At 38.4% G+C, this 131,282-nt stretch overlaps 2 protein-coding genes across 2 annotated transcripts; one reads left to right on the top strand and one right to left on the bottom strand.

Annotated features, from left to right (window-relative positions):
* Window positions 1-6,668: 6,668 nt before the first annotated feature.
* LOC125799454 (uncharacterized) lies at window positions 6,669-10,550 on the top strand. The gene is made up of 3 exons (XM_049476194.1): window positions 6,669-7,992; window positions 8,683-8,880; window positions 10,378-10,550. The coding sequence occupies exons 1-3, from the start codon at window positions 6,669-6,671 to the stop codon at window positions 10,548-10,550; spliced, it is 1,695 nt and encodes a 564-aa protein (XP_049332151.1).
* Window positions 10,551-66,716: 56,166 nt separating this feature from the next.
* tmtopsb (teleost multiple tissue opsin b) lies at window positions 66,717-129,740 on the bottom strand. The gene is made up of 4 exons (XM_007252338.4): window positions 128,895-129,740; window positions 122,163-122,491; window positions 82,105-82,338; window positions 66,717-67,669 (listed from the first exon to the last, which is right to left on the bottom strand). The coding sequence occupies exons 1-4, from the start codon at window positions 129,268-129,270 to the stop codon at window positions 67,388-67,390; spliced, it is 1,221 nt and encodes a 406-aa protein (XP_007252400.3). The 5' UTR covers window positions 129,271-129,740; the 3' UTR covers window positions 66,717-67,387.
* Window positions 129,741-131,282: the final 1,542 nt, after the last annotated feature.

The raw sequence follows: 131,282 nt of genomic DNA, 5'->3' as shown, positions 1-131,282 counted from the left end.
AGTTGATGTACTATGTTCCATATTTCAATGTTTCATGTGAAATCAGAGATTTGGAGTGATATGACTTTACACTCAACTTGTCAAAATTAAAATCAGACACCACTGGCTTGCATGCATTGATCTAAAAATGACCTTTTCAGACTTAGGACATGACCTGAGACCTGTCTTTATTTATTTGAGACTGACCTAAGACTTGAATTCAGACTATTTTGTACTGTCTTGTGACCTGACTTAAGACCTGCTTATACTGACTCATACTTGATCTGGGAGTCAGTTACACTGACTTGACTTGGTACTGACTTATAACATGACTTAAGATTTTCCTGCACTGCCTCCGTTGGCCTTGTTGTAGTGCAGGTGAGTGTTAGGTAGTGGAAAGCAGGATTTGCCACAGTAAAAATAGTAGTGATGTCAAATTCGAAACGCGTTTTGAATCACAGTGTTCTGAAGCACTGTTTCGATGTCCGTATCAAAAGGGGAAAGCCACGTGACTGTTCCAAAAACAGGTTTCGTTACGTCACGCAGTTTCAATATGTTTCAAATCTTTTTCCGCGTTGTAGTCCACACTTAAGTTCAAGCAGCTGGTCTGAGATCAGAATGTTTGGTCTCCCAAATGCTTCTAAATTAATCTGCTCTCTGATCTCAGAACTGTGCTGGCTTACACATGACAACATTGCCACACCCTCATACACTTTAAAAGAGATAAAGAAGTAAAGAAGAAAAGAACACGTTGAATTGCCTTATTTAAACAACATACTTTGTACATTTGTGAAATGGAAGGATCTCGAAAAAGAACAAGGTCTGCTGTTTGGGATCATTATGTACTTGAAGGCAAACAATAATAAAGGATTCACTACCCTTTTCTGTTGTGGAAGGTGAGGGTTTCAGAGATCTTGTTCAAAAACTTGATCCTAACTATGTACTGCCATCTAGAAATTCCCTGAAGACAATGGTGAGATCCAGATATGAGCAAGAGAAGAAAACTGCAATGACAGAAGTGATGAAAGCAACATCTGTGAGCCTAAAATTGGATATGTGGACCTCAATAAACATGGATGTCTACCTGGCAGTAGAATGCAATTACATCAATGATGAAAGCAAGCTTTGCACCACTCTATTGGGGGTGTCCAAATTTCCTAAAACACACACAGCGGAGCACACAAGAGAGGTCAAGACTGCACTACTGGATTAATGGGGGTTAAAGGACAATATCACATGTCTTGTTACAGATAATGCTGCTAATATGATTGCCTGTGCACATCTTTTACATGTACGCCATGTCCCTTGTTTTGCCCACACACTAAATCTGGTGGTGAAAAAGGCAATACAACAAACTCCTGGTCTGCATGAATTAAGGCTTCAATCTCGGAACATTGTATACTATTTCAAATCTAGCACCAAACAAAAGAGAAGCTCTCTAACATCCAGGAACAGATGGGAAAACCTCAAATGAAATTTATCCAAGAGGTGGAGACAAGATGGAATAGCACCTTTTCAATGTTTCAGCGTTTATTTGAGCAACGTGAAGCAGTGGCAGCTGCCTTGGTCTCTCTCAACACCAGTGTGACTCCTTTCAATAGTGGACATCATGAAGAAGTCAGCCAATGTCTTCAAGTTCTTCTTCCTTTCAATCGAGCCACTGTTGAATCATCAGCAGAAAAGAGAATTTCTGCATCTAAAATAATCCCAATTGTTTGCATGCTTCATCACAAAATCCAGGAGAAAAGCAAAAAACTGACAAATCCAACAGTTCTACAGCTATGCCATAACCTTCAGAATCATTTGAGTGTATGCTGTGGAGTGGAATCTGTGAGGGTCCTTGCAATGGCAACTTTACTGGATCCAAGATGCCGTCTGGCCTACTGCTCCTGAGAGACACATTTGGCTCAAACTCACAGCACTATTGTGTGTAAAAGTGTGTATATGTGTGTCAAAAAAAGTTCCCAATATCCAGAGTTTACACAAGTTCTACTATTTCAGAAAGCTTCCAACTGTCAAAACTCCCAGGCCATTTGATTGGCAACTGTGAATCAGGTTCTGATGGACCTGTCTGTCAGGAAGCATTCTTTAACTTCAGCTCAGATTGCATGTAACAGTGCAAGAAATTGTATATATGTAGCTCAGGGGAAGAGCGGCTATCTGCTCTGTAAGTGAGCAGCAGCAGTTTGGAACATATAGAGCAAGAATACAGCGTCAGGGACACAAATGTCACAGCAGTACTGGAGTTAGAATGATTTCTATTGAGTCGGTGAACACAGTCAATTTTGAATAGAAGATAAAACATGAATTTAGTGTCAAAGCATTCATTTTGAGGGTTTTCTTAAATCAACATAGGGTTAGGTATACATAGGTATACACTTAAAAAATATATATAAATAAAATTGGACAATTAATGCAGTCGTGCTTGTAATGTCTGGTCATGATTGGTCCGTTTTTTGAGATGTGTTTCATGAAATGATACAATGCTACTGCTGTATGTACTGTATTTGATTATGTGCTATATGTATGTACAGTCTTTGAAATCAGTGCATGCTTTTTTTATTAAAATTTTATTTCATTTTACATAGTGTCCCAACAATTTTGGAATTGGATACTGTAGTAAATACAGCTCTGAAAGAAAATAAGAGACCACTTCAGTTTCTCAATCAGTTTCTCTGATTTTGCTATTTATAGGTATATATTTGAGTAAAATTATATTTATTGTTTTACTTTATAAACTACAGACAACATTTCTCCCAATTCTGAATAAAAAAATTGTAATTTAGAGCATTTATTTGCAGAAAATGAGAAATGGCTGAAATTATAAAAAAAGATGCAGAGCTTTCAGACCTCTAACAATGAAAAGAAAACAAGTTCATATTCATAAAGTTTTTTAGAGAGTTCAGAAATCAATATTTGGTGGAATAACCCTGGATTTTAATCACAGTTTTCATGGATCTTGGCATGTTCTCCTCCACCAGTCTTACACACTGCTTTTTAATAACTTATATGTCACTCCTGGTGCAAAATTGAAGCAGTTCAGCTTGGTTTGATGGCTTGTGATCATCCGTCTTTCTCTTGATTATATCCCAGAGGTTTTCAATTTGGTAAAATCAAAGAAACTCATAATTTTAAGTGGTCTCTTTTTTTTGCAGAGCTCTATATACACACTCACTTATCACTCACATGAGAACACATGTAAAAACTGTACATCTATTAATTCGTTGCAAAACAAACAATCTACACTATGCATTCCCTTGAACATTTGATGGCAACAGCACTTAAATGTAATTGCATACATTTGTCTTCAGTCCTGCAAAGAGAACAACAAGAAAGCTGCCGCTGTGACTGAAGCTTCATAACGTACTGATTAGTACCCAGGCAGCTCTGGAGTGATGAATGGAGTCAATGATGACAAAGGGACTCTATAGTAGGGCATGCAGGGTGGGATGGGAAGAGATACCTTTCCTCTTTTCAGTTGTTACAAAACACAGACTGACTTTTCAACCTTCTTAAATCAGAGTATACACACAACCACCATTACCCAGGAACACAGTGTTTAAATAAATAAACACAATGTTTAAAATTCTGAAAAAGAGCATCGTCTAACTTGTGTGTGAACAGGAAGGAAACCTGCCGACCCCAGTCATCCCAGACAAGTATGACAGCTGAAATAATGAGGCATCAGACCTGACCCCTCCCGCACGCTCCATCTCATTTCTCCTCTCCCTGTCTCGGGGCTATTTGAGTCAGCAGGCAGCATCTCGCCAGCCCTGGAGGCCTCGTCCCCAGAGGATCCAGCGTATGGAAGAGGGACATGGCAGAAATGGTGAGTTTGGATTGGAGAGAAATTGTCTGGGGAAGTTTTTTTGTGCAGAGTGCAGAACCTTGTGCGTATGATCATGCCTGCGACTGTTTCACTCCTGCTTGTGAAAGGCTTTCGCACATCAGAGGCCGACCGCCAAGCCCCCCGGCCTTCACTGCGACCTATCAGAGCTCCATAACAGAACCTCCAACACCAGCCAAAACACTTCATAGCTGGTGTCTTACCGCACCTGCATGAATATTTAGAAAAGGTGCAGATTTGTCAACATTCGCTCTATTATAACTGCACTGCTTCCTTTGTTTGCTTGCTTATTTATTTATTTCCAGGCCAAAATAATGTGAATCAGAGATAAGTTAGAGACCTCCAGGCTCTGTTGCATCTTAATGCAAATTGCCAACAGATGTCCTGAATTATGGATGTAAAATGCAAATAAGCAAAGGCCGGATTCTGCCCCAACATGAAAATCTTACCAACAAGAATACATTTATATAAAGAACGAAGCCAGCAAGCCTAACAATGCAAACAAGATGTGACCGGCGTTTACAATCACAGGTCACACTTTGTCATGAGTTTTGTTTGTCTTTTTTTACGTGTTTTAAGAAGATCAAAACTAAAATAAGAATTTAAACAATTGTAGCCAGGTGGTGAATTGAGAATACACCTTTAAAATGTGTGTCTGTAACTTTAAGAAACACAATCAGAAGTGTTGTCACCCTGAGAGAGGAAAGGGAGGAGCTAAGAGCATGGTAGAGAAGGAGGCTCAAGCTGCAGTGAATGGTGGTGCTCCATTTTAGGATCCATCCAGAGCCATCCTAATGAAATAAGAGGTAAAAATCAGGAAATACTGAACAATATAAGGTTTAGTTGGCCTATAACAGTAGTAGATGCCTATTTTGCCTTTCTAAACATGTATTTTGAATGAATCACAACCAGATGCGGGCAGATGGCATTGTTTCTGTGGGGTAGTGTGCTCCTCGTGGTCAAGCCTTGTATTTTTCTGGGTTACAGAAGCTGTTTATCCAAGTTCTCTTATAGAAATGCTCAAATCTTGTTGAGTAAAGCTGAGTAAATCGAGGTGAGCTTAAAAACAAATATAAAAAGAGCTTTGTTAATGGTATTAATGTGGTATTAATGTTATTTATCTATTGTCTGTAATTAGTGCCACTACCAAATACTGTACTGTGTTCTAAGTTGGGGTTTTACAGTGTATTACTTTTATTGTTTTATATTTCAACAAAATCAGAATAAAATACCCGGAAAAAAGTTTCTTTTGTCATTTGGTGTGCGTCCTTTCCCCGGTGACAAAAATTGGTACCAGGAGTGGGGTTTCTGATAGTTTGGTTAGGTTCTTTGAGTGATACACATTAGAACACAGTACAATTGTTTGCTAGTGGTGAAGTGTCGCAGGTTCGAGAGGGAGAGAGTGGAACCAGGACCTGGTGGTGGTGATAGAGGACCTAGAGACCAGACGTCGGACTGCAGACGGAGTTGCAGAGACGGTGGAGTGGAGGACTCATCGCTGCTGGCTGCTGCTGTTCATCTTCCTGGACTGATCCAGAAACCTTATCCTTTATCTGGCAAAGACTATTTTTCCTAAAATGTCTGACCATTCAGAGCAGGAGAGGGACTCTGATGATGGGGTTGAGCCAGAAGAATCGGACATTCAGAAACAAATTGGTGAACTGAACAGAAAACATGCTGTAGCAATGGCAACCATTGATTCCTTGAATAGGATGCCTGATAGAACATATGTCTATGTGCCACGAGAGCGTCACATTGCTCCGTTTACTGGTGATTTTGAAAAAGATGGAAGACTAGTAGATGATTTCATTGAGGAAACTGAACACGTCTTACGTGCACGCAGTCAGTCTCCTCCTGAGCAGTATGACTTTGTTCTCTCTTTGTTGCGAGGGGCTGCATTAGAAGAGGTACGTTTACGTACCTCTTCTAGTGATAGTGAAGTAGATCAGGTTAGTGACCTGTTCACCTACCTTCGGGAAGCTTTTAGTGATAGGCGTAGTGGGGCTCAGCTATTGCATGACTTTTACAGCCGCAAACAGAGAGAGAGTGAAGGCTTACTGGAATTTTCACATGCCTTATCACAAGCACTTAACAATGTATTGAGACAAACACCTGATGCAGTACCAAATATGAAGGTAGTATTGAGAGATCAGTTTGTCGAGGGAGTTTGGGACCCTGCACTTAAGAGAGAGCTTAGGAGGTGGGTTAGAAACAAACCTGATTCCTCGATGGTAGAAGTACGTGAGGAAGCTTACCTATGGAATATGGAAGAGCCTACTCTTAATTCCAAACCATCTAGAACTAGAAGCAAGGTGTCTGATTCTGAGAGGGGTGCATACTGTGCTGTAGTAAGTGTTGGTGAACACAAACCATTGACTTTGGATGACGTCATGCAGGTTGTTACTGAGCAGGGAAAGCAGCTTAGTGAGCTAACGCAGGCAGTAATGGAGTTGACCACTCAGAAAACTCACACTTTCAAACCCGTCTCTAAGGCAAGGGCTCCACTCAGATTTACAGATGATGGCAAACCTATCTGTCTGAAGTGTCAGAAGGAGGGACACATTGCCGGAAATTGTCCACAAAAACGGCATACTAAAAATCCGGCATTTACTGATGCACAGGGAAACGAAAGGCCCCGATTGCTGTGAGTCGGGCAATTCAGGGGCAAACTACAGACTCACCTAAAGCCAAGTTTAGCCGAGGTCAGGTGTTGGAGCGTGCGGTACAATAGATGTTAACATTGGGAATGTTCCTGTTTCATGTTTGCTGGATACAGGCAGCCAAGTAAACACTATTACAGAAGAGTACTTCCGCCAGCAGTTAGGGGGGAGAAGAGGGGGATATGCTTTCAACCTCTGGCTGGCTTAAATTAACCGCCGCCAATGGATTAGATATTCCTTACCTGGGCTATTTGGAGTTAGAGATGGATACTATGGGTATTAAAATCCCTGATTGTGGATTTTTAGTCGTGGAAAACCCTGAGAGTTCTCAGTCATCCCTACCTGCTATCATAGGCATGAATATCATCAGTCGTTGTCGTCAGTTAGTTCAGGCTGAATTTGTTACAACTTTGGATGCAAAGCTAGACTCAGATTGGAGGACTGTTTTCCAACAGATGCATACATGTGATGTTGACAAGACAAAGATGGCTCGAATAGCAGGGAAAGATTTTGTACATGTCCCAGCTGAATCAGTAGTCACTGTCATGGTCAGAGGTTTCTCAGACAAGTCACCAAACCAAGGTTCATGGTTGTTGGAGCCTGGTAAACTACCATTACCAGGAGGTATTGTAGTCATGCCTTCTTTGGTTAAGGAACACAGGCATCAGGTTCCAGTGCAAGTAGTTAATCTCTCTAGAGAGGATGTGTGGCTCAATCCACGAACTCGCATAGGTGTCTTATCACCTGTACAGTGCATTACCAATAATCAGCACTGTGAAGTAACGTTTCAGTGCATTTCAGCCAATACAGAGCAGGTGTCAGTGGATTTAAAAGAGTCTCAAGATCATCAAAAGGTGTCTGATATACTGAGTAAGCTGGATATAGGTGGCACTGAAAAAGAACAAGCAGAGTTAAGGGCCTTACTTGGTAAATATTCAGATGTGTTCGCTGTTGGAGATGATGAGCTAGGCTACACAGAAAAGGTGAAACATGAGATTGTGTTAGTTGATGACACTCCAGTGAACCTTCCATACCGTCGTATCCCACCGACCCAGTACAAGGAGGTCAAAGATCACATTTCTCAGCTTCTAAGGAAAGGAGTGATTCAGGAGAGTACCAGCTCCTATGCTTCACCTGTGGTAGTAGTGAGGAAGTCTGATGGTAGTATACGACTCTGCGTCGACTATCGTAAGCTAAACTTAAAAACTAAGCGAGACGCATTTCCTTTACCTCGTATAGACGAAAGTTTTGATGCTCTGAGAGGTGCAAAGTTCTTCTCATCCATAGACCTGGCTAGTGGATACCACCAGGTGGCAGTACATGAACGTGACCGGCACAAGACTGCATTCACAACCCCATATGGGTTATATGAACATTTACGCATGCCGATGGGGGTTGTAAATGGACCAGCTACATTTCAAAGGTTGATGCAGGCAACTATGACTGACCTAATTTTTCAAATAATTTTAGTATACTTGGATGACATTTTAGTCTTCTCTAGGACATTTTCAGAGCACGTTGAGAGATTAGAGACAGTACTGAGACGACTCCAGGAGACAGGTCTCAAAATCAAAATAGAGAAATGTCATTTCCTTCAGGAAAAGGTAAAATTCCTAGGACATCAGGTCTCCACAGAAGGTATAGCGACCGACCCTGATAAGGTAGAAGCTGTGAAGCAGTGGCCAGTACCTACCACTCTGAAAGCTTTACGCTCATTCTTAGGGTTCTGTAGCTATTACCGAAGATTCGTGCAGGGGTTTTCAAAGATAGCTGGTCCACTGCATGATCTGGTAAATAACTGTCTAATGGTTGGACCTCCCTCTAGGGTAAATGAGCGGTTGTTGAGCTTATGGAGTACTGAGTGTCAAACCTCTTTTGATGTTTTAAAGGAGAAGCTGGTTAGTGCTCCGCTGCTTGGGTTTGCAGACTTCACTTGCCCTTTCACTGTAGAGACAGATGCGAGTAGCCACGGTTTAGGAGCTGTCTTATGTCAGCAACAGGATGGTAAAAGGCGGGTAATAGCATACGCTAGCCGTAGGCTTAGAAAGGCTGAACAAAATGACAAGAACTACAGCAGTATGAAGTTGGAGCTTCTCTCCCTAAAATGGGCCATAACTGAGAAGTTTAGGGGACATCTGCTGGGTGCAAAATTTACCGTAATCACCGACAACAACCCATTATGCCATCCTAACACAGCCAGGCTGGGACGGAGTAATAAGGCTGCGGATGCCCTCTCTAGGCACCCTTTAGCAGGGGAGCCGAATGTTGCCTCTGAAGATCTGGAGTATGATGGTTGTGTGGCTATTTGTAATTTGATCAACAAAGGAACCACACTAGGGCAGGAACTAGTAGATGTTGGGCTGGAGAGGTGCGATGTTCGACAAATTCGAGCAAGTGAGGCAGGTCACCCTTTGGCTGGGTTAGATCAGGAAAATACACCTACTTTACCAGGCTATTCTAAAGATGAGTTGCGTTCTTTTCAGGAGCAAGATCCTGTCCTCAGTATCTTTAGGTCCTTTTGGGTCAGAGGGAAAAAGCCAAACAATAAGGAGAGGAGAGACTTGTCTAAATCTGTACTGTCACTTCTGAAGCACTGGGGTAGAATTAGAGAGCAGGATGGTCTACTGTACCGAGTGGTGGAAGATCTGAGACAAGGTGAATGCAATCAGTTGCTGTTGCCAGCTTGTTTAAAAGTACAAGTTCTTGAGAGTGTACATAACTCTATGGGTCACCAGGGCATAGAGAGGACAATGCAACTGTTAAAGCCAAGATGTTTTTGGGTTGGGATGTATGAGGATGTTGAGCAGTGGGTAAAGAAATGCCAAAGTTGTGTACTTACCAAAATGCCTCAGCCAAAGATACGTCCACCTATGCAGTCATTTTTGGCTACCAGACCATTAGAGGTAATTGCTGTAGATTTTACTCTGTTGGAACCAGCTACAGATGGTAGAGAAAATGTTCTGGTTATCACAGATGTGTTCACGAAATTTACACAGGCTTTTGCGACTCGAGACCAAAAAGCAGACACAACAGCAAAAATGCTTTTAAAGGAATGGTTTATGAAGTACGGTGTGCCCGAGCGTCTGCATTCAGACCAAGGCCGTAATTTTGAAAGTGAATTGATTGCTGAACTTTGTAAACTGTATGGTGTAAAGAAAAGCCGTACCACTCCTCATCACCCTATCGGAAACGCTCAGTGTGAGCGCTTTAATAGGACGCTACACGATCTTTTGCGCAGTCTCCCTTCAGAAAAAAAGCGTTGTTGGCCTGAGCATTTATCTGAAGTTGTGTACGCATACAATGTGACCCCTCATGCCACAACAGGGTATTCCCTTATTTACTGCTTTTTGGAATCGACCCGCATCTGCCAATTGATGCTTTGTTAGGACAGACTGCAGAGGTATCAGCAAAAGCTGACTGGTTAGCTGCTCACCAAAGGCGACTGAAAGAGGCACATGCTCGAGCTAAAGAATATTCTGAACAAAAAGCTGCCGAACGCATAGCTTTCCAGAATGACAAAACCTATTGTCCACCAGTTGGTGTTGGTCAAACTTTGTATCTCAGGAACAGACCACAGGGACGAAATAAAATACAGGATGCCTGGCAATCTATTCCTTACAGGGTAGTGGATATTCAAGGGACGACTTACTCTGTTGAGCCAGTAGAGGGAGGCCCATTGAAAAGGGTTAACAGGGTTGACAATAGGCCCTTTGTATTTACTCCCATTCCTACTCCTAGAAAGAAAAGCAATCTTCCTAGATCTGAGACGACTACTGTTAATGACACTGAGTTAGATCCAGAATGTACTGAGGAGGGTGTGGTTTTGGAAGAGATGTGTGTTCCAAGGTTGCAGATAGAAATGGACCGTCATGCTGTTCCCTCTTATGACAGGACAGAGTCAAATCCGACCAGTGTTGAGGTTGGTCCTGAAGCAGAGACAGTGGAATCGGATACTGGGTCCAATCTTGAGGTTCACTCATTACCTGTGCCTACTCCTCGTAGGAGCAAAAGAACTAATGCAGGACATCATTCTAACCTGCATCATGAACCCAGATCCATATTAGAGTCTGTCCCACTTGATTCAGTGACAGTTTCACAAATTTTATCCAGCTTGGGTACAGCATTTTTCAGAGAAGCTGTGAAAGAGGTAAAGAAATCTTATGAGGTCACCGAGGACGTTGACTCCTGAGCAGGGGAGAATGTAGCCAGGTGGTGAATTGAGAATACACCTTTAAAATGTGTGTCTGTAACTTTAAGAAACACAATCAGAAGTGTTGTCACCCTGAGAGAGGAAAGGGAGGAGCTAAGAGCATGGTAGAGAAGGAGGCTCAAGCTGCAGTGAATGGTGGTGCTCCATTTTAGGATCCATCCAGAGCCATCCTAATGAAATAAGAGGTAAAAATCAGGAAATACTGAACAATATAAGGTTTAGTTGGCCTATAACAGTAGTAGATGCCTATATTGCCTTTCTAAACATGTATTTTGAATGAATCACAACCAGATGCGGGCAGATGGCATTGTTTCTGTGGGGTAGTGTGCTCCTCGTGGTCAAGCCTTGTATTTTTCTGGGTTACAGAAGCTGTTTATCCAAGTTCTCTTAAAGAAATGCTCAAATCTTGTTGAGTAAAGCTGAGTAAATTGAGGTGAGCTTAAAAACAAATATAAAAAGAGCTCTGTTAATGGTATTAATGTGGTATTAATGTTATTTATCTATTTTCTGTAATTAGTGCCACTACCAAATACTGTACTGTGTTCTAAGTTGGGGTTTTACAGTGTATTACTTTTATTTTTATTGTTTTATATTTCAACGAAATCAGAATAAAATACCCGGAAAAAAGTTTCTTTTGTCATTTGGTGTGCGTCCTTTTCCCCGGTGACACAATTTAAAGTGCTTCAGAGTTTTTGAGTGTTAAATGCGGGTGCCTGAAGCAGTAGAAAATAAAAAGCACTTTAAGTTGGTAATCCGTCTCCATCCTGCTTTCTTTTTGATAGAAGAGTGATCCAACCACCTTACATCCAACCCAAGACTTACAATTGCATGGATTCAGAAAGGGGGCAGGTGGTGCACCAATTCATTATTATTCTCCATTCCTTAAGTACTCTTTGATGGAGAGCTGAGATTAGCTTTTATCAGCTTTTATTTTATTTTTTAATTCCATCTTAAATGCAGCAGGCTCTGCTGCCTGTTGCACCATTTAAGATGGTACAGGAAAGTTAGCGTGCTAGTTACTGACAAAAACTACAAGCGATTTTTTAATTCTTATGTAGAAAATGGTCATTGAAACTATGGTAATTTAGTGGATATTGTAATTTTTATCAAGGAAATTCTCGAAGTGTTTTTTTTTTGGCTGCTTGTGCTGCCATCTTGCTAGAGATTTCTCAGAGTCCTTTGGTTTGAGTGTGCCTCTGAAAAAGTATCGGGTTGAAGAACCACACACCCTTTACACTTCACTCTACCCCTAAAGCCTAACAAGAATCGGGACATGCAACCCCTAGACGTGCACATGCAAAACAGAGGAGTAGGGCCAAGGGGTAAAATGGGATTGGGCCCAAGTTTGTAGTTTAGGCTGAGATACAAGAGTTTTTTTCACTGGCTGCACCTTGAAGCCAGCCCATTCAGCATTCCCTATCCATCTCCATGATGTGGCAAGAATCAATCATGGTATTTTCACCAGATGGTGTTTTTGGCTGAATTTACAGGGTGAAGCTTTCACATAACTACTTACAGATTGCAGGTGAAACATTTTCCACAACAGTTGAGAGAGAGAGAGAGGTACACAAAACAGATCCGAAATAAAGTCAAATGCAAAACATATTCCTGCAACAGCTTGAGTCTGGACCTGAGTCAACATGGATTCTCATCTCAAGTACTGATTCAAGGAATCACTGTGGGTTGTAAACGTTGATTGCAACTATGAGTCATTTTCTGGACAGGGATTAAACCTAGTCTTACACTATATATATATATATATATATATATATATATATATATATATATATATATATTGCTTTCAGTGAAAAATCCTCATTTAAAATGCCATTTAGTCCAAGAATAGGCTTAAAATCCTATCCTATCTAGTAAACGGTCCCAATACTGGATATTTAAACTTTTTGTGGAAAACCTTCAACTACTTTCTAAGTTCCACCCATTGCTGATGATACAGATTTGCAAATGCACACAAATAAAGCCTTTTATAGATCCTGTAGAGAAACATCACCAAAAGAATTAGAATTAGAAGAGAAAGAGAAACATGAACCTATTGAGACCATGTATTTTGCTGTGCCATAGAACTCCCTGTACTGATCTGTAGCAGTGGAATTGTTCTCTGAAATGATGGTGCTCCATCCAATACTTTTCTGAGTTGGGGTCAGATGGGGTGGTGCTCATCCGCAAACATTTCTGACCTAATAATGTTGCTGAATGCAAACTGATCCTCACAGCAATGCTCCAAAATGGACAGTAGAGACAAACAACTCCAACTCCAAAAAAAAAAAAAAAAAACAGCATAAACCATTTTTAGATCAATTGATTCTGGAAGAAACAGTGAATGAGCAGGTGATACAACTGTTAGGACCACACTTTATATCTAGGGGTTGTGGGATTAATAACGTGGCCTTTGCTTAAAAAGTAAAATCAAGCAGAAGGCATAAGAGGAAAACATAACAGAGCTTTATATACAACATTAAAAAAAATCAAGTACAACACTAGGAGGATCAAACCAGACAACTATTAAACTTCCCGGCCAATAACCACAATGCATTGATTGGTGCTCCTGCCCTCTAGCTGAGGGAGACTAAACAGAGAATAAACCTACATAGTGTAAAACCTATAGGTGCACCTTTCTTACCTGCCTGAAACAACAGGTGGGACAAACAACGTTCTTTATAAAACTGCAGGTAAAATACCTTAAAACAAACCACTAGTGATGACAAACTCGACACTCAGACTCAAACTGAATTGATTTATTTAAATCACAGTGTTTTGATACACTGATTTGAAGTCCATATCAAAAAGGAAAAGGCTATGTGACTGTCCCAAGACATGTTTCGTTACATCACACATTTTCAAAAAGTTTAAAACCTTTTTGCGCATTTTGGTCCTAAGAAACTGCAAGAAGTTGATCTGATTTTTACATTTTTGAATGAGATCATTTAAGCTTAAAGAAAAACAGGTAAAGTATCTGATTATCCAGTAGATGTCACTGTGGTGGGTGTCGATTTGGATCTCACAAGATCAAATTTATTTCTAAATCATTTGGTCCATTTGATTTGACTTTTGCCTTTACTACAAAGCATCCCTAAAGCAAAGCTACAAACTCATTAAAACAAACTAAGGGAACATGCTGGTAAAACACCCAAACTGAGCAGCTCTTATATAAGATATTAAATATATTAAAACCAAACTAAAAACAGCACAGAGTGACAACAGTCCTCTCTCTCCAGCAGCCATCTTGGACTCCCCTGATATTCTATCCAGGTCTTGAATTGGTCAGCAGAGGGAAAAAAAAATACAACACAACATAGTGTAACACACGTAATACAACACTTTTAATGAATGATATGCTTTATAAACCTAAAGAGTCATGTGTAGTACTGTATTGAGATTATTTTTTTTATATTTTGATATTATACAGAACAAACTAAGCTAGACAATGTTTTTCTCAGTCATAAAGTACTATTTGAGCAGATAAAAAAACAGGCAAAGTCTGCTGAGATGGTTCTATATAGCACCATTGCCTTGTCTAAAGAACCACTGGAATTATATTTTTAAGGATGTACTACACAGTTTACCCTTAATATGAAGTTAAATGATTTTAAAATTATTTATCATATACTATAATATGTACAAGATAATATATTAAATATTAACCCTCCTAAAAAGGGACAGAGTCCCAAACCAAACACTTCTATACTTTGGTAAAACATGAATAATTTAAGTTAGTTTAAGTCAGTTGGCGTCTAAATGAACTAGAAATAAAACGAGCAGGTGTTAAACTGTAGTAGACTCTTTACTGCCTGGGTGGGCATTCCTGGTGCCAGATTCTGTCCTTTTCAGGCTCAGCACACCTGATTCAGCTCACCCTTTAATTACCAGCTTTAGTTGGTCTGTTAGAGCAGGGAAATCAGCAAGTGCAGGAATCCGGCACTCCAGGACCAGACTTTCCATCCCCTGCTCTACTTTCAGCTTCTGAGTAGGTGTTTCTGCACTCACACTGCTCTTTGATAAGACACTTTTTTATAACTTTAATTGTTTTCTACTACATCTGTCTATTAATGTGTAACCAGTCTAGCAATGTGTTTGTGCAGCTTTCAAAAAGGTTGTCCAAACAAGCCCACATAATACATTGCTGTCCCCTAAAAATTCAATGAAATAATCCTTCAAGCCTCAAGCAAAAGAAACAACTGTTTACACTCAACATGGTCTATACTGCAGCTCAACATTTTTATCCAGATGTACTGCACCCTACCTATTTAATCTTAGCATGTAGCATATATAGAATTATCAAATACCTGTGTATTACACACATATACTGCCAAAATAATGTCTAGATAACGTTTTATTGAAAGCATGGTTCTTTGGTAGTTAAGGCCAAGCAAACTACTTTGCAGATGCTAACTTAGAACAGGGTCTACTGAGCAATTCGGCAGGGGCTTTTACCTGATGATGGTCATGTTATTTGCATATTGGGTGTGTCCTCGCATCTCTCACTCACCATCATGGTGTAATCATTCTCCACAGGCTGCTTCCTTCTCTAGGGATTTATATTTCTAGTTTCTAGGCCTCAAAACTCCAAAATCTAATCTCAGCTTTTTAATTTTTACAGTGTGGGTTCACTACACAGACTGGTTTGAAGGCCTTGGCATAATTCCTTTGGAGGAGATGTTGCCTTTGGTTCTGCAAACAATGTGACATACAGCTGTGGAAAAAATAAGAGACCATTTAAAAATTATGATTTTCTTTGATTTTACAAAACTGAAAACCTAGAATGTAATCAAGAGGAAGATGGATGATTACACGCCATCAAACCAAGATGAACTGGAGTGGCATAAATTTATCCAAAAGCAGTGTGTAAGACTGGTGGAGGAGAACATGCCAAGATGCATGAAAACTGTGATTAAAAACCAAAGTTATTCCACCAAATATTGATTTCTGAGCTCTTAAAACTTTATAAATATAAATGTGTTTTCTTTGCATTATTTTAGGTCTAAAGGCTCTGATTTCTTTTGTTATTTAAGCCATTTCTCATTTTCTGCAAATAAATGCTCTAATTGACAATATTTGTATTTGGAATTTTTGGAGAAATGTTGTCTGTAGTTTGTCTGTGGTGTTGGACATTATTGTTGTCTTTTTACTTCATAGTATTCATAGTAGAATCTTTAGATTAATAACATAATAAGCCTTTACTTAATTGAAAAGTTTAATTGAATGTGTTGGGAAAGCAGCAAACGGAACGGTCTGCAGGAACAGCACTAGAAACTACAGGACAGAACCCTGCTCAGTGCCAGTTAGCTTTTAATATTCACACAAACAGGGAAATGATCGTGACTTCCAACACGATCTAGTAACTTCACGGCACAAGGCTGATGTGCCTCGCATGTGCCGAGTTCCTCTCGCGGCCTCATTTGCAGCCTAATCTCACTGTACACTGACAGCCTAATTACTCGTTTTCACCCTCCCTCCTTGTCTCTCGCCTTTCTCCCCCTACCTTCTGGCCTTTTGGCGGACCCCAGATGTAAGAACACGAGGACACAGCTGTCGTTTTTCCACAGGCACCACTTTTTTTTCTCTCTGTTCTGGATCCACCCGAAGGGGCGGTTCTTGAATTCTGCTAATTTCTTTTTCATATTTTCCTCCTGCAGAAGGTCATCGGATTGAGAGGGTCACACAGACAGGAAGCGTGGGAGAAAGTAATGTAATTATGGAAGTAGTTGTATGCCCTGCCTCCCTGCGACTAACCATTCAAACACTGCATTTCTCTCTCTTTACTTTTCTTTTGAGTTCAACCTTTCAATTCGTTCAAACTGTGTCTCTGTCACCCCAGATGACAATGCAAAGACCTTGTGTGAACCGAGGTGGGCAAAATTTGTCAGCCTCTACATTATGAAAGGCTGTTCCAAAGTGGACCTAAAGGACCCTTTCTATACAGCTGGAATTTAGAGCAATTTGGAAGACACAACTGATGTATCCTTCCTGGCCCTCAGTTACTCCCAATTCTCTGCTCCTCAGGTGAAAATTAAAGGATCTCTGAAATGCAATAAATGCTGCCTACTTAGACAGGAGTCTGAGGCAGGAAGTCACCCAGTCACGTCTTAATCAAAGCTTAATTATCTACCATAAAGTGTTATTGGGCTAAAATGCTAACAGTTAATGACAAAACAGCTAAACACTGATATTTATCAGTGAGCTGTCATTTTCCTTTCAATATGATAATCGACAGACACCTTTATCACAACACAGTATTTTAAGTTACTTTTGTCTCTTCACCACAAAACCTCATTCCATATGTGTGCTATCATGCTGTTATCAATGCCAATCTAAGAATGGCCTATGGTGGTTCTTTCCCAAAAATGGATTGGGGGATCAGTAGATAAATTATGCAGGTAAATGTATCCCATATGGATATCTGATACATAAAGACTACATACACATATATCAAAGAATTGGCCAAATACAACATTTAAACATGTACACATGTTTTTATTTAAACATGTACACCTATGTGACCCACCCAAGATGGCGGCGCGTTAACACGCAGAGGCCGCTCCGGGTCCGTTAAATGGTGCTTTTGTGTTACTATTTGTCGTTTTTTCCGTTTATTTCCTGCAAATATGTGCATCGGAACACCCGTGCACATGTTTTACCACCGCCAGACCCTGCTACAGTGGAGAAACCAGCCAGAAAACACGCTACCGGACGAGGTTCTGCAGACGCTACTTGAGCTTAGCCTGCTAAGAGACCCAGGCTGCCTGACGCCGGAGCCCAGCGGAAGTGCCATCGCAAGCGGTGCGAGCGTAAGCGGAAGCGCGGAAAGAGCGAGGCTAAAGGCTAGTCCTAGCCGGCTGGCTATACCATCGCTCTTTCTTGCAAACGTCTGTTCCCTTGACAATAAACTGGACTACATCAGACTCCAGCGAACTACCCAGCGTGAGTTCAGAGACTGCTGTGTTTTGGTTTTTGTGGAATCGTGGCTTAACGACAACATTCCGGATAGCGCCATTCAGCTAGCCGGGCTAACCGCATTCAGAGCCGATAGAAGCGCGGCTCTATCCGGGAAGACCCGCGGTGGAGGCGTGTGTGTTTACATCAACACGGAATGGTGTAACAACGCTGTGACTGTCGCCAAACACTGCTCTCCGCTGGTGGAGTTCCTGATAGTCAAGTGCAGACCTTTTTATTTAGTACGGGAGTTCTCCGCCGTGCTAATAGCTGCTGTCTACATTCCACCCAGCGCTAGCATTGGTGCTAATGCTAAAGAGGCTCTGTGTGAACTCTATCGGACTATCAGCGATCTGCAAAACAAACACCCAGACGGACTGTTTATTATCGCCGGAGATTTCAACCACGCAAATCTCAAGTCAGTGCTCCCTAAATTCCACCAACATGTGAACTTTGCAACGAGAGGAGCGAGCGCGTTGGACCTTGTTTACACAAACATCCCCAGCGCGTACCGGGCGGAGCCCCACCCCCACCTCGCTTTCTCGGATCACATGTGTGTGTGGCTGACTCCAACATACACACCACTCATCAGACGCTCCAGACCAGTTCAGAAGCAGGTGAAAACCTGGCCGGCAGGCTCCATCTCTGCCCTTCAGGACTGTTTTGAGTGCACTGCATGGGACATGTTTAGGGAGGCTGCTACTGAAGGCGATTCTGTTGATTTGGAGGAATATGCAGCATCAGTCACTGGCTACATCAGCAAGTGTATTGATGATGTCACTGTCTCCAAGACCATCACCACACGCCCAAACCAGAAGCCTTGGATGACTGCTGAGGTACGTGCGCTGCTGAGGACCCGCGACTCCGCCTTCAGAGTGGGTGACAAGGTGGCCCTGAGGAAAGCGAGAGCCGACCTGTCAAGAGCTATCAGAGTGGCAAAGCGCGCACACGCCCAGAGAATCCACAGCCACTTCAAGGACACGGGTGACGCGCGGCGCATGTGGCAGGGCATCCAGGCAATCACCAACTACAGGACAATGCCACCATCCTGTGAACGTGATGCCTCCCTCCCTGATGCCCTAAACAACTTTTATGCACGGTTTGAGGCACAAAACAACACGATGGCGAGAAAGACCATGCCCAAGCCGGACGAGCAGGTGTTGTGCCTAACTGCAGTGGATGTGAGGAACACTCTGCGCAGAGTCAACCCACGAAAAGCTACAGGACCAGACAACATCCCCGGCAGAGTGCTCAGGGAGTGCGCAGACCAGCTGACAGATGTTCTCACGGACATCTTCAACATCTCCCTGTGCAGCGCCACTGTCCCAACGTGCCTCAAGTCCACCACCATCGTCCCCGTGCCGAAGAAGTCCACAGTGTCCTGCCTCAATGACTACCGTCCCGTTGCACTTACACCCATCATCATGAAGCGCTTCGAGAGGCTAGTCATGAGGAACATCAAGACACAACTGCCCTCTTCACTGGACCCCCTGCAGTTTGCGTATCGTCCCAATCGCTCCACGGACGATGCCATCACCACCACCCTTCATCTCTCCCTCACCCACCTGGAGAAGAAGGACACTTACGTCAGAATGCTGTTTATAGACTTCAGTTCAGCATTCAACACCATCATCCCACAGAACCTCACCAGGAAGCTAAGCTCGCTCGGCCTCAACACCCCCCTCTGCAACTGGATCCTGGACTTTCTGACGGGGAGACCCCAGTCAGTCCGGTTCGGGGGCAGCACCATCACACTGAACACGGGGGCCCCCCAGGGCAGTGTCCTGAGTCCTCTGCTGTTCACCCTGCTGACTCATGACTGTGCTGCAAAACACAGTTCTAACAGCTTTATCAAGTTCGCCGATGATACAACCGTGCTGGGTCTCATCACCAAAGGCGACGAGTCAGCATACAGAGAGGAGGTGCAGCGGCTGACAGACTGGTGTACAGTCAACAACCTTCACCTGAATGTGGACAAGACAAAGGAAATGGTTGTTGACTTCAGGAGAGCACAACACACCCACTCTCCACTCAACATCGATGGGTCCTCTGTGGAGATTGTTAAGAGCACCAAGTTCCTTGGTGTCCACTTAGCAGATAACCTCACCTGGACCCTGAACACCAGCTCTACAGCCAAGAAAGCCCAGCAGCGTCTCTACTTCCTCCGGAAGCTGAGAAAGGCCCGTCTCCCTCCACCCATCCTCACACTCTTCTATAGAGGGACCATTGAGAGCATCCTGAGCAGCTGCATCACTGCCTGGTTTGGGACCTGCACCGTCTCTGACCGCAAGACCCTCCAGCGTATTGTGAGGACAGCTGAGAGGATCATCGGCGTCTCTCTCCCCTCCATCACGGACATTTACACCACCCGCAGCATCCGCAAAGCAACCAGCATTGTGAATGACCCCACTCATCCCTCACACGAACTATTCTCCCTCCTGCCTTCGGGAAGAAGGTACCGCAGCATCCGGTCCAGCACGACCAGTTTCTGCAACAGCTTCTACCCCCAAGCCATCAGACTCCTTAACTGCAGAGACTGAACTGATGGTTTTTCTGTACATGCACACACACTCTTACCCCACTTACCCCAGAAAATGGAAAGCACTAAAAACCCTACTACCTCACTGGACTCTATTGCACACTGTGTAATAGAGTAATTACTACCTCACCTGGTCTTTTTTGCACACTGCAAAATTTGCACACTGTCTTGTTATTTATTATTCTTTGTCTGTATTGTGTTGTATTGTCTGTCTGCACTTTTGTACTGTTGCACTATTGTTCTGTCTACACTGTGTTTATGTGCACCATGGTCCTTGGAGGAACGTTGTTTCGTTTCACTGTGTACTCTGTATATAGCTGAAATGACAATAAAAACCACTTTGACTTTGACTTTGACTATGTATTTATTATAAACTGAACATTTTGCTGTTTGGTAAATACAGATATGCAATGTTCAATTGGCTAATTATAATACATATTACATATAATACTACTTGTGTATGAAACAAATCATATATAGTTAAATACAGTATAAATGCAACACACAGACATATGTTTGAAAAATATTGATATAAGGCACAAATATGTTGATGCTTTACAAATTCTCACCACAGAACACATGAGCTGTCACAATTTTTCATAGTATGTTTCTCAAACCCAATGATGCTTTTTAACTACAGTAAAATAGTAAAAAAAAATTATATATATGATCAAACAACCCACTGAATTCCCAAACTCATCCATCGCAGTGCACATTCTGCTGGTTTGAAGGCCATTCAAGCTGTTCCACCTTGGTGCAAAGCCCCCCCAGCTGGCCTAGACAAACTCCAGACTCAGCCTGTTCTCAGTAAGTGAAAAAAAATCCATGGCTGAAGAAAGAATTCAATAATTCCACCATATCTGTGTAAGAGTCTCAAAATGAGAAATATTAAATGTTTAATTCGATTTACAATCACTTTATACGGCAAGCTAAAATTTAATTTCTTATCATTTAATTTATCTTTTTTTCCCATTTTTTCCCCAATTTGCAAGGTCAAACCCAACCCACTCATTAGGACTAGTGATGCCCCAACACACCAAAAGGGTGAAGACTTGCACATGCCTTCTCTGATACATGTCAGCCACCGGTTCTTTTCGAGCTGCTGCTGATGCAGCATTGCTGAGTAGCATCACAGCGCACTCGGAGGAAAGCGCAGCAACTCGGTTCTGATACATCAGCTCACAGATGCCTAGTGCTAATCAACACCACCCATTAGAGTGATAAGAGGGAAGAGCGCCATCTACCCACCCAGAGAGAGCAAGGCCAATTGTGCTCTTTCAGGGCTCCAGTAGCCGATGGCAAGCTACATGAACAGGATTCGAACTGGCGAGCTCCTGATCATAGTGGGAGCGCTTAGGCCGCTGGACCACTCGGAGCCCACCGCTAAAATTTTATTTAATCTTTGCAGTGGATTGTGTTTTACATCAGTTAATGACTGCTGGCCAGTAATAGCGCAGACAGTGAGAATGTTGTGGTGGCAGTACATAGTGAAAGTAGACTTGTATAACCATTATCCTGTAAAATAACCCAAACCATCAGGGAAAAAGATCACTGCATCAGATACGGGTTAGTCCAGCCTCAGCGCAGGAGCATGTTAAAGGTGCTGCCTAAACAACGCTGTTAATACCTCAATCTCCAGCAGATAATCAGCTGAGGAGCAAGAGGACATGCAGTAGGCGTGAGACAGGTATAGCTATTTTAACAGAGACTCTGCAGTAATCAATCAACTTACACAACCACATATGGATTTTCTCATTATCATATGGTGGGTTTCAGAATAAAGCCAGATTCACACCTCCAGATCACATGACCCGCATCAAGTCAGTCAGAGAGATGGAGACTTACCTCCAATTATAAACCTTCTCAGCTTCTAGTCTCTCTCTCTCTCTCTCTTTCTCTCTAACACTCTTTCACACTGATGCAGTTAAGCTGTGGTATAAACAGAAAGTAATTATAGTGCACACAGTGCTGAGGATTGGCAGCTCCCATAAGTGCAACTACTACAGATGGGGGCAAATGGGAAATTAACTTCAGTGTTGAGATTGACAGTTTTCATCCTCAGACGCACAACTAACTACAGTTTAAGTCGAGCGGACGTAAATAAATACTCGTAGAAAGCTGAACTGGGAGTTCCACGTTTATAATGAATCACTCAGAGCTTTGAAAGCCTAAACCTAAAGATAAGTTTTCTAAATTCTACACAGCGCTGGCTGAACTGCCAGAACGCACTTGATGGTTCTAGCCTGAATTATCTGCCTGTCACAGAGTTTAACCTTTAAATGAACCTCAGAAATGCTGAGTTCCAGAAAATGGATTCAAAAATAAAACTTGAATGAAGGCTGGAGCAATACAGAGACACTGTCAAACTAAAAAAAATAGACCCACACTTTCTCCTTATTCATGAGAGGAGCTTCTACAAACCTTTGTGACATTTTGCAGTCAGCATCATTCCACCATGAGACATTTATACTCCAACCCAAAACAGGAATCAGTTCTCGTGACATTTTCATGGCAACATGTCAACAAGTGCATCATAAGCCCTATCACGACAGGAGTAGTTTCTCAGGGGGTCCTGGGGTAATTTTCTCGTTAAGGGGTGGTCTTTTGTGATTTTATTCCTGTCGGGAATGACCATGTACGTGTTTTTCTCAGACGTCCTCTGAGAAAATTACAGGCTGAATTATCTACTGTTTTTCACTGAACTCTGTGGTCCTCGGGTAATTTTAGTTCCATCCGGGCCCACATCTCTTAGTTTCATCACCTCGTGTTTAATTGATTAGCTATCTGTCCACTGCCACGCATCGTAATTACACTTTGAGTGCACGTTTCCACGGAGATCCATGTAAACACAACAACGAGTTGTGATGAACGTGATGTCGTGGCCGAGAAAGCCAAAAAACTCACTGGTCCTCCTGATTTTTCAGATGCAGTCCGGATGCAAGAGTTTTATCACTGAGTAGAAGTGTGAAACATTTTTCACAGACGTCCCTCTGAGAAACTGATCTCATCCGGACAGGGCTATAGTGGCATGTCTAGCAGCCAACAGTCTGTCATCAGGAGGTGCACTACCCAAAACTACTGTGTAAGAGCTTTTTTATTATTGGTCAGAAAGGGATTTACTTTTAGACTCAGCATCTAATCAGACAACACTGGGAAACATTGAGAAAAAAAAAAAAACTCCCGGAGTGCTATCTGAACTTTGCTACTTTTTGTGTATATTCATTATATTATTAATATAACTAAATTTTGTTAGGCAAACAAATGCTGCTATTTTTATTTAATATGAACAGGAGCTCTTTCCAGTGATGTGTGGCTTTAAGCTTTTAGTAATCTGGGGGATCTGCTTACAGTGTCCAGACTCACTCTTATGTTTATTTCTGGAGGTTATTTCTGAGTTTTTGTGTTGCTATTGTAATCAGAGTGCATTTTAACCAGATGTAGCTTGGCTAGCTTCAATGCCTCATTTACTAGAACCTTGAAAAAGATTTTTTTTTAAATTGTGAAACTCCTGGCTATATGTCAGAACTTCTGAGGGTCATTTAGTTTGTTGATTAGTAAGAAAACTGGTATGAGGGAATGATGAGTATGAGAACAAATTACTACTTATAAAACTTAAATGTCCTTTTCACAGGTTCATTAACAAAAACAAAGTTGCCAATTCACGCAAACATTCTGGTTTTCTTACAAATTACAGTAATGACAAGAATTTGTACTGGTATAAATAATTGTAATGGTTTTTAAAACAAAGTCTACTTTTTTTAAATGGCAGTTAAAATCCTCCTTGTTACCTTTATTGTTTCTCATTTCTTGGCTTTTCTTTCTTTCTGCTCCTCCTTAGCCTCTCTCCATCATCTCTCCCCACTTTCTGTTGCCTCTGTCATTTTTTGTCTCTACTTCAGGTTTCTCACCAGCTGCCAAATTTCTCCACCTCTGTTCTGCTATTCTTAACACAGGAATCCTCATTTTTTATCTGATGTGAGAGCGCTGTAGACTCAACGAGAACATTCAGCGTACCATTTCCAGGAATGTTAAAGCTGCCACATATGCTGCTGTAGCTTTATCCCATTGGAAGACATTTGAAGTCCTACAAAATTGACAGAACACAATACAAGAGAAATTATTTATGTGACAGAAATGGCATTTTCACTGACATTTTAATGCCATCACAACAAATGCTCCTCCATGCATTGTATATTTGTCTGTTGTCCCACTTTAAACCTGGAAAAGCCTTTCCCTCCAACTTATTCTCAACCAGAAATGCTTAACAACAAAATGCACATACAAAAACATGTTTCATAGTATAAATTAAGCTCTGATAAAACAAAAATATCAATTAAATACAGGGGTGGAGAAAAGTCTCCTCTCTCGAGAATGATAGCTAATGCTGCAAAAGCTTTTGTTAAAAAATCAGGCCTACTCAGATTACAGCTAGTATATTGATTTATATGCAGACAGGTAGATGATATAAACTGCACAGTGGTTACCACTTTATATACTGTAACTAAAATAACCATTGATAAATCTGATAGGCTTGAAGGACCATTAAGGATAATATTTCTGACGTAACTCATAACACGATCAGTATGTATTATCAAATATTAAGGAAACTGATGCTGAGTTTAAGCACTGACAGCTCTTGTCAGCAGAGCTTCAGCCAGTATTTTATGTATGAACTGTGCAGTACGTTACAGTAGTCTGTGTGAGATTTAGCCTCAGAATCTACCCATCGCCTTTTCCACACTCAGGATTGCCAGGTATATAACACAACATGCAAACAGTGTGCTGCAACCATGGAAACGGGCAAGCTGGCTAATTTTCTGCTGAAGAGGTCATCACTGAGCTTCAGTAAGGTTGCTAACCATAGCTGGGTTATTTACCACCACTATTAGCATAATAGAAATAGGCAGTTTGGACACTAAAACGTATATTTATTTTGCTGGCCAGCTACAGAGTAAGACTTGTTGTCACTAACCACTTAGTTTCAATATGGCAACCTGCATGAGCTTTGCTTCTGAGCAAGCTAACACTCTCCTTTATTAACAATTATTTTGTTCCTTTAAACACAATTGTGTGTGTATGTATATATATATTAACTAAAACAAAACAGTTAATATGTTGTGGATAATGCATATGTGACAATTGTGTAATTCAGAACAAGTGGGAAACACAATTTTGGATTCAGCTTCATTTTAATTACAGTTTTTTTTTCTGATAAGCTCTGGGATTACACCAAACCTTCTTTAGGTCTAGGAGACTGAGCAACCCAATGCACCCATGTAGCGGCCATATTTGGATATTAGTATCCTGTCAGTGTCAATGTCAATGAGTAGATCTGAGCTAAACTAAGCATCAGCAAAACATGTGTTGGATCCATAATGTCATGTTTTATGCACTGCTGATTATGATAAGACTCAATAGCTGTGCAATAATAATGTACGTTCATTTCCTGTCTGCTGGAGGTGTCTTATCTGTTAAGCTTCTGTAGATAATTTATTGTTAACAGCGCCACATTGCTGACATGCTGTAACTTACAGCACCTGAATTCAAATGGAGGCTTCATCATTTGCCCAGTCAAAGACTACAATGGCTTTAAAAGAAAAAAAAAAAAAAGTTCTGGAAAGCACTAGATCTTTCTTTGCATCTGAATCTGTGCCCCGGCTTAAGCATGCAATCGAAACTTGCTGTAACACCTACTTTTTTTGTGTTTGAGTGTTTGTTTATGTGCCCTGCGAACTGTTTTAGCTAAAAGTCATGCTACAGTTGGTGAACTCGACCTTTAACAATGGCTCATCAGTGCTCTGGAGCTGGCTGACCTTGCTGTTCTCACCATGCTGCTTGTTTCCCTCTGATCTCCAGATTGTGTTATTGATCCCATCCTCCTGGGCTCATTACATGTGTGTGCAGTGCTGAATGCTTTGGAACTCCAATCTCCATTAAGCAGGCCTGAAATAAACAGAGAATAAGGCAAGTGGAAAGGCTACAGTAGTGCACACGTGCTGCACAAGCAGAAAGTGTGGACGGAATTACAATTAGATACATTTTTTTTTGCCATTACACAGCAATACATTTGAATTGCATTATTTGCATTAAATCACTGACTCACACTAGTGAATAGTGCAGTGAGAACACACACCTGTAGTGGACCTCACATTTTACTGCACTATTGTCTCCTGCTGATCTAGGGGATTAAACTGGTGACAGTCAAGTTGCAAACTCACTTATCTGATATATTTAGGGCACAACAATTTACGAATCAATTTTGTCTTAAGAAGAAAAACGCAAAAAAAACCCTGTAAATGAATAAGTCATTATTATAAGGGAAAATTTGCATGCATGTTCATGATTTGTTTTCTGTTCAGCTATGTTCAGGTAAATATGTATATACATACAGTTCTGGAAAAAAAAATATTTTTTTATTATTTTACCAAATTAAAAACCTCTGAAATGTAATTAAGAGGAATATGGATGATCAAAAGCCATCAAACCAAGCTGAACTGCTTGAATTTTTGCATCAGGAGTGGCATAAAGTTATCCAAAAGCAGTGTGTAAGACTGGTGGAGGAGAACATGCCAAGATGCATGATAAAAGATGCTCTGATTAAAAACCAGGATTATTCCGCCAAATATTGATTTCTGAACTCTTAAAACTTTATGAATATGAACTTGTTTTCTTTGCATTATTTGAGGTCTGAAACATAATCTTTTTTGTTATTTCAGTCATTTCCCATTTTCTGCAAATAAATGCTCTAAATGACAATATTTTTATTTGGAATTTGGGAGAAATGTTGTCTGTAGTTTATAGAATAAAACAAGTTTCAGTTTACTCAAACATATACCTATAAATAGAAATATCTAAGGAACTGATTTAGAATCTGAAGTGGTTCCATATTTTTTCCCCAGAGCTGTATGTATGTTTGAATGTGTGTGTTCCAATACACACAAAGATAATAAACATGTGTATAATAATTTGAGATATTTTTATAAAAAAATGTAGGTGTGCCAACACTTTTGGCCATGAATGTAAAAGATCATACCATTAGTACAGATCAGATGTTGCCTTGTCTTGCGTTTACAAGGAAGCTGAACCAATCCATCCATTTGTCCCAATGAAAGCAGAGCTAACAGCAGATTTTAGATCTGAAGTTGGAATGACTTAATTTCTAACAGTCCTTAACCAACTTTGTGCTTGAACAGCTTTTTATGTCATTATGTGTTTTAAACATGTTCAATAGCTTTTCTGCTGTTGCTGGGTGGAAGTTATGGGCAGAGTGTGCAAGTAAACTTAAAACTTAAAATAGATTTTTTTTGGGCACAGCTTATCAGAAACACAGCTAACTCACACACATTACTCACACTGTTTGACCTTAGTAGCTCCCAGCTGGATGTGACTTTTTACAGCATCTAAAATCTTGCACATATTTAAATTCTGACCTCTGACAGAAAAAAAATAATGATAAATAATGGAAAAGGCCTTCTGCTCATGGTTTGTTTATACTGCTGTGGCTAAATCACTGTCAATCACTGCGCATTTTGAAACATCCACACAGTCCTGATCAGGCAGAAGAGAGGAGTTTTTTTAGCTTCACATTTTTGGATAATTTTTAAAACATTTTTTAAGATTGATGTTTTTTTTTTTTAAACATTTGCATTTTTGTAGGCCCCTTTAATGTTGCATGAAACGTGTTCAAGGCAAAGAGAGGTACTACACCTACCACACCACATGGGACCTGTTTATTCTAGAGAGGGTGTGGCTGAAACTGAAAACAGAAGTGGATGGTGTATGTGCACGTTTACAGTATAAATTAGTTTATTAACCTTTACTTTGTTTTGCACATGCAGGTTATCCCATTATGAGGGCACCTACATGGCACTATATTACATTTAATTTACTGGAGGGCTAATTCTTCATTAGAGGGGCAATTAACCGGGCACCTCACCATGTTTTTTCACCTGTAAGAGAACCCCATAGTGCACTGCATCCTATTTACTCTACTGGAAAGAGAACCTTTCGGGATACTTTATATTAGGGGTGATATAGAAGGCACAAAAGGGCTGCAGGGCACTCAAGCTGACACTCAATAGGGCACTTTGTTTCTTTTTTTGTCCCTCTAGTGAGCACTTTAGCTTTAACTTAACTTTTCAACTATGGGGGCACCAGGGAGGGCAGTTGCCCCCTCTGCCCAGTCCTTGAGTCATACAGTTGGTCAATTGCTTGTGATGTAAACAAAACTTTTAAAAGATTTTAGATTTAAAAGAAGTTTACCATGCTTTTAAAAACTTTCTGCTGCCTTATAGCATAGCGTTTAATTCCTGTCAGCCTCTAAACTCCTTTGTTACTAACCTGAGCTTCATGTTGTCCTTGGTTTAGGCTTGTGTGTATTTATTGTTTCCCCGATTGCATCATTTTACCATTCTAATGTGTAGTTTTCTTGTGAAGAAATGGAAGGATGACTGTGCTTTTCCTCTGAATCTCAATGCTAGCCAGCTGCTGTTACTGCTAAATCATATCTAAACTGTGCTCTGTGGAGAAATACCAGTCGTTTTTAAAGGATATTTGTGTTGTGTTGTAATTTTACAACGTGCCGAGCCCCGTGTGAGGCTGGTAGCGCTAAAGGGGGTGTGCTATGAGGCCCAGATGAAAGGTAAATCTGTCATGCTAGCCGCTTTTAAAGATGCTGACCCATAGCGGACCCATCAGTCTCTCTGCCTTGTGTTGACTGTCCTAAAGCATGTCTACCCACAAATACGCCTTTTATCAAGCCTTCCTCAGACTAATAATCTGAGGCAGCGAGTCAGTGTGAATCACTTTATTCCTCTGCTCACTGATCTGCCCGCCTTCTCGCTTTACCCTGGACAAAATGTTCCAGCCAATATCTCTCTGTTTTTCTGGGGGTGAAAAATACAGGGTAAAAATCTAAAATAACTAGAGCCCCCACAATGATATAACACTGCTTGTGTTGAAACTTACTAAATGATAATCTTTAGCCTGTACAGATGCCTCAAATTAGGACACATCCTTTCTACTAGATTTTGGAGCACTGCTTTAAAGATTTGATTGCATTCAGTGACTAAAGTGGTACAGATATTAGGATATTTGTCCAGGTATCAGGCATTGTACCAATGGGTTCCAATGGGTATTTTTTTTTATCCAGAAAGTCCTATTCTATTGGCAGTATGTGGGGAGTGTAAGAACTCTACAAAGGGTTTTATTAATGGGTTTATGATGTTTGTGGGTGGCAATGTGTGTATGTGTGTCTGTGTTATACTTGTTTGTTCAGTGTGAATAAGGATGAATAAGGTTCTTCAACCTACATATTTATGGGAGAACCATATCTGCTTATTTGGCAGGGACTAGGCAAGCAGAGTGTGTTTATTTGCACATCTGTGTCAGCAATTGGGTACAGGTCTCAACTGCCCCTATAAACACTTTAAGTGCAAAAAAATCCATTTGTTTTTGGCATTTTCTGAGTCAGTTCAAATATATATAATAAGGTAGCTATCTAACATACATAGAACCACCCAGTGACCAACTCTCACCCTTCAAGCCCCCCACCTACTAGATGAAACACTTTTTCAATTATTTTGGTTGAGAACCTCAGAGAGAACACAGCAGGATTAGCAAGCAGACTTCATATAAATAAAGAATGTTGTGTTTTTATTGCAGTTACGCATGAACAAGCTTGTTTTTTTTTTTTTTTTTTGCCCTTTAGCAGAAGCTAACACTAATGCGCATAGTAAACGCTCAGTGTAAACATGGTGTAGCCAGGCATAGACCTTAAATGACTCTAAAATGAACTGAAACTGGCAAGAATATAGATGGTGATGTGAGAGATCTCTTTATGTGAGAGTGATTTTGTGCAAAACACTTCATAATGTGTGTTTTGTATAGCCTATAGACCTATTCTTACTTACAGAAAAAGAGATATAATGTCAGGGTGCAGCAAGGAGAGGACGCGGACATAAACAAAGAAAACAAATAATAAACCAAAAAAGTAAACTTATGGGAACACATAGAAAACCATGCAACCTGAACTAACAAAGATGTACAAGATGTACAAGATGTACAAAGGAAAACAAAAATATAACATGGGGTTTAAATTTACTTGAGAGAACAGGAAACGGGAAACACCTGGGGGCAGGTAACAAGGGGGCAGAGCTACAAATGAACCACGTGAGGAACACAGGACTGGGGTGGAGACACAGAAGTACACACAGGACCAACTGGGGAAATGTAAACATACGCAGATAGAAACACACGGGCAAGGAAGGGAAACAACAGAGAACAGGGCAAGAATATGACATATAATATAATATATAACAATCTGTTTGCTCTTATGAGATCACCTATTAATTAATACTATGCAGTGTGTGTTACAATCTTATAAGGAATCCAAAGTAGGGACCCATTAACCTTCTGATAAAGTTATAGGGACTGAGACTTTATGGTTTTCTCACCAACAGTGTTAGAGAGGCATTGTTACATGGTTTTAATACAGCTGGTTCAAGCTCTGAACATATTTTTGCTAGTAATTTGAGTTTGTTCTCATAATATGAACAGGCTTATCACACAATCAGTCACTGCTAACAGACTTAAGTTTAAATTAGAGAAAGTCTATTAAAAGTGCATCACTCCTCCCAGGTAGTAGTGCTGAGTAGCAGAACATTGTTTAGACCAGAACAATGATAAGGGAATGTCTGGAAGATAAGGAAATGAATCTTTATACACAGGGGAGATTGAAGGTGTTTTATCTTAGTAAACAATTCACTGCTCTGTTTCTGGACTTGTAGTCAGTCAGCTCCTCTATCCAGCAAAACACACACACACAAAACTGCGTGAACACACACACAGAGGAAAGTTCTGTTCTTTTACTAAATATGAGGGGAAATGATTGACAATGAGGATGCAGCGTCTGTAACTAATGTGAAAGATAGACACCAGGTTGATGAAGTAATTGTTCACATGAAGATTCACTGATAGTACATATTATCAAAATATTTGTATGATTAAAAGTTTGGTGCATAAAACATCATTCAAAACGGTATAATGTGAGTCAGAATTGCTTATAACAATGATGATAGGATGTCCAAAGTAATGTGTCTAAAAACTATATCACATAAAGGTTTAATAAATGTTAAGTCAGTGTCTGTTTCTTAGATCTATATTATTGTGATATTGTTTTACAAAAATATATATATTTGTTAAGTATATTCATGGAAGAGGGATAAAGGGTGATTTTGAGACAACATGTATGGCAACATTTAAAATAACAGTACTTGCAGCAGAAATTAATATTGTTAAGTTTAGTAAAATGTTTAGTAAAGTCTTCACAATGTATTAAGACATTTTTTTTAAGTCCTGTTAATTACTGTACCCTTATTGTAAAGTGTTACCATATATATCACAGTACAGTGGTTACAGTGTAACAAATGTATGTCATTTAACAGGGAAAATCTATGAGTAAAGCACTGTTTCTATTCAATACAGAACACTGCTGTAAACACAGTGCTTCCATGTGAGTGTTTCACTCAATTCTACTCCATGACAAATAAGGAGGAATGAAATCTGTGGAAGGGGAGGGGCTTCAGATTTAAGAAGCTGCAGAGAATAAATCCTCCCCCTAGCTTTCACTAGCTGCTACCATTTTGTACTTTTTTTTCCAATATAGTCTGCTGTATCTCTTTTGTTCGTAAATAAGATACTGTGGAAATCGAGTTTGTATCTTTAAAATCGAGGGAAATCTTTCTCCACAGTGTAAGTGCCCCTGCTTATGAACTCTGCAATCAACCCTTTCACATCAAACCCATGTGGAAAGATTTAGTTAAAATCTTCATTACCGTGGAGTACCGTGGAGACACAGAGTATGGAGGGTGTTTAAAGGCAAACTATGCAACCCTTGCACAGTTTCTTACAAGGTTTCTTATACAGCAGGGGTTTGGCAATAGGCAAGCATGAAACATCTGGCCTGTGAGGTTGTTTGGTAACACTTTACTTGGATGGTCCATTTGATGGCCTCTTTGATGCTCAAATGACATTTAACTCACATTCAACTACATGTCTATTAAATGCAAATGAACTAAAAGGTGAGAATAAATGATTCTCTATTGAATATAACCCTACATTCAACTCTAATCCAAACGCTTATCTTAATATTTTAGGATTGGGTTTAGGGTTAGATTTTAAGCTTAGGTTAAGGTTAGGGTTAAGGTTAGGTGTAGGGTTCAACTTTAGGGTTGATTAAGGGTTAAGGTTAGGGTTAGGTGTATGGTTAGGTTCTATTTTGAATCATTTACATTCAACATAGGGTTAAGTTAAATTTAATGAACATTCAATTCAGTGTTAGTTGAATGTTATTTGAGCATCAGCAAGGTCATAAAATGGACCATCCAAGTAAAGTGTTACCGGTTGTTTAAACAATAATGGAAAAAAAATTAATAAAATGCTTCTTTGGCAAGCTTTTGTTTACATTCCTTCCTTGTGTCTCTGTTGCGCTCGGCGTAACTTTTGTTTCCGCCCGTTCTTGGGCTCCCTATCTCCTTATAAGGGCATTTTTTTTTACAAACTGTATCCCAATTCACTAGCCGGGGCAGCGGTAGTGTATTGGACCGTGACCCTGATGACACGGGTTCGATCCCACATGAGGTGCGGTGTGTTTTAACTGCTTTGAGATGAACTGCTCTGCAATTGGGTTCAACAAATCTCTGGGCTGGAGAGCTACTAGTCTGTAACACTCCATCCCATTACACTTCATTTTCCACAAAATGGCTTGGAAAATATCTGGCCCGCAGTCAAACCTTTTTGCCGACCCCTGCTCTACAGGCTGGGAGAAAATGTACACTGTCGTAAAGATGCACTGGTGTTCCATTAAAACAAACAAACAAACAAAAAAAAGGAAAAAGGGGTTTTGCAGTGCATGGATCAAAGTAAAATTCAATTCAGTAAAAATGGTTTACTAACCATCCAGGATCATAGTGTGCCTTTAAGAGCTTAAAAGGGGTTTGGTAAGGGGTTATGCTGGTTGTGAGGGGCAGTGCATGTGTGTGTGGTTATGTGTTATCTTGTTTGTTTAGTTTAGTTGTGGTGGTTTCACTGGTGGATCATCATTCACCCTCCTGGTGTTGGGTGCGATGTTAAATTAGGGTCTCCAACCTCCAATTTTATCAGAGAATTACTGCACATTTGATAGTAGTGATGGGAATTTCGGCTCTATTTTGAGATGCGGCTCTAATGGCTTTTCTTACTGTGGAGAGTCGGCTCTTTCGGCTCCCAAACGGCTCCCCATACATATTTTTTACATTAATTCATTAATAGCTTAAACCTAATTTTATAACATTTTGTTTCATTATTGACATTTTTAAGCACTGGTGATGAGTAAAAACGCTGCTTAACAAAGGGGACAAACTTTTTTTTCAGTGTTTCTCCGTCACGTAATTGAAAGCTGCATCAGATGTGTGGAGCACACTCTTGACATGCGGACAATGGAGACATTAAGGCACCGACTGAGAGAGGGTGGGCAAAAAAAACGACGTTGGAAAAAAACTGTTGGCTCTTGCAGAGCACATGGCAACGACAGCGAGGCGGAGAGACAGTGAGATACTGAAGGAAAAAAATGGCTCCCAAATAGGATCCTAAAACGGCTCCCATTCTTTCTCAAAGAGCCGGATTGTTTGCGAACGACACATCACTATTTGATAGTATGTTATACTCTTTCCTGTTGTAAATACAGTTTCCTCAATGGGAGTATGTCTTTACCCCATTACTCCACCCCTGGTAATGCTACAATACAATACAAAAGTTCACACACTAATATTTAGCACCTGTGTCAGATTGTGTTTAAATGAATGTACCTCTTCTTATTTGTTGGAGAACCAAAGCAAAAAATTATTTGATCTGCTAACAAGACAAGGCTAGTTGCCACACTGCTGAAGTAATGAAGAGGGTTGACAAGTGAGGAAGTTCCGGTGAGTCATGGGAACATAATAACTACATTTATACCCCACTGTTATCTTGTGAAACAGTTTTTTTAGAAACATGTGGATGAGAATAATCAGCGGCCGGTGGACGTCATTGAAGGATGTGTGGGAAGCAGTTCATTAACAATATTTTATGAAAATCTGACAAAGCAGTGTGAGGCAGTCACCAAGGCCAGAGGAAGAGCTACACAACACTGGAACATATTTTCAGCTGTCTGTTTTTAGGTGCGTGTATCTGTGATCATCATTACAAAACACTAGGCTTTTTTCAACATGTGGAAACAATTCTCATCCCAATCAATACAGTGAAATTCATCTTCTACTATTCAGAGCAATCAAATTTCAATGCACATCCCAAAGCACTTCATGCGTCTGCATTACAAATGACAGGACAGAAGGTAATGAACCTTCTGGGATGTGAGATGTGCATGCAGGGCATCCAGAGTAGAAGAAAAAAAAGTCGTATAGATCAGCTGCTCTCGATCACAACACCTCTACGCTTCAGTGGCTCTGAAATTTCAGGCAATGAGGTTACACAGCAGCCAGCCTGAACTCTTTACCTGACCTCACCCTGACTCACATACACCCCACATGAGGGTACAATCTCTGTCTCATCACATTATGTGCATGAAAACTGGCATAAACTACAGGGACGGAAACGTGGTGAATCTCTATTAAACAGGCGTATAACAATAATACATCAAAACAGAAAATAATAATGCACTAAATGCATTTTGTGGTGTTACCCCCGGACACATACAGTTGTGGTCAAAAGTTTACATACACTTGTAAAAAAACATAATGTTATGGCTGTCTTGAGTTTTCAATAAGTTCTACAACTCTTATTTTTCTGTGATAGAGTGATCGGAACACATACATGTTTGTCACAAAAAACAGTCATAAAATTTGGTTCTTTCATAAATTTATTATGGGTCTGCTGAAAATGTCACCAAATCTGCTGGGTCAAAAATATACATACAGCAACATTAGTATTTGGTTACATGTCCCTTGGCCATTTTCACGGCAACTAGGCGCTTTTGGTAGCCATCCACAAGCTCCTGGCAAGCTTCAGGTCGAATGTTTGACCACTCTTCTTGACAGAATTGGTGCAGTTCAGCTAAATGTGATGGTTTTCTTGCATGAACCCGTTTCTTTAGCACTGTCCACATGTTCTCAATGGGGTTTAAGTCAGGACTTTGGGAAGGCCATTCTAAAACCTTAATTCTAGCCTGGTTTAGCCATTCCTTTACCACTTTTGATGTGTGTTTTGGGTCATTGTCTTGTTGGAACACCCAACTGCGCCCAAGACCCAACCTTCGGGCTGATGGTTTTAAGTTTTCCTGCAGAATTTGGAGGTAATCCTCCTTCTTCATTATCCCATTTACTTTCTGCAAAGAACCAGTTCCACTGGCAGCAAAACATCCCCAGAGCATAATACTACCACCACCATGCTTGACAGTAGGCATTGTGTTCCTGGGATTAAAGGCCTCACCTTTTCTCCTCCAAACATATTGCTGGGTGTTGTGGCCAAACAGCTCAATTTTTGTTTCGTCTGACCAGAGAACTTTCCTCCAGAAGGTTTTATCTTTGTCCATGTGATCAGCAGCAAACTTCAGCCGAGTCTTAAGGTGCCTTTTCTGGAGCAAGGGCTTCTTTCTTGCACGGCAGCCTCTCAGTCCATGGCGATGTAAAACACGCTTGACTGTGGAGACTGACACCTGTGTTCCATCAGCTTCCAAATCCTTGCAGACCTGCTTCTTGGTGATTCTTGGTTGACTCTTGACCATCCTGACCAATCTCCTCTCGGCAGCATGTGATAGCTTGCGTTTTCTTCCTGATCGTGGCAGTGACACAACTGTTCCATGCACTTTATACTTGCGTATAATTGTCTGCACAGTTGCTCTTGGGACCTGTAGCTGCTTTGAAATGGCTCCAAGTGACTTCCCTGACTTGTTCAAGTCAATAATTCGCTTTTTCAGATCCACACTGAGTTCCTTTGACTTTCCCATTGTAGCTTTTGTAGCTGAGTCTAATCACTGGGTCAAATGAGCCCTATTTAAATGGGCTCATGAGAAGTCAACAGCTGTAGTCAATCAGAATCACTTACAAGAAGTGAAGAGGCCATGACATGAAGCTAATTTGATTGACACAACTCGCTACATCACCAAAATTGACAAATTTTGTTGCTGTATGTATATTTTTGACCCAGCAGATTTGGTGACATTTTCAGCAGACCCATAATAAATTTATGAAAGAACCAAATTTTATGACTGTTTTTTGTGACAAACATGTATGTGTTCCGATCACTCTATCACAGAAAAATAAGAGTTGTAGAACTTATTGAAAACTCAAGACAGCCATAACATTATGTTTTTTTACAAGTGTATGTAAACTTTTGACCACAACTGTATATACAGCGGTTGGACAATGAAACTAAAACACCTGTCATTTTAGTGTGGGAGGTTTCATGGCTAAGTTGGAGCAGCCTGTTGGTCAATCTTCATTAATTGCACATTGCACCAGTAAGTTTTACTACACCAAAAGTCCATTTTACATTGCAGTTCTCCTTTAATGTCTGTCCAGGAAACAAGAATTCAAAAGTTCTTAATTTTCACACAAATTTCCAGAATGAATTATGGTAGAACCAAAGGCAATGCACACAACATTATGGGTGACATACCAGAGTTCAAAAGTGGACATATTGTTGGTGCACGTCTCGCTGCGCATCTGTGACCAAGACAGCAAGTCTTTGTAATGTTTCAAGAGCCACGATATCCAGGGTAATGTCAGCATACCATCAAGAAAGACGAACCACATTCAACAGGATTAACTGTGGATGCAAGCTGTCTGAAAGTAAGTTTTTAAATTGTACATTTTATGGATTAAAACATTACTTGAACAGAGAAGAAAGAGGGCAGGAAATTCAGCTAAAAGACATTCCAGGTGACTCTACCTCATAAAACTGACTGAGAAAATGCCAAGATGTACTTTAATTTAAACAAGAGGCACCTAATTTGAATAATCTTAAATACAGCTCTGGAAAAAAAGAGACCACTTCGGTTTCTAAATCAGTTTCTCTGATTTTGCTGTTTACAGGTATATGTTTAAGTAAAATAAACATTGTTGTTTTATTCTATGAACCACATAAAACTTTTCTCCCAATTTTCACATGTCATTTAGAGCATTTAATTGCAGAAAATGAGAAATGGCTGAAATAACAAAAAAGATGCAGAGCTTTCAGACCTCAAATACTACAAAGAAAACAAGTTCATATTCATAAAGTTCAGAAATCAATAATTATCAGAATAACCCTCGTTTATAATCACAGTTTTCATGCATCTTGGCATGTTCTTCTCCACCAGTCTTACACACTGATTTTGGATAATTTTATGCCACTTCTGGTGCAAATTTTCCAGCAGTTCAGCTTGGTTTGATGGCTTGTGATCTATCCATCTTCCTCCTGATTATATTCCAGAGCTTTTTTAATTTGGTAAAATCAAAGAAGAACAGGTGGTCTGTTATTTTTTCCATAGCTGTATAAAACACATTCTTGTATGTTTAACACTTTTTTGTTTGCAAAATAATTACATATGCTCCTTTTCATAGTTTTCATTACTTTAGTATTAATCTACTATGCAGAGATTGTAACATCTAAAGGTACACGGCTAGACAAAAGTTTTTTTTTTGCATTTGTTTGAGAGTTCTTAAGGCTCCAGAGGCCATTGGCAGTGCTTGTGCAGCCCTGTTGAAGGTGTGCTGGTGGGGATTAATGAGGGGGAACAAGACTGTGCATACAGAGACAGAGAGAGAGAGACAGAGAGGAAGGGAGAGAGAAAGAGAGCAGCAAGAGTCGTAGCCCTGTAAGCACACAGCTCGCCTCTTCGCCTGCATGCAGAAAAATGGGTGTCCTTGAGATGCGTCCGTCAGTCAGCAGAGCTCTGTGACGCTTCCTCCTGCCTGCTTCCATCGCACATGAATAAATCATCACCCCGGGCCAGGGTGCGCATCCACTGACTTTAAATGACTGGACTAGGAGTGCTGGTTGACGGGTCCCATCGCTTTTGCCACAGTTCCCCACCCCCTCACTACCAAGACACACAAAAAGCACCACCTTCCACATGGAGGTTGGTTTCACTCTTTTTTTTTTATCGACCCACAGATCATTTCTGGTCAAAGCAAAGCATCATGGCTGACTGAGCAGCTCAGGAACTGCCCTGGCTTTCCTTCAAGTTCCTCGCTGTAACCAGTAATAGAAAAGAGCAAATCCTGGACGCCAGTAAGGCCTTAAACACTCTTAAATATAAAAGGTTCTAAATGATTTCTGGCTGCAGCTGGGTACCATGTAAAACACTTAAAAAAAACTGTTCTGTCTCCTGGTTACCAAAAAAAAAAAAAAACTATTGATCTTCTGTCAAATTCTCCATCCAGAAGTCTATGTAGACCAGGTCTTAAAGGAGAACTCCAGTGTAAAATGGACTTTTGCTGTAGTAAAACATGATAAAAAGTACTTACCTTTCATAAATAGCACACCTCCGTTCTCCCGCGGTGCTCCAAGGTCCAGAAATGTTAACAGTTTGTCCAAACACGGGACATAGTTTGCACCGATAAATCGCTTTTTCCACCGTTATCCAGGCTCAAAGTAGCTCAACACCTCTTGCTAGAATACAGAGAGCCCTGACATTTAAAACGAGGCATTAATAACTTGCCCAAGAATTGTGTTAAAAACCTCTGTTTACATCCTATAGCGATAGCTTTCAGCTCCGAGTGCCACCATCACTGTGCTGAAATATATATATATATATATATATATATATATATATATATATATATATATATATGCTCCGCATAGCATAGCATCCGGTGCCAGGAGGCAGGCTATACGGAGTCCATGTATATATATATGTCTGTTATTTTCAGTACTGTAGTTTTTTAATATTTTACTATTACTACTAGTGGAGTTCTCCTTTAATGTCTGCCCAGGAAACCAACATTCAAAAGTTCTTCATTTTCACACAAATATCCATAATGAATTATGATATAACCAAAGGCATTTAGAGTCGTTTGGTGTTAAAAATTCCATCCTACACATATTGGATGTCTGACACAGTGTTTTACTGCAGCTTCAACATAAAACATATTTTTAGCGTTTGAAAAATTGCAATTGCAGCGATTTTATCTGTTTTAATGGTTCAACATACAGTACCAGTTAAAGTTTGGACACACCTCTTCCCCTTCAATGTGTTTTTTTTTTCTTTTCATGATTTTTCTTTTGTGAATTTAATATAAAAGACATTAAAGCAATGCTAAGAACACATGCTGAATTATTTTGCAAATAAAACGTGTTGAACAAAACAATATATTTTATACTAATGTCATGCCTGGCACTGAAACCGTGCCCGTCTTGCCCACACTGCGACCATTCAGTAACTCTCACGATCATGTGACTTATCCAGGAAGCACCTGGACACCTGGGCCCGTATTTATCAAACTTCTTAGCGTGGAATTTTGGACTTAAGTGATGAAAAATTCTTAGATTTGCTCCTAATCACAGAGTTAAGTGTAAGTGCCAGTTATCAAAACTCTGAAGTCTAAGAATCACTCTTACTCTCCCGAAAAGTTAAGACTGCTCCAGAGGTCTCTTAAGTTGTTGAGAGTCGCCACCGAGGGGCAGAGATGGCACTGAGAAGACAGAGAAGCGTGCGAACCTTCTAAGAGCGGAAAAATGTCTTTGAAATGTTTGATGACTTTCAGTTAATTAAACGATATAGACTGGACAGAGCAGGAATTATATTTGTCACTGACTTAGTGAGAGATGTCATCTCACCATCAACTACATGCAGCAACGCCATCCCAGCTGAATTAAAAGTAGTGCTGATGCTTCGTTTTCTTGCTACAGGAAAAATGCAGCAGTGTAGTGCTGATGATTTGGGACCATCCCAACCAACAATTAGTCGAGTTGTCATGCAAACAATTATGGCACTTACAGCGCGACACATTGTCATGCGTTTTATTGACTTTCCAACAACACCCCGTGTCATCCAACAGAAGCAAACCCAGTTTATGCAGATAGCTGGATTCCCAAGAGTTGTAGGTGCAATTGATGGCACTCACATAAAGATCATTGCTCCCAGCATTAATGAGGATGTTTATGTGAACAGAAAGAGGTACCACAGCATCAACACTCAAGTTGTGTTTGATGCAGAATACAACATTTTAGATGTTGTACCCAAATGGCCTGGGTCAACCCATGACGCTCGGATTTTCACTGAAAGCGGCCTGAACAAACTCTTTGAAACAGGACTTGTGCCACCCGGATGTCATCTTTTAGGTGATAAAGGATATCCCTTACGCAGGTGGCTGCTCACACCGTTTTCCAGAACAGTGACGGAAGCCCAAATCAACTACAATAGGTATGTGTACAATGTTATCCATATGTATTTTGTTTTTGCATAATCCAAATTTAGGCTATAGCTAATTAATTTTCGTGAAAACATCTCACAGGGCACACCGTTCTACACGAAGTGTGGTAGAAAGAGGGATTGGCCAGTGGAAGCGCAGATTCCACATTTTATATTCTGAAATTCGGTACAGTCCGGAAAAAGTGTGCCGAATCATAATGGCATGTGCAATTCTGCATAATATTTGTAAGAAGAGCAACATCCCTCCCCCCCCAACACTGGAGAACCGTGATGACGGTGATGAAGATGGAGATGAGAGCACCCCTGCCAGCACACGTGACGCGACAGGCCACAGACAACACTTTGCAATCCTTCATTTTAGGTACAGATGTCAATTTTATGTATAAATGTGCACAATAATTAGGCATCAAGATAAGCATGGCTTTACATGTTTATTGTTGTTCCTTTAGTTTTTTTAGCGCTAGACTATAATATTCAGACTGCAATTTCAATACTTTAATTTGTAGCTTTAACTTTTGCCTTTTCAGTTCCTGTACGTCATTCGGGAGTGAGTCCTCTACCAGACCTCCTTCAGACGCCCACTCTTCCTCCGGCCAGTCATGACTTGAGGTGTTGCAGATGGAGAATCAGTGCTCAAGCCAGCAGGGTCCATAGCACGATCAGCTTCTTCATTACTGACGATGCAATACATTTGAATTGATAATTAACATCACAGTGTTTGTGTGAAAATGTAAATAAATGATTTAAAAAAAAACTTGCCTTTGAGAAAGGTTTTTAAATTTCAATAATGCTGGATCCTGACCCCCGTCCACACCACAAATCACTGCATTGTCTTCCCCAAGGATACGCTGTACCACTTCACAAACTGCGCTAAGAGGCTTTCCCGGCCCACCGCTTGAATGTGATTCAGTTAGAATGTATACAGTCTCCAAAATAAATCAGAGAAAATATATGAATAACAAAAGAAAGAATGGAAATTTATACATACCAGTGCGTGTCATATATGACTTATAGGCGGATATTTCTGTGCGGCTTTTTGACAGAATATTATACCATTTCTTTTCACAGTCAGATGGTGAGCGAATGCAGGCAACATGAGATGCAGTCATAAGTCGTGAGATGTCCTCCGAAGCATTTTTTTTGTCCGCACTAGTTAGTGTGGGACTGAACTTCCCTTTTATAATATTTTTCTTCTCTTTATAATAAAATTCTTCTATTAACTCTACAAGTGTTTCCTCCACTCTCCAGTTCGGTTTCCTTTTAGAATCCATGGCTTTAGTGATCACAGCATCAATGAAAGCTTTTAATTGATGAAAAGCACGTGACAAATTGTTTAATCAGCCTAGCACCTGTTTAAATTTGTCAGCAACAAATAAATGATTGCAACATTTATGATTGCAACATGGAGACTTGTTTTTATTCAGATTATTTTTTAACAACATGAATACAGTGTTTTATTTAAGACATTCTTCACAAAAATAAAAATTGCACCATTCTTAATTAAAATGTGAAAGTATTTCAACTTTTTTAAAACTTTGATCTTCACATTTCTCAGGAAATAATCTTAAACTTGAAATCCGATGCAGTGATTGGTTCTTGCCGGGGGTTTGGAAATGACGTCATCCCAGAATTAGCTTTGCGGCACTGACAGGTGTCGTAAATTAGCTCTTAGACTGACACTTGAGAATTATTCCAACACTTCGCTTAAAGTGAGTCTGAGAGGCTTAATAAATCATTTTTAGTCTCAGCTTTTAACTAAGAATAATTTTCGACTTAAGTCCATTCTTAGCAGCATTCTTAGGAGCAAATGTAAGAAGTTTGATAAATACGGGCCCAGAAGTATAACAGACTGCCCTGAACTCAGCTTCAGTGCTGAGTATTGTTTCAGTTTGTCCAGCATTACAACGTGTTTCTTATTGCCTTTGTTGGATCCTCGTGTATTTTTTTTTGTGTACCCTGACTCTGATTTTTGACTGCCCTTTTTGCCTCTATGCCTGTGTACCGAACTCTGGACTATTTATATTGACCCTGGTAAGTTTTTTCTCCTGTTGGCTCCTGTTCTCTGGTATTGACCCTGCTTGTTCTGACTACTCTCTGTATTACTCCTTTTGTTAAAGCTTTGATTTTACATCTGCGCTTGTCTGACTGTGGTAGTTGTCATAGTGCCCCACTATGTCAACTACCACATTTATTTTTGAGGACAGATCTGGACACTCTTGCTATTTTAATCTCAGTGTCTTCATGAGGTAGACTCACCTGGAATAGTTTTCTCAGTATCTTGAAGGAGTTCCTGGAGGTGCTGAACAATAGTTACTGCTTTTCCTTTACTGTGAAGCTTCAGCTGATCCTAAATTACCTCAAATCACCATCTCGGTTGTGTTTAGGTCAGGGGATTTTTTTGGTTTATTACGTAATTCCATATGTGTCCCTTAATTGTTTTCAAGTATTTAATATTAATCTACATGTAAGAAATGCATTCAATAAAGAAAAAAATTAAATGAGAAGGTTTGTCCAAGCTTTTGATTGCTACTGTAAATATACTGCATCAACCTTTTTTGAATGTACACCTCACTTCTAACTATACAGGCCCACAAAAATGAACTATATTTGGTGCATAGAACTGACATACTGTGAAGCTCAAACATTGCTGTCTCTTCAGTTAAATACAACACATAATATGTAAAAAAAAAAAAAAAAAGAACTGTATAAAAAGTAAATAAAAAAAATCTAGCCTTTTATAGTCTTAACTCTGAAAGTGTAGAACATTCCAGGACAATGGTCATGTGGCAAAATGAATGTGCATTAATGTGGGTTTAAGTGCGTAAAGCAGACTCTGAGTACACTGTGAATCTTTACTCTCTGTACCAATTAGCAGAGAATAAAGTAGTACTAGTTCATTGTAGAGATTCAGCCTTTGTTTCCTGAACCAAAACCTCATTTAAAATAAATCATTGCTATCCTGAAGCTTTGATAAAATGGTGGTGGTGTTTCTATTGAATTTCAAATCAGATGGTAAGACTCTCCTCTGCCGCTGACTTTACAGCAACCTTGGCTACATAAACAAGGCCCTTTCTCAGTGATTGAATAATCTTTTTAAATCTTCCTAATATTTCACAGTTGAGTCAGTGGAGAGAATGGCAGCCCGTTCCCTCAGAGGAACACATTAGCACCACAGTACATTTCTAATCACTTTCTGTTTAAACCCGCTGCTCTGCTGTAATCTGCGATTGCCTAATTAAACTCTTTATGACTTTTTTTATTAGAGAAATTATAGAAAAAAAAATGTTCACCTTTATACTGGATCAGATCAAGTCCCTGAAAATGAATGTATAAAAAAAACTTCAATAGTTAAAATGAAATTTGCTTTTTTATTAATAAGCAACTTATAATGGTGATGGGAATTAAGAGTTATCTGGTCCACGATGCACATTTAAACATTTTAATATTCAACTAAAAAACACCACTGAACCTACCAATGTCTTTCACACTTTGATATATACTGATGATGATTGTGAACATTTTCTATAGGTAATATATACCGCACATTTACTATGCACAAAACAAGATCTAAACAATCATGCCAAAATCTTATCTTGAAACTACAATAAATTATATATTTTGCATAAAGCAGTGTATTTCTTATTTTTATGCTATTAAAACATATTAGATCTCAAAGTAACAAGAAAGCATCTTTAAACAATTAGAATGAAAGTATCTCAAAATCAAGAAATATATTTTTTATAATTTTGAGAAAACTTAATGACTTGTTACTTATGAGTATCTCAAAAACATTAGAGATTTACTTAAAGTGATTATTTAAGAGTCTGAAAATAATGACAGCATAATGAGACAGTGCTCCACATTCAGCATCTGTCAATCACGCACCATGCAGCTTGATTTAGGGTGTGTCAGTATATGTTTGCTATCATAACGGCAGGAAAAGTATGCGCTGTATGGTTCAGGAAAACACCCAAAAGGCATGTAGTAATTTTCTAGATGCGCTTAGACTTTGGGGTATTGCTATTTTAATGATGCAGGGCTTCTGTGCTTCTCAGCAGAAAAAAAAAACATACCTGCTTGTTCATGCTATTGAAGGTTGTTGATGAAAAATTAAGTTTGTGCACTGCTGCATGTCCTTGTTTGTGTTTGTTTGTAATTAATGGGGTGTATGCATGTCTGCATTGCCAAGATAGCAATACACCAGAAACGTACCTCAACACACCCATCAGCGTAGATTTATTTGTAAGCTCTTTGCTACTTAGACGATGCAGGCACAAGGCGTGGAAACAGACTGATCATGAGGTTTAAGATAATAATGAGCGTCGCAAAAAATTACTCTTCTAAAGTTTTACTATATCACAATAATGAGACAGTATAACAAAGTGATGACCATGTTTAATGACTCAGTAACTTACAATAATGAGTATTTTAAATACTGTATTGCAAAATACTTAACTTATAATTAAACTTAAACATAAAAATGACAAAAAAACACCGGTATTTTAATTTTATGTGGTGGGAATGGGCATACTTGTTCGGTAAGAGTAAAAAGTTTTAAAACATTCTCTAAAACAATCCATTCAGCCTTAAACTAATGGCTGTGTTTGCATTTTAAGTGCATTTTGTGTTTATATTTACACAAAATATATGTCAGTAGAATTTCCTGTTATATATTAAGTTGAGTACATATGAATCTTGTGTGTAAAACTATATACATCACATTTTAAGGAAACACATTATTATGCTATGGACCACACAAACATATACACATGTACAATGACAATTGCAGCAATAAAGCCCCCAGTATGATCAGCATGTCTGCACTGTGCATGAAAATGTCATTTAAAAGAAAGACAGCAATCCATGTTTAGTGAGAGCAACAAACACTTTTAGCCTTTATTTGGGTGAATCTGAAGCTTTGTGACAATTGGCCAACAATGGTCCTCTCTGACGTTCTATTGGAATCCTTTAAAAGGTAATGGGTTGGTGCTGAAGATGACAAAAAACACATGAACTTGACACGACAACTATAGCATGTTAGCATTTCAGGCTACAAATTGTCACAGTAATGAACACAATAGCAGTAGCACAGGCTACTATTGCCTCCAGCTGAAAAACTGTGTAATTTTCATAACTGCAGACACATGATTGATTATATGTCCAGTTTAATGTGTTTCTCAGGGTGAATTGTAGCACGGACATCCCATAATTACATGACAGCGGCTGAGTGTGATCAATAGCGTGTAGAGTATGGGCTTACATGGTTTTGTCATGTAACCCATCAAACAGTAGGTGTCTGTAATGGGCTCGTTCCTGCACTCATGTGTTTTTCTATGAGAGCTTTTTACTTGATTGGCTTATTTGGTGCCATTATGTTCTGTCTAAAGACAACTAGCTTTTAGTGCATGTAGACTATTGGAAATGACCTCATTCAAAAAGCTGTCTGGAATGAAACGTATGACTTGTTACTCCTGAGCTGCTGTCATCAGCTGCTGTCTAGTCGTCTTTCTCCCACATCCAGGTGTGGACTGGCCGTTGGGAAGTTTGGGAATGTTCCTTCAATTTTCCAAGCTTTGACATCATGTAGCCTACAGTTATTCTCATACATATTGGTAAAAGGTTTAATTCAAAGGGCTGAATAAAAATATACTATTAATCGAAGGGTTTGTATCTGATCAGAAAATAAATCCATGTACACTTAAGAATTCATCCATCATCAATAAATCACTAGTGACCCAGTGCCATTGGAAGCCATGCATGTCCATACCACCACCATGTTTTACAGAGGATGTGGTGAACTCTGTGTTGAGCTTTTCCAAGCCTTCTCCATACTTTCTTCTACAACCTGGACCTTCGTTTCACATGTCCAAAAGACTGGGCTGGGTTTTTTAGATGTTTTGTTTTTTTTGGCAAAGTCTAATCTGGCCTTTCTATTAATGATTTGAACTTTCTGTATTTGCTCTCATTAAGCCTTTAGTTTATGGTAGACTGAGATACTGATACACTCACTTCCTACAGAGTGTTCTTTACTTGGCTGGATGTTGTGAAGAGATTTTTTTCACCATGGAAAGGATTCTGTAATCATCCCCCACTGTTTTCTTCTGTGGACATCCAGGGCTTTTTGCGCTCTTTTTCCCCCAGAATGTATCGAACTGTTGATTTGACCACTCCTAACCTTTCTGCTATCTCTCTCTGATGATGGTCTGTTTCACTTGGTTGAGAACTGCTTTGACAGCATGCTGTTGCTGTGAAAGAACTTCCAAATGCAAATGCCACGCCTGGAATCAGGTCCAGACCTTTTTCCTGCTTAACTGATGATGGATTAATGAGGGAAAAGCTCATGGAGCCCATAAAATGAGGAGGTTTAGTACAAAAATGGTCGTAATCCCTAAACGCTTCATATGATATTTTTGTAATAATATCTGATCGAAAATTTGTAGTAATTTTTAAATTTTTTTGAAGTTTTTAGTTAAATGAAAACATTACTTGAAGCAGTTAATCAGTCTTAGGAGTGAGAGAGCAGCTCAGCACTGCACACAAACAGCTTCACGCAAACGGCCTCATGCAGTGAGAAACGTCCAAAACGGCCTTTACTACTTTCAACTCAACGTAATGTTAGAAATGTTCAAGAAATGTTAAAAACAACATATTAGTGTATTGAGTGTAAAATATGTCTTAGATGTTCAGAAGTTATTTCTAAACGAAAGAGATGTTTCCAGTTCAGAACACTACTTGAAGCTGTTTATCAGTCTTAAAAGTGAGACAGCAGCTCAGCGCTGCACGAAAATAACTTCTCTCAGTGAGAAACGTCCAAAACCAGCCTTAATTACATTCAACACACAAATTAACCCAAACATTTAGGAAACGTTGAAAGTCTACACCTTAATTATATTTTAGTTGCTTCATTTGACAGTGTGGTGGCATGCAGACCCCAAATTATGAAGATATTTATAGGCCTAAAATATTACATTTGAATAGTTTAACAAAACTAAAATCACTACATTTTGATTTATATGGATTAATTTTATAATTAATATGGTTGTGTATGACATAATTCCATGATAAACATAGATTAAATTTGGGCTTAATATTAGTCATATTATTCTATTAATATTATATTTTAAAGAGTGTTGTCCCTGATAAAAAAAATCAATCAACCAATATTAAAATGACGGTACTGTGTGTGCCATCATAAAAAAATTGCTATCAGTGTTCACAGTCTTAATGGTTCCAGCTCGTTTCCTCAGCCCCTCCTCCTCTGGTGTGTGGGCAGTGTGTTGCAGTATGTGTAAGCTGCAGGGCAGATCTGTGGCAGAGCCTCTCAGCAGATCCTGCTCTACTCACTCCCATATGCCAGCCTGGCAGCAGTGCGTCCACTGCGGGTCACTCCCTCCATCACTCCTTCACTGAGGGCAGCTGCCTTCTGCCTGCGGAGAGACTTACTGCAGATGCACCTCATTCACAGCAGATCATGAGGGGATGTAGAGACCATGAGGGGATATAGAGACTCAGAGATGTTTCAGAGAAAAAAAGAGAGTTTTACTAAATTTTCGCTGAGGATGTGAACTTTGCGTTTATCGATTACACAAGCAGTCAAACAGAACCATGTTCACAAGTCAAACACTGCTGTTTAGCAGCTGGTTATGATGTTTGATGGAGTGGGTTGAGGGTTGAGAAAGTTTAAGTTGTGTGAGGGTCACGCCATCGTCAAAGTTAAACAGCAATTAGAACTAGAGCTTTAAGACATTCTATTTTATTATTATCACAATATTCATTTTAGTGTTAAACACATAGGGCCCTATCTTATACCTTGCAGAAAAAGTACGTCACGCTGCTCTTTGCTATCTTACACCAGCGAATATTGCACCCAGTCTATTTTCATGCCTTGCACCTGCATCTTCTAAGTAGAAACAGAGCTTGTGAATATATCTACACCAAAGGGCGTGTTGGTCTGGAAGTGAGTTCTGTTCAGGAAAATTTCTGCCGTATTGCTATCCTGACAGCGGAAAAACTGACTGATTAGAACCCTGGCAACAGTTAACTGTCAGATATTCACTGCTATCTTGGCAACACATGTGCACGGCAGGCTTAACACACAAGAGCACACAGAAGAGCACAGACACAACTGAATACACAATAAAATAACATTGCTATTGCCGTAAATAACCTGCTCAAATAATTTTACAGCGTGAACACACAGTTTTCTCTGCTGAGAAGTGCAGAAGCACTATTGCGCCATTAAGATAGCAATGCGCAAGTCAGAGTGACAAAACCAAGCTGGAGGCAAAGCGAGGCAGAGCGAAGTAAAACAAAGTGTTTTGATGAAGAGGTTCACAAAGAAATTTACTCAACAGGCTATTTTTACTCTGTATAAAGCAAGTGCAGCCAAGCCCAGTGCCAAAAAACCTTTGTGGAGCTTACATTAATTTAGCTTTTTTTAATCATGTTTTTTTTAATCAAAATATTACCACTATAGAAGATATGTGGACAGCAGTGAGAAATTGAGCAGTTGAGACAGTCATCAGTGCACATACACACCTTCAGCTGCTTGTTTGATTGTTGTTTTGCCAGCGTACAACAGTTATTTCTTAATGCTATTTGAAAGAACACTCCAGTGCTTTTCACCGTCTATCTGCTGCAGCTGGATCATACTGATTTCCACAGACAAGCACTTCAATGTGAACAGAAAACTCACTGGGGCAGAGTCTTAAAGTGCAATGCTCAATGATTTACCATGACGTTAAGAGGAAATAATGTCTCAGTAACTTATTATTCAGAAAGAGGCGCTATTGTGCTTTTCTTTTATTTTTTAGCACTTGAATGGTTGGGTTGGGAAATTTTCTGTGAAAGAAACTGACTGGGATTTAGTTATCTTGTTTTGGTCGCTTTTTTTCCAGCAGCTGGAAAAATGTATTTCTATGTGATATGTACTAAATACTGTCTTTTTCCTTTCTGGTAAAAATTAGGAACAACTTAGTGTCAGTTTGTACTGCTTTGCATGTAATCACTGAATAGTAATTCAGTTGATTAAGGATTGCTAATAAAGATCTTGAAGCCTTTGATGGTATTATGTACACAATTGGCCTGTTCAGTACAGTGTAATATTATTAAACACCATTACTAGTATTAATACTATGGAAATCTATACTTTTACTGATTTCTCAATCACCATCAATTCTGTTACATTAACTAATGCATGTGCACATGATATGACTTTCAGAGTCGTCAGAACCTTATATATTTCCACACTATAAGACTAATCACATGAAGCCACAAATTACAAGATCTTACTAAGATCTGCTTCCTAAAATCACTTTTTATTATAAAAACACATAAGAACTTGTATGATGTTCTTGTATCACATTGCTCTTTACTTCATGTCTTGCTCTCTTATTGGCTGTTCCAGTCACATCACTTTTAACACTACTGGATTTAGAGCTTGTAATTTAGACAACTGGTCCAGATATTAAACCTGCTAGATACTTGTTGTTAGCTAGGAAGTCATCAGTAATCACTCGTCAATAGTCAAGCTCTCATGTGACGTATTTAAGCCTTCAACTGAGACTTTGGTTAACAATTACCAAAAAACTGTAACAAATACAACTTGAAAATCAGGTCTAGAATCATGTAGTTCAACTCTGGCACACGTAGCTTTTAATGAGGCCTTTTTTGTCCCACCTCTCCTCTTTGGAGGACTATTTAAGGCATTATTTTTTATTAGTTATTCAGCTTTTTTTGTGTGTGTGTGTGTGTGTGTGTGTGTGCGCGCAAATAGAGGGAGATATTTTATTACAGCTTTAAACAAGATGTGATGACATTTGATCAAAACCATCTAATGTTTAATCTGAGATTAGATTATGGAGATGCATTCTCCAAACCGGAAGCCCCTTAAATATATAAAAAAGTCTCATTAGGCTAATTCACACTAACAAAATGAATACTGATGCTATTAATACTGACTACTTGTGGGTTTAACATTTTGTATTGAATGAATTCTGTCCCACTTACAGTCTCACACTAACCACTTTAATATGAAGCAGCCTCTAATTCTGCTCTGTCGATATGTTCCATTCAAGGACTATTAAATTATTATGTGTATTGATTGTGTTGCAGTCGGTGGATCACTGCACAGTTTTGTGTTAATGTAGTTTGTCCTTCTGGCTTATTGCACTGCATGGCCCTGTGGAACTCTGGCCTTGTGTGTGTGTGTGTGTGTGTGTGTGTGTGTGTGTGTGTGTGTGTGTGTGTGTGTGTGATGTACTGAGGACCTGGAGGAATGTTATTTTATTCTGATGTGTTTTGCACTTATCAAGGTTTAAGATGACAGTAAGGATCATCTTGATGTTGTCTGATTAATTAGTTTTAAGGTAATTAATAAAGATGTAGCAATTGATACAAAGTGCAGCATTTAATATGTATTATTTTTTTGTTATTTAAAACACAGATAAAACATCATAAATACTTTTTTTGTGTAGTTTTAAGTTTTAAATCCACACTAAACAGCACTCAATATGTTACTATTAGCCCCCTGTGGCATAATGTTGCCCCCACCATACCATACCGTACCTTATTTTTTATGTATTTATTAGTTTTTTATTTTTAACATAATGGTACAAGGCATATCTGCGTCCAATACAATTAGACGTACAAGTGGCTCATAAATAAAAAAATAGGTTTATGTGCAATAACATGTAAATAATTATATTTGGCTGTTTATATTTTTACTATATTTTTTATGGAAACTTAATGAAACTAATTTTTTTTTTCCATTCGTAGACCTCTCCTGCCTCCCTGCATGTTTTGGGCCTCCTTGTTCTAAAACATCTCATTCAACTGATCAATTTATCAAAAGTCAAAATAGAAATTCCTATTTGATATATCCACAGGGACTCCCAATCATTCTTTCCCCCAAAAAATATCATTAATTCTATACAGGGTTAATAGAAGAGGGAAAGTATGCATGTTTTGTTTGCACTCTGCAGTGACAGGAGCAGGTAACAGCATATTTTAGCATATTTCTCTATGTAATCTGTTCTCTGACTGCTTCACAGTGACAGTAAATGACCTACATGATCTATGATCCACCCCCAGAACAATCAATAATTCCCCCTGTGTTTCAGCATTTCTGTTAAATGATTACAATAGCGCATGACTCCTGCATCAATTGCAGCCATGGGCAATTTTATAGCCGTGATAGATCTGAAATAGAGAATAAATGTGTACTGATGACCATCCGTCCCTCCTTTATAGAGATTTGTTATGACTTTGTGAAAGTGAAAAGGGCTCATCTGTAGTGGAGATGTATCATATTCTCAACATATCTAACAACATCTGCCCCTCCGCTTCAGGCTATTTATAAAACACCCACACCCACATACACACACACACACACACACATACACACACAGACACAAACCCAAACACATATTATACACTGTCAGGACTTGGGGTCATGCACACAGCTCATAAGTACACTCCCATGTATTAAAGTTTGTAACCAAAATGTTTTAACAGCATTTGATTCCTAAAACAGTATAGAGATTTAAATACAAATAAATAAATATATTAGAGGCATCCATAATGGTGAATTCAGCAACACCTGTTTGTAATATAACAAACAGAAAATATATTTTATTATAAATAATATGCACAACTGACAAATCAGATCTAACCGAAAGTAGATCACTTTAGAATAATAATAAGTAAGCAATTACAGTATAGTGTATAATTTATCATTTAATTCATTTGTACTTGGTGCACTTTTGTTTATTATTTTAAAATAAAATTAGTAAGTAATAATCTTTATTTATATAGCACTTTTCCAGAACAACTCACAAAGTGCTTTACAGACAAAAAAAAAAAAAAAAAAAAAAAAATATATATATATATATATATATATATATATATATATATATATATATATATATATATATATATATATATATATAAATAGATAAAATGATTAAAACACTGACAAATCAATGTGACAAACTGTCAACTATATTATAATGTTCATACATTACAAAAAAGTAAAATAACTATATATCCTTAAATGTATTTAAAGACATGAGCCAATGTTGAGAGTAAAATAGCAACAAATATTAAAACATGCAAAAACAAAAATGTATATTGCGATAAAAAGTGATTTTAAATATTGGCTATAACACAATAGCTTTGTTTCTTCTTAATAATACAAGGAAATAATTAATTGATGCAGTAATGAAAAATTATAGAACAGAATAGTATAATAGAAATAAATTTTAGGAAAAAAAAACAGAAGTGAGTCTATTGCTTTAAAGAAATGCTCAGATTTTATTACTTACTACCTATATCTATAAAAGAGGTCTTATCCGCGTATTAATGTCTTTACAACTAAACTGACTTACACCTACATAATACCTTTGTTGAATAAGTTAACTCAAATAAACCTTTGCAACTTCAACTGAGCACAATGAAAAGTTATTGCGTAAATTATGTAAATGAATAATCATAATTACACATAGAGTATAGGGTCAGAAAAGCACCACAAAAGAAGAATCGGTGGCTCACTGGGTGAATGCAGTTAGCGCAAGCAAAGGATTTGCAAATAAATATTGAATTTTGTTCAATTTAATCTATTTTAAGTTTATCTGTTCCAGTATTGTTGCTCACAAAAAAATGTGTTTAGACAGGACTTCTTCTGAACTGTGTGTTAAATTCAGCTGTAAATATAAATGTATAAATGGAAGCTGAAATTTTTATCTTTTGTTTTATATTCATTTTTTAATGTCAAACGCACAGATTTTCAGGGTACAGCAGAAATAAAGGAATCAGCCTCACTGTTCCAGTACTTTTGGATGGGGACTCCATTTCTTGCCACCTAATACACTTCATACACAGGCTCAAAGTGACCATGGGGTGGAGTTATACAGAACACGGTTTTAGAGAATTCTCTGTTTTTTGGTTGTTCGCATTTTTTTTTCCTGTCACTTGATTTTTTCAGTGATGTGTTCCAGATTTGTGCTGCTCTTTTGTATCATTTTTCTCAGGCTGTGGACGTTTTGTCAGCTGCTGTCAGTGTGGAATCTTGTTGTGTTTGCTGTCTTGGCCCAGGTTGTGTGTTTCAACAGTTTGCTGGTTAAATCGGTTACTCGTCTTTTTCCAAGTCACGTACGCTTCCGGTGTCTCTGATGTGTCACATACATACTACAACATCAGTGTATGCAAACACCCCCTTCTTCCTGACACACACACACACACACACACACAGCCTGGGAACATTAATTGAGCTCTTACAGTGTGTGAGCATGGCTAAAAATACAGGTGGGCTGTCAACAGCTCCATCCCCCAGTGTGATGAGCACAGTGCCCCGTCCTGACTGCACTCCCCCCTGCGGCCCTGTGAGCCCCCCTGCCTCTGACAGGCTCTGACTGCTGCGGGGGAACCTGACATATCCTCAACACACACACACACATACACTGACTGACTCTACATATCCACTCGTTTCCATATCCCCAGCTTCAGTGGAAGGTCACGCATTTTACCTCCTGAGTCAAAACTACTGGAGAGAACTGGAATGACTGATGTTCAACCACCATTCAAAACGGGACACTGATGAACAGCAACAAAAAAGTTAAACACAGTAAAACAACAACTAAGATCCCATTTACACCTGCTCTCTTTATGTGACTAGAATCTGGATTATACTCTGATAGGATTTTATCCACTAGCATTTACACCAATAGTTAAATGTGTCCCTGTTGGTCAGAAATGAGTGAAATCTGATTGCTGTGCGGGACAGAATATGCAAATTCGCTTGGTATTACAAGGGCTTTTGTTTTACCACCAGTACAACAGTTTTGCTTGTTGAATATAGGCAGATATAACTCTGACACTCAATACACATGAAGTGACCAGGTGCCCCCCCAACACATATTTATGTCGTACAGTATTTAGTTACAAAAAAAAAGATGTGGCTGTAAGTTATTGGGCCCTATTTTAGCGATCTGTAAGTGAGCCATCAACCATGCACCATGCAGCTTGATTTAGGGCGTCAGTTTGTCTTTGCTATCATAATCACAGGAAAAGTATGCCTTAGCTACTAATTCTCTTATTTAGTGTGTTTTGGGCGTAACATGAAATAAACAAATAAACGATTCACTTGCGATTTCCATTAAAAACCAGGTGTGCACTGATTTTGGCCAATTGCTATTTTAACAGCGCAGCTTCCTGAACGTGTCCAGCGCTTCTCAGCAGAGGAAACTGACCTGCTTGTTCACGCTCATTCATTATGTTTATTGTTAATGTAAAAGTGTCTTTAGCTGCCAACAGGCACATGCTATGGGTTTGCGTGTCTGATGCGTGTCTGATGCGTGTCCATGTGTGCGTGTCCATGTATGCATAACAGGCAGGGGTTTTATGATGTTCAACGTCTCTCTAGGTTGTTTTCAGTCAGTGGTGCACTTGTGTTTTCCATTGCCAAATTAGCAATACACCAGAAATGTACCTGAACACACCTCACTTTAAGACCACCACACCCAACAGCATAGATATGTTCACAAGTTCTTTAGCCATTTTAACAATACAGGCTAAATACTTGAAAACAGACTATTAGCGGGGTGTAAGATAGCAATTGTAGCTCAGATTGTAACTTTAAATAAAATAAAATTAATAAAAGAATACAATCAGCCAATCATGTGGAAACAAAGCAATTAATTAAATCATATAGATAAAAAAACTAATTATGATCTTATTTAATCTTGTAAGAAACCTATCCTGAATCAACACACACTCACTTGTGAGCCAGCAGTGTGTTTCCTCCTGCTGATGAGTAAGTGAGTAGTTTGAGTAGTTTGGGGATAAAAACACTTCAGACAAGTGTTGTTTTCAATTGATCAGACTGGAATTTGTGTGTCCAGACATTACAAACCTACCTGCTTGAGTTGCTGTAGTAAAAGCTGTCCAAACACAGCCTTAGTTGCACACATAGACTGTGTATAGCTGGACAGAGCATCGTCTCTCAAAAGTGAAGCCACCACAGGTCGGGCGCCCCCTGCTGTTCGGCTGCAGAAAGCTGTGTAACCCCACCCATCCCCATAGGTTTCAATGGCAAAACAGACAACTCTCAATCACGTTTTTTTCTAATATACTGTAATTCTACCTCCTTTATTTAAATGCAACAGCTAGTGTAACCTCTGCTTATATTGTCAAATTTTTATATCCCCACAGAATTCGTTTTTTAAAGCGTTATTCAGCTCTATTAAAAAGGTGTGGTTATTGTAAAAAGGGCTGGGTTACACCTAACAGGGGCGGGACCAATAACAGACCGTCAGCAGAACCTGCATCATGTTCTTTTTTCCCCTTACGTCAAGCAGTAGACTAGTACTAGTAGTTAGTCAAACGTTTAGCTAGCTAACTGTACTACCGTTATTATTTTTTATTAGCTAAACTGAATTTAGATTGTTGTATTAATAATGTCGGTTGGATTATGTAGCTAGCTTAATTTGTTAGCTAACATTAGTGTAGTTATCTTACTAACTATATTCGCTAGACTCTGTAGAATTAATATTTTTACTTGGTCAGTGGCTTCGCCCGTCACCGGTGCGTGCGGCAGGCTGACCCAGATAGCATGAAGGCTCTGCCCGAGATCCGCTGATGTACGGCAGCAATGGTTTAGACTCTGCATAATCCGTGCAGAATTTAGCCAAATGTGCTCAGTTCGTCTCAGCGGCAAAATTAACTGAGCTTCAGTACTGGATTCGTCTCGTTGTTTAAAGCAATAGCTAGTCCTGGCATTCACTGCCGTTTGATGATGTTTTTTTTCGCTGTATTTTATTCACTTCCACTTGCTACATACAGAACTATCATGTGGTTGGGTACACGGTTAATATCCATAACGTGCACAAACTGCACTGTTACTATGAAAATATTAATCTTATCGTGATAGTTCTCCGCTCGGCTCGACTGGACTCCGCTCCGCTCGGCTCGGCAGACTGTGTGAGCTCTGTGGAGGCAGCCCTCAGGGGCGGGTTTATTTAAGTGAGTAGGCTGTCTCTCTACAGTCTTTCTCCCTCCTCAGGTCTCTACTGCGCAGACTCTGGTTTCTGAATCGCCAAAATGGCGGAAGATTTTGGCTTCATTTTCATTGAATGAATGGGAACGGCGACACGGCGTCCATCTTTATATACAGTCTATGGTTGAACATCTTAAATAAACATATATTTTTAAACTTCTATTTCAATTGGTTTGGATTGAAGTGAAAAGTGAAAATAGCACCATGACTTCTTCTAGTCCAAACCTTACTCATCCACTTTGATATAATTAATACATGTGTTTCATATCATAAGAGACATCTGGTTCTGACATGTGCATTCCCTTTGGCAGGGCACAGTTTGTATTCACACCTAAGCAGATCCTTTAAAACTCCCAAAATGTGGCATTAAGAATAGAACCAGTCAATCACCTGCCACACATGTGTTTACCACGTAACCAGCCTGATCTCTCTTTAGTTTAAATCTGTGGTTACCATATTGACATATTGTGTTACTAGAGAGTAAACAGTGTTGTGTGGGAAGAAAAGACATTACGGCAGATATATAAAAAACTCTGCTGATGTCTTTCCTGATGTCTCGCCTCTGTTCTACAAAACACAAGATGGATTCGCAGCGGATGTTCTGCTTGGCTAAAACACAAAGGATAGAATCTCCTCCATCATTCGTCTGATGACTGATGTGCTCCCTCTCTTTTTCTGTCGCGTCATTTTGATGTGCTGGGATGTGATTTGGGGAAACGGGACGTCTCAGTGTGGGCTGATAAATTCTCCCAGAAGCACAAATGAATCAATATTTGGGGCAGTGGAGACTGAGAGTGGTCACACCTGGTCTAAAGAAGTGGAGTCTGAGTAAATGCAGGTGCAGCACGAGGGGAGAGAGATGCAGAAGATGTGCACAGAGAAATAAATTACAACCACATTTAGGGTGAATCAGTAACTTCACCAACTTTACCAGCCATTGGCTTTGTGTGAAGAAGCCTCTTCTATACTTTTAAACGTTTTTGGAAATTGCACACACACCAAATGATAACGAAACTTTACTTTTGTATTAATTAATTTAACTTTTTATTAAATTAAATACAGAGTATTCCGAGGTGAAATGAGTTTGATCTTTTTTCTTTTTGGAAGGCCCTGCCTCTGCTTTCCTTTTTTTCTTTTTTCTTTTTTTAAAAAGCCATTATTTGACAAAAATTGCCAGTTACAATATCACAAAAAATTGTACAACATCAAAAACATTTCATATCATATTACAATAATTATTAATATTGCCTCCGCCACGATCTGCTTTCTCTCACTAACTGAACAAATCCCGTCCGGGAGGGGGGAAAAACACTGCCCGCCCACACTAAAAACTGATTGGCTGTCTCACAGACTCTTTGCAGAGAACAGGCCAATCAGAACCCTCTCTGTTTTCTCTCTCTCCTTCCCACACGCGATTAGAGAAAAAAAGTCTGTGGCCTGTGTGCACGTTTGGGGCGCTCGTTCTGAATTCCGGGAGATTATATGTGACTCGCGGGCATCAGGGAGCCACTACCGAAATGCGGGAGACTCCCGCAGCTTCAGGGAGACTTGGTTTGTCTGCAATAATGGTACATTAATTAAAACTAACTACGGTTAAGTGTCTCAACAAATTATTATTTGACACTAGTTAAGACATTACACAACATTTCAAAATAACGTGCCTTATAGTGAGCCCCTTTAGTGAGCTTCAGGCAAGCCACCAAACGCACACTTGTAGGTTGTGTCAGTGTGTCTTTGCTATCGTAACAGCGGGAAAAGTATGGCTTGCGTGGCTTGAAACATGCAAAATGCATGTACTAATTCTCTAAATTATTCATGGGTGTGTTTTGGGTGTAAAAATGAAATGCATCAAGTGCGCTTAAAGAGTAGTTCAATTATTACTCATATTAAGTGTCTTCTAGGTATTCTAAACAGAAAAGCACTTTTGTATGTTTTATTGCAAATAAGACTAATTAAAGCCTATGGTACATCCAAATAGAACATTAAACATGCCAATGAAAAATTCACAGTAGTTTAGCCCCGCCACTTCTTTAGAAAAAAAAATAGCAACTCAGGCATTAGGGCATGGCAGCACTAAGGCCAACAAAGCAAAGTAAGATCTAATTTTTACTAATTTTATGTGATTTGGAACACTTTTATCATGTTAATGTTACTGTTTATGGATGATTTGTGAAGTAAAATATTATATAATAGTGTGAATTAAAATATTAAGTCTAAAATAAAAATGTTAAACACAGGCACCCAATTGAATTAACATAACAGCTATTGACATTTCAGCTATTGATAATCCAAGTTCTACTGACATCATTTCCCAGTAAAACACTGGGATTCCGCACTGAGGCCAGACATGATACCATAACCCAAATATCTACTTTCTTGTTTTCTTATTGTTTCAAGCAAAACGTACCAGAGAAAAAATAAATCCAACACTTGCATCAGATAAATACCAGATCACCTAGAAGACCCAGAGGGTTCCCTACTGGAGTGTTAGAATGGGATCAAGGTCCAAGCACTACAGATCATTATAGTCCACTACAGGGGTTTTTGCTGCTACTCTTATTTACTGGTCATTTTTCATGTCTGTGTTCAGAATAGGTGACATCAAATTGTATTTTTGCTCTGTTGTTAACTGTGCTGGCATTGATACGCTCTTACCCCAAGGGGGGTAAACTTCTGTAGTAAGACCCTACCAGCAGTGGCTGATGATGTGTGTGTAACACTGCATAATACTATATAATAAACCATATTTTAAAAATTCCCTCATTGTCTTCCATCCTGCTGCAACCCTTTGTTCTCAACTTCTGTTCTTATCCTCCCTCTCAATTTATTCATGGTCGTTTTCTCATCTGTTGGACTTTTCAATTCTCTCCACCCTTGTTTTGACGGTCGCTTTGTTTGAAGTTTAAAGTTATTGATGACAAAAGAATTGTAAAAAGTAAAGTGAATCCAATGATGAGTTCAAGTGCTCTGTTTTTCTTTCCCTTTCTTTAGCTCTTTATTTGTTTTTGGTCATGATTGTGGCCCCCCTTCAAGAGTGCCCCCCTGCTGGCTCTGTTTCTGCAAAACTGAAGACAAGCAAGTTTAGTGTTGGTCTGTAATATACAAAAAATATTTAGGGATTTTTTTTCATGAATCACGATTAAACTGACACTTAACACTTTTGCAATAAATGTTTAGGTTGGTTTTGCTATTGTTTAGCTTATCACCTTAAATTTAGGATCTCTTTCACACCAGGTGTTTTTTATATTGTATACACATGGTCCAGTTAGTTTTACTTTTAGGGTGCTTTCACACCTGAAAGTCCGGACCGTGGTCCGAACCAAGGTTCATGTGTTTTCTACATTGTATATATTTGATCCGCTTATTTTTGTTTTCACACTGCAGTTTAGGGAGCGAACCAAAGACCTTTGTGTGATACTCCAAAATCTGTTCATCATCACTTACGTATCGATGCGTTTTCCTTAACTGGACGCTGATTGGTTTTGGAAGGACATGCGTCTGTGTTGACAGTTCCGCGGGTGGTTCATTCGGTGGGAAGCCTTTACAGGATAAGGACAAAATGAATGAACAGATTCATTTCGTCTCCATAGTAGTGCTGCTATAGTGTTTTTATACCAGCAGCAGCAGCAGCAACTTCAGGCACAGTACTCTAGGTTAGTTCAAATTCGTCAAATTTCCTGCTCCTCCGGTTATTTTGAGAGGGTACTGACTGCAGCCTGCAGGAAGGCGGAGTTAGACGTCCAGTGCATTCAGCTCCGCCCACTTTGTTAGCGTCATGCCGTCCAGTCCCGCCCACTTTGTCAGCATCATGTCTTAGCTACGCCTCTGAAGGGAAGTAAACAATGTACAGGGCAGTTAGCGGACTTTAAATGTAATGTGCCGCGTCGTCCGGCTTAAATATCGTGTATAACGTTACACCACAAACTTGCGAGACTGACAAGGTGGTGCGTGGACAAAGTGGGTGGGACTGGACGCACTGGACGTCCAACTCCGCCTTCCCGCAGGCTGCAGTCAGTAGTAGATGGTTATTTTTCTTCTTCTGCTGCCGTTGTTGAGGAACGCCTGCTCAGCTTCCTGTAGTTGGTCCGAAAGTTTGAACCATCCAGAAAAGCGCTTTCACACTGCAGGCGAACCGGACCAGGGTTCAGAAGATCCGGACTGAGACCACCTCTATTGGGTCGCGGCCCCTTTCACACCTGCTACTTTGGTTCAGACCAAACTGAAAAGTCCGAAAGTCCGGACCAAACGAGGCAGGTGTGAAAGCACCCTAAGGCTTAATTAGCGCAAGAACTATACTCCATCTTGTCTGCATCATTTGTCTGTGTCTCTGTGAGGGCATCAGTTAGCTGAATAAATTAATGATCCAACTATTCCCTTTTGTTTCTGTTATAAATAAAACTTAATTTACAGTTATAGTAGATATATATAGGAGTACCAATCTTATGTGTCCATACTGCTGCATGGAATTGGTTTTCTGCAAGATAACAGTTCTTTTTTCTTTCTCTATAGTTTAATGGTGATGGTAGTCTGCTTCAACTTTCTGTAATTGCTCTGAAAGTCTGAACCATCTAGAAAATTGCTTTCATTTCGCAGAAGATTTTTTTCAGAAAGCTCTGTGCGCATAAGATACTAATGAGTGTAACAGGACAACATAAAATTCAAATATGACTGTAAAAGTATAACAGTATAAAAAGTACAGAATACTTCACTATTGTAGACCATTCACATTTTCTTGTCAATTCTTTACTGCTATAAGATGTCATTTGGAAAGTGGGTAATGAGCAGATGTAGAAAGCAATTTACAGATGACCCTAGAACAATTTCACTTGTAACAAGAAACTGAAAATGAAAGAAGCAAATGATGCACATTTATAATCAACAGACATCTTCTATATCATTGTTTCTTTATTTGATTGGGCAACATTATAAAGAACAAATCCATATATTTCAATACAATTCAAGTACTAAACTTTAGCCATACAAAAGCATTTTAGAACAAATATACATCTATTATTCCAAATATAGAAGCCATAGACACAATAATAACCACATTTCTTTGAATGTTTCGGAGCCAAACTGAACATACATAGATATCGAGTAACACAAAAGATCGACCATTAGAAAACTGATGACCTTGACAAAAATGAACACTGGTTTATTTAGCTTTATTGCCCTGGTCTGGATTTAACAGTTACAGCAATCTACACAACGAACTTAACCTCCACAAACAAGGTCACTGAATCATCATATGAACAAAGACATTTTACAACTGAGGTGAGATTTCTGTGTGGTTATAATGTCATAAAAGCTTTTTTGCTTAGTGAACTCATAGAGATCTACACATTCTTCTGCTGTGATGATACATATTTAGGCATTTATCTTTCTCTTTCTCTCTCTCTCTCTTTCACACACACACACACACACACACACACACACACACACACACACACACACACACACACACACACACACACACACACACACACAAAAACTCAAATGAGACAGAGATTCATCCTATCAAATGGCCAGACCTTGCTTAATGCATTCATTGAGGGACACTGATAAAAACATACACACAAATAAAACATCAAGAACATCACTGCAATATGCAGATGTGATTTAAAATAAATATACTGAAACAGAAAGATTTAAAGAGTAAACAGACTTAATCCAACATGTCCTGTTATATATTTCACGTTCCAAGAAGAGGCGAGAAGACAAACAAACTTAAAAGCATTTGCGATGGCATGAAAATTAGGGGTGTAAAAGACGAAAGATTGTGCAAACAAAAACACATTTCTACACCTACTGTGAAATAATGTGCCTTATGTCCGTCCTGTCTGACTATACTTCATTTTACCAAAATCAAATTTACGTTTTTCCCTATTTACCCCAAGACCAGCGATCACAAGAGGCCAGCTGATTAAACACACACTGAGAATACACTATATAAAAACAAATGTTTTGGGACACAAACACTCATTATATTCATATCTTCTGAAGTAAAGGGTATTAGAAATTAGAAATCGAAGGCTCTACTGTCTTCACTGCCCACTAAATTACACACTGTATAGTATAGTGCAGGGGTGTTTAAACTACGGCCCGCGGGCCATTTGCGGCCCGTTTGTTTTTTTTGGAGCGGCCCGCAAGGTATTTTAGAAATAGAATGAAAGTTGGCCCGCTGTTATGCAGGTTTTTATAATGTGAGATTCAAAGTTTGAAAGCTAGGTGTCAAAAACGGGCCAAAGTGTCTAAACACAGAGAGAGTGCACAGTTGTAGCTCAGAAAAACGGGCCAAAAAGTCTAAAAGCGTAGAGAGTGCGCAGTTGTAGTGCAGGAAAACGGGACAAAGAGTCTAAAAGCGGAGAGGGTGCGCAGTTGTAGCGCAGAAAAACGGGCCAAAGAGTCTAAAAGCGGAGAGGGTGCGCAGTTGTAGCGCAGGTAAACGGGCCAAAGAGTCTAAAAGCAGAGAGAGTGCGCAGTTGTAGCGCAGAAAAACGGGCCAAAGAGTCTAAAAGCGGAGAGGGTGTGCAGTTGTAGAGCAGAAAAACGGTCAAAAGAGTCTAAAAGTTGCCGTAATTAAGGAGTTTTATATTAAGAGACATCATGAAATGAAACATCAATTTGAAAAATCTTAGTTTACACAACACTGTCAAAGATAAAGATAGTAAGTCAAGTAAAATGGTGTGTAAATGAAAGTAATCAGGAAAATGTATTATTTAAAGTGGTATATTTCATTATTTGTTTTATTACAGAGTCTGTGGCCCGTGACTTCAAATATATTTCTCCTTCCGGCCCCCAACAAAAAAGGTTTGGACACCCCTTTTATAGTGTATCTTGTGAACTTCACGCTATATTTTAATGTTAGATCTACTTTGGCCGTTACACTTTCTCTTGAAGAATTAGGAGGTGTTAGTGCCCCTGCTGGGCTGTTGGTATAACTAAAAGATGCACTAAAAGTACATCAGCAAAAAGCCCCTTCTTACTGATATATTCGTAAAGTTCTTAGATGTTCTTAAGTTCAGAGGGATAGTAAAACATACAGTTTTTATCTTTCTAGAACTGATTCAGAGTTGTCGTCAACTGGCGTCTGATGGCGTAGCCAAAAATACGCACTGCACTTATTAAAATGAGTCACGTAAGATCACCAAGCTTAGTCACAAACATAGAATAATACAATATTCACCAACATAATTCAACATACACAAACACTGTTAGATCAAAATGGCATCATAATTGCATATTCATATTCTGAAGCAATTTCCAAGTTATTTTCATACATAACATAATTAACATGAATAATCAATCAAAAAGAAAGAGACTCTGCTTGGATCCACATTTGCATCATTTTGTGTGTCACTGTGTGATAGAAACAGTTTTTTCCTGACATACTTCCTTCCTATTTTAAGATAGAAAATGTTAGTGTGCTAATTTTCAAACCAATGTCCTTCATTCTTAGATAATGAAATATGTAACCCCACGTTCAGTGCTGCAGTCTGCAGTTAATCTTCTTTAACAACCATGACTTTAGTCTTTCTAATGTGGATGTAAAACACTGAATAAAAATTATAATATAATACTGTCTTGACATAACATGAGACTTTTATTACAAAAACGTTTAAAGAAAAAAAAAAAAACAGTCCGGAGTCAAGAACCGGCATCGTTATCCAAGTAGTTCAGTTTGTGATACAGAACTAAACTGGGCTGATCATAATGCAACTGTTTAAAATGCAAATCCAACAATTCTCTCACTCAGCGTAATAAAGGCATTACGCTAAACCATGAAAATATTTATTTCCTACCAGGATTTCTAGTTCTAAATCTCAAATGCTCCTATATAAGGTTTTAGCTATGGCTGTTTAATCCCCTAAAGCATGCCAGTCATCGTTCCTGTGTTTGTTTCCAGGCTCTGCAGAATTACAGTAGCTAGAATGGGATCTGAACACATCAGCCCACTCTTACAGGCCGGCAGGTCCAGCCCAGGTCCACTAGATCTGGACCCTTGTGCTTAAGCAAGGCTTGATACAACAACAGTCGACTAGGTGGAACAGATCTGTGCACTTCATTGTCACAATAAAAAGAAAAACAAAGAAAACCCTTACAATTACATAGACTATACATAGAGTAAAGTGTAGGGTAAAAGTATGGTTTTATGGCACTAGCAGCTTAACTGGTGATTGGACAGCTGCAAATCCTCTGCTTTACTGTCACTGTTAAGTTCATATTTGTAATTCTTTTACTGCTTTGCTTGAAAAGTTCAGAATAGCTCTTTTTTACAAAGAGATTTGCTTAAAGTTATTTTAGTTTCCTGACTCTCAAAAAGGACCCTACACAAAAGCTATGAAATCACGTACATACAAAATATAATGCATTTTTCTATATGTAAAACTGTTGAGTAATAACTTTAGGCCAAAGTGCATTTACTGTCTAAAGGGAATGCAACAAGCACTATTTTAATAGAATAATTAATTGCAAGGCTGTTTTCTGTTACTGTCTTTCCTCACATTCTTAACTTTATCATGGCTTTTCCCACAGTGAGGTGGTGGACAAAGACCTGACTATCAGCAAATGTAATTTAATGCAGTGGAAATCTTCAAATGGTTTAGTGTACACTGGTAAATGAACTGTGTATATATGCAAAGCAATGTAAACTGTTATACCAGTGGAGAACCAACAAGGGACTGCCAATGGTTCGTAATGGGTTCACATAATCAGACTGGGTGATATAACACAAATATGATTGTCACCTCCTAACTCTGAGATTCAAAGCAGTTTTTGCTCATTTGGTGTTCATACACTGCCTGGCCAAAAAAATTGCAACCTGGGTTTAACTAGGTAAGTGAGGTGGGGTTGATGCTGCAGTTGGTCTGGTCTAGTTTCAGCAACAGTATGTGCTGAAAGAATGAGGTCAGCTGACTACCTGAATATACTGAATATAGAGCAGATTATTCAATCTTATTTTCTTCCCAGATGGTACGCGCATATTCCAACATGATAATGTCAGGATTCATGGGGCTGGAATTGTGAAAGAGTGATTCAGGGAGCATGAGATCATCATTTACACACATGGATTGTTCACCACAGAGTCCAGACCTTAACCTCATTGAGAATCTTTGGGATGTGCTGGATGGAGAAGATTTTGAGCAGTGGTCAGACTCTACCATCATCAATGCTGATGCAAGATCTTGGTGAAAAATTGGACACTGGACACTGGACTGAAATAAATCTTGTTAAATTGCAGAAGCTTATCGAAATAAGGTCACAGTGAATGTGTGCTGCAATCAAAGCTAATTGCGGTCCAACCAAATATTAGTGTGTGAGCATGTTTTTTTTTTTGTGGCGACTTTTTTTTTTTTTTTGGCCAGGCAGTGTAGTTACACAGTGTTTAGAAAATCTCCTTTATTTAACCCACATAACATATACAGTAATGTTCAAACTGTTTGGTAAATGTCTGGTAAGGGCTAGGACTTGTACAGTTATATTTTGGGTTGGGTTTAGGATATGTTTGCGACAATCCAGGTAAAATGAATTAGTTACTTGATAGATTAGAGGAAAGTAAGCTGAATGCAAGGTAAACAGCTAATAAGAAACTACAGTGGCTATCCAAATAAGTACTCCTAGTAACTACAGTCATATGAAAAATGTTGGCACCCCTATTAATCTTAATCATTTTCAGTTCTAAATATGTGGGTGTTTGCAACAGCCATTTCAGTCTGATATATCTAATAACTGATGGACACAGTAATATTTCAGGATTGAAATGAGGTTTATTGTACTGTGCAATATGCATTAAACCAAAATTTGACCGGTGCAAAAGTATGGGCACCCTTATCATTTTATTGATTTGAATACTCCTAACTACTTTTTACTGACTTACTGAAGCATAAAATTGGTTAGGTAACCTCATTGAGCTTTGAACTTCATAGCCAGGTGTATCTATTCATGAGAAAAGGTATTTAAGGTGGCCAATTGCAAGTTGTTCTCCTAATTTAATGCATATTGCACATTTTCTGTTAGTACAATAAACCTCATTTCAATCCTGAAATATTACTGTGTCCATCAGTTATTAGATATATCAAACTGAAATGGCTGTTGCAAACACCCAAATATTTAGAACTAAAAATGATTAAGATTAATAGGGGTGCCCAAACTTTTTCATATGACTGTATAGTTTGGGAGCTAAGGAGTCTTGAGGATTAAAATTTTCAACTTTGAAAATATAGTGGTGTTTCCTTACACCCTTACATTTTATAATTATTCAGATTTTAGGCATATTTATAACTGATTTATCATGAGCATATACTGGAGAGTGTGTGAATCAGCTGTGAACTATATGATGCAAACAGTCATTAATATAAATCAGCTCAAAAAAAAAAACAAGCCATGTAATATGTATTGTGTGTATTATTGCAATGGAGTTTTGCTGGAATTTTTAGTAAATATAAACTGACATCAATCATTATAACAGCCAGCCAGGCCCTGAAATACACTATACATGTATAACATGTATCCAACAGAAGGCATGATGTCAAAAGGGACAGTTTCCTCTTGATTTCAACACCCCACGTCTACAGCACAGGCTGATTTGTCGTCTCTCAGTCTTTACACTTCCTTTCGCTCATCCTGAAGGCTCTTCTTGGCTCTCTGAGATCTGCAGCTCCACTGGATCACTGCTCACAGCAACCACGGTCTGATTACTGACCTCTTCTTCATCTCCACTAATGCAGCTCTACGAGGTTGGCTAGCTTTGCTTGATCTTCGTGCTCAGCCGTTGTAATAGGCCACGAGTGAAACGGTTGGCTTGACTGTTCCAGGAACAGGGCCTGCTGTGGGTGACTGACCCTCACCTTCTGAACCGTCCTTTGGCTTAACGCTGTCGAGAGCGAGGCCGGTGGGGTGGCCGGCTGTGGCTACCACGAAGGTGGCGTTGTGTCCATTGGCACGTCGCATGTTCCTGAGGATCTTGGTGCCCTTGGATGAGTTTTTGTAACTGGAACCTCGTTCTGGAGTAGAACACATCAGCAGGGCTCGGAAACATCTGTAGAACTGACATATACACACACACAAACACACAGGGAGAAACGCCGTGATGGAGAGATTTCTGCTCTTAGACATTAGAAGTAGAGTTCAGCTGTCAATTAAATAAAATAATTGCACAAAATATCAGTTCTCTGTACAAGCATTTAAAAAATAACGTTTTATATTTATAGCTAAGTTAATGCATTATTAATTAATATGAATAATAATGAATAATTAATGCTAATACAAGTATTAGCTGCTTACAAATTGGCATGAATTATAGTAGTAAGCTCATGTTTAATTTGTAAATTTGTTATACAGATATTTTAAGTATTTTTACACATTACTTACACACTAAATGACCAGAAGTATTGGAATACCTGTCCGTTACTGTTCCTGTTACAAAAAGTGTTTATTCAGCTTTTGTTGGGAGTATTGTGAACCATAGCAGTGAGAATATGATTGTAATGAGCAAGAAGCGTCTAAACTCTTTGTATATAGAGTATTGAATTCATATATTTAATATATGTTAAGTAAGTTTATATATAAATAAGTTTAAAAATATAATTTTAACACCAATATTGAAAAACAAATACATACAAATATTATGAATACAGATACTAATCATATTCTTAAGGGATGTATGATGATATTAGGAACATATACACTGCAGCTACTAGACACTTACACTACATTTTACAATGGGTAGGATCTCAGCCACTATTAATCAGTGAAAAAAAACAAGCATGAGATAAAACTTGTAACCCATAATTCTCTGGCTTACACTGCAATGATATTAATAGCAACAGAAATAAGACTTGAATAATGAATACAATCTAGACAGAAGCATTCAGATTAACCAATGAAAAACAAAAAAGCTTAATTAAAGCAACATGTGTTGCAAACCCATTCCTCAGAATTTTGTTTATTGATAATTATATACAATAAAACCCCAATTTCATGTTCTTTATACTGTTGAATGATTAATCATATAGGAAAAAATGGAATAAGTATGTTAAGTCACCGTAACACTAAAATTTTAGTACACAAAACTATACATTTAATCACAAGACATCAAATAACATCATGCTTGTAATATGTGATAAAGCCTGAGCCTGTGAGATGCATGACACAGATTCAGCCCTGTCCAAACAACCTTTTTGCAGTAATAGTCTGCCTGTCTGCCTGCTGAAGTCAGTAATCATCCTTATTAGCTGAAATGGGGAGATTGGAAAGTCTCTCTTTTGTTTTGTGTTCATTTGCCTGCGCTATTGTTACGGATTTGGATTCTCACAGAGTGCTAAACAATAAATTGGAAGCCAAATAGAGGATGAGAAAATAATTAAAGCACTCAAAGCCCAGACGATGCTTCTGGGTCCTCTAATGCGGGCCGGCTCGTTTGAAAAATGAAAGGCTTTCCGTGCTGGAAATTCATGAACTTGTGCAGGACCTCTCGGCGAGGGTGGAGGCAGTGATTGTCTGTGATAGCGGCACCCATTTGAAGGTGTTAGCTCTGCAGCGGGTGTGTGTGCGTGTCTTGCTGCAAGGCCTGTGCTGCTATGCTAGGTGCATGCAGATCGGATGTGTATATGTGTGTGCTAATGATTCATTAGGCCATTTGAAATGAAACCATGATGGACCCCCTCCTGTGATTCCCTATGAAAATGGATGACAAATTGCAGTTGTGCTTTAGCAGGGGTTCGGATCCATACAAATGCAATCGAGGGTCTCCATTGTTGTCCAGCCAAGGCATTGTTTTCCAGTTCAATTTGTTTCATTATAGATAAAGGCTTTCCTAATTAAATGGTGTGCGGATGCACCAGGAGTGGAATACATTTTCCAGGGAAGCTTTTCATCTAATATGGAACCGATAGTCGCCACATCCTTACAAAACTACCCAGACAGGCTTTGAAGGCAGAGATTTGACCGACTTCGCTGTGGAGAGTTTATGAATACTAATCTTTACTCAGAGAAGAATGTATGCAGCTCAGCTTTCAAAAGCTTCATTACTTATGTGGCTAATATGCATGACCTTATAACCTATTTAAATATTGCAGAAACAATTCACAAACCTCTACGATCATATATGTTTAAAAAGGGATCTTCAGACATTTTTCAGTAAAATTGTTCTATATACAGCTCTGGAAACAGTTAAGAGACCACTTCAGTTTCTGAATCAGATTCTCTGATTTTGCTATTTATAGGTTTATTTTTAAGTAATATGAACATTGTTGTTTTATTCTATAAACTACGGACAATAAAATTATTGTAATTTATTTGCAGAAAATGAGAAATGGCTGAAATAATAAAAAGATGCAGAGCTTTCAGACCTCAAACAATGTAAAGAAAACAAATTCATATTCATAAAGTTTTAAGAGTTCAGAAATCAATATTTGGTGGAATTACCCTGTTTTTTAATCAGAATTTTCATGCATCGTGGCATGTTCTCCTCCACCAGTCTTACATACTGCTTTTGGATAACTTTATGCCACTCCTGGTGCAAAAAAATCAAGCAGTTCAGTTTGGTTTGATGGCTTGTGATCATCCACCTTCCTCTTGATTATATTCTAGAGGTTTTTAATTTGGTAAAATCAAAGAAACTGAACTGTTCAAATCTCTGTATTTTGAACTTTTGTCTATACAAACACTTTACAAATTCCAAACAACTGGGCTATTGATTCATTAAACTGTGACTGAATGTCCTACACTCACATTTGTAAAAATGCGATTTTTACTTTTCCAATTTTTAGTTTGATTAGTAGTGTGTGGGCAAGACTTTGGTGTCACAATGGCAACATTTAAAAAATACATATATTTTTGGAAGTACAAGTAGATTTGGATGGAGTTATGGAGATCTGCTTTTTGATGACATACACTGAGGAAACCTGTATTGGTGCTTCAGGTTCTCGCTGTATTTAGGTCTGTTTTGAGTGTGTTACACTTTTTCCCCAGGATTATGACATCAAACTTTGTGAAGTGTTAGTAACCACTGCTAGACTGAATGCTCACACAAGCATGTGTGAATTGAGAAATTTTGAGAAACAATCCCAGAAATAGAGTAACCCAAATAAAATGCAATATTTATGTAAATTATGTGATTGAATTAGTTGAATTTAAATTTTGTTGCATAATGTAAAGCCTTACTTAAATGTTTATAGGTTTTAGTGTCAGAGATGGGAGTTGCAACAACCAGCATAGTGGAAAAGAGCTTTACATAACAGCCAATCAAAGTACTGATAATTGATAACATTTATACAGTTATCTATCTAAAACAGAATATAAAGTAACAGCTCTTGGTATTCTGGAACTAGTGTATTTTTATTATTCTGCATGAATAGCTGTATTACTTTGATTAGCCTGCTGTATTGTGATCTATGCTGTAAGATTATACATTTACTATCTAAAGCTAGAAAAGCAAAATACAGGGCACTAAAACACTTGTACATAGTGATACACCTCTTTTTCTTTATCAAAAAATGAACAGATCAAACAAATAAATACAACAAAAAACAAACCCAGACATTACATCCCATGTGAAAACGTAGTGAACTTAGTATACTCCCAAGTCCAACGTATACTTATAGTCAACTACATTTTCTCAGTGGATGTCTCAAACATTCCATCCTAAAACATTCCTGTCAAGGTAAGTGCCTAATTTTTGTATTAAACCAATATACCAATAAACATTGAGCTCCTATGATATCCCAGAAGTCTGTGTGTGTGAGAGAGAGAGAGAGAAAGCTGTGAAGTTTGGTGTTTGGTTCAGAGGGTCAGGGGTATCGTCAGCTGCAGTGTTGCACTGACACTCGCGTCTCCGGACACAGAGCTTCAGTAATGGTGTAAATGGCCGTTCAGTGTTCAGTTAGCGGGACTGAGATGCGACCAAGCGTGACTGCAATGCCCTCGTGCATTCCTCCACAAAGCCTTCTCAATCACTCAACTATAAACTCATCTCACCCACAACACACCAGCAAACATTCACTTTTACTTTAATATGTTACTATTTAGTTAACATTTTGTAAACAGTTCACAACAAATATAAAGCAAGAACATTATAAACTCTACAAACTCAAATTACATATTTTTCTGTATAACAATACCACTGAAGGACATCAATTTGTGGGTCTGATATCCACTAGTTTAATTCTGTACTGTGTATGAGTTCATTAATACCAATTACACATGAACTAAGATATTGTGCTTCATACAGCACAGCATACTATTCAGTTAAATGATCTAACTATCAAATGAACAGCAAATAAAATGACTTAATTAAAATGGTTTAATTAATTCTGCTTGGGTATGTTTAGCTGATTGTGAGGCTTACCACAGAAAATAAACATCTTAAGATCTAATTTTAGCCATTGTAACAAGAAATACTACTATTTAGATGTGTTTTCCAACCTTCAAATGTACAAATTTAATCCTACATGATTAAAAGCCCTGCATTCCTTAGGCTTCATTATTTTCTGGCTCAAACTAAAGTCCTGGCTTGATTAGTCATGGTCCGCTACTGCTGAAATCAGATGTCTGTTCATGCTCTCCTGGCTTTGCTGCATGCTCCCAGAAACCTGACAGATAATCTCTCTACAACAGAAGTAATCAATAGGTTACAAATCGATGAGAATAGATCAGAAGCATACTGAGAATGAAGCAGAGGTTTTGCTGCTGCAGCTTTGAGTCATCATTCAAAACAAATAGGCCAAGAAACAGAGAAAGTATGAAAATGACTTTTCTGCATTGTGAGTGACAAGAAGTAGCTGTTAATAAATTGAATATAATTTTTTCAATTACAAAACATAACCTACTACTACTCTGTATGCAGTAATATCTCCGATAGGCAGATAGGTAAATGATTACAGGTGTGGTCTGATTAGACACTGGGTCTTGTCATTTGGATGGCATAAAAGTTCTTTGCCTGTTGCATAATAAAAAAGGCTCTCAAAGGCTACTTTTGGGTAGAGTACCTTTTGGTGAGAGATCGTTAATTTCCAGACCTGCCTCTACAATGAACTCAAAGACATTTTGTCCAGTTGATTAACTTTAAAAGGAAGCATATCATTGGTCTGAGAGAAGCAGTTCAATGGTCTCTTTGATGAATGGTGTTGTAACAGGAAACCTGAATGGCTGTGGAATGAAACCAAACATTAATCTAGGTTCTGTTTGGGATCTGCAACAGCTGCCGGTGTGATGATCTGGTGCACTATATAATTAATATATTTTTGTGTAGAAGATAAGCTATGTTCTTGCTGGAGTGTGACGTGATGTGCAAGAGTGACTGATTGTGTATAAAGCAATAGGATGTGGGAATAATATATATTCATACTTCTCATCCAATCACAATCAAATTCACCCTATCTGGATGGAGCGATTTATCTGGATAGGTTTTCTTTAACGATGAGGGTTTGGAATGAAACAAGCTGAAATAAAATAGGAATAACGAGGCTACTTTTAAAAGATACATTGCAAAAAATCAATTGGCAAAAACTAGACAAAATATACATAAATATGGACAAATATATGTATATAAATAAATAACTAAATATATGTAAGCAAAAAAATCTGCCAATGGGGTAAGCAAAATTTTCTTAGTAAGATTTCTTACAAAAAGCAATGGCAAAGTCTCAAAATGAGTGAAGAAACACCTAAATCAAGCAAAAAAAGTCACTGTTTTGGACACAAGAATCAGAATAACTTGATGGCTGCTTGATTGTGCTTATTTTGGGTTCAAATTACTTAAAATAAGGTACAAATTCTAAATAAGAATGATTAAGATAATTATCCCTAAAATAAGCAAGATAATCTAACACTTGATGCTTAGTAAGACAAAAAGTCTTATCAGAGAAGAAAATAAGATTTATTGCCTTAAATTTACAAAATTTCACTTGCTAAGATTTAGTTTTTTGTAGTAATGAGTAGAAAGTACAGATAATTGAGTAAAAATGTAAGCAATAGAAGTAAAAAATCGTCTCAAAAATAATTAATCTAGTAAAGGATTGATAACAAAAAATCTAATTAAGTAAGATAACAAAGTGTTGTACTTCTTTTCTTGTCACCTGTGCTATAGGTTGTTTAAAGACACCAATAAGAAGAGTGAGTCTCAATATGCTGTGGCAAAGAGATTACCCAAAATACTTGTACTGACAAAATACATTCAAATTCTGATCAATCTAAGATTTTTTTTTTCATATCCAGTTAATATGTACAAGCACTGGATCAAACACAGTTAGAGCAGGAGGCAAAGCGAGCAGGAGCAGGACCCCTCGCTGTGTCCTGCAGCGGTGTATGCAGTTTTTATAGGGTCTGCAGGTGAGTGGTGCGTGGGGTTGTGAGCAGAGTGTAAAGGGTTGAGAAATGGGTTCTGACTCACAGGCTCATTACAGCACACACAGAGGTGCCCAACGTTCCCACTGAGAAGGTAAAGGTGCTAAGGGAACACTCATCAACAGGACACCTGGACCCTCCTTCAACTAGTTAACACTACGGTTTCAAGCCAATTAATCAGTTTACTAGAACATGCCTTAAAATAGCTATTACTGAATAGTGACTTATTATAGAACATGGAACAATGAAAATGTAGGTCTATACATGATGGTCTTACAGCACAGTAGATATGCATTATGTCAGTACGAGTGCCTGACTAATGAATAATGTACACTATACATACAAAAGTATTGGATACAGTAACATTCATTGTTACAGTATTTTTCACACTATAAGGGGCATTTAAAATACTCTAATTTTCTATATTAAAAATCTTCAGTGTGCCTTATAATCCAGTGCATCTTATGTATGAATTTTACCAGTCAGGTTGAAAGGAGCAGTAACGCCACTCTGAGTTTAGTTCTTTAGCAGTATAAGCATTACCCACTAAACACTACTCATTCGGCCGTTCAGAGGTGTGCATTATCAGCCTGTAGTCTGCTGCTATCCCCGGCTAGCACTGCTGGAGCAATATCTGCTAACTGTGCGAGCCATTTGGCCTGCTAACCTCGGCTAGTACTGCTTGAGCAGTATTAGCATTACCCGCTAAGCACTAGCCATTCGGCCATTCAGAGGTGAGTAATATCGTCCTGTAGCCTGCGCGTCTATCATGTTAAAACAAGCTACGTTGGATGAACCGCTAGCTAATATCACCCTGGCTAACTGAAACACTCAGGGTTCCTCAATATAGCTCTGTCTGCCAGCAGTTAGGAGGCATTAGCGGTTAGCTGCTAATGCTCCAGCCTCAGTGAAAATCAACTTTCCTCACCCAAATAAACAGTTTTCAGGAGAGAAATCTGTGTAGATAAATATCCAGCGCTTTATTTTTTAAATTGCATTTTTGATTACTTTACTTGGCTTAGATTTACAGGTCACGCCAGTAGCAGTAATCTGGTGTGGCTTATGTATGAAAACAGACCACAAAATAAACGTTTATCGATAAAGCGCCTTATAGTATGGTGCGCATTATAGTGTGAAAAATATGGTACTTTGAAAACAGTTTATCCTGCTTTTGGTAGATTTCTACCAGATTATGCAGCATTGTTGTGAGGCTTTAATTGCACTCAGTAACAAGAGCATTAGTGAGGTCATCCCTGACAGGGGGCAGAGATACCTTAAATACTAATAAGAATTAACTACTTATGTATTAGTAATAAAGATTTTCCTACATTAAAGTTTTGTTGTTGAAAAGTGGTTGCAAAGATACAATTTAAAAACAATCACATACCATCCTTCAGTGTATGCACTATGAATCCATATGTGTGATGACAGAATCATATGTTTGTGCATTTTTAATGATTCTATTTGCATGGTATAATGACAAGCAAGGGAAAACACAGGATACACCAATCTGCATGAGGTCAGATTGAACAAAAGAACATAAGGCACCTGAGATTACAGAGCGTGGGTATGGAAACTCAATATTTATGACAGCTAGTCTGCCAATGATTACAGATTGATGAGTATGGTAGGGATGGTATGATGGAAACAATACACAACATACCTACAGGGTGATTTGGTCAGAGGCATACTCCTGGGAACGCATAACGTGAATATAAATGAAAATAAGCACAAGAAAATCTTAACAACCTCCCATGGTGTTGTACTTGACCTTACTGCAGGATGCTCGGGGAATAGTTTTTTCGCTCATTAAGGAACAGCAGAAATGACAACTGATGTTGACATTAACGCTGCGTGATTTAGAATTCAACTGAGAGTGTCTGGTGTGTAAGTGTCTTGTTTCTTACCAGTGTGAGGCAATGTTACCTACTGAGTGCAGGGTCCCAGGAGACTCTAATGCCTGCCTTTAAAAGAATGTGACTTACTCTCTCCCTCTTTCTCTCCTGCTTTCATTTGCAATTCTTAATTTTCCTCTTAACCTTCTAGCTCACTACCTCCATGTTGCTCCCATCAGTTGCCCAGAGGGTATGGCAGGATCTGTGTGGGTCTGGACACAACAAGACCTGGGTTTATGAAGGGGACTGCGCCAAAGACTTAAATTTAGGAGTATTTTAACATCTAATTGTTAAATTATGTGACCCCTATTTTAAAAAATGGTGGAACAGAATGGAAAATCCAAACTAAATAAAAATGCAATGTTTCTAATATTTATTTTGACTTTGATCTTATTGCAGGCATTTTGAACCAGAGATATTTCTTGTTGTGTCTGGTCAACTTAATTTCATTTATTAATAAACATCCATTCCTGCAATGCAGGTCTGCAACACATAAAAAAAAAGTTAGGGGATGAGGCAGCAAAAGGCTTGAAAAGTAAGCAATACTAATAAAAATAGCTGCAAAAGGAGCAATTTGCAATTTCCTCACATGACTGGGCATAAAAAGTTTCTCAGAGGCTAAGATGGTAAGAGGTTCACAAATCTGTGTGTCTAACTGCGTCTAAGAATTATGGAACAATTTAACAAAACGTTCCTCAGCACAAAACCTGAGATATCCCACAATCGACAGTACATAATATCATCAAAAGATTAAGAGAAGTTGAAGAAATTCCTGTGTGTAAAGGACAATGCTGATGGTCAATATTATATGCTGATGATCTTTGGGCCCTCCGGTGGCGCAGTACCAGAAATCACTGCATGGGCTCAGGAACACTTCCAGAAAACATTATCTGTGAAAACAGCTCCTTATGCAATCCACAAATGCGTCATTATTTTCATTTTTCATACTGTCCCAGCATTTTCTGATTTATATATTTTTTCTAATATGTTTTTGTCTCTGGATTCATTCTGGTAAAACTGCTTTCCCACACCAATTACACTGGTTTACAGGTAGCCCAGAAAAAAACAGTGCAGGCCCAGGGAGGCATAAGGGCACTGTGCTACATGCTAATGTGTTTATGTGACTGCTGTGTCTCTTAGGAGAGCCCTGCACGTCTCAGCGTGAGCGTTATTTTGCAATCTGCTGTCACTATGAATTATTTCACCATGTGTCAATCTACATCGCTTTTCAGTTTTTTTTAACACACAGGTGCCACTTTTAAAAGCTCCTGGAGAATAAAAAAGTTATTCTGCCCCAGGGTTTGACTCACAAGCACATAATGTGCACTTAATAAATGAGAGAATGCTAACTGAGGGAGCCTCGCCGCTCGGCAGCGCTCGTCAGCTCTCAGGGGCATGAAGGGAGAATCAGCAAACGTAATTACCACTCGGCATGACAGCTCCCCGACGCAAGCAATACGAGACCTTCTCCTGTTTACTCACCAGCTCAGGAGCTTCCCTGCTCATTCCTAAAGCAGAAAGTAGCACTCAATCACTTTTTCTGCCTCTCTCTCTCTCTCTCTTTCACTCGCTCCTTCTTCATTCCTCATCTCCTCTCCTGCTGTCACTCCATCTCGGGCAGGCTTGGAGACACAGACCAGGTGGATACTTGAATCTGTACAGCACTTTAAGTCTTCAACTCGCCTCAACTCACAGTTTCCATGGTTACGGGCTGGGAGGAATTGAAGACTGAAAATGACATACAGGGGAACCAGTGTCTTCTTCGATGAGTTCAGCTGAAGGTCTTCATTATCACTTTTTTCACATGCAGGATGAAAACAAACATTCCACAGAGTTTAAAAGCAAAAATGAAAAAAAAAAAAAAAGTTTTTGCCATAAATTATTACATGGCTTTAATGCCAAGTGCTTTACAGTATATTAACATAAGTATTAATAAAAAAATCAAAAACATAATCTGTCAAATAAATCATCTATATATTGTCCATTTCCACTTTTTAGCAGAAATCAGTTATTTTCTGTAGTATTGTACTTCTATTTTATTCTCTTATTAAAAGTCTGGATAAAGTACATGTTAGTCTTTTAATGAAAAAAAAAGACTGTCCAATTAAAAGAAAATGGCAGAAATGGACTATATGGTTATTTGTTGGAATTGCACAATTTAAACATTTCAGAGAAAATGTTAAGTATACTTATAGCTCTGTAAACCCACACACCAATTTTACAATTTTATTTTGCGGGATGAGGAAATATTAATATATAAAGGCTACTGCACACATTGTGTAATGTTTAATGTTGTTAGCAGTGTTTTTCTTCTTGTCTTGTATTGCAGAGGATTTTAGTAAGGCAAGTAAGATAGCTTTATTTGAAATGTTTATATTGAGTGAAGTGTTTCAGAGCTTAAGTGTGTTTCAGAGTTTAAGAGCTTATTTTAAAACTTCATTGTTTTTAAAGTTTGAAAAAAGATGATACAGTTTTCGATTTGGGCTGATACTGATAGATTTAAATATTAATTTAGGAAAAAATGGTAAGGTCACTTTTTTTAAATGCTGCTAACACAATATCACTGCATCAAGATACTTCAAGATAGGTCAACATGCTTGAAGGAGAAAAATATTCTGTATATTCTATTTTACCAGCAAACAGATACTCACATTGTCTAGAATTGTGTTAAGTAATGGGGAAGCAAAAGGGACATCCAGAAAGAGTGAGGTCCATTTTTTCTCTAGTGGACTTTTGGAGGGAATAAAATGTAACATTTTACAGACAGTAGAGCCAATGCTAAAACTGTGTCTGATTATCTAACAAATAGCCAATATTGTGACGTAAAAGATAAAGTCAACCTTTTTTTGCAATCAGAACAGTGGGACCTGAAGACAACACCAAATATAAACCACGGTCTAACACCAATATTTACCTTAAAAAATGAATTAAAAAACTGGTATCACATTTTTGAAAACTGATATAGTACTGCAAAACATGATAACAGGATACTTAGACTACATTCACATTACAAGCCTCATTGCTTAAATTCGATTTTTTACTCAGATCGGATTTGGCTCTCTTGACGGTTCACATTCACAAACGTATGTGATCTGTTTCTGTGTGTAATGTGAACGAATCCCTCCCTAAAACGCCTCACATGTACACACTGATGCATGTTTAAAAAAATCATATTTGGCATGTTCACACAGCCATAAAAAAAAAAACAGATCTGAGCCACATTGAGCAAAAAAATTACGGATTTAAATCACTTCAGCCTGGTAATGTGAACGTAGCCTAAGATTTTTTTTACACTCTATTATTTTTTTTGTGGTCTGGTTCTGGGTTAATCTGATTTGATTTACATTTTCTGAGGAGTGCTCAGTGATGGTGAGAAGTGCTGAAAGTAAGACAGTGGTGAAGTGCATCAACAGTATCCAAATGGCAGTAACAGTGGATGAAATTTCAGATTTGGTGTAGTCAATATGGAGTGCAGTAGCCATATGAGAATAAAATAAAAGGAAAAGAAGGGAGAGAGAGAGAGAGAGAGACAGAGAGAGAGAGAGAGAGGGTCCATAAACTGATACAGATAATTACGGCAGTAAACAGAACAGACTACACACACTAATTCATTAAATTGTATAGAAAATATGTAGTTATAAATGTCAATAAGTTATTTAGTTTAGTACTACAGATTATTGGTATTTACTAAAACACTAACATGCAGAATTACAATACAGAACTATACAGAAATAACATTGAGTTGACATTTTTGAGGGGGTTCAATATTTGAGCAGAGGTTTCTAAAACTTTTCTTTTCAAGTTGATTTAGGTCCTACCAATATGCAGAACATATAGGCGCACAATCTGGTACACAATATATCGTACATAATCCACATTTACAGATACATGGACTGAAACTGTGATTAGAATATAACAATCCACTTCAGCCCACAGGGTGCAATACAATAGTTCTATTTGAGGAGCCGGGCTTTTAAAAGGTGCAATTTATAAGAAACAATTGGAATACACAGAGAGACAGCAGGCAGTGTATGGACCTGCTACTAATTAGATGTCAGGCTCGCTTTTGTTGTTAGTTTTATATACATTTTAGAGGGAGATTTCACAAGTCTTCAAACAGACTCACAGCAGGAGCAGGTAGTGTGAGTACACTTGGGACTAAATAAGAATCCATCCTGATTAGCAAAAACAAACAAACAGAAAAGGAATAAAACAGAACCCCCTGACCGTACTTCTCCAATGTTTAGCTCTGGGCTAATAAACCAAATTTACTCTTTGTTTTTGTTTTATTTGTATGTCTAAAACTGATCTTCCAGCAGAAATTGGTTACACAACTTTAAATTGATTATAAGCTGGCATATTCCCTTTAAAACAAAAACAGCATTAAGATTACCATTAGAAACATGTTAATTGATTTTCACTCATAAACCGGCCACAGGTTCTATTATTTGTGTACTCCATGTACACTCATTGTCGAAGCAATTGTTGCACCCAGAAAGAAGTGTCGCATTGAAGTGCTATTTATTCTAAAAGAAAATAATTATTAGCAGGAAAGAAAAATGATTTTAAAAAATTGACTTATATGAGAAACTCTTTCGTTATATATATTGAGCTACACACACAGAAGCAGTGTGTATTGCATGTGTAACACAACCAGACAGATGCAGAGGCTTTTAATGGTCTCCTGTGGAAATCCATCCCATCAACTTGAATATGTTTGAATATTCTCACACAGTTCCTGCAGATTGTGAGGTAGGGGATGGAGTCAGAATCAGAGACTGTAAAAAAGATGGAGGCATTGTCGCTTTTCCCATTCATTTAATGAAAATGAAGCCAAAACTTTCGCCATGTTAGCGATTCTTATACCTGAGTCTGCGCAGTAGAGACCAGAGGAGGGAGAAAGACTGTGGAGAGACAGCCTACTCATTTAAATAACCCCGCCCCTGAGGGCTGCCTCCACAGAGCTCACACAGTCATTGGTCCCACCACGGCTAGGTGTAACCCAGCCCTTTTACAACAACCACACCTTTTTGAATAGAGCTGAATAACGTTTTAATAAAACAAATTCTGTGGGGATATAAAGATTTGACAATATAAGCAGAGGTTACTCTAGTTGTTGCATTTAAATAGTGGAGGTAGAATTACAGTATATTGGAAAAAAACGTGATTGAAAGTTGTCTGTTTTGCCATTGAAACCTATGGGGATGGGTGGGGTTATACAGCTTTCTGAAACCGAACAGCAGGGGGCGCTCAACCTGTGGTGGCTTCACTTTTGAGAGACGATGCTCTGTCCAGCTATACACAGTCTATGGCCTCAACAGAGTGTCCAATAGCATTCCACATGTTTTTAAGCAGCATGGTGGCTCATTAGTTAGCACGTTCACCTCCCAGCACTGGGCGACTTGAGTTCAAGTCTTTATCTGGGAGGAGTTTCCATGTTCTTCCATGTTCTTCCCATGTTTGCCTGGGTTTCCTCTAGGGACACTTTTTTCCCACGTTTCAAAAACAGACAGATCAGGTAAATTGGATAATATCTAAATTGTCTTGGTGTGTATGTGTGTGGGTGTAACTATTCATGTGTGTATGTGAATGTGTGTATGAATGTGTACACACATATGGATCGGCACTCAGCTGTTGAGGGTCAAATCCTTGATGCCCGATGTAGTCCTCCATTTGGACGGTTGTTTCTGGTTGAGAGTACGCTGTTTGTGATTGGCTGCCTCCTGTCTGTGTGTGTTGGTTAGTGCTGAGTGTACATGGTTGTGTGAAAAATGTGATTGTAAAGTGTCCTTGGGTTTCTAGAAAGGCTCCCTATAATAAAACTTAATTCCATTACTCTTTAATTAGTATGAGTTTAGAAAAGGTAGGGCCACTGGTTGCAGAACCTCATTAACATAAATTAATGTTGGACTGTTGTTGAAAGTGCTTGTTGAAAGTGCATGTAATGATTACGCTTTACATGTAATTGCTCCTGATAGCATGACAACAGGTCTCCACCATGCTATTTTTAAATTACACCAAAACAGTTGAGCATGACTACCAACCAAGTTTCATTCCTGTTGGTTGATTCCTTCTCGGTGCAACAATTTTTGACAATGAGTATATATTAATTTTATAGACTTTAAAAAAAATGTCTTTGGAAGTCTTTTTGCTTGTTTTTCACAAACACATACAGTACAAACCATGCAAAATACTTCAATAAACAGATTATTTAACATAGTTATGTCTTACGACTGCACTCACCTGTTTGTTCAGGAAGATGTAGATGACTGGGTTGATGACTGTGCTGGATTTGGCGAGTAATGAGGGAACAATGCTGGCTTCTGGAGTGACCAGGCCAGGATGCCCGAAGGTGGCCACCAAGGCCATGATGCCGTAGGGCAGCCAGCACAACAGGTAACACACCACCATGGTGATCACCAATAAGAGCACACGCTGCTCCCGCTTACGACTCACCACAGTGTTGATCCTGCTCACCTTTATTAGGGAGAATAGAAGAAAGAAACACAATCAAGAAAAAAAAGCATAGGCAGCTTTATAGTTGAAAAAAGTGTAAAGTGTTTTAATTTCCAGGTATAAAACTCTAAAACATCTATCTGCTACATCTATCTGCTTTTTGCAGTTCAAAGATATCTCACCAAATAAGAAAGGCTAAAGCATCCAATTGATTTATGTCTCCTATTCTGTCTCCAGTCTGTGCATAATGACAACATCCTCAATTATTTTCAACCAGACAATGTTCCAAAAAAAAAAAAATTAATAAGAAAGCTTTTGGATGGAGTGCAAATAAAAAAAACAATAGTCTGTGAGAAGAAAGAAATGAGTTTAAAAGCTAGACTCTTTGGAACACTTATTTATTGATCTACAGGCAGCATCGAACTGAAATGATGACCAAACAGCCCTGTATATGAGTTGGCTTCAGTAAGCTTTAGGGGGCGAGTTTTTTCTCAGCGTGGGATTGTTGATTTTAACTCTGCTCATCTCTGGCTCGAAGAGGTCAGTGGTTTATAATTGTCGGTGTGTCAAAAAGTATGATTTGCACGGTTCGAAACAAAAAGTGCGTTGAGTGCAAGGCACACCTGCACTGCCAGAACAGAAGTAGAATTGATGACAGATGACTTTTGGCTAGGGTGTTTTCAGTCAGTAGCACAACTGTATTTTCTGTTGCAAAGATAGCAATACACCAGAAATGTACCTGAACACACCTTACTTTCACACCATCACACTCATCAGCGTAGATATATCGGTAGTTAAACAGAACAGGCGGACGGCATGAAAATACAACCCCACCCTCGCCCAACCGCTGTTTTTCCTCTCTAAGAAAATAAAAAGTTTGAGTTTGTCCAGCTGTCTCTGGCTGGTTCTGGTCCTTATCTGTCTCGCTGGTGATAAAACTTTAATGTTTTATTTGTGGTTATTGATTGGACACTGTATTCTGTGTATTGGGTGATAATCAGGACTGCTTAGGACCCGGGGGAGACTTTTTTATTATATACTTCTCTCGGCGTGTCTCTCCCACAACCATGCAACAACCAATCAGAATTTTTTCTGAATTTCCCAGGAGCAAATCAGCTCTGAAGGCAGACGCTGAAGATTTGAGGGCTAATTAAACAAAACTTTCTCAGCTGCGTGATCATGAGAGTGAACGTGAAGCGCACTATTTGGAAGTATTTTAGATTCAGCGTTGAGTTTGATAAACAAGGTAAAAGACAGTCAGCAGATAAAGCACAGTGTGCAAGCATTTCTTTGCATATTACTGCAATTTATTTAATTTGGCGTGTTTTTGACTAATGGTAGGATTAAGTGTTCCTTTTTTATAATAAATTTTGTGATTTTAATTAATCTGAGCCTTTTTTCTATTTAATATTGGCTCTGTAATTGTGAGTAGGAGCACCTTGTTGATTTGAAATAGAAAGGGCTAAAAACGTTCTGCATGTTGGAGCTACATAATATTAATATATCGGAATGGAACCGAAACCGTGGCCCAAGAACCGCGATACAAAACGAACCGTGTCCCCACTGTACCGTTGCATCCCTAGCATCTCAACACAGGGCACTAAGAGTCTGATTCTAAACCCTGCTTCCAGCTCACATACGATCAATATCCCAAAACCCCATTTGTTACATAATATTCTGTATTTTTTGTATTTGTTATTCTGGTCCCAAAATCATGCCGATGCACTCTTCAGTACTAATTAATAGCAATGGGACAGAAAGTCTAGAGGGCAGCAGCTTTTTTTAATTCCCAGGTCTCTTCTGAAGTGTTAAGGAATCTGCAGCTTGTATATTCTTACTCTGGACCCAAAGCTGTTACTTGACATTTTGGGACTCATCACTTTGTTGATTGATGGACGTGGCATTAATTGGCACCCTGTTGATTTGAACCACGCTGTGTATTTCCCCTTACACTTATTGGACTGAGGCGCAGGAGGACAGGAAGTGTGGCTGCAGACGGGGAATCATGCAGCCGGAGAGACACGGAACAGCCCTGGGATGTGCAGTCCATACAGTCCAGATGCTGCTGCCAGTGGCACAGCTGTGGCTGTACTTCTAATCAGGAGTGAGGGTTTGTGTAGAGGTTAGAATGTATGTTGAATGTCTGAGCCGGGCAAAGAACACAGACGCTTCACAGACTGGCTGCTCTGGAGCTGTTCACTTTTGAGTGGCAGGAGGAATCTTTATGGTGACATATAGAAAAGTTTGAGATGTGTGGAACAGGAGAGGAGGGGAGTCTGGCAACTCGCTATACGAAATGTTACACTAGCTCAACTCTAAGAACTCAAAAACTAAAAAAAATTCATTCTTTCATTTTAGAATAGAAAATATCATCCCTAACACACTGCAGCACATGCCACTTACATACCAACCAGTCATTAAGTTTAACCCTTTAATATCCTTACCTAAAGATAAAGCAACAAATTTTATTATTATTTTATTTAAAATATCCACCTCTACTTAATGTTTGAGATCACAAAAAAACAATAGCATGCTAACTTTGTTCATTTTTTAGTTTGTCCCCTCATTATAATTCACACATTATACAGCTACATGCAATTCAACCAGGTACAAATTGATCTGTAGTGACTATATATTGCACTATTGACTTAAAAAAAAACTTTCCTACACTATGTCCCAATCAGATACTTTGGAGATGCAGTAAATAAAAAAGAAAGAACACATCCAATTTTTTTTTTATAATTTAAAAGTTCTAAATAGACATATAAATTACTTCTATTTAAATATGCACATTTTCTTAAATAAAACAATAAAATGTCAGAAAATAACAACTCTTTGGTAAGTTTCCAGTATTGTTTTTTTACTGTATTATTATTTTGATGCTTTTTTAATTAAAAACACTTTAACAAATTACTTGTTGAGTTACTGAGTTTAAATAAGAGCATTAATGCAGGACATAAACAGCTACATGAATACAGGACATAAATAGCTGCATTTTTTTAGAAGAAGGAAACGTGTGTGCGTGTGTGACTGAGTATATGACATTTTTGATAAATCGGTGATTCTGATCTGAGTTTCAATCACATGATCCGATCGGTGACATCCCTAGTTATTACGTAAGTATGTACATTTGCTGTTAACAAAGTTCAGTGTTTGTCATTGATTTTTTGGCTAATTAGCAATGAAAATGAAAATACCTTCAATAAAAATGTACTTTTTACTTACTTTTTAATAATTCAATAAAGCATGTGTGAGAATCTAAAAATCAACTTTTTTAATTTTTTTACATTATCAACCATCACATTTTCTAGTTGTCAGTTTAGTGCACAGTCAATTATGTAATTATACAATATTAAAATATTAAAATAGAACATTAAACAATTACAATCCATGGGTTAACCCTTCAGGGTCATATTCGGAATAGGTATTAAACGATCTAAAGCAAAAAGTAGCTTCAGTTCTTTCTGTAATCATCAGCAAACACCAACTGACTAATCTTCCAGTCTGCTGCATCATCAGAGGAGCGGTGTATAAACCTGAGAGAATACAGATGCCTCCGAGGTGTTGTGAGTGCATATCTGGCAGGCAAGATGGAGACTTCAGGAGGGTGAATGGAGATGATAATGGACGTGGCGGCTCCAGAGGCTGTCAGAAGTGTTTAGGGCAGAGCAGCCACCAGGAGCACAGCTGCAGCTGCTGTGCTGAAGGTCATAGTGCAGGATAACTGGACAACCAGGCAGGTATGACATCTCCAGATAGATTTAATCTGAAGCAAAATCAGACACTTGACCAAGTTTATAGTAGAGGAGGGATATATATTATATGATTACATGATTTCCCATGATACTTGAGACACAACACATTGCTGGTGTACTTTTCCAAACTAGTTAATAATCTAATAAGCCTTCAACATTGTTATTAACGTCATTATTTTAGTCTGTCACTGTGGCTGCCAGGTTTAATCAGTGTGCATTTCTTGCTCCTGGCCTCTCCCTTAGTTAATAAGTGGAATTTGTGCTTTAAAACACACTTTAAACATACATTTCTGGACAAGTAAAGTTGACAATTACCTTTAAATAAGGTAAAAGAAGGATGTGGGTCAACATCAGAGCTTAATCTTACATATAAATTGGTTATGCAATGCTAAAAATACATACTTTTAACAATACTTATTCTGTCTACTTCACCAGAGATACACAGTGTAGTTAGCATTGTGCCAAATCATGAGCACCAAAGAACAGATGCTATTCTCAATTTATCACAGGTCAGTGCAGTATCAACATCCTTTTGAAGATTTATTTTGATGTAAAATGCTAAAATGCTTGACATAACAAATATGTATTTACTAGATTTACTCTAAACTCTTTTTGGACTTGGGAAATGTTTTTCAAAGTATATATTGTATGTTCATATTTTACGATCTTAAATTAGTAAAACTAATGAAGAGACTAAATCTACTTATACTTGTTTAAATCAAGCACAAACCCAAAGTACTGAGAAACTATCCTGTATCATATTTTCCCTCCCATCTCTAAAGTTTGTGGCTTCTGAAAATGACCTCACTTTCTCATCCTACTGGGATCTGGACAGTCTCTGTTCATCTGACATCTGCTCTGTAGTCTAGGTTGCACGCATGAATTTCCTAATTTATATCAAATTGATTGAGGAGGTGCTGCAGTAAACACACACACACACACACACACACACACACACACACACACACACACACACACACACACACACACACACACACACAAACACACACACACACACACACACACACATACACACACACACTCTCTTACTTTCCCAAGGGGAGAGTTGAAGCTGACACACAAGTCCATTAGAATGAAGACATCATTACACAGCAGAGCCATCTGCAGAATACCCACACTTGCACACACACACACACACACACAGGACTACAAAGGCCTGTAATCACTTTAATCAGTACTGACAATCACACCACTGGACATTGCATGATTAAATCTAACAGCAGCTTTCTGCAAGACATGACTTCTCATAATTGCTTAATTACGAGTCATGTTATTGAACAAACAGTAATTATCAAAAAGGTATAAGAAGGAACTGTTTTCAAATTTTGGGTTAAGGCTAATGGATGCATTTTTCATAAACATATTTTTTCTTGCTGATTGAAATAGTCATCAATGGTATAACTTGGAACAACCCAAAGTAGCAATTATTTTAACAGCAAAATTAATAAAATGCAAATATCCTATCCCTGCACTGCCCCAACAAATATGTTAAAGCCAAAGACTGCAGAAAACATGTGTGACAAGGTTCAAGTTTTATTATCTAAATTTCTATTTTCTGTATTTGTGAGGAAAGTATCTGAGGGTGATTTCATACCTGTAGTTCTTTTCTCTGGTCTGAATCAGTTAGCAGGTTTGTTAACTTGGAGATTTGGCCCCTTTGGTTTGTTTTGGTTTCACACAATAAACACACAGTAAATACAGTATTACACAAAGAATATAGTAAGAATGTAAAGAAGCTGAAAACAGCTTAGCTTTGAGCTGCAGCAGGTATGGCATTAGTTACTAGCTGTAGTGATCATCTAGATAATACATCTGGTTAAACTGCACTTGAACAGCCGTTTAGCTCAAACATAAGGAGTTTATTTAATAGTTGAGTCGGATTGAGGTCAGATCACATTCTTACAGCAAATTAACTGCTCTGGAGTTTGTTTTCTCTGGAGAGTTGTTTGGGACTATACCTAGACTACCTCAACTCACATTTCTCTGTATGTTTTTTTTTTTTTTTGTTTCATACCTGCTGAAACGAACTGAACCAGAATCTGTTTTATTCAGATTAAATATTGTTGTTGTGATCCTTAAAAAAAATCCTACTTAAACACTTGGTTCTTTGGTTCTGTAAGTGTCCTAAGGGCACAATGACAACTTCTTTAAATGATTTAAATATCAGGTTAAATGGCTCTCTACAATGGAGAACCTCTGACTGGTTCTTATTTTTTAATATACATTTTACTTTTTCCTACTATTGAAAAGGTCATGAATATTTGTTAGTACTAATTAGAACCTGTTTTATTTAGGGTGATAGCAACAAAAGACTTCAGGCAGTTTGCTTTAAGCTGCATTATTACTGGCTAAAAATTAGAAACCTAATGTAAACAACGTAAATATGGTTTCTAAAAGGTTCTATGGATAGAAACCATATAAATAAAATTCCCTATTTGGTGCTATGTAGACTTAAGGTCTGAAGGATATTTAGAACCTTTTAAGCAGCCCAAGAGCCATATAAACCTCCCAGCGATCACGGTGGAATGTAGATACAAAGTGCCTTAAAAAAATCCCAGTTAAATGGCAGAATGCATGCTTTATATTATGCTATTTGTTCACTTTATTTTTTTACATACTAAAAATTACCATCTAGAATTTTAGTTTGAATTGTTCTAGCAGATGGGTGAGCAAAGCACAGGGAGAATACATAACACAGCAGAGCAGCATCTTTTATTAGAATGGATTTTTGCCATTCTGCAACAAACTGTGCACAACTATGAGAATGCAGAGTCAAACAATGAAGAACAAGAACAAAATCACAACAAATCACCATAAAAAATATTGAGCTGTAATAGTGCATGATCAGCTCCTTGTAAAATAGCTGCATATCTAAGATTTCAGCAACAAAAAGTACAGTATATTGGCTGCAATACTGTAATCAATGGTCATTTGTTTGACAGTAGCAAGAGGACAGTTAGTTTAGATGATTAAGCTCTAGCAAACAGACTACACATGCTGAGCCACAAGGACTAAACCTTGAATTATTTGTCTTGTTTGAACCCAAAGGGATCTCACTGTCCAGATAATGCCTGGGATCAAATTTTACAGCTGGGGTTGTTAAAGTCCATTGTACACCTAATGTAATTCAGACAACATCTGACCTGGTTTAGTTTTTTTCACCCTACTTTTCTCTCTCTCTCTCTCTCTCTCTCTGCTGTTGTACTATAAACAACCTGAAGACCAGCAAGAGAATAACAAGCTGATGATTTTAGGTTGCTGTTTGAAGGTATTGTTTAATGAAATTAATGTAAACCTGTAAACTAAGCATTAACATTTAGGATTAATGTTGGGCAGTTTATAATGAGGTTATTTTTTTGTCAGTGATCAGATCAAAGCCAGAGTCAGACTGATTATTTCTGTTGTTTAATAGAAATTTGACAGATTTTTTTTAGGCACAGTCACGCTCAGACAGATTTTTCTGGGTAACAGTAAAAACTTAACAGCCAGTCCTGTGTCAAAATCAGATTTAGACAGATATCCTTGGGGATAGAGAGGTTTAAAAAGAACTTAGACTAGAGCTGGATTCAGACAAACCTTTGGGCTACAGTAGAAATTGGACAGATCTTTCTGGGCAACATTACCAATTTTACGGACCAATTTTGCTAAGTTACAGTCATAATCAGTCACATTTTGCTAGACAACAGTAGGTTTCAGACAGAACTTTATTGGACTATAGTTGGACAGATTTTCTTCGGCTATAGTGGAAATCAGGCAGCTTTTGCTGGGCTACAGTCGGCTTTAAGAAAGAACTTTAATGGACTTTAATTGAGTTCAGACAGATTTTGTTCAGCTAGAGAGGAAATCAGACTTTTTTTGCTGGACTACAGTCGGTTTCAGACAGAACTTTGTTGGACTACAGTTGGGTTCAGACAGATTTTGTTGGGCTAGAGAGGAAATCAGATGGTTTTTGCTGGGCTATCGGTTTCAGACAGAACTTTGTTGGACTACAGTTGAGTTCAGACAGAATTTGTTCAGCTAGAGAGGAAATCAGATGTTTTTTGCTGGACTACAGTCGGTTTCAGACAAAACTTTGTTGGACTATAGTTGGGTTCAGACAGATTTTGTTCGGCTAGAGAGGAAATCAGGCAGCTTTTGCTGGCTACAGTCGGCTTTAAGAAATAACTTTGTTGGACTACAGTTGGGTTCAGACAGATTTTGTTCAGCTAGAGAGGAAATCAGGCAGCTTTTGCTGGGCTATCGGTTTCAGACAGAACTTTGTTGGACTACAGTTGGGTTCAGACAGATTTTGTTCAGCTAGAGAGGAAATCAGACAGCTTTTGCTGGGCTACAGTCGGTGTTAAGACAGAATTTTATTGGACTACAGTTGGGTTCAGACAGATTTAGTTCGGCTAGAGAGGAAATTAGGCAGCTTCTACAGGGTTACACCCAGTTTTAGGCAGAACTTTATTGAACTACAGTTGGGTTCAGACAGATTTTGTTCAGCTAGAGAGGAAATCAGGCAGCTTTTGCAGGACTACAGTCAGTATCAGACAACTTTGTTGGACTACAGTTGAGTTCAGACAGATTTTGTTAGAGAGGAAATCAGGCAGCTTTTGCAGGACTAGAGCTTGGTTTAGATATATTTCGCTAGACTAGGATCATGTTCAGACATATTTTGCTGGGCTACAGTCAGTTTTAGACAGAACTTTGTTGGACTACAGTTGGGATCAAACAGATTATGTTTGGCTAGAGTGGAGTTTGGGCATATTTTGCTAATATGCAGTCAGATTTAGACCTTAGACAAACCTACATTTAAGAATTGAGATTTTGTTTCGCAACTACTGAACTGAGACAGAACATGGTGTGGCTTCTTTTGGGTTAAGGTATGTTCAGACAGAATTGGGATCTGGTATATTGTTTTAGTATATAACTTTAGAATTGCAGAGAAAAGGGAGAAATTAAGTAACTGAAATGAAAAGGCAGTAAAAAAAAATAAAAATTCAGAAACCATGAGTTAGAAGAGCTTTGTTTATGTCAGATACAATGAGTGCAAGAAACTAGGTCCAACCCACTCAATCAAAAATATACTGATGATGTTATGTGAATTGATTTGGGACAGGACCAGATGTATCTAAACATATTCTCAGCAGTGGGTCATTAAAGCTCCTCTCTGTGACATGGGGGCAGACCGGTTTCAATTGCAGCTGTTTAGATAGCTCCCAGGAGCTGTTTGTTCTCCATATATCTCAGCATTTACCTCCGCCTTCCTTCCTCTATAAGCAGGTTCAGTTGCCTCCACCATCCACAGCAGACATTAATCAAGCTCAGAGAGCAAACATTACAGCAGAATAAGTTAATCACGGCTCCGGCTGCAAGTGCCTCAGGATCCTTACACAGGCGAGGGGACGCTACCGAGGCCAATGAAAAAAGCCCTCTGGCTCTCATGTCTCATTTACGACAAATAATTAAACTGCTGGCCCCACTGATACACTTTAATGCTGTAATTATTGATCATTATTGGGCACTTTGACATGCTGTTAATCACACCAGTAAAAATGTCAAGCTGCAGATTTATGACGCAGCTAAATATTTGAGTAAAGTCACATAAAAAGGAGTAGGAAATGATTACATGTACAGCTAGTGATTTCCAAACTGTTTGTAACATTTAACCCTTTAAAGCTAATACAAAACCTTTTAAAATATATTTTTTTATATTATTTTCAGAAAAATAGATTAACCCTTAATTTTTAGGGTCTCTTTTTTTATGAGTGCATTACATTTACTCAGTGTTCCCACTATATCTAATTCTAGATTAGATTAGAAATGTGATGTTTGCTTATAAATTTTCTGCCTTAAAGCTATACTTTTAATACAAAAAACAAAACTGTTCTGGACTTTTCTGCACTGTATAAAAACACAGAAAGCTGAATACTTTCTTAATCGGAATACTCTGGTCTTTCTCTTAAAGCTCTCATTTCATTCATTTTAGGGTGTTCTTTAGCATGAATGATTAACTTGAGAGTGTTTGTGCTCCTGTTTTCACACCACCAAATTCCTGTTTTGGTTTAGTGGAGGGGTGGGCGAACGAAAAGGAAGAACGAAAGGATTTTGACTCGTACTCATGAATATTCATGACATGCAAACATATCACCAGGACAGACAGACAGACAGACAGACAGACAGTATATAGTGTTATAGGCATCAGCATTTGGATTCAGGATTTGGACAGGTACTGTGTTGGATTAAAGCCATATAGAGATCATAGAAAGCCACAAAAGGCCACAATTGATCAATTCACACAGAAAAAAGGCAACCTAGCCCCTATAAAGCTCATATCTTTCAGCTGAAAAACAGCCAGTTTGTGAAGTAGAAGTAAACTGAGTAAACTGATGCCAAGTGTGATGATTGAAGCTAAACCCTTTTTTTCCATTTAATATATGAGAGTAGGGTGCAAAAATTATATAAGAATGATAAATAGCGCAAGGATGAAACACTGATTAAAACCATTTTATTTATTATTTTCTATCCAGTCCTGATTAGGTTATTGTTCTACATACTCTGGTGGTCCACAACACTAGACACAGACACAGACTCTTCTATATGCTCAGGGAACTTCTGATATCCCTGAATTTCAGTCATGTGTTGTGTGCTTCATGCTTGCCACCACAGCTGCTTGTAATCGGTCACAATTTGCCAGTAAGTGGTGTGTGCCCACTTTTTTTGAGAATGAACCACTTACACAAGCGTGCCATAAATTATTGGGCGTCTTGCCCAAGTTGTGCACAATATGCTTGTTCTAACAAAAAAACCATCATGTGAGTAAGAAGAATAGTGCACATCTACCAGGGTTATCATTCAGACAGGGCTTGTGCATTAACCTGGACAGGCCAGTTTTCCCAAGAAGGTGTGGGTTGGCCTTTTTGTAGCAACACCTGCTGCTGTAGAGCTTGGCGGTGTTTCTTAACAACTCTTAGGCCAATGGGACTCATTTGCATTAATGGTCGTGATTAGATAGCGGCCCTAGCAAATAGAACTGATGAGATGAAGATGGGACAAAACAGAGCCCAGAAATCAGCCTGATGACTCTCTAAAGAACAGATGGAAACTAACTTAATGTCCAAGAAAGACCCACTTAATATCCAAGAGTCTTCAGAGCATTTAAGACTTTAAAATGAGGGGAAATAAAAGATGGGAAATCAAACATGGACCGTATCAAAGGCAGCGCATGTTCGATTGAGAGGAGATTTCCAAAGGACTGCAGACTCGCCTGCAGGGCATGGTGGGTGTATCGCAATAACTGCAATCCTGGTGCAACTGAGTCTGACCTGTTTTTCTTTGTTGCTTTAATGAGTGCCTACTTTTATACATGAACATCACATGGATTCAGGTTTTACCTGAGGATCTGCATTCCTCTAATAACCCTCAAACAAATCCTAGGTTTCAGATGATCGCAGAGAACAACAGGAACAGCCCTTGTAATCAATCTGAATTACTACTGCTGTACACTGTGGGCAGGGAAGGCCTCACTGATAAAAATCACTGCTGAAGGAAATCTTACACCCCCAAGAAACATAACACCTTTTCCCTGCAAAGAGGTGAACTAACCCCGTATGACGTATGGCGTAATCGCCTCTCACACCTCTGTAACCAGGCCGCTGTGCTGTTTTTCATGGCCTTGTGAAACACTAGGAGATGGCTCTGGGTCTCTCTGAGTTCATGCTATTCTTCAGCTTAGAATGTTCTTGTGATTCAAAATGTGATGTTTTCTTTTATATTCTCTGTATGTGCATTTAATATACTATACTCTTGACAAAAAAAATAAAGCTCACAAATTGTTTTTGGCTTTGATGCACTGTACTTAAACCTTAATCGGCACAGAAAGCAAAACAATGTGTTCAATACCTAATGCAAAGACACATACACACTACTGAAAACTAAATATAAACCATTATTTTACATCAATAGTCAACAAACAACAACAGCTTTCAAGTCCAGAGTGGACAATCAGACTAAATTGCAAAATATTAAACACACTATAAAATATTATAGTAATTAAAAATGTCACTTCTAAGTTGGGATACAATGCTACAGTGTGCCCACGGTTTGATTTGTAGCACTGTTTTTGGGCCACATGCAAAAAACTATAGATAAATAAAAAATACTACTACTACTACTACTACTACTACTACTACTACTAATAATAATAATAATAATAATAATAATAATAATAATAATAAAATATCATGATATATCATGAAACCAACAGAAGACATCAATCAATTAGTCAAGTCAAGTAGTTTTATTGTCAATACTGCATATGTACACTACATACAGAGAATTGAAATTACAGATAAGTACAGATAATAGATATAATAAAAGAGAATGGGAGACACTATGGGTACAATACAGCAGGGACACAATAGACATACATGAGACAAAAACAAGGTGCAGTAGTGTGGGGGAGAAATAGCTATATAAATATAAGTAAAAAAAAAAAAGAAATGATTTGGGATGAGCTGGAGCTTCACAGCGCGAAGAAAAAGCATTAACTATTGTTCAGCACCTCCAGGAACTCCTTCAAGAAGCTGAGAAAACTATTACTGGTGACTCTCCCTCATGAAGACACTGAGATTAAAATACCAAGAGGGTGCAGGTCTGTCCTCAAGGATAAATGTAGTGTGGTAGGCCCTGGGGTTAGGGGCGTGACCACTGTGACCCGGAAGGAGGAAGCTCACAGATAACACAGACACGGGGAGTAAATGAACTCAAAACGTACCTTTTATTTGGCTTTTAAACGCCCTCCACCACACCCAAAACAACTCAAATAAACATACTCAGCCCTAATGGGGCTCTAGAGTCTGTAGAACTACTTTAGTTTAAGTTAAAGGTCCGTGCAGCTTCAGCCCTCAGCTCCCCAGTCAAGAGTCCTCCCTTCAGTGAGCTGAGGCTGAGTTTTATACCTGTCCCAGCCGGCTGCTTAATCAGTCCTGAATGCACACCGGCTGGGACAGACATGGCTGTGAGTTCCGGCGTGGGGCGGACCCACGGTTCCCCCGCCTCCTCACGCCACAGTAGCTACTTCATTATAATCTAAAGTATATAAGTTTTTGTTTTCTACATAATTCCACATGTGTACAGCTTTAATGTCTCAAATATTAAATTTGAATTATTTTCGACTGTTATCCATTAAGATTCACTGCTTTTGGAAAATGCACCTCCGGACATTTCTAGTTAAAATGTTAGCGATTTTTTACTTGCACAATTGTATTGGGTGCCTTTTGGTAGAACTTTACAGAAATGTTCACTAAAAAGTTGTTGATGTAACAACATAAGCTCCACTATGCCACTGCTCCAAAGAACCCTTTTTTGAATCCTTTTAAGAGTGTTCACAGTCTGAACTGTAGTTGGCCTCATCAGCAAGAACGACGAGTCAGCATACAGAGAGGAGGTGCAGTGGCTGACGGACTGGTGCAGAACCAACAACCTATCTCTTAACGTGGATAAAACCAAGGAGATGGTTGTTGACTTCAGGAGAGCTCCAGGTGTCCACCACCCGCTGAACATCAACGGCTCTGCTGTGGAAATTGTGGATAACACCAAGTTCCTCGGTGTTCACATTGCAGAGAACCTCACCTGGTCCCTCAACACCAGCTCCATAACCAAGAAAGCCCAGCAGCGCCTCTACTTCCTGCAGAGACTGAGGAAAGCACATCTCCCACCCCCCATCCTCACCATGTTCTACAGAGGCACTGTAGAAAGCATCCTGAGCACCTGCATTACCGTCTGGTTTGGGAATTGCAACACCTCAGACCGCAAGACCCTACAGCAGATAGTGCGGACAGCTGAGAAAATCATCGGAGTCTCTCTTCCCTCCATCACCGAGATCTACACCACACGCTGCATCCGCAAAGCCACCAGCATTGTGGACGACCCCACCCATCCCTCACACGGACTCTTCGCTCTGATGCCGTCCGGCAGAAGATACAGGAGCATCCGAGCCTCCACTACTAGACTCTGCAACAGCTTCATCCACCAGGCAGTCAGACTTCTCAACGCACAGAGACAGAACTGAACCCCCACCCCACCCACCACTCACCCAACACACTCGCACAAAACTAAACTGTACACCCCCCCCCCTTTACACAAAACTAAACTGTACACCCCCCCCCCTTTACACTCACAAAGAACTGAACTTCACCCACACACACACCCAGTCAGCACACAGAGGCTGACATGACTTTATTTGCTGCACTCTTAAAAACTATAAACTCTACCTCAGTAACTGCTGTGATTATATATGTTACAGTATATCACACATCTCTGCACCTTATCCCCACTATACACTTTATTATACCGTATCGGTACTGCACTGTCCTGTCTTTAAATTGTCTCGTCTTTTGTATTTATTGTATTTATTGTTATTTAGTGTTATAATTTTATATTTTATGTTGCACTGTCGTCACTCCTGCACTTTATGTTGTCTATTGCTTGTTGTTCTATGTTGCACCATGGTTCCGGAGGAACGTAATTTCATCACACTGTGTACCTGTACTCAGATGTAATGACAATAAAAGCCTCTTGACTTGACTTGAATGGCATGAGGGTGGCATCTGGTTGCGTTGTCATGAAGCAGATGGTTGATTCTGCTTGAACTGTCAACACACAGCACAATGTGAGCTCTGAACTCTACTGCTGATCTGGATTTATGAAGTTTATCATTATAGCTCTTTTGCGTCCAATCACTGAACCATTAGGGATGATTCATGGTAAGACCTCCTAGCAAGTGCTGCCAATGCCAGAACAATGCAACACAGGCAGAAACTGTATAATGAGCTATAAAGCCTATTCACACCGGACACAGACGATGGGAAGATACATTTTTATTTTTATCAATGTTTCGATCCATAACACCTCTGCTGTGTCCTTCAAAACGTTCGCCTTTCTCTACTGACACGTTTTCATGAGTCTTGCCTGTTTTATTATTTATGTGTGTGAGAGAAGCATACGTTCTTTAAAGACCCCATCAAATAACAATCCTCAGCTTTCTATAGCATTGTAAACAACTGAATAAATAATGTATTAAATTTATGATCTTAATGGTACAGTATTAATGTATTTCTGCTTTGTGACCATAAGCGGTAGAAACTATGTTTAGTTTTGGTGCAAGAAAACGTTTTTTTTATTACAGTATGCGTTTTTACTATATGGTTATGCAATATATTATATTGTTTTTTCTGCACTCTCTGTAGATATACTGTGGTGACCGTTGCTGTGAACGTCCAGGAACTTAATTAAAGTTAATGCAGTGTGTCAGCGTGGAGGGCGCAGGTAGGAGGGGCAGCAGACCACGGTGCTTCCTATCCCATGGTGCACCACTTGCCCATGTTTCGAGTTTGAAGTGTTATATAACTGTAAATGCTATTCAGAGCTAAATAAGGAGGTTGACATGTATTCCCTAATGTTGGTTGTTGTGTGAATTGTTCAGTTAAGCTTCTGTGAAGCTACGTAAGCAAGCAGTAAGCCGTTAATTAAAAGCTTACTTTTAATGCTGTCTGAACCATGGATCCTCCCTCTTGTATGCAACAATACAGTTCTGAATCCAGATTGTTTGGTCTGATTGTGTGATTTAGGTTTGTATACAATTTTTGATTAGATGTACAGTTTCTGTGTAGCAACAGATGTTTGCTTTTTTTTGCTATAGAAATGAAAAAAGTGCAAACATTTGTCACATTTCAAATAACACAATGATACAAACACACCCAATTACATTACATTACATTTGGCAGACGCTTTTGTCTAAAGTCTAAAGCAATAGTCAAGTACAAAAATAATAGAAGTTTAAAGGTAAAAACTTAATTAAATAGGGCTTAAAGGAGGTCGAAGGGAAATAATAGGATAGAGGAGTGAAGGAGGGGAAGAAGGAAATGAGGTTAGAAGTAGTTAGTGTGTTAGAGGTGTTAGAAGAGTAGGTGCTCTTTGAAGAGCTCTGTCTTCAGGAGTTTCTTAAAGATAGCGAGAGATTCTCCTGATCTGGTAGTGGAAGGTAGTTTGTTCCACCATTGGGAAACTCTGTATGAGAACAGTCTGGATTGCTTTGTGTGAATGTTTGTTTGGTAAAGTGAGGCGACGTTCACTGGAGGAGCGCAGCGGCCGGGAGGTAGCGTAATGTGCCCGTTTTGGCGGGTTGAAGACCAGGCGTGCTGCTGCATTCTGCTGCATTCAACTAACAACATAACAACTCTAAACCCAAAGGAAAACAGCAAAACAATAATAAACAAGAATTTAAATGGCCTTTTAAAAGGTAATATAAGCGTTTTTTTGGAATTAAAAGCGTGATTCCGGCGGTAACTAGAAATATCTGTGTAAACCTTTGCGGAACTGAGGTGTTCAGCTTTGGACAGGCTGTTTGTGGCAATTTGGTTACCTCTTGTTTACGCCAGCAACCACCTAGATTACCACAGCAACCACACAGTAACAGTCTAGTAAGAACCTAGAGGTTTAATCCACTTCCACTAGCTGTGCAACTATTCTGCATTTCCTTCAACTGCTTTTCTAGTTTGTTCTTCAGGTTTATTCCAGTTTAAAGCAGTAATTTAACAGAGCTTAGTCTGAAGCAGTGTGACCATGAAATACAGGTGTGCACATCACTTACACTACATTTAATCGACACAGGGGTCTAGTTCTGTGTTTATTTGGGAAACAACAATGAAGCTAAACAGCTTTGCAAAGTTCATTTTATGAGTTTAACTGAATCTCATGGGAACGAAAGATAAAAAAAGTTACATTTTGCAGCCAAACAGAAGAAATAATGAGAGAGAAAAACATACTGAATGTGAAGAAATGGCGAACACTGAAGCGGAAAATCCTGCCCTATTGTTTTAATAGTGGTATCTGTGCTATACTGTGAGATGGCAAAGTGGTGTGCTATTAAAATGAATACACTTTAATCCTTTAGTCATTAAGCGAGGTCACAGCTCCCAATTAAGGGCCATCGTAAAATTAAGAGCAAACTAATAAATTGTGCACAGTCAATGCAATTTGCAACCTATTCAGATTGTAAAACAACTCGTAAAAATAAGTGACTCATTACAACTAACATTCAGGAGATTCAGTATGAGCACCATTAGGAGCTCAGAAACACGAGGGGAAGCAGTTTTATATACCTTCAAGGTAAATCTGCCACAGCTGATTAAACATATTTCATGCCGCCGCAAGCTACAGAGAAATTAATCACCTAGAAATGTGCATCTGGCCAAACACAGACGTTCTGGATGTGAAATATGTTTCTCGGTCCGTCTAGCTATCTTTCAGTTTCCCCAACTGTCATTTCACTCTTGAGAAAGCTGCCTGCTCTCCAAGGTTGGCAGAAACAAACTCTGCAAATCCACTGTCATCCCCACATCCCCTCTGATTTGTTTCACTGTTATGTCTCGCTCCATTTCCACAATATACCGGCATGACTTCACACAAGACAGGTCGCGTCCAGGAGAATAAGGATGTGTCCTTTACATGAGCAGTCAGGCTCCAGCCGAGTGACACTCTGGATGGAGGAGGACACAGGGGATTCTCCTTACTGTACCAACTGCCCTCTGAGAACATCACACTGCTTTGACTTGGTGCTCCTAAAGAGAACATCCCTCTAGATTCATCCAGAAAACTTTGTTTGCTAAATCAAAAAACAAGAAAACTGTATATAAGGAGGAGTAATGCAAGCAGGGCTGTATTGTATTTTATTGATCAACATGTTTGTGTGGAGATGGTTTGGTTTCCAAAGGCATGAGGATGATACTCAACACAGTAAAATCTCTTGGATATTACATTTGATTTAACATCGCCAACATCCCAGTCCAGTGCAGTTTGCAGTGTCAGTAAAATAGCACAAAAAGTGCATTTGGCTTACTTTAATCTGTAATATCAACCATTTTTCCCTTTCTTTCTTTCTTTCTGTCTTTCTTTCTGTCTTTCTTTCTTTCTTTCAAAAGAGGTGTTCTCGGTCCGGATCTACTGAAACATGGTCCGGTTCATTTGCAGTGTAACGATACTTTTTTATATGGTTTAGATTTCTGGATCAAAAAAAAAAAAAACTGTGGTGTGCCGAAACTCAACTCCCATTTGTGCACAAACACAAAACACAGAATTATGGAAGTATGGGTACTGTATCTGCTGTTACTGTAGATTATCACTAATTTATGAGCAGAAATGAAAAGAATCTGGAAGTAAAGCTCATTCTGCTGCATTATGATTGTGCATGCGAAGGGTAATCAGATTCCAAAAGATTGCCAACATCATAGTCCATAGTGCAGTTCGTGGTGTCAGTAAAGTAAGCATTTGGCTTACTTTAATCTGTAACATCAACTATTTTCCCTTCCGTGATAATTTATTTTCTTTCTGTTATTTTTAATTTCGACAACTTTTCTTTTTAATCCACCAATTTAATAAGTTTGAAAGGCAGAAAATGAGTTTTTCCAATGATTTCTGGAAAAGTTCTGAGCCCTGTTTTTAAAGCATTGTCATCTAAGAGCCCAAAGATCACCAGTATCCAATATTGACAGTTGGTCTTATCCCTTCTGCCCAGGGATTTCTTCAGATTCTCTGTATCTTTTGATTATATTATGAGTTGTAGATGGTGGAACATACAATTTTGCACATTGGTGAACCTCTGCCCATCTTTGCTACTGAGAGACTTCTTTTTACACCCAGTCATGCGAGTTGCACATTTCTTATATTGTTGCAAATGTTTTTATGGGGGTCGTATAAATTGCTTTGATTCTGGATTTAAATATAGTCCTCATAGAACTGCTCAAACACCAGAGGGTGAGATTCTGGATGTTGATTTTGCATATGTTGATATTCTTAAAACGTTTGATTTAGTTTTAGATTCTAGTCTTTGAAAAACATGACTGATCGGGTTTCACAGAGTGAATTACAGAAAAGTACATTACAGTTTTATATTTTATAAAATAAAAATGAACATTAAAATTGCTCTTTTTGCAGACCCAGTGAAGGCAGAGTGTGTGTAAGGGGCAGCTGTTCTTCAGATTCTGTGTTTTGTTTATGCTTATATAATCTCCACATTTTTGGGGTTGAACTCGATATAAAATATAAAAAAACAGTAAAATAAAAAATGCAAACGAGAAGTCCACGGAATATTAAGATTAGTCTTGTGAGTTCATTAATATTTGTTGATATTTAATGACTGTGAAATGGATCATCTGTTCGAAATTCCCAATTAATGTTCAGCTTCTCTCCTTCCCTTGTCTCCTCAGCATTTTTCCAAGGTAGTAAGAGTGCAGTGGGAAGGGAATTGAAGGAGGAAAGTTTCTGCAGTGATGGCAATTTGAAATGTCAACAATCACCTAGTGTGTGAATGTGTTGCGTGCATGCATTTGTGTATGTAATAATAATAATAATATATATATTTTTTTATAGCACCTTTCATACATTAAAACGCAGCTTAAAGTGCTGTAAATACAGACCGACATAATAAACAAATAAAAAATAAACATAATAAAAAAGTCATATAGAAATACAATGTAGGCGCCGAGTGGTCCAGCGGTCTAAAGCGCTGCCACTATGAGCAGGAGGTCGCCGGTTCGAACCCCAGCTCATGCAGCTTTGCCATCAAGCTGCCGGCGTTAGAGGGAGCAAAATTGGCCCTGCTGATGTACCAGAGCCGAGCCGCTGTGCTCGGCAATGCTGCATCAGCAGCAGCTCGAAAAGAAGCGGTGGCTGACTTCATATGTATCGGAGGAAGCATGTGTTAGTCTTCACCCTCCTGGTGTGTTGAGGTATCATTAGTGATAGGGGGAGTCCTGATGAATGGGTTGGGTAATTGGCTGTGTAAATTGGGGAGAAAATGGGAAAAATTAGAAATAAAATTATAAAAAAAAAAAAAAAAAAAAGAAATACAATGTAAAACTGCCAAAGGGACAAATAAAAAAAAAGAAATAGGGTACGATTATGAACTTTGAAGCTATAAAATATTTAAATCAATCAATTAAATAAAAAAATATATCATATATGATAAAAAAAAACGAATCAAGCTTTTTAATACTGTTTATTGATGCTGCTTGTCGCAATTTGTAAGCTGTTTAATTTCTTTGGTGGATACAACTGAAATGTAAAGCATTCTTGGGTTTCTAAGAGGGTGGTATACAAATTTAACTTAATTCATTATTTAATTAATTAATTAATTCATTCATTCATTCTTTCATATTACTTAAAACACATGGAGATGCCTTAAAAAACAAATAATAGTGCTTAAAAAGACTGGAAGCCAATATAATAATGCCAGAACTTGTATAATGTGTTCCCTTGTTTGTGTTGCCATCATCCCCTTGGCTGCAGCACTCTGGACCAGTTGCAATGTATCAATTATCATTTTTAAACAGAGACATAAAACTTTTTTATATACTAGTTCTATAATAGTTCTCAATATAATAGTTTACAGTTATATAGTAGTCTCCTTAATTAAACTGAGCCAATTAACCCACCCACTTACTAGGACTCCCCGATCCTTGCAATTCTGCCCAAAGCAGCATCACTGAACATCTGGCACACTCTGAGGAAAGCACTGGATCCCCAGCTCTGATACGTCAGCCAACAGACGCCTGTGCTGACCAACATCATTTCGGGAGTGATGAGGGGAAAAAGCACCGTATACCCATTCAGAGGGGGAATGACCACTTGTGTTCTCTCAGGCCGCACCTGCTGATGGCGAAGAAGGATGACCTGGGATTAGAATTTTTATTTACAGTATCTAATAAAGTACTTTATTACACTAGTATACGTGGATCAGGCAATATAGCAATGTTTGGTAGATTCTTTTACACATTTGTCAGACTGACAGAATATTCTCTCTTTTTTCTTACTCACTTACTAACTGAAATATCTACTTGCAATCTCCAAGTCCACTGCCTAGATTAAGTAATTCAGTTTATTTGCATGGTTGCATTTTTGCAGCTCTATGAATCTAAACAATGGAGATAATTGGCCAATTAACATTATGTGGGACAGAATGTTGACACAAAGTTCAGTTAAAGGGCAGCATGAAGCTAACACATTGTACAGTCATTTCACTGTCCGTAAGCTGAGCTAAGACTACAGCTTCTACTAAGCGTGATATAAAAGATAAACAGCCAAATTAACAGGACAAAATTCATTGCACAATCAGAGGTTCAAAGCTCACAATTCAAAGCTCAATCAGAGGTGTGTTAATAATGTTTTGCTGAACAGCAGTGATCTGGTCATGAATGCCCAGCGCCTTACCTATATTTGTGTTTTCCCTGCTTTGACATGTTGCTTTGACTTGTTGATGAATTATGTATTTCGGCAGTTTGTTCTGAGGGGAGGAAAATAACATTGGCTGTGTTCACATTTTCTGGTTGTAATGACTTAAATCTGATTTTTTTTTTGCCTTAATGTGAGACTGATCTGATTTTTTTTAAAATGGGGACACTTTAATCTGTCTAAATTAGAGTTAAGACACTATATATACAATATTATATGCCCACATATCAGGTAAATGTCACACCTGGTGCCAATGGCAGTTCTAATCCTCATGCACCTGTGTCTACCAGCTCTGGACTCCATTGCCCAGAATGCACCACACACTGAAATAACTCATTCACTCCCTCAGATGACACCTCCCAGACCACAATCACTTGAGTATTGAGTATTTCACCTGTTCACCTCACTATATATACCCCTAAACTTTACTCACTCACTCACTGCCGAGTATTATATTGGTTTGGTCTATCTAAATTACGTAAAAGTTCGGATTTGGGCCACATTTACCTGCTGTGTGAGTACAGCCCATGTGGTCCTAGATCTGATATGTATCTAAACTTCCAGACATGCAACATACAGTAAATGCCACCAGTCAAAACAGATTTCAAGGCAATCTTTGCAGCAATATCAGGCAGTTATTTCCAGTTACACAAGATCAGACTTTTCTACAAACTAGAAAAGAAATACTCATATCTAAAGGTCAAAAACTTTTCAAAACACATTTTAAGTAACTGATCAGATCTAATCATAAACAGCTTGTAGAGAGGGGGACAATGATGACCCAGAAGCACATTGACCCTCATCCAGCAAATTGACTGGCTCTTTTGATGTAGGACAGGACTTTATCTGTATACAGGCACAATGTTGAGCTATTCATCCATACAAGACAGATACAGGTCTTGTTTATGAATGTAAATCATAAAGACAGCCAAATCTGCACCAAGCAAAAGCTGGAAAAAGCTGATTAATGAGGACTGCAATGGGAACATAGCTTGAATTGCCCGGGGTGGTGGGCCTTCAGGGTGAAGGCTGGGGACCACTACAATTCAGCAGGTTTTGCAATCAGAAAGATGGCCTTGTTTGTTATTCCTACACTTTACTGAGAGCTTTACTGAGTGTTCGAGCACCCCTGGTCAAATAACATGGTCTTTTGATTAAAAGGAAATGAAGACACACAGACACTCTCTACAGAGAACGCACGTCTGCACAGCATGAAAAATACTTTCAATTAGAACTCTGATCAGTGCTATCCAAATGTTTGTATACAACTGAATAAACAGAAAGCATTCAAATAAAAGGAAATGACCTCAACACAACAATACGTTTATATTATCGCTCTGTATATTTTCACAGTCCAAAAATATAACAATTCTCCTCAATGAAACTTAACTAGAAAAGGCACATGTGATCTACACTTTTTACAAAAAAAAGAGTTTATTGTAAGTTTGGAGCTTTTTGTAAAATGTTTATGCAGTGTGAAGGGCAGGTGCTGTATTTAAATGATGCTAAAAAAATCCTGAAAATAATTGAGATGCAGCTTCTGTTTTTGGACAGCGACAATATGCTGTTTTGCATATCCTTTCCATTCCCTGGAGCAGTTGTGCCCATCAGGAAGATTGGAAACATGAAATTGCTGTTTTTGTTTTAATCCTAGTGGAAACTGATTGCACATCAAATTGTATACGTTTTTTTTACTTTACTCCTGTCCAAATCGAAAGTAAAAAAGAGTTTTGAGTTTAGAAAATGTAGATAAAAATAATTAGAAACAGCAGTTTATTAAAAGGACAGGGTAAGATGCTAAAATACAAATACATAAATAAATAAATGGCTGGTGAGGTCTGCTGGCAGAAACAATGGAAATAATCCACATAAGCTTAAAGTTTCCACAGCTTTATATATATAAATTATATTAATTATTTATGGGACAATATATATCATGCAAGAAAACATTATTGTGACAGGCCAATGGGTGAGTGATACGTCACACACTTAAAATCACCTCAGTTAGCGCTTTCATACCTGACATATGTTCTAGTGATGAAAAGAATATTAGAATGCAATGTTCTGTCTGTAATGCACTCAAAAACAAGATTCAATTTAAATACACAATTAATAAACAAAATTCAAATATGTTATATGCGATTTTATGTTAATATAATTTTTAGGTGTTCACCGTTATTTTTATTTTTATAAATTTTTTATTAGTTTTTTAAATTTATTTTATTTCACAAATGGCCCCTAAGCAGTAAAATAAACTCATTACATAATGGGGGAAAAGTGTCTACTCCGCCTCCTTGACTGGGATGTTGCAATGCTGCAATTCAGTGGGTGGAGCTAAGCCGCTGTTCAATTGGCTGATTAATGTCTAGTCTGACAGAAAACAAAACAAAATACAAGAAAAAAATATAATGTCCATTGCAATGGATGCAGGGATCTGAAAGGGTTAGGCGATCAAATCTAGTTTAAACTAGCTTGATTTCGAAGCCTATAAAAGCTGTAGTATACTATGAAAGTTCCCCACACAAACTAGAACACTGATTAATCTTAACATTAAACTGCAGGGTTAATAGAAAATCTCTAATGGAAAAGGTTTTAGTATATATTTACCCCCTCAACCCCACTTTCATCATTATATTACATAATATTATATGGCAGTTACTGCTGTTATGTAACAATGCAAGTAAATTTTGTGGAGAAGTTCTAATATCACATCTTTTTTTATGTATGGCTTTAATGCAGTCTCTTTGATGAATATCAGTATAAGTATTCTAGCTTATTTAAATAAAGTATCAAAAGGACTGATGCAGCCCAAAAATCAAATATGTTGGGCAAGTATTGAAAAAAGTTTTATTTTTACTTTGATTTTTATTTTATCACAGACAGTAGGAACCCATCATGTTTCAGGTTTTGTCTGGTCAACATTTGAATTCCTGCCTTTCAAGTCTGGCCGGTCACACATTTATAATTTCGCAATGATTCTATTTCCTTCCTTTTGCCTTTGCTCTACAGCTTATATCATCCATTTCTCAAAAATATCTGAAATACTGATTTGCAATCATGGATCCAGACATGAATCCAAGATCAACAAAGTTGACACCACTAGATATGGTAAACATAAGGCTTCTGTTCTGTTCAGTAAAGTTTTAAGTACTATGTGTGCACGTAACTTACTGCAAACACTAACACTATCAAGTATTTCTTTATTTATATTTTCCATACTGTTACACTTTTTTTCCTGATTTCGTGCGGCCAATCTGTTTTACTAAAGATAATTTTTTGTATCAACATAATTTTGTACCTAAAGGAGAAAAATAAGAAAAACTAATGTATATGGTTTAATTTGGGTTTGATTTGGTCTGTTTTACATAAAGCAAAACTATATACAATAACAACTCTATTCAAATAAAAAATAAATAAATAAAATAAACACAAGGATTGGGTGACATTACCATAAAATATCATTATTTTTCAGTTTTTTTTGTGATAGCAAAATTCTTGACAATATGGCAGAACTTTTTTAATCAATTAAAATAAAGGTTAAATGTTTTATTTAGTATAAATATAACAGTTTCATACATTAGAAACAACCAAAATAGAAAACAAACAAAAACTGTAAATGTGTGTCTGTTTTGTAAACAGTGACTTACAAGACCCTGATTGTGTATAAAATAATAATAGACTAACAAAATAAAAAATGAAACAAAAATAAAGCAAAAACACAAATTTATCTCAAATATAAATTTAACATATATAGTCCATGTATATAAACAGCGAACCAACAATAACAATAAAGGAAATACAGTAAAAAGCAAAACACAAAAAGATTGCTTTTAAGAATATCACAATATTGAATTTTTGTGTACTTTGACTTTGACTCAAATACAAGTCTGTGATTTTGGATTAAAAGTGCTTTCTGTAAGTTAGCATTTGCTCTCAGTTGAAACCAGAAAATTAATTTGGTGAGACATCTATGGCTGAGACCTAGACAACAATCTAAACGAAGCCAGAATAAAAATATCTTGAATTATAGACTTTCTACAGCACTGCTGCGCTGCTACTGCATGCTGTACACTGGAATTCTGACAGCATGAAAATTTCATAGCAACGCACGTCTCATGTGTGGTCTGTATCAGTTTATGTATGGTGCAGTGAGGAGAACAGAGTCCGAGCCCCAGCCTCCCCAGGCATCGAGCAGCAGGAGAATTATGACTGCAGTTGCTCAGTGAAATATACAGCGCTCTAGCTGTTTCCACAGACACATCGCCACGATTATCAGAACTCCAGCCGGGTCCCTGCAGCTCAATTACTCCATCACACCAAGCCTTCATTACTAGGCAGGAGGAAGCTGCGCCTGTTCTCAGATCAGAACCCTTAGATCTAATGCTAGGATAACAACAAATACCCAAACAAATGTGAGGTAGCAGATGTAAAAAATATAATATTTATAGTCAAATTAAATTATTTAATCCCTTTTGGGGATAATTAAAAACTGAGTATGAGCGAGAATTCAGAATGGCCTCTGATTCTAAAAGGTGGACTGGAACAAAGTGAAGAACTGGCAAAGCTCTCTGCTGCAAACTGCAAACTCCACTGGAATCCATTGAGAGCCGTAACTTCTGAAGGCTTATATGCTCTATTGATGCAAAAATAGCGAGAGTGGCTTACAATCTGTCCACTCTGACTTGTTTGTGAAAGGCTTTCAATGTGAAATATTTAATTGCATTAAGTGGCTCCTGCAATTTAAGGCTGATGCTCAGTGAGGGGCTCCATTACCTCGCTGCATGAATGGTTATGCGGTGCACAAGTGCTGAGTTTAAACTGCATATATAAAGCAGCAACAGCAGCATCCACTCTGGTGTCTCTGTATTTACATTATGTGTGTCAGTCCGTCTCTATACTCCCAAATGTTTCTGGACACCCTTTCAAATATAGAAGTATTTCCATTAGAATAGGACTCTCCAGAGCAGGGGTGTCCAAACCTTTTTTGTTGGGGGCCAGAAGGAGAAATATATTTGAAGTCACGGGCCACAGACTCTGTCATAAAACAAATAATGAAATATACCACTTTAAATAATACTTTTTTTCATTTCATTTACACACCATTTTACTTGATTTACTATCTTTATATTTGACAGTGTTGTGTAAACTAAGATTTTTTTAATTGATGTTTCATTTCATGATGTCTCTTAATATTAAACTCCTTAATTACGGCAACTTTTAGACTCTTTGGCCCGTTTTTCTGCGCTAGAAATGCGCACCCTCTCTGCTTTTAGACTCTTTGGCCCGTTTTTCTGCACTAGAAATGTGCACTCTCTCCGCTTTTAGACTCTTTGGCCCGTTTTTCTGCACTAGAAATGCGCTCCCTCTCCGATTTTAGACTCTTTGGCCCGTTTTCTGCGCTAGAAATGCGCACCCTCTCCGCATTTAGACTCTTTGCCCCGTTTTTCTGCGCTAGAAATGCACACCCTCTCCGCTTTTAGACTCTTTGGCCCGTTTCTGACACCTAGCGTTCAAACTCTAAATCTCACATTATAAAAACCTGCTTAACAGCGGGCCCACTTTCATTCTATTTTTAAAATACCTTGCGGGCCGCTCCAAAAAAGGAAACGGGCCGCAAATTACTCTAGAGTAAATAAGCATGAATCTATTTGCACTATGCCTGATACCAGGGCCCAATCCCATTTCACCCCATGGCTTTCACCCCTATTACTTAGCCTAGGGGTAGGGTGCCCCGTTTCATGTTAGGTTGAAATGGGAAGGGGAAATATGACCTTTCAACTGATTTTTTTTTCAACTGAGGCACACTCAAAAAGAGGGCTGAGAATCACTGGCAAGATGGCGGAACAAGTGACCAAAAAACCCCACAACTTTGAGTATTTTCCATGTTACACATTATGATAACCACTATATTATAGTATAGTTTATTGTGTTGTTTCAATGTTCTCTGGCCATTTTCTTCATAACAATCATTAATAAAATCGCTAGTAGTTTGTCTCAGTAGCGAGCTAGCTAGCTACCTTTCCGTTCCATTTTGAATGGACAACATTTACACATGGCAGAGGCTCCAGTATATAAGGTGGAACAGAAAAATAAAATAAAAGCAATTTTCAGTTCCCCATTCCAGAGGAATTAAGGAATGGACAATAATAATTAATTGCTGCTCCACCTGCCCCCTCTCTAAAGATATATGATGCCCTGAAGCTAACTAGTAAACCTGCAGCTAGGTGGTTCTTAGGGGCATGTTTTCACCCCTTTCTCTTGCAACTCTGTTCCCAGGGGAAGGGTTACACTCAAAAACAAGGAGTAAAGGTATGAAAGAAAAATTAGATTGGGCCCAGTTGGGGGCTTAAGGGGTGTAGGTTCTCCTGTAAAGAAGAACTGTGCTCTCTTTAATGATGATGCTCCATCCAATATAATGGAGTGTAGAAACAATGAATGAGCATGTTTTTTTATCTGTGCACATAAAGTGTTTAAAAGACATTGACGAGTGTAAAGACAGTAAGGCTGTGGAATAAAACTGGATTACCTGCCATGAGGATAGGTTTGGTAACTGTCAGGACACAAAAACTCTATGGCTTGGGTGTGTGCCAAAAATGAAGTGAATGGAATGAACAATGGAAAATATAATAAAATGTCAAACAGAAGAGTGTGGGTTAGTAAAGCTAAGGATAAGAGCTCAATTTTCTTCCCTGAGAGAGTTCATGAAGTGTGGGTGCTGTCGAAACACAGTGCCAGATGAATGAGAGTGAATAGGAAAATCTAGTAATGAAAAAAAAATATATATAGATAAATGCAGATTATGATGCCTCTGGATTAGAACATAGAAATCTGCATAGAAGGGGTACATGCAGCTGATGTCGGAAAAAGGAGAGATTGTGTTTTGGTAAGGGTGAAAATTGATAGAAATGAATAGAAGAGGAACGATGAATGAATAGAAAATGACACATAAATGAGTATGGGTCTTAACAACATTGAATTTGTTTACAGAAGCCTGCCCTGAGAGCACATTTAAAATGTGGTGAATCTGTCAAGGAGCAGTAAATGGGTGGTTGTGGGGATGGGATCCTGTGGAGGGGCAAAAATCTGGCAGCAATATACAACATACAAATACACAATATTGCTGTTGCATGGTCTGTCACTCTGCATGTGAGGGCAGTGTTAGTGGTTAGGCAAGAGGGCTGCACATTATTTAGTTTCAGCCTCAATATCACAATGAACACATTTGCAATAGTCCCATCACCAAATGTGCAATGTTTTGTTTTATACAATATCAAATTCCATTTAAAAATTGCTGCTTGACACAAAGCATCACTTGAGTGCAGTGCTTGAGTGTTTCCCTGCCTAAGTTACACGCTGTAGTTTTTGGCAGGCTAAGACCAGAGTAGCAACTATTGAGACTCAGGCCATATTCTCAGGTCAGTGGAGCATCAGCTTCATTACAGTACTACATAATGTTGATGTAAGACTCAAAAAAAGAGAGCTTAATGTCATTATAACACCACCAAAAAGGTTCTTCTGAAGCAAGAAGACCTAGAAGCTGCAAGGGACAGAAAAGAGACATGCACTGAATAAAAACGGTGCTCTGAATTTACTTGATTTAAATGTTTAAATTATTTCCACATAAACACATTACTGCAGTTATGGAAAGCAAAGCAAAGGAAAGCAAACTCTGTGTTGATGCAGTATATTTTATTCAAGTGGAAAAGATGTACACATCTGAATCAAGTATATTCAAAGCATCACTTTATTGTAGTGAGCTTCCCGCAGAGACAATGATTCAATACAGAAAAGAAACAGCCCTCAACACAATAGTTTGCACACAAACATCCTTAAAAGAGGAATGCACGTACACACTCAGCACATGTGTAATTACTGTAAAAGCTTCCTTGAGAGAGTTTTTGTGTGTGAAAATCAGGAGAATGAGTTTGTGTGTAAGTGCATGTCTGTTTTCATACATTTTTCATCTATTTTTTTCCACTGTTAGTAGTCTTAATTGTATACAGTTCCATAAAACTGATGTCTCATTTTTTATTTATTATTACATACATGTACTACTACACGGTTACTAATCTATGTCCACAATGATCCAGACAGCCTTTGAATTACTTGAGTTACTAAAAGGCTGCAGACTGATCTTTCAATGGCAGCTGTCTGATTCGCTAAGCGGGATTCATTTACTAGGAAGAATTAAATAATCAGCAGCTTGTGGGGCTGCAGAGAAATGGATACAATCATGCAGATACGGGCCAGCAGCTTTACGTGTTCACATCAATCATTAGAATGGAGATAAATGTGGTCATGGCATGATTATTGGCATCAGGCAAAGTGATTTGACTAGTTCAAATCTTTAGATTTTCAGCAAAACTGTCTTTAGATTTTACACAGAATGATGTAACAAAGAGAACAAATTCTGTGAGTGGATACTGTGCACAAGAAAATGCTTTGTTGATGACCGAGGTCAACAGAAAATGACCAGAAAGGTTGGAGCTGACAGAAAGACTACTGTAACTCAGATAGCCACATTGAAGGCTCCACTTACATCAGCCAAGAACAGAAAGCTGAGGCTGCAGTGAGCACAGGCTCACCAAAAAAAGACTGGAATAACACAATGAATCTGCATTTGCTAAAGAAAAAAGTGGTCACCAACTAATTAAATCACCCAACCTGGCTTTTGTTAACAGTCGAGGCTGTTGAGTTTATTTAATAGTGTTGGGAGAGGCCAACTTAAGTATCATTGCTAACCATGTGCATCCCTTAATGGCCAAATTTTTTATCAACTGATTGGTAACTTTCAGGATGATAATGCGTCATATCACAAACCAAAAGTCTTATGGTCTTATTTAAGCAATCTATAGGCATGCACCGCACAGTTTGATTTAGAGTGTTTGTAAATGTGTCTTTGGTATTGCAGTGACGCAAAAAGTATACCTTGCGCGGCTCGAAGCATACAAAAGGCATGTGCTAATGCTGTTAATTAATCAAGGGTATGTTTTGGCTTTAAATAAACTAATAAAATAAACTCATTTGCATGTTACTTGCTGTTCCCTTTAAGAGCCAGGTGTGCTCTGACATTGGTGCATTAATATTTTAACAGCGCTGTGCTTCTGCACTTCTCAGTAGAGGAAACTGAACTGTATATTCACCCTGTGAAGGCTGTACACACTCACTTCCAGACCACCACACTCATCAGTGTAGATATATATTTGTAAACTCTCCATTGTAATGTAGCAGTATTGGCGGGGTGTAAGATACCAATGAGCACTGCGACATGCCTTGCGCAAGGTGTAAGATAAAACCTTAATACTTAATACTAACATTTGTTTTATGAATGACAATAAGTTCTGACAATGAGTTCTGAACCTGAATCCAGGAACACACTTTTTGGATTATTTAGAATAGGAAAATTAAAGTATTGTTATTCTGAAAACTAAATGAATCACATAAAATTCTATTAAAAATAAAACTTAAGTACAAAAATAGATGGTGGATTTTTGCTCATAGATAACCGAGGCTATCTCTATAAGGTTAGCTAAAATACTGTATGTATATTCATGTTTGCACGTCTTTCATTTCTCCTCCAGGTGACAAATCATGGGGTCCTGATCGGAGCACAGTCTAAAGACTCCCATGCCCTCCTCTTTTACCCGTGTCCAATTGTTACTCATTAATTGGAAATGATTTCCACTGCCCGCGTATTCATTTGACTCTGATAGTGCCCTCTTCGTCTCTGTCTGTATTGATTGACCGACAGGATCAAGGTTATCTTCCTCAATTCCAAACACACTGCCCTCTCTCACTGTAACTGCCTTTCCAATATAAAACAGCATTTCCCTCAAAGCTTTCTGGAGTTCTTAAGCTTTATGTAGCCTGACACACTACTGCAATACCACAGTCCTCTAGCTCTTAATAAAACCACTTTCATCAGGCATATTCAGTATTTCTCCAACAGTCTTCACTGCACCAAATGATGAGGTTGTGGGAGTAACAGAAGGCATGTAAGAGGATTATGTAGCTTTTAAATTATGAAACATAAGGAATGATTTTTGATTAAGGACACAAAAATAAACAGTAATCAGAGAGATGGAAATGAGGTGATTACTTGCAGGATTACATTCAAATATTTTAAGGAGCATAGACATTAGATCATAGAAAATCATACAATTTTAAATATTTCCCTAAACAGAAAATGAAAAAAATAATATTAATTAAAAGATAATATGGTGTGACACAAGCAGGAAGCATAGCCTCTAATCAAACGGGAATAAACATTTATATAAACCCTAAGTGTTAATATTTTACACTTTTAAGATGATTAAACAGAAATGAATTAAGGGTTCAGAAAGGGCTTAGCTTTTTTAACTATTGGAGTCTGATAAAGTATCTAAATATAAGTTTATAATGTTAGAGAAAGTGGAGCAAATCAAATGCAGGCTAAATGTAACAGAGGCTATGTTCACATTACTAGCATGAAGACACTCAAATCAGATTTTTTTTTTTTTTTTTTTGCTTTTATGTGATACTGTGTAAAGTTTTTTTTCAGATTTGATTCACATTCATATGTAAACCTAGACTGTATATGTTCGTAGTCATGTGGAATTAATGTGAATGGTTGACTGGAGTATATGTCTTTTTTCTGTATACGTGTGATTTAGCCTGTTGGTGATGGGTGGCAAAGTTGTCATATTAAAGCCTGTTCACTCTGAATTAACTAGTTATTACTAGTGTTACTAGTTATTACCAGACACACAATACCAGGCTCTGATCTCTATTAATGGAAAGAGAACAGAGGGAAAAAAGCAGGTCGAGTTATCAATTCAAACATATTTTAAATAACTGAAAAAAACTTAAAAGCCTATGAATCAAGGATGCACAAAGAAACATGATTTTCAGCTAGTTCTGATCTCCACTGGCCTGCTTTCTATTGAAGAACTTCCTCTGTAAACAGTAGGGCTGGCCCGAATAGCGTTTTTTGAGCTCCGGATATTCGGCACTGATTCGAAGCGAATATTCAAATATTCGTTTTTAAAAAAAAAAGCAAATCACGGCCCCTTTAATCCACTGAAAAATGTTCAATTTGCTCTGACCGACGAGACATATTAACCCCGGATTTTTGGTGTTTTTATCCCGGATTTTTGTGTTTTCACCCCATATTTTTTCTGTGTTTTTAGCCCAGATTTCTTTGTGTTTTCATCCCGGAATTTCTGCTGCCCCACACCGAGGCTGCTGCTGCACGGTTTCTCCGCTGCGCAAGCCAGCCCAGTAAATTGCTGTTTGTGTTTTCACACTTAGGCTATTTGCTTAAAAAAACAAACAAAAAAAACGTTTGTTCAGGAAGTATTTTATATTCTTAAACATTGTTAATTATATTAGAGGACAGTCATTGTAAACTGTACTTGGTCTATTTCGGTTAAAGGATTGTGCAGGGCATATTACTGATTTTGTATTTTTGCACTTGGGCTATAAGCTCAATATTAAATATTTCGTTTGTTTAGAAATTATTTTATATTTTTAAACCATGTTAAATTATATTAGAGTAGAGGAAAGTCATTGTTAATGACGTTATTGTACTTGGTCTATTTCGGTTTAAGGATTGTGCAGGGCATAGCCGTATTACTGATTTTGTATTTTTGCACTTGGGCTATAAGCTCAATATTAAATATTTCGTTTGCTTAGAAATTATTTTATATTTTTAAACCATTTTAAATTATATTAGATAAGAGGAAATTCGTTCAGACATCATTTTTGTAGGCCAGGCTTTTGTAACCGATTTAGCCCCTACTGTTGCCACATTACCCCTTACGTTTTATTATATAAATCAGTTTCGAAGAGCCTGCATTTTTTTTTATCATGTATAATAGAGGTCTGCGCGAGACTGATTTTTAAACCCACTCTTCCACGCTCACGCGTTTCTGTCTCGTTACCGCGCTGCAAAAAAATTGCTTCTTTTAATCCCGCGCCCGCCCGCCACATACACATTTCTGCCGCTCCCGCCCCACGTTCCTAATATAAATTAAATAAACTACATTTAATGCTTCAAATTTACTTATATATTTATTAAAACAGCAGCGCTGAATAGTGTGGTCCCGTTCCTTACCCCAGTCCAAACACCATCGGTGTGTGCGTGTGTGTGTCGGTCCATCCTGCGCGTTGAGAGTTTTCTTTAGGTTTTTTTTTTTTACAATTATTACAGTTTTCTTAACTATTTATTAATTTGCTCCCGCATCGTCTGGATTAAACTCCCGCTCCAGCCAATAACAGTTCAGTTCTGTCCCGCGCGCAAGATATTCTGACGGGACCCGCGAAAACAGAAGTGGTTAGAGTGAGGTGGAACTCTGGAAAGGAGAAAAAAAACGAATATCCGAATACCAAAATTAAAAACCGAATACCTACTCAACGAACGAATATCCGAATACCCGAATATTCGGGTCCAGCCCTAGTAAACAGACACTGTGTTGAGTGTTGCGTGAACCTCAATTCATATTTCAGCCAGTGACCAGTCTCAGCATTCCTGATGTTCTGTCTGAGGCAATGTGCATAAATGTATCAGTGAGCACATGCTTGCATGTATCAAGAACAGATTAATTCACATTACAGACAGATATCGGTCACTTACATTTATGAACGTAACACATCAACAACGAAAAATTGTTTTAAATAATGAAGCTTGTAATATTAACCCAACCAGTGAGTTCATGTAGCATCATATAGACCATATACTGCATCCAAATCAAAGGGTAAGTTTCAATTACTGTGTTACACAAAAATGGAATGCAGAAAAAGCCCTAAGATCAATTTCCCCTATTCCGATGGGTGTTGTGAACATTACCTGAAGTTTAGGGCTTGCATGTGCATGCTGTTTTGCACTGAACTGCTGCCACATGATTGGTGAATAAGATTATTACCTAAAGCATACATGTGCATGTGTTTCATTAGACTGCCCAGTGTATACAAATAAACACAAATCTAAATGTGTTTCACAATAATTACATTACACAATAAGTACAGTATATTATTGATTCATCATACAACACATGAATATATTGTCAATCTTTTTTTCAGATTTTTTCCCATTTTCTCCCAATTTGGCTATCCAATTGTCCCAGCCTTTGTGTGTCCCTATCACCAGTAGTGCCTGCGAACGGGAACATGCCACCTCCAACAGTCACCCCTTTTTTCGAGCATCATTGCGAAGCGAAGGAAAGCACAGCCACTAGGTTCCGATACGTCCGCTCACAGATGCCTCGTGCCGCCCGGCACCACCTGTTAGTCTGATGGGGAGAGAGCACCATCTACCCACCCGGAGGGAGCAGGGCCAATATTGCTCCCTCTGGGCACCGGCAGCTGATGGCAGAGGTACATGACCGGGATTCGAAACTGCGACCTCCCGTTCATAGTGGCAGGGCATTAGACCACTGGACCACTCTGCGCCCCAACGTCAATCATTTTGACTGACTTCAGTTTCGCTCACTTATAGGAATAAACCAATTTTTTATTAATTTACGCTATTTAAACATTTTTATGTCCGATGTCTAATTATTCTTAATAATTCAAGGCTGCTCTTTAATAGCTGATGTCTAAAAGTATTGAGAAAAAGCATTATTAGGCTATTGTGTTATCATTATTTTAGTGGCTTGAATTAGTTTTAAATTACAGTTACATTCAGTCCTGTCAAAAGTTTAGACACACCTTTTATTAAGTGTTTTTTTTTCTTGTTATTTTAAAATATACTGCATTTTAGATTAATACTAAAGTCACCCAAACTATTTAGAAAAACATATTTATTTACTTAGTAAACTATTTTTTTTAAACAAACCAGAATATATTTTATATTTTAGATTCTTGCTTAGATGACAGCTTTGTACATCTTGGCATTTTCTCAGTCAGAAGAAAAGAAAAAACTTTTTTTTTTTTTTTTATAAATTTATTAAATTAAGAAACCTTGAAAATATCCTCAACTGGATTCGCAAAGACAATTAAAAACATTATAATGAAACTAACACTCATCAGTATTGACTTCAGTATTCATTTACAATGAGTCCAAACTTTTGATTGGTACTGTAATTTATATTAGAACCATGCAAAAAATGTATTGTGACATGTCTATTCCAAATAAACAAAAGGTTGAAAAATGATCAGAAATGTCAAGAATATAGGCATAACCCTGAATAGTCTACTACTGAGAATCTGTAATTAGTAAAAGAATTCATGTTGAAAGTAATGGACTCATTTTAAGCCCACAACACTTATCCATGCTGGGCACTCGTCTTAATTTTGCATTCCACCTCAGTCCACTACCACAGGCTGAATTTTTCTCCTAACAACTCCACAGACTCCTCGGAGAGAGAGAGCAAGGTGATGTAAAGAACAGTAATGGGACTCTTCTAAAATATGTGGCCTTGCTGTGTGCTCCATTGTTCTGCAGATATTCAGCCACACATAGTAGATCAATATTCAGTACGAAGCAACCAGGCATTCAAATAAGCCTTCAGCAGACTCCGCTGCTTCGGGGTCGTTCCACATGCTGCTCACCTCGTGCCTTCATCTGCAGATGACCTTCGGCCCAAAATGAGATCCAGCAAGGCTCTGTACTGGAGCAGCTTTTCAGGGATAATGAAGACACCTGTGTGAGTGCTCTCACTTTTTCCTGCACTTACCTTTTACAAGAACAAAACCTGACCTCCATACACATTACTGTACCAGGGCTTATATGTGAAAAGCTTTTCATTCTAAAGATGAAATTCACAATTAGTGCCTCGATATATAGGACACAATTAACCTCTAACTGGTCATGTATTGTGGACAGGTCAATCATTTTCACACTACAGTGATTCAGGCCTATTTTTTGTACTGAATCCAGTACAACCAAATTGACATCACTACAGAAACACAACAACAATGCCAATATATTCGGCAACTTTTTAGCACTTAATTATTGTTATTTTTTTTATTTAATTCACTTTCCTTTGTTTTAAACAAAATCAAATATTTTGATGTTGTTTTCTGGCAGCTTTTGTCATATTAAATCACATATTGCTTACTTGGCTAATTTTAAATGCTGTCAGTGCTACTGAATGGAGAAGGGTTTGAAAGAGCTGATTCGTATTTGTGAGCTGAGTCTATTTATCTGACTCCCTGAAATGAGTTAGAATGGCCTTCACAGGCTGTGTCTTTACTGCACAATACGGTAAAAAAAGCTCTGACACTATGATCTATACAATACGCCTTGGGATTTCACAAACACAAGCTGACTTAGCATTAAGTTGCCGGTTTAAATCTCAGTGTGTAATGTTGATTTAATTTGGCCTGGTAATGCTGAACAAATGAACTGCAAACATGCAACTTTTCTGTGGACAATACAAATGGTCTACTTGGGTGAGTACTGAGATCCTTGAGAGGAGGTGGTTTCGTTACAGCTTGCGTTGAACTCTTGTGGTAAGAATGTAATATGACCTTGATCTGAACCGACTATTAAATATACTCCTCAGGGTTAAGGTAAACGACTGTTCAGGTGCATTTTAACATGTCAGAAAGATAATTACTACAACGATGAGTCAGCACTGTCTCTGCTGCTGTTCTAAGCTAAGCTGCTTTCACACTGAACACAGTATGTGCAGCGATCACCACTCACACTGCGCTTAATGTGCAGACATCCCATTAAGACACTGTTTAAAAGGGCAGTAACAAATGTTCAGCTTTACACTGCACAAATATATGCTCTGGTCTGGAACACAGGGCCTCCTTGCTATGTGTACTTGCTTCCATGCCAGGCCTTTCTGGCCAATCAGTGGAGACAACGAGATCACATGGTTTGTTGGGGTGTATTTTGGTACGTTCAGGTTTGTGCCTATGTGAAAGCAAACCAAACCAAAGAGGGAACATGCTCCAAATAAACAACCTCTTCAATTGATTCAGACCAGTGAAACAAACTACAGGTGTGAGGTCCTTAAAATCTGAACACCAGGAAGCTAAAGCCAAGGAAGTTAGCAGGTGATAGGTTAAAAGCTAAAAAAACACTTGAGAAAATGCTCTTCAGGGAAAGCACCTCTGGGTGGGCACTACCTGGGAGGCAATAATTAGAGATAGTGTCCACCAGGGAAGCATTATTCAGGAAAACATTACAAGTACTGGCTAAAGGATAAGTGTATGCTCCCAGGGAGAGAGATGCTACTTGGTGGATAATTACTTGCCCTTTCCTTTATAGAAAAACTTGCATGACACAGCCAGTGCGGTGTAATGGAGATAATTTGTCAGGCTAGGGAGCACAAAACGTCATTTATCACAATGCAGGATAACAGCATCAAGCTGAACATACAGGCTACTACCACCATGTGTGCATACCTGTTCATGTCTCAACTATCTCTCCCAGTGTGTATAACTATGAACACTCTAGTGCACATGTGCCAAACACAGACTAAGTACAAGACTTACAAGTTTTAAACAAAGTATACACATACAATGAAATCTGACAATTACAGGTGAGAGGCAGACGACAGACACATGGATCCACCGGTTAAATAAAACATGTTTTCTGCTAGTCTGTATTAGCACACAAGTATTAATAAAAACAGCCTGAAACATTATATCTGACACATTTATCTACCACAGAGGGTTAATATCTCATCCTCATTCACCACACAGAGAGGGCAACAACACTAAAGAACTTTGAATAATGTTAACATTCTTGTTACAGTACTAAAAACAAAGCTAAGTTATTATTCTTTATGAACCCAAGCAGTGACAAAAAAGCCAAATATAGCAGAGTTCATAAAATATTATTTACAATCCCACCACAAAAAACAGTTATTTTCATTCTGTAGTAAATAAGTGTTGTAAATGAGTGTTATACTGCATTTGGGCATTTTTTCACACAAAAAAAAATCCAATATCTTCTTGTCTGTCATAAAAACAACTTATAATTCTCAAAATGCATTTTCTGGCATCTTTAAGTGAGTTGCAAGATGTTTTTGAGCATGTATTTACTGAGACGAGATTGGCGTCAGTCAAAGTCCTGTGTTTGTTAACAGCATTAGCCGAGAATCTGTCGTTCTAAACTAATGAATTTAACTTCAGATAAAAAATAAGAAACGTCATTGATTCATTCACTGTATTTAGGGTAAGTGATGCATTTTGTTCATTTTTATTCATTGTTCGTTCCAGCAAAGCATTCAAACCCTTTTTTGGAAGGAAAGCTCTGTTAGAAGCATTTCATCAGGCTTACTCATTATCACAAGAGGAGGTACTTGTTGTAATAAGTACATCAAGGAGCACGACCTCCCACTTAGTGAATTAAAAAAAGAGTCAGAGATTGATATGAAACAACAGTGTGGAATTCTAATTAATTATTCACAGACAGAAAATGTTACAATTACTCATTTCCTGTGACTGTTTCCTGCTCCTCCTCACCATCATCTCTGCTCCAGACTCAAACTGCTGGAAGCCTGGGCCAGCAGATAAATTACTGTACACTTGCTGGCAAAGCAATTCAAAAGTCCATTTAGCTAGTTCATCTGCTTGCAAAGGGAGTGCATCAGTCAAAGTCATGCATAAGCAAAAAGCTTTATATAAAGCAATGTTATGTAACAAGCATGTGCCTCAAGATCTTTGATTCACAGCTTTAGGGGCTTACAAATAACAGAATTATTCTAAACTGATCAAAAATGTCTCAAACTACATGTACTGATAATTACATTAAACTCCCTAAGAATACAGTATAGCTGCTCCTCCACACAAAACAGCATTGATCACATACACTATATGTGCAAATGTTTGTGGACACCTCTTATAGTAAATGCATTGCAGGTGCATTTCAGGTTTGCAAAAAAAGTCACACACATTTTGTCTCTGTAGAAAAGTATTGTCAATAGAATAGAACAGAAAAATACAAACCTTTTGAAACATCCCTAATTCCCTAATCCCTAAGAAAAGCCCCCAGCAATTAGATATGGATCCTGTTCTGTATTCTCTGGAACTACTGTGGGCTATCAGATACTTTTAGGATGATTTGGGGATGGAATGTATGTGGGCACCTACTCTTTTGTTGTTTTCTCTGAAATCAACAGTATTAAAAAATAATTTATCCTGATTTTGTTGGAGTAACTGTCTCTAATATCCAGAGAAGACTTTCTACTAGAGTGAGGATTTAAATGCATACAGCAACAAGAATGTCAGGATGTTGGTGTACTACAACAGATAATGCCACTACCTGACATTGAGCTACACCATGTGGGAGACTGGGGTTCAATTTCTGGTCTGGGTGACTATGGTGTGCTATGAGAAAGACTCCTAAATCATTGATGGGCCAAATCTGTTTCTACAACTCCCACCATTTTAGGCACATGTTCTCACTATAAGTAATTTTGTATGTATGTGCTTCTAGTGTGTATCTGTCACCACACATATTACAGAAATAGGCCACATTCCATCTGTCTTGTCTTGTCTTAACTTGGATAGGAGGCTCAGCTAAATGCTAAAAAATATGTAAATGCACTCACAAACCCACCTCATCACAAACTCCCCAACTTCTCTCAGAATTACTGGATGGAGTTCCAACAGGTTCATGTTAATCTGCTCCAGAGAGTTCTATTTTATTGACATTACTTCTCCACAGGTTCTACCCAATATGTTTGTGTGTATTTCCATATCTGTGCCATCAATGGGTGCAACATGAAATAGCTAAATGCATTCATTTGGACACAAATCAGTATTATGAGAGCTTTTGGCAGATATATAAATGTCATACCTGGATAAAAAAAAAAACATAAAATATGATAATACAGAGGAAGAAGAGTCACCACCTACCTGCTTGATGGCTTGTAGAAGCTTCCCATAGCTGTAGATGATCACAAAAAAGGGAAGGATGAGGCAGAAGAAGAAGAGGCAGATGATGTAAGACACATTGTTGGCTGTCTTAGCAGCCCAGTTCACACTGCAGGTAGTGCCCGGCCCCTCGGGGCCATAGCGGCTCCAGCCGAACAGCGGGGGCAGAGTCCAGATCATGGAGTAAATCCAGGAGAACGTGATTCCCATGATCACTTTTCTGTAGTTGGTGGAGTCGGCCTGTGTGGCCCCCATCATTGTGCAGTAGCGCTCATAGGACAGCACGGCCAGGGAGATCAGAGACACGATACCTGTGCCAACGAGACAGAACACCACAGACATTTGTGCCTCCTGGAACTCAGTATTGTGGCTGTGCATAAAAGCAGGCTCTAGCCTACGTGCACAGGAAAAATCTATGCTGTCAGCATACTTTCAGAGGGAAGCCGCTCGGGAGCTGGAAATACACTGAAATGCAATAAAACTGTGGCTGATGGAGAAATACACATAAACCCAGTGGGTATGAAACGAGGGATTACAGCCTCATATCACCTGGTATTGCACATCCTGCTTCCGTGTCTCCAGAGGAAGCCTCTCTCTCTTTCTCTCTCTCTCTCTCTCTCTCTCTCTCTCTATATATATATATATATATATACATATTTAAAGACCTTAGCTGATCCAAATATAACAATTTTCACAAATTTACTGTAATATTTAAACTAAATTGTGTTTTATATGACCTAGAGAGCCATTTTCCTGTAGCAGGGCTTGGTCTAGTCACAGACTACACTGCCTTTTAATGAAAAATCTGCTTTCAGAATGCAACGCAGTAGAAGACAAGGTATAATTATTGTACAGAAACTGATGCAAAAAAGTGAAACAAAATTTGTGATACAGATTACCCAAAATGTACCTCAAAATAAAAAACTGAGATTATAGCCATAGCGAGAAACTCCTCCCAATAATAACCAGAACATATCAGCACCATGTCTAGTGTCACACACAGAGCTGTGGAGCAACTGAACTGTGTTCTCTGGAAAAAGGGCGCCCCAGACAATATTTTTTAATAAGTTGGAGTCTAAAGGGATGGTTGGAATGGTGATCATTCAATGCTGAATGGAAGACACTAGTGATGCATGATGATATTGGAAGTGCTGTTTTTTTTAGAATCATTGGCATTAGCAATTAGCAATTGGCATTAACAATATGTCAACCAATACTTGCTGACGTATTTATTGTATGGCAGAAAAGTACCAAGCAATGCTGGCTGTGCTACTTTAAAACGCAGTGATTTAAGCTAATTTTTATCTAATTTTATTAGTTTTAAAGTTGTAAAGTTTTACCAGGGCATTAAGTCTCTTTCTAAGTTATAAATGTGTATATTGTCATTGACATCAGCAGATTTACACATGTAATAAATATCAGATATTAGCCTTGGCCAATAATTCCTACATTGGTGCATCCCTACAAGACACACTCAACCTTTTAATGCAATGAACATGCATGTGTCCCAATATTTGTTTCATATAATGGTCCATATAACAGCAAACATATATATTTAAACAAAGTTTTCTAAAAAGAATCTGGCTTGTTGCAATTCTTAAGTGGATAAATTATAGTCATGCTGTTCTCACACTTAATTCCTGAGCAAGAAGTCCTGCAGTGTTTTAGTGCCACTGTGATTCAAGCAATTTATGCTTCTGTGCATAAGTATGTACACATTGCGCCTTACTTTATTTCTGTGGAGTGTAAAACAGCTGGGCAGATACAGATCCATGGTTTTGCCTAAACCCACATAATGAATGGTACAGAAGTTGAGAGCCCTTTAGGAACATTCCATGAAGGCCAAATTGAAATAGCTCAATTGGCACAGGGTTAATTTGGACTACTTTAACTAGAAGTAGGTTACTGGTGAGACAGATATGCCTGCTCCTATTACTGCCCTAGATTGAAGGTTATAGACAAAGGAGCCTCCAAGTTTGATTCCAGTGGAAAGACTGGTTTATATCAACACTTTGTTGAATTCAATACACAGTATCAACATATTCTCATAGCAACTGTAATATCTGGTGCTCCCTCTCTCCCTTTTTCACTCAGAGCAAAAATAAATAGAGTGACTTATTTAATTTTCTCCCTAAGCACTTAAACTATCTCATAACAGCAGGAATAATCTCACAATACGAGCACTTGGCACAGCTAGATTTTCACACTGAAAAAACCTGAGAGCTCATGTGAGATATAATATCAACACATTAATAATTAAGCTCAAAGGGATCTCTTCTTAGAGAGCTGAGGAGTGTGAAGCACACAGGGGCTCTCAATACGCTCCCAAATCTGAGCACGTCCGGCTGCTCTCTCTCTCTCTCTCTCTCTCTCTCTCTCTCTCTCTCTCTCTCACTCTTTCTCTCTCTCCTGGGTTTTTCTGTTCAGTTAGACTAATGTGAGGAAGGAATGTCGGAGTATGGCTATGACCCCAATTCCAGAATCATTTATAGAAAATGATCTATGTCATGTACAACACGCCACATGTTGCTCAACAGCTGTTACCACAGTACATGACCAGAATCTATCAAACCTAGAAAATAAATTGGTCTGATCTGAGAGTCATTTTTCTTACTGGTATTTGTAGGCATAATTTGCATTGCTTACATACTAACAGCTTTATCTTATTTGAACTGTGAATGCTAGTGTTACTAAGATATAAGCACAATTAGAATGTTAGGATCTTGCTATGGTAGGGCGATAGTTTTCAAATATATGAGCAATTTTCAGTTACGATTTAGATTTTTTAGCACTTACATAACAAATGAATTTCCGTTACTCTGTTTTTTTTTTTATTCTTAGCTGTAACAAAGAGCACAACTTAGAGCTATCGAACATGCAAGGAATTCAAAATTCAATTTAAGTGTTTAAAAAATGAGTTATTATTAGTTAGTTAATAGATATTTTTGGACAATGCTGATATTTATTGAATTTTCTGTCCCACGTTAAATGATGACAACGTGCCCTGGCATATTTTGTGCAGTCATAGATATATATATATTTTTTGTACTATACTTCGTGAAGTACAGGAACACACTCATCCATCCTATTTTGAAATGCTGTGCTTGAAATAAAACATTTAAAGAAAGTAAACATTTAACCAAATTTTTACGCTCTATAAATATATATAACAAAATTAAATACAACAACCAAATCTGACCAACCATAAAACACAAGCAAAGGTGTCTGATTTCTAAAACCTTAAATCCCCAGTTTACTAATGTAACTTAATAGAAAGTAATACACTATTACAATAGTATATTCATTATAATGTAATCAGTGTAAATCAGACATATGGCCAATTAATGGGTTAAACTGTAATATTTTTATATCTAACAGTATGTCTAAGCAAGGAATAACTTTATACCTATTTTTTGGGGATCTGTGGTACACTGACTATACTGACTATGGTACTAATATGAATCAGGTTACTGAAAAACACTAATAGCTCACATTAATGTACCTGTCATGACTGGCTCATTGGGTCCTTACACTGACAAGAAGCATGTCTGCAGAAATGTGACCATAGCTTGATTCCAGTCATCATGCTGAAAATCACCCAGGGAGTCGTGAAAAATGACTGATTCCTGGACACTGTCTCCTCCTATTCATTGCTGGAAAGATGCAAAGAACAGCAATTTGCAAATGGGCGCCATGCCTATTTTCCAGTATTGCCAGGTGCTTTGGGAATAATACAGAGATGTGCCCTTGATTTTGATGGCTAGTACCAGTGCATTTGCAGTGTATTGTGATGGAAAGTGGAAAGCCTATTCAGACAGAGCAATTTAAAAGGAACAAGAATCTAGAGAAACATCCTCATTTTTTGCTTTATTCAAAATTGTACTTGCAGTATTTAGATGGGATTTTTTGGCCAAAGCTCTGAGCGAGTGTCACTGAATGACAGTTCTGACAGCTTTTTTGGCTTAGCTCTATCATATTCTCAGACTTACACTGGTTATTCCTACAATTTAATTATAATTTAGTCTTTTTGCAAGTTTTTTATGTAGTAACTAAATATCAAGCCTACATGTGGACCTACAAAAGACAAATTTTGTAAAAGTCAATTTATCCTGTGCAAACTGAAGAGTTTTTTACTGATGTTTCCTCAGCATTACATAAAAACAGTTTACTGTTTGTTTGTTTGTTTTTTCGGATAGTAAATAAAATAGGATTTTTTTCTACATTGCACCCTTGCATACAGACTCTGTGTACAACACAATGATTAAATTATGCAGAAATGCCGATAAATCTACTGACATTCTCTTTTAAATGCATAATCAGACACTTCAGAAAAAAATTATATAAAGGGAGTCGTGGTCCCTTAATTAAAACGTTACCAGACAATGCTATAAAAAATAGCTGTTACAAAGGCTTTTATAGAGACTTCCTTTAAATTTATTTTGTGCTTTAAATTCTGAGGTTGCACCTGACTGAGACGTCATAATCATGTTAAAGGAACTGATGTACAGACTTTATATAACCTTCTAGAAGAAGCAAAGCACTGATTATGATTTTCCAGTTTACACCACAATGGGTAAATTGCACCTAATCAGTGAAATAAGTTAGTGCCACTTTAGAACAAGAGAGTCGCATGTTATTAGTCTCATTAGTCTCTCACTGATTGGAGTGAATGAAAGAGTATCTCCAATAAGTACCCTGTTTAGTCTTTAGCATATGTGAGGACCACATCAAACTTAACAGTCTCTACCTGCCAATATCAACAACATACTCAAAGGAAAAAAAAGTTATCACTTCAAAAACCGGATGAGAACTAATTCTTAAAGAGGCTACTGCTTGCATTTTAGAACAGTTCTGCTCTCAGTGTATAAGATTGTCTATGAATCCACTCTCTTTAGCTTTTTGAGTTAATGACTGCCCAACTGTCTAGGCTGACAGACCAACTGGCCACCATCCACCTACTGCTACCTGACTCAGACTAGTTGCCTTACTTCATTACCAACTACATTATCCTGGACTTCAATTGGCTGCTATTATTATTGATATTGTATTGTTAACCATTAAACAACAATTATTACTTTCATTATTCGTACCATCACTATTATAATTACACATGAGTATGTCTGAGCATAACAACAGATTAATATAAAGGTACATCGACTTTTTATCCACAGTGTATAAGATTTTTTTTTTTATCCCTGTGTGGGATCTGGTTCCTCCCAATGTTTCTTGTTCTAACTTTGAGAGAGTTTGTCCTAATTATTGGCTAGCTCATTGGGCTTTTCTGCTTTATGGTTTGTTATTATTAAATTTTTAATTTGAATTACTTTTTTTAGCTTCTGTTTGGAAAGTAATTTCAAGACGTGGTCCATATTTTCTGCACTGTTCATTTTGACAAACTTATTAATACATAACTGACAGGTGTCAGTCAATCAGATAACATCAGTCTTGTCTGGAACAAGGTCATACCTAAACCTGCATAACAGCATGTTTATACTGCATATCCTCTAGAGATCAGAACAGCAATATAGCTACAGGGTTTTGCAAATAAGAGTAGCTGATGCTGCTAAGCATTTTTTTTGTCTGTCAAAGTGTGTAAATGCTTACTTCACCATATTCACCATCTGCTTCGATTTTTTCCATTCCACCTTAAACGGTGCAGCAGTTACATTCTGGAGCTCTGGTTCTGAGAGTGTTAGATAGGTGCACTATTTAAGATGAAATGGAACATTTTAAGAGGCCGGTGAAAAATATAGATGATAATTTACACTTAAAATCTCCTAATGTCTTTTTATTTCGTTCTGTTCAATCAGCATTTCATAGGAATATACAATATAGTAGGACGTCTCGCCAGAACAGGTGCACTATTTAAGGTGGAACTGAAAATTCTAAAAGGCAGGTGAAAAACAAAGATGAAAACTTTGACCTCACATATATTACCTTTTGTTTTATTTTGTTCTGATTTATCATTTAGATAGCTTTTTTTTATAGAAATATACAATACAGTAGTAACGTTACGTCTCGCCGGAACAGGTGCTCAGCTGCACTGTTTAAGGTGGAATTGAATATTTCGCAGCTAAAAAAATATATATATTTGGATAGCTAGTTAGGTTAACTTTTTAGTTTAGTCGTTAACGTTAGCTAACTAGGGTTACATTATTACATAAAACATATAAGCACGTTTTAATAACCGAAAATGACTTAATACATAGTTACCAGCTACGTTACAAAGTCCAGTTTCTTCATTTTATTTCAGGTGCTAATCTAATGCTAGCTAACTAGCTTAACCTCACTAGGTTAACATTAACTAAACTAGCTTATAAATAGTCTAGTCCAGTTTAAGATAAATTTAACACTGAGAAAACAGACATGTTGGTAGTTAATATGTCTTAAACGATAACTATAACGTTAGCTACAAATTCACAGAATGGTTATGAGACAAAAAAGCGAGAAACACGATTAAAAACAAGCAATTTAGCTACCAATACTAACTCAATTAAACCTTACGTTAAAATAACGTTATATTATTTCGTATCTGACCCTGCCTCCTTAAATAACGGTCATAATTTCGAAAAACACGCTTATAAGCGATGTACTCGATGTTGGTCCAGCTTGGAAAAAAGTTAAAGGCATTTTCACCATTTCTTTACTCACCAAACCCAAGAAAAAGCACAGCTCCGCGGCTCAGAGGCGTTAAAAGCTCGGAATCTCACTCACCCAGGAAGGAGTTGACGAAGCCGTACCACACGCAGCCAGCCCCGCCGATCAGCCATCGTCCGCGCGTGCTGGCGGCGAAGCTGAACGGCGTCCCGAGCACACACACCAGCAGGTCGCTCACAGAGATGCTGACGAGCAGGCAGTTGATGGGAGAGCGCAGCAGCCGGTAGCGGCAGAACAGCACGAGGACCAGCGCGTTGTTGACGAAGCCGAAGGTGCCGATGAAGCCGAGGCACACGGCGACCACGAGGTGGCCGGTGGGGCTGAGGGTGTGGGGCGGCGCCGCCGAGCCCCCCAGGCGCCCCGCGCCCCCGTCACCGCCGCCGCCGCTGGCAGAGCAGCCCGCGCAGCTCAGGCTCACGTTGGACTCGAGCATCGCCGCGAGCCGCCCGGTGTATAGTCCGGTTAGCGCTTTAGTGTTGGAGTTCTTATTGTTTTTCTACTTTTCTAAGTTAACTTTTCACTTTGCTGAGCGGATCAGCGGCGGAGTGATCCATCAAGTTCCCCCTCGAACCTGACAGACACTTTTAATAGAGGAAAACAGCAGATTTCCCTCAAACACCCATCTCTCTCCCCACACATTCAACTCTTACACACTTAGTTTGTCACTAAATCAAGTTTATTAGCATACAAATGAGTGCAAAGTGGTCTGAAGTTGGGGGTGTGGGGGTTTATTCGGTGCTCCACCGTGTGGCAGCTGAAGCCCCTCACACTCGCATCGACCTGCAGCCTTTTTATCGCTCCCCGCCTACCTGACGTGGATGGAGGCAGCCTCAGAAACACGTCTCCATTCGCCTAAATCACTGCTAATATCATTTAGTTTTACACGGCCTTTTTAGTACGAATGGGTGACTCTGATAGTGGTTGAGCTGATAGAAGATAGAAAGCCAGGAAAAATAGTGTATTACACAGTAGGGGTGGGCGATATGGCCCTAAAATAATATCAAGATATTTTATAGTAGAGCTCTGGAAAAAATAAAGAGAACACTTCAGTTTCTGAATCAGTTTCTCTGATTTTGCTATTTAAAGGCATATGTTTGAGTAAAATGAACGTTGTTGTTTTATTCTATAACATTTCTCCCAAATTCTAAATAAAAATATAGTAATTTAGAGCATTTACGTGCAGAAAATGAGAAATGGCTGAAATAACCAAAAAAGATGCAGAACTTTCAGACTGTCACATCCTGGTCTCGTCTCGTGTCTCTGTGTGTCTTCCCCACGTGACCTATGCTATAAACTACAGACAACATTTCTAGCAAGTTAAATATTGTCATTTAGAGCATTGATTAGCAGAAAATAAGAAATGGTTGAAATAACAAAAAAGATGCAGAGCTTTCAGACCTCATATAAAGCAAAGAAAAGAAGTTCATGTTCAGATATCAATATTTGGTGGAATAACCCTGGTTTTTAATCACAGTTTTCATGCATTCTGGCATGTTCTTCTCCACCAGTCTTATACACTGTTTTTGAAAAATTTTGTGTCACTCTTGGTGCAAAAAGTCAAGCTGTTCAACTTGGTTTGATGGCTTGTGATCATCCATCTTTCTCTTGATGATATTGCAGAGGTTTTCAATTAGGAAAAATCAAAGAAACTTATCATATACTTATATATCTCTTATAATTTTCCCAGAGCTTAAAAAAAAATATTCCAAGAATACATTACTTTAACAAAATGAAAATGGACATTTTATGATTGCACACAATATGATATGGCACACCCCTAACAGAGATATTAAAAATACAATAATTTGATCAAATTTGTAACAGAAGTCAGTGATCCAGTATGTCATGATACTAATAACTGACATTTATTACTCAGGAAAAAGTATAGATACTAGGGTTTAAAAATAATGAAGTATCAACTCAAGCTCTTACTCAAGCAAAAGTGTAAAAGTACTGGTTCAAGTCTACTAAAAGTATAAAAAAAGTAATGTAAGAGGAAAAAATGCCATTAAGGACAAAAGCTTAGGCCACACCACAGGAGCCTATAGTGAACTAATGCCCTTCCCAAAACACTTTTATCTAAAAGCCAAAATGACTATAATGTTATATTAAAATAATAATGTTGAAAATGTTGGCCTTTTCTACATTAGCTATTGCTCTGCCTTATCTCTCTGTACAGATTTTCTTTGTTCTGTTATTTGTTTATGCTGGCCAGTTTGACCAGAGCAGGATGGGTTCCTCGTACTAAATCTTGGTTCCTCCTAAGGTTTCCTCCTCCTAATGTGAGGACGTTTTTTCTTGCCACTGTTGCCACCATCACCTTGCTACTGTTGGCACTATGACTGTGGTGCATACTCATAAAGCTTGAACTGGTATCTCTGTAAAGCTGCATTTGTTGTAAAAAGCACAATATAAATAAAATTGAACTGAATTTAATAGTTTCAG

Source organism: Astyanax mexicanus, chromosome 1 (assembly GCF_023375975.1).
Source record: "Astyanax mexicanus isolate ESR-SI-001 chromosome 1, AstMex3_surface, whole genome shotgun sequence".
In the NCBI taxonomy this organism is placed as follows: Eukaryota; Metazoa; Chordata; class Actinopteri; order Characiformes; family Acestrorhamphidae; genus Astyanax; species Astyanax mexicanus.
Note: the sequence above shows the minus strand (reverse complement) of the source record. Positions and strands in the feature narration are given on the sequence as shown.

What these genes read in the sequence shown, in the direction of transcription:
- LOC125799454 (XM_049476194.1), top strand. Translation starts at nt 6,669, where the DNA reads ATGCTTTCAACCTCTGGCTGGCTTAAATTAACCGCCGCCAATGGATTA. An exon ending in TTTAGTCTTCTCTAGGACAT is followed by an intron (nt 7,993 to 8,682) that starts TTTCAGAGCACG and finishes ATCCTAACACAG; the next exon opens with CCAGGCTGGGACGGAGTAAT. An exon ending in TGTTCGACAAATTCGAGCAA is followed by an intron (nt 8,881 to 10,377) that starts GTGAGGCAGGTC and finishes CTCTTATGACAG; the next exon opens with GACAGAGTCAAATCCGACCA.
- tmtopsb (XM_007252338.4), bottom strand. Translation starts at nt 129,270, where the DNA reads ATGCTCGAGTCCAACGTGAGCCTGAGCTGCGCGGGCTGCTCTGCCAGC. An exon ending in CTTCGTCAACTCCTTCCTGG is followed by an intron (nt 122,492 to 128,894) that starts GTGAGTGAGATT and finishes TCGTTGGCACAG; the next exon opens with GTATCGTGTCTCTGATCTCC. An exon ending in ACATCTTCCTGAACAAACAG is followed by an intron (nt 67,670 to 82,104) that starts GTGAGTGCAGTC and finishes TGTATATGTCAG; the next exon opens with TTCTACAGATGTTTCCGAGC.